The 127342-nt window shown below is 39.7% G+C and overlaps 1 protein-coding gene across 1 annotated transcript; it reads right to left on the minus strand.

Moving 5' to 3' along the window:
* Positions 1-35578: 35578 nt before the first annotated feature.
* vdra (vitamin D receptor a) lies at positions 35579-112628 on the minus strand. The gene is made up of 10 exons (XM_084918417.1): positions 112520-112628; positions 111431-111572; positions 60979-61126; positions 59609-59739; positions 52815-52999; positions 50982-51081; positions 50212-50389; positions 47977-48128; positions 47348-47464; positions 35579-45362 (listed from the first exon to the last, which is right to left on the minus strand). The coding sequence occupies exons 3-10, from the start codon at positions 61122-61124 to the stop codon at positions 45109-45111; spliced, it is 1263 nt and encodes a 420-aa protein (XP_084774543.1). The 5' UTR covers positions 61125-61126; positions 111431-111572; positions 112520-112628; the 3' UTR covers positions 35579-45108.
* Between the last annotated feature and the right edge of the window lie 14714 nt (positions 112629-127342).

A 127342-nucleotide genomic window follows, 5' to 3' on the forward strand; every position in this document is an offset into this window, starting at 1 on the left:
CCATCACAGGCATGTAGACACACATTCCCCACGCAGTCATGACTCCCACATAAATCTCACCACCACTCCCACACACACACACACACACACACACACACACACACACACACACACACACACACACACACACACACACACACACACACACACACACACACACACACACACATTCCCTCAGCTATAATCATATCTGGTGATAAGAGCAGCTTCCCCCAGCGGTTACTGGTTCTCCAGGCACTGACCACAGTGTCTTACAATGGTCCTGTATTCCAAGCCTGCGCTGATTACACACACAAGGAGCTGCATTACACACTGCTAATTCAATTTCCTCCCCTCTGGGTCAACCTTTGTGTGAGTTTATGTGTGTATGTGAGTCCATAAGGAGGAACTGATTAAGAAACCTGATGAAGAGACCAAGATCCAAACTGTGTGTGCGTGTTCTTCATCCACTTATTGCAATTTTGCATTTCAAACAATACACTTAAAGCTGTTCTGTACTGGAAAAAAAAATATCCCAGTTCACTGGGATCCTAAAGCACTCACAGATTGCTGCTCACTGTTTCCATGTGCTGTAATACGATGGCCCAGTCGCAACAGCAAATATTTAATGGAGTCAGGTAAGTCTTGTTCTAAAAGCAACAAGTGATACTGTGTTATATAGAAGTACTTAACTAAAGTACATGCTTTTTTTTTGGAACCAGTTGGATCCATTGCTGCCATAATGTGGACATTTTTACTTTTTTTTCCAGTAGTGCAATAACACAGAAAAAGAAATCAGATGTAGAATAGCACGTCACAAGAAAAAGCTATAGAAATCATTCACTTCATACCTCCAAAATTAGAGATACATCCAAGTGAAAAAGAAAGTTTTCACAATCCTTAGAAAAATTAAGCACATCCTAATTTACACAGGAAGTACACACAAAGTGTAAGCAGCACCTCTGTAAAAGCAGAGGTTTCATCAGTTTGCTGCTCTGGAGCATTTAGGGGTATGTTACAGGTGTCCAGGGAGTGGACGTAACTGCAAATATCCCCCAAGGTCAGACTGTGCCATGCTCAGGCAAAACACAAAAAACCGCCTAAAGATACATTAAAGACCTCAGTTAGCATGTCAAATGAGGCCAGAGTGGAGATGTTTGGCTTTAATGCACAGTCCCAAATTTAGTGAAAAGCAAACACAGAACATCAGCAAAAACACTTCATACCAACTGTCACGTACAGTGATGAAGTGGTGATGATCCAGGCTTGTTTTGCAGCCGCAGGACTAGGGCAAGGGCACCTGACCATGAACTTGTCCAGGTCAAGTATTCTGGAGTGAAACGTGAGGTCTGACAGCTAAAGCTTGGCCTAAACTGGGTCATTCATCACCTATGGTGAGATTTGAGGTAAAGCTATGTGGGATCACCAGTGGTAATAGGATTCAGCACTTTGGAGATGAACTTCATAGAAACGTATCCAGTAATCTTTGTAAGGTTTTAGCTCATGCTCACCCTGGCTGCTGTATTACACTTAATATTCTAGACCTAAATAAACCTTTACTTTCTGACTTTGGCTCTCCATGTTTTACTCCACTGCTCTTCTTCCTCTCCTACCTTTATCCAAAACTAAAATCTGTACCTCAACCTCCTCTCCTCGTCCTCTTTCTCACATTAAAACAGGGGTTTATCAGTAGGTGACATCACAGTGGCTATGTCTGTCTTTTTTATACAGTCAGTGTCACCAATTTTGGTTAAGAACTGGATCTTCATTATCAAAGTAATGCAAGCTGTACAATACAGTAACACTGCAAGTTAGTAATTCTTTCAGATGATGCTCAGCGAGGGGAAGCATTGTCAGCTGCAGATTCTGTATTTAGCAGATTGTTTAAGATAAAACTGCATTTAAACCACACCACAGTACATTACAGGTTGGATTGCAGAGCTGTGTGCAAGATTCTGACATCTAGATTTGCTGCTTGTTTATTGCAAGCTCTGTGACAAACTAAACGAAAAGTATAAAATAGCCACAAACTAAGGAGTGGGCAACCATATTTATGTATTTACATCCACACTTCTAATTTATACCTTTACAGTCCAGCTGTAAGAGCACTAAACACTAATTAAAGCTCTGCGGAGGTCTCTATTACAGCCTCCACAGAAAATGCTACAATGAGTCAAAATCACTAAAATGAGGGTGGAGATGCAGAATGCAGAGCTATATCAGCCGTTGGTCTGACTTTTTCATGAAAACCTCAAATGCTCTTTGGCCTTTTGTGTTCCCCTCCCAGGTTTTTATTTTTTATTATTTTATATTTTAAACCTGGGATAGGGGCCCAAAATAGGTTGCAGGCTTCCCAGCAGAACACAAGCTAGCAACATGTAATCCTGGGTCCCACAGTAAGACGGGGGATATGAGATTTTAATAAAAAATCCTTGCTTTAATTTGAAGCGAGTGGTCAGATCTGTTGGGCTCCTCCAATGATTCTGTGTAATGCAGCCTGATGAGGCGGCTGGATTGCTGCAGGTTGTTTATGAGACTCGCTCAAAACATCTGAGTCCCATTTTGGCCAAATAAAACAATGCTGTGCTTCACTGTCAAATGCATGGCAAACATAAGGGTGTGAGTGTGAGTGTGTGTGCATGTGCAAGTGCGTGACTAGGACTGTGTGTGTGTGTGTCCAAAAGCAGAGAATATGGTTGTCATTAAAATGACTGAATATGAGGGCGAGGTCCCTTTGGAGGGGTGGGTAGCTGCACATCTGGAGCATAGACACACACATATGCACAAACCTGGGATTTTAGCTGATGTTACTTTCCAGCGCCTCACGCCGATGTTGCCTCATCTACCTTTGACTACATCTCTCCTGGGAATCAAACCAGCGTCCTCTCTAACTTCTTTCTGAAACCTCAGACAAACAACTCTTTGTTTTAACCACAGACTTAACAATTACAAAAGCACACACGCTCAGACCGTTACACACCTTTTCTGTCATTGTCTGACTAAACTCCTGTTCACACTCTGCCTTTCGCTCACACGCGCGTGGAAAGATGTCTTCAGATGTGGGTGTGATGCTAGTACACAGTGATTAGTGACCAAGCACACTGTGTTGTATGTTTTCAGCTCCCCTCCTCTGTTTTGGTTACCAGCCTGGTCTGCTAAGCCTCACTAAGCAGTTCTGGTGTCCAGAGAAGAAACATAAGACCTGAACATATCATATACAGTGAACTTGCTTGTGACTCGGAGCATTGTCCTCACTCCATATTGTCAGTCTTCATACAGTAAATTTCCAGTCTAAATAAGCTGCTGTTCAGCATACAAAAGAACAAAGACATTACAGAAACAAAAATCATATGCAGTAAGCTCTTTGAGCTCATGCTTAGTAGGTATTAAGCAAGATATTCATGAGCAGCCCATATTGACTGGCAGTTGATCGTATGGTGCTGCAACTCCTGGAGAAAACTGTACTCTCTCAAACGCTGCTAAAAATATTCTGGGAAAGAGAAATCAGATCTGGTGAAAACTGGGACGAGAGAGACAAAATGAGCTGAGGTCAGGGCCTAATTTCGACATAAATGTATTAAATGAGAGCATATGGAAGCCTCAAGTTCAACATGTTGTCTGCTATTCATTCATACCTTGGAATTTGTTCTGTTCAGGAAATACAGGTTTGCATATAAAATGAATTAAAAAAAAAACAATTACAATAAAGCACTGATCTTTTTTTGTGAGCAGGGCACAGTAAGTGTGTAGTGTGAATGACAGTAATTAACTCAAATAATTACCACTATTGTTGCATGTACAGTGTGCAAAAGTCTTGAGAAACCCCCCATTCCTTTATACTTTGCAAGGAAAATAAGAAATAAGGGCAGGAGTTTATTAAAATATGGGCAAGCTTGAGTCAGTCAGAATTTGATGTGACCACTTTTACGTTTTCTTCTCTGGCACTGTGTTTGGAATCACATCTCACAGTAATTTGTATTAAGAACTGCAGTAGTTTTTGTTTGTGTACAGGTTATGATCAGCTGACCCGTGCTGCTGATGCTGCTCTAAGGTTTGCTGCTCCTTGTGGATTTACACAACTGAATTAAATAAAATGTAAGCAGATGCTTCACAACCAACTTTTTTGATTTCCGTCCTCTGCACTGACAGTATACCGTCAATGCTGTCTTTATACTACACAACATATAGTTGGTATGAAGGTGGATGTCAGTGAATGAATCTTTGCATCATCAGCTTAAACTGAAATTCATCTCTGCTACACTTGATGTAGCCCAACTAACCATGAACACCATAACCTCTCTCCACCAGTCCACACTCTCAAACACAAAGCCTTACTGTAAACTCACCACAGCACGACAAGCTAACATGTTTATCCTGCACTCAACTCCCAACAACATTCATGCAATTTTTTATAAGCACTAAACGAGCAGAACTTCACATACAGATCAGATAACTGATTTAAAAATGAGGACATGCAGTCCTTACCTTTAAATCTAGTCCTGTCTTTCTCACAGATGTCTCCATTTCTGAATGAAGTTAGCTCCCTGGGAGCTACAGCAGCTGGACCTTTAACTAGCAGACATGCTGTGCAACAATCTGCACAGAAACAACTTCTGGACATCGGAACCAAAAAAGCCGCGCTAGATCATGCCAGCCCACTTTAACCAGTAAGTGCCGTTATAAGTTGAATGTAAGGAGTAGAAAGTACAGATATTTGTGATATTTCTGTGTTGAAAATTCAACTCAAGTAATGAAGTATTTATAATTTGTTACTGTAGACATTCACTGTTGTACCACTCTCCTGACCTTCTCCTTGGACACTCAGGGTGATTTGCATTTCACATTTTGGATTCATCATTGGATTAATCACCCAGTTCTTGTGTAACTTGGTATACCTCACTCTTTTCTCCTTGTTTACCTTCTTAAGAATGATTTCTTAACAGTTATCCCTCCACTGAGGCCATTTCTGATGAGCCTTAAACAAAGAGTAGATGGAGCAACTAGTCCCAGATGCATCTCTCAGGCCTTAGGTATTAGGTATTTTTTGGCCTTCCACTTCTGCTTTTTAATTTCTTAAAGTTTTTAGCTATTAGTTCTCACCAAGGAATCGCAAAGAACAAGGTATCACCTTATTGATGCAAAAATAGTCTCTTATAGTGCTGAATATATCATTATGTTAATTGCATAAGCTCTTTGTGTTTGTTTCAGTGCTGTGTTGGCCTTTTTTTGCGTTTTGCCTTTAAAAGACAGATAAAAATGATAACTTAGAGACTAATTTTATGACTATTAGATGGATGCACATGAAACAGACAAAGCTTGCTGAAAGGCAGAGACCAATTTATTAGTTTAGAAATTGGTGGAGACCAGTTTCAAAACTAAAAGTAGGTGAACACGGTGTGTTAGCATGCCACTATCATCTTAAAACCTTGCCGTATGGCCCTAAAATTGATTTTTTTAAAAATCTGTTTAATCACCTGCAAGGACAATAAAGCATCCCGTTGCTGCTCAGTATTCCCGCTACTGCTGTTATTTGGAGCATCTGTGACTCTGGCTGTTATTAAGTGAAAGGATAAGAGCTTCCTCTCAGAGCAACAGCAATGAAACCCAGATGTAAACAACGTGGCTCAGTCCCATATACCTAGAAATGAAGATTTTTACAACATCTTTACAGGTATTTACATCAGTTCAATCAAAATATATGCATAAGCAGAACCGTGATGGAAAAGTAATCCGTGTTTGCTTGGACAGGACAGCTATGAAGTTCAAACTGAAGAAAAAGACAAATGAGCTGCTGTGGTTATGGTAAAGATTAGGCAGCTAAAACAATACTGTTAAGGTTGGGATGCTTAATGCTGTGATGACACAGTGATGTAATGATATGGATGACTAAGCTGCATATAAGTTTAAAAAAGGGAAAGGAAAGGAATGGAAAGGATGGGGTCCAGACCCCTGATCCCAGCAGCTGCTGTTGTTTTGTAGGTCAGCATTACATCAGTAGGTTTATGGAAAAGGCTGAGCATCACTTCTCTACTTGACCTACTTAAAGAATGTTAGTGTTAGATGACATACAATACTCCCCCGGCTTCCCAGCACTCACTCACTCACTTCCTATCCAATGCAAAGCGACACACGCTGTTTTGTCATCTTGTTTTATTAGCATTTGCTGAAAGACCACATAATTTAGGAAGCAGGACCTTAAAATGGTTTTGACTAACTGAAGTTCTGGAAGGAAAACTTTGGCTAGAGGGATTGTTTTGAATTTTCAAATCCTTTCTGATTAGTTTTACGTTCGTGATTATTTTACTAATATTTTTTGCCAGCTGGGGCTTCGGTACATTATCTGCACAGTTCATTGAGGTTGTTATTAGCAAAGAATGAAGTACAGTTTCTAGAACCTCATACATTCATTCATAAAAGTAACATTTCAGAAGTTTACTGTTTATTTTCGACAAAGCGCTAGAAGAAAAATGCAGCCCACGTTTTTCACCTCTTATTCAAAGAGTGGCAGGGCTGTTGGAACCCCGGGTGTCAGAGCTCGTCGCGATCACGGTCAATTTAACATGCCAGCTGTCTTTTTGCAAAGAATTACGGTTTTAACATCTTATAAAAAACAGTGACAAACCCAAAAGAGTCTGAATAGTTTGAACTCAAATGCATTTTGCTAGAATTTATAGGTCTGGTTGAATTTATAGCATCCATATGTTGGGGGATTTTACAGTGAATGGATGTGGTGAGGACTCTGGGTGTGTGTGTGTGTGTCATGCAGAGGTTAAGTGGTATGGTTCTGGCCTCTCACGCAGCAGCTTTCCAACATGGGTCATGTCTTTTTCTTCACCTTAAACCACATTGGGCATACACACACACAGATCCTCAGTTCTGAACATATAGCACATATGAGATCATGAAGAATGTAGAGCTGGCCTGAGAGTAAATGTTGGACTGACAGTATGAGTTATGAATCAAAGGATGTAATGGTAATGGCCGGTATTTGTATAGCGCTTTTCTAGTCCCTAAGGACCCCAAAGCGCTTTACACATTCAGTCATCCACACACACATTCACACACTGGTGATGGCAAGCTACATTGTAGCCACAGCTGCCCTGGGGCGCACTGACAGAGGCGAGGCTACCGGACACTGGCGCCACCGCGCCCTCTGACCACCACCAGTAGGCAACGGGTGAAGTGTCTTGCCCAAGGACACAACGACCGAGACTGTCCGAGCCGGGGCTCGAGCCGGCAACCTTCCGAATACAAGACGAACTGCCAACTGTTGAGCCACAATCGCCCCGTCCAAATTTGTGTCCAAATTACGCATGTGTGCTGTCACTGTGGCAACATAGCCGCCATGCACTTGTTCATACACTTCTAATTAGCCATATCCAGCATTTAATTTCCTGATGACATCATGATGAAAGATTTGTCTCTCAGGAAACTTTGTTGGTATTCACAAATCCAGATTGAAATGTGCCACATAAAACAGCCAGCACAAGGACAGAGTGTATTCAGCCCAAACTGGAGGAGATTCAGAGCTCTCCATGAACATCTGCTAAGAAGAGACTAATAAATGCCTATATGCCACGTGAACAAGAAACAGGGTAACTATGTGCGAATGCTGTTTGTTGATTACAGTTCAGCGTTTAACACAATAGTGCCCTGCAGACTGTTCACAAAGCTCAGGGATCTGGGACTTAACAGCTGTCTATGTGCATGGGTGTTGCACTTCCTCACTGGCAGAACTCAGGTGGTGAGGGTGGGTAGATGCGTCTCTAACAGCATCACCATCAACACAGGAGCACCTCAGGGATGTGTCCTCTCGCCACTGCTCTACTCCCTCTACACTTCAGACTGTGTGGCCACCCATGGCTCCAACACCATTGTGAAGTTTGCTGACGACACAGTGGTGTTGGGTGCCATCTCCAACAACGATGAGGCGGCCTACATGGATGAAGTGAAGAATCTAGCATCATGGTGCCAGGACAACCACCTCCAGCTGAACGTCAGCAAGACCAAGGAGCTGGTGGTGGACTTCAGAAGGGGTCAGCACAGAGACTACAAGCCCATTATCATCAATGGAGCTCCAGTGGAGAGGGTGCAGTCCTTCAAATATCTTGGTGTCCACATCTCCTCAGACCTGACATGGGCTGCCCACATTCAGGTCCAGACCAAAAAGGCTAGGCAGCGCCTGTATCACCTACGACAACTGAGGAAGTTCAGGGTCTCTCCAAAGATCCTCAGGATTTTCTATACAGGCGCTGTGGAGAGCATCCTCACACAGAACATGACATCGTGGTTTGGGAACAGCTGTGTGAAGGACCAAAAAGCTCTCCAGAGAGTGATCCGTACAGCAGAACGCTGCTGCAGGATTGCTCTCCCCCCGCTTCACGACACCTACACCAGGAGATGCCGGACTAGAGCAGCGCAGATACTGAAGGACCCGTCCCATCCTGGCAACAAACTGTTCCAACTTCTGCAATCTGGTAGAAGGTTCCGCATCATCCGGGCAAGGACAGAGAGACTCAAGAGGAGCTTCTATCCCCAAGCCATCCGGGCCCTAAACACACACACCCGCCCTCTCACATCATCTATAATTGACTGAGACAGGGCTCTCTTCCAGACACTCTAAACCAAGGCACAATGTACATTCCAAATTCCTTTCATTTTAAATATGTTTATATTGTCTATTCTGTAAAATAGTCAGATGTCTATTCATATTAATGTACAGAATTCACCTGCTTGCTGCTACTACTGCACATTCACCCAATGTATATACTATTTATATATATATATATAAAATGTTCTTCCTCTACCCCCCCCCCCCCCCCCCCCCATTTTTGCACGTGTCGAGGAGCGTGTCAGGCTACATTTCACTGTGTGTTATACTTGTATAACTATGCATGTGACAAATAAAGAACCTTGAACCTATGCTTTTATATGTTGGGGCACTAAAAATCTAAGGAACCCAGAATAAGCTATTGATGAAGTGCTTTAGTGGAGTGCTATAGTGGAGTGCCCACTCAGGGTCAGGGACGAGTTCCTGCCCCAAGTGGAAGAATTTAAGTATCTCGGGGTCTTGTTCATGAGTGATGGGAGAAGGAAGCGGGAGATCGACAGACGGATTGGTGCTGCAGTGATGCGGATGCTGTTGTGTTGTGGTGAAGAGAGAGCTGAGTGTAAAAGCGAAGCTCTCAATTTACCGGTCAATCTACGTCCCTACCGTCACCTATGGTCATGAGCTGTGGGTAGTGACAGAACAAACAAGATACAAGCGGATACAAGTGGAAGGGTGGCTGGCCTCTCCCTTAGAGATAGGGTGAGAAGTTCGGCCATCTGGGAGGGGCTCAGAGTAGAGCTGCTCATCCTCCACATCAAAAGGAGATAGTTGAGGGTGAGGTGATCTAGGCATGTTCCACCGGGAGGAGGCCCCGGGGCAGACCTAGGACACGCTGGAGAGATTATATCTCTCGGCTGCCCTGGGAACGCCTTGGTGTTCCCCCGGACAAGCTGGAGGAGGTGGCTGGGGAGAGGGAGGTCTGGGCTTCTCTTCTTGGGCTGCTGCCCCTGCGATCCGGCCCTGGATAAGCGGAAGAACATGGATGGATGGATGGATTGATGGATGGAGTGCTTTACCAAAAAAGTAAGCTTTTTAGACAATGAAAAGTCAGCAGTGACAACAAGTGAAAAGAATAAAACGAGAGGTATTAGGCAACTACTTCTCAAAAAAAAAAAAAACACTTTGAAAGCACATCATATATCAGTGAATAAAGAAATCATGCTGGATATCTATACTGATATGGACTAGGCAATGTGTTGTGAACTAAAGGATGCTACATGGTTTAATGAAAATGAAAGGGCTGAAGTGAAAAAATGATGCAGCAGGCTAGTCCATTTCACTGCAGCAACTAAAAATGGTACTCATTAGCTTGCACACCCCCCACGTGTTTGTGTGCATGCCTGACAACATCAGGGTATGCTCCTAATCATAATGTTCGGGGCGATCTTCTCCCAGATGAGCTCCTGGACAGTTTGAGGTGCAACCTGATGATGTCAGATGGACTGAAACATGATGTCCCAGAGGTGTTCTGCTGGATGTAGGTCAGGTGAGCGTGGAGGTCAGTCAATGGTATCAATCCTTTATCTTTCAGGAACTGCGAGCATACTCTTGCCAAATGAGGCCGGGTACTGATGTGCCATCGTGGAGGAGATGAACTACCTGCGTGACCTCTGTACAGCTGAGGCATCAGCTCCTGCAACCAGTAGTCACACTGAACACAGCAAAATGCAAAGCTGGTGAAAAAACAGTGAGAAAAGATAAGGAGGGATAAAATGTCAGTGTCTTCCAACTGTAACATCATTTCTGTTTTGATGACAGGGTCTTTGTTGCCCCTTCAGTGCACCTGTTGTTAATTTTATTAAGGTGTTAATGTATGCTAAAGCATTTTGATACAGTGTTTTATGATAGAATTCGGATAATTCAGACTTATGAGTAGTTTTTGGGATGTGCCTAGCTAAGTAGAGTAAACTGAAAGTAAAGTATAGCTACCATTAGCTTTGTAAAAGCTAACTAGATACGGGGTGCTTGTAAAGTTCTTTGGCAACATCAGATCTAACGTTTTTAGGAAATTCATAGAATTTTGTTAGCAGTTAAGCTCTCAGTTGCATGTGATAGGCTAACTTTTTAAAACAGGGCAGTCCATCTCTTTGCTATTCTTTGCAGTCTTCCAAATGTGTTCCAGCTAGAATGAAGAAATTGTGATCAGCTGATTAAACAACAGAATGAACCTCATCGTTAAGAGTCCACAGTCTGCGTCAACAGCCATATTTCAGTGTATTTAACAGCTTGTTGTTATGGCCTAAAGTGAATATAAATAAACCCTAGTTTTATCCAAACATCAGTGTGTACATGATGCTGCCAGAGATGTATACAAGCTTCACAGAGGCTGTGTAGATAGTTCATTCTGTCCACCTCATTAAAACTGTTTATAACAGACACTGAGAGATGAAGCATACTCAAAATTACTGAATCAACATTAAAATCGATACCTTCAAAATCCTCATTAACAATGGCTGTGGAAACCTTTCTAAAATAACAGGAAGCTCTTTTTTTGCAAAATCACAAGTATAAATAAAATGGCACATGGTCACCATAATGTCAACAATTACCAATTTAGGACAACTAACAGCTGTGTTACCCTGAGTATTCATAAACCACAGTTGCAAGCAGCTGCACACGGACAGGCTGATGTGTGTTTGTGTATTTTTAGACGCAGCGCAAGATCATGTGTGCAATGGACATCTGGGTATGACGTGAACATTTGATTAAGCCCATTAAAGTGACACATGGCTATAATTTATGTTTACACTGGCAACACCTGTGTGGGTGATTTTAACTGAGACCCAAAATTATGAAGTGATATTTTGAGGCTCACAGCCTTTTTTTTAAAATAGTTTTTGCCACCACGGAACAGTTTAGGATGGTAGTTAATATTTTTTCCCAGATGGATTTTAAATAGATTTTGATGTTGATTGTGGTTTCAGAGTGTGTAACACTCAAAAGCTGAGGAAGGATTTATTTATTTCCAGATGAGTGGCCCATGAACATCTGTTCATTAGCATTATAACCTCCGTAAGGTTCAAATACTTAAAGTGAAAGATGCAAAACTGCATGACATAACCTGTCATAACCTTATAAAAGTGCATTTACAGATTATATCATGTAATCTGTACATCTATTATTTGAATATTATCCATCAGATATTTGTTCACATGCTCAGCACCTGTCCACACTGTGACTGGATTTAAATTTGCTGGATAAATTGCCAAGAGAGTGCACAAAAGGATTTGCAGACCTGCATTCATTGCTATTTTTTCCAACTTGCTGCTGTACCTAAATGTCAAAAGAGTGGCAACATATGTGACTGTCTGCAGATTTGCTGTCCAAGACCCTCTATTGGACGGCTATGCTTCTGCCAAAAAGGAAGTAGGTAGAGGTAGGATAAGGAGTAAGAAAGCCCACCTTTGAAAGATGAGCAGTGTTGGGTGTAATGCATTTCAAACTAAAGTGCAAACTGCATTCACCTCAGAAACAGCTGCATTGTACAGCTAACATAACTTAAGCTCTTTGCTAGCATCTGCGCAGACAGCATGCTAACACAAAGCTAGCCAAGAACTCAAAATGATAATGAAGTTGAGTGAATGCAGACCGAGATCGTTTTGAAGCCTCTTTGCGCTGGTTTTCATCTTCATCTTCGTGTTGTCGATTTTGTGTTGTAACTTAAAAGCTTAAAGAAAGATCACATGTGTGTCCTCATTAGGATATGTATTTCTGTTGGTGTGTAAAACGGTAGCCTACGGTTTATGTGTAATGCATTACTTTTTTTTGAGTAATGAACACGTGAAGATCACACTGAAGATTAGTCATAGATGAATGGGTCACATTTGCTCTTTTCTTATTTGCATACATTTTTATTTTTACTCAGTAGCAAAAAACCACGTCTTTCAAAGTTTGAACGATCTTTGGTTTTTGGTAAGAATCCTGTCAGGCGTTGTGTGGAGGTGAGGAAGAAGGAACCCAAACACAGGACTCGCAGGTAGGTGAAGACTGGTGAAGGTTTATTATAAGGAGTGGATGAACAGAACAGAGGTAGGAAATGGCTGGCTGGCTGGCTGGACGACTGACTGAATGGCTGGCTGGCTGAACGCAGGCGGAAACGACAACATAACATCAATGACACGACAAGGGCTGAAGGGAAGAGAGGGCTTAAATGCATGACTAACAATGACAACGATTGGAGACAGGTGAGTGAACAGCTGAACCTAATGAACTAATGATAAATGGGAAGAGGACTGAACATAATGCACACAGACCAAGGCTAACACAATAAAACAGGAAGTGGAACAGGCAGTGGAACAGGCAGTAGATAAACAGTGAACGTGAACTGAAAATACTGGGTCAACGACCCAGAAACCCTGACAAATCCACCCTCTAACAAAAATAACTGCAAGATCTTCTTGGTTGCTACAGTGAAAGTTCTTACTCATCACACTGCCACAAAAGTATCCGGTCGTTAAGTGATGACGTGACGAATCCTACTTCCGGGCCTAAAGTAGTCTGCGTTTAATATGGCTTTTGTGTTGTTAACATGTTTAATGTTATGTATTTTCTTCTATTTAATCTCAAAAAGCTCATAAAACAGTCAGTGATCACTGTTGACCTCCCTCAGCTTTTATTACCACTAATCATTTATTTAAGCTCAGTTTTTAAAACCTTAGGATGTAACTACAGCCCAGCCCATGCAGCAGCATATGAATAACTAACCTCGTATTGTGGATGGATTATCTCAGTTGTTCTCCTGGCTGAAGTTTGGTCCTTTTACAGCATCCTGCCATGCGATTACATTTGTTCCTGACTACCGAGAACACTCACGTTAACTTTTATCGAGTGGAAAAAGAGTTAGCTTGTTTATATTATGCTAACATAGCTGTGTCGCTAGCGGTCACGTAGCACATCATTATATACCAGCTAGCTAAACTTCAGTAACCCTACAAACATCACTGCTATTTAGTTTTCTGTCTTCATTTATGTTGGAAGTGATAACAGAGCTGTACGTTTTAATTTGTTTCCAAAACCCGCAGTCAGGACATGCTATATTGTATTTAGATGTCATAAATTCCTTTTTTATGGATGCCTGGATGTTAAACTCAATTGTTACACCTGGTAGAGCAGAACACTGATCATTTTATTAAAGATGAAAGACTTTAGACAGTTTTTCAACTCTCAGTAATGCCATAGTGATCGTTTGATATATGGACCTGCAGCGGAGTTTAGGCCCAGACATGGCTAGTGACGTCAGACTTAACAACCGGATTGGCATTATGCAACAGCTGATGTTGTATTTTGTTGTTTCCTTGCTTATCAGTGTAATTGCAAGGGAGGCATCAGAGAGAACAGAGTCGCTCGTTCAGCCATATAACACTTGTGAGACACACTGTAGCGGTTCCTATGCTCAGATGCATTTACATTTATACTTGGCATGGGGTTTCCTTTGTCTAGATAAGTTATTCAAACACAAAAAGTTTGTGATAAAATGTGTAAATGAGATCTGAGTGACCATTGAGGGGACAATTGCAGTTGATAGACTTATAATAATATATAGTAATAAAACCATATATGTACTTTCACATTTCAGAACACTGCAGAAATAATTCTAATACATTAGAGTTACAGTCAATCCCACTCCCACTGCCCACAATCCTGTCTCTTTTCTAAACACTTCTCTCGAGCTTGATGGAAAAGTCAAGACAAACGAAATGTGACTGTGAAGTCAAAGAAGACAAAAAGAAAACAAAAATCTGCTCAGAAAATTTGACTGCTCATGCACTAGGCTACATAATTATGCCGCGGCAGGTGTTCTTGATGTGGCTCGAGAGCGGTGAACCTAAAAGCACCGCTCAGATACTTCACCCTGTGCACACTGCGGTGTTTTATGCAGGTCATAAAGACGGTAACCTGGTAACCAACATCGGAATTACCGGTCACAAACCAACTCTCATGCTCATTGCTCATCCTGCCATTTAATATGATTTTATGAAAGCAATTGTTACATGTATGAAAAATAAATAGGCAAGTGTTAGGTTTAGAAATCTTCCACCATATGCTTACAAGTCATCCAAGTTTCAGTAAAACCTAGACACTGTACGCTATTCAAACACTACAATGCTGTGTTATGTTGAATGCACACACTCTGATCTGTTCAGACTAAAGGAGGAAGGAGGAAGCCCCAACGAGTATTTAAAGCATTCAGAGAATTTGACGGACTCCCACACTCAAAAAAATCTGTTGTTGGATGAACACAATTTAATCATGGCACCTTTTTCCACGTGATTTAACCAAGTACAATAACCCATTTTTGACCATGTCAAACCAACACATTTGACATTTGGTGGTTTAATGTAATCAGATTATGTTGGATCAAAGTAGTATACTTGCATTGACTTGAAGTGATTTATTTAAGTATGTAGAGTGAAATTTGTTTCAATTCATTCTACACAAGTTAAAAACTTTAGGAAAATGCAATGAAATCTTGTTGTTTGAACAACTACTTTGTTAATCAAGGCATTTACTGCTAGTCTTGCTTAATGAACCAATATGGGGGTTGATGATTTTGGTTGAGACAAACAACCATTTGCACTTACATTCATGGGTAATTTAGAATCACCAATTAACCCAACTCTAATTACACACTGCAAACCAGCCAGATTGTGGCTTTGAACCCAGGCCCTTCTTGCTGTGAGGTAACAGCACTAACCATCACACCACCAAGCTGTCAATCCAGGCTTAACAAAAGTAGGAAAGCTATGATTACAAGGCTTGATGCAGAATTTTCTGTACGTTTTTGTCCTTGACAGGTTAAACCACAATAAATAGCGATAGCATACACGTGGTGTGGGTGTAGCTGTCTGCCTCTTAAAACTCCAGTGATTTTCCTGCAGTTTGACATCTAATGTGATCTTGCGAATTTCGTGAGTCCAGGCAACTAACCACTCTTACTAGATTGTATCATGTCATCTCAACAAGAACAAATTAAGTTTCTGAATTTCATGCAGATGCTATATGATTTAATTACGTTCACCATAGAAACATGAAATTATTTAGTTCAAATTACAAGTTTGAATCTTGTACATGCAACAACCACCCAATTTCATTTTTTTGAGTGCATCGTGGATGCCACTCAGACACTTCTGGGTCATTACACTGTTAATCCTGCATGTTTCCAACCCTCATGCTGCAAGTTTGTAACCCAAGCTTTCTGTTACACATTTGTTGTATCAAGTACTCAAACCAGGAGAACTTTGATGTTATCGTCAGGGGTTATTTTCTCAAATGTGGCAAAGCTCCTGCAGAACCGTTAAACTGTAGATGCTTAACTGTTTTCACAGACGACTGTTAGCGTGACATGTGAAAATTGGTTGACTGTACCTTTAATGGTGACTATCTACTATATCCCTTGCAACCACAGTGGCTATGGTCAGACGGACGTGCTTCTAAAAGTATAATGTGGCCAGAATGATAGAAATAGGGTTACTTTCTAGAATATTTCTCAGCCAGAAGACAAATAGAGCAGAATAAAAATATTTTTCTTGTGTCACTGTAACTTCAGTGCGGAAACAAATCTCCTTCATCAGACTGTTCACTTCTGACACAACTGAAATGAACCCTGTCCAAACCACAGCCGTCTTTCTGAGATGTAATATCCCTGTTATATATTTAGCTACTATTTGCACACTGCCAACTCTCCACTTGACATTCATGATGGAGCCAGATGCGGCTGATAGATTTGTGATATCCGAAAGCAGAACCCCGAGGATGTGGAGATGGATGGACGGAGGAAGGAGGTGAAGGGGGAACACAATGGGTTTGGGAGAAGGGGAAGACGGAGGCTCTCTCGAGACTGTGAGGGAGGGGGGGGAATTTGTGTGTGTGTGTGTGTTGGTGGGGAGGGGGATTTTCCTTCACCTCTCCATCTCCCATCCTCTCATTCTCATTGCAGCCTTGCTCTTTCTGTCCCTCCTCCTTGATTTAACATGAAGCTTTCCTTATCTCTAAGACACACACAAACACACACACATACATACATACACATACACATCTGCACACACACACACACACAGATGAGGTTTTGTCTGGAGGAGGCAGCAATGTGAGTAAGAGCAACAGCTGCAGGGATTAGAGACAAGGGAGGGAAAAGGAAGAGGGAGTGTGAGTGTGTGTGTAGAGTCTGGACAAGAGAAAATGTTGCAAAGTGAGGTGTGTGTGAATTTTTAAGTGTGTGTGTGCAAGGGAAAATACAAAAAAGTGGTTGTGGGTGAGAAAGACAACAGAAAAGAGAACGAACAAATGTGTGTTAATTCAAATATGTGTGTGTGTGTGTGTGTGTGTGTGTGTGTGTGTGTGTGTGTGTTAGCAGCTCCACCACAGACCCTGTACATCTCACAGATCTATAGCAAGCACCTATATAATGGTTTGTTTCAGCTGGGGGAGGGTTTGTGGTTTAGTGAGCAGTGAGTGGGAGATGTGTGTGTATGTGTGAAAGCATGTACTTTGTTGCTGGAAACACCTGTAAAGCTCACTTCTCTCTGCAGAAGTTTGTGTTTGTCAGGAGAACGTCAGAAAAAAAAGAAAGAAAAACCTGGGTGTGATGAGAATACAGAACAGCTGGTATTTTGCCAAAAATCACAAATAAACATCTGGAGCGTGGATTTCTGCCATTAGACGATTATATGTTTTTAATCATAACTGCGAGGGGAGTGGGGATAACGGCTACAAATGTTACTCAGCGGATGTTTGCATGTTTAATGAGTCTGATACAGAGTGCGATGATTTCTTGAATTTAGTGAAACTGGAAACTGGAGCTTTTGTTTGGTTATGTTCACCTAAAGTCACCAAAAGGTCCACTGAGTAAGTAGTTCATATGATTAGATAGGATTCCTTACTGAGAGGTGAAACTGGTTCTTGTAGTCTTGAAGTTATCGAAGAAAAATGTGATTCCATGACAACTGGACAAACACAAGTCTGACGAATAAATGAAATCGCTCAAAATCTGTTAAAAGTGTCTAATTTTCCACAACCTAAGATGTTTGTTTTATTTGGCCTTGTTTTATTCAACTCTAAAGCTATTTTGTTTAATACCACAAAGACAAGCATCACTTTGAAACTCCCCTAATGAGTGAGCTAATTATTAGCTCTAGGTGAAATTTTTACATGTTTGCAATCTGCTTATGTCTTGCTTTTCATTATTTTAAGCTTTCTGTTGGATTACTTCTTCTTCAGCTCAGTGTGGTGGTGTCTTTCTTTCTGGAGAGAACGTATTCTCTCTGTTCCTGTGTGGGTTTCCCTTCAGGCTCTCAGGTTTCCTCCCACAGTCCAGAAATATGCATGTCAGACTAATAGATGATTCTAAAACGAGCATAGGTAAATGTGAAAAAACAACCACAAAGACCATTTGCACAAGCTATGATAAGGTCCTATCTGTGTAGAAGTTAAGTGGCTTCTCTCGGTGCATGGAAAACATGACGTCGTGTCGCCACCAAAGATAATGTTAGCACAAAATATTGACTCTTGTTTTGAGCTTCTAGTGCTGACAATCTGATTAGCAGCACCTCGGAGCATGGAGCCTGCTACAGCGGTCAGCTGGTGTTTGCTACAAGTATGGCATGTTCACTGATCTGGATAGGGCCAGTGCCATAGGGTGACTTCAAGCTGGTGTTCTGCAAAACTGAGCCTTCATACCATCTCCAAATTGAAGACCAACTTTTAACATAACTGGGGATGTCAGAGACAGGCCATGAAGTGGGAGTCCCAAGAAGATGAGATCCACAAGACGACCGTTTCATCACTCTGTCAGCACCTAGGAACCATAGACTGCAGTCAATGTTTGCAGAATGATAAGGCCAACGGCTCTCGACCCAGACAATCCACAACAGACTAGACGCAGCCAATGACCGGTTGGTCCCAAAGGGTTGCCAGGAGGCCTGCCATAGCTGCCTCTCACTGTCAGGCTGGAACCTGAACATGTAGAGAAACATTGTGTTCAGTGATGCGTCCAGATTCAGTCTATGGTAGTTGGATCGTAGGGTCAAAGTGTGGAGAAAACACGCATGCCATGCTGATTGCTGCACCAATAGGGTAGCAGCTCTCGGTGGAGACAGTTTTAATGGTACGGGGCAGCAGTGGAAAAGGCTTGTCATCACTGGAAGCATTACTGGAAGAGATTCTGCAACCATTGGCAATTTCATATCTCCACAGCCTGGGAACAAACTCGGTCTTCAAACATGAAAACGCTCACCCCCACAGAGTTGGGATTATCAGAGACTACCTCCAGACTTTGGGATGGCCTGCCTGCAGTTTTGACCTCAACCCCATTGAACACCTGTAGGATCAGCTTGGGTGTGCTGTTTGTGCCAGAGCGACAACCACACTCATTGTGATGAATTCTGATCCACATATTACAACAGAGGCCCCTGATTGTCAAATAAATAAACTGTTAAACCTTCAAACTTCAATCATTCAATCCAACAAACGTTGAACAAGAATCAACAGCAGAATAAGCTGTTAAGCATTAGCAAAGAAGATCTGGGAAGTTTTTCATGGGCACAACTCACATACTCAACTCTGCTGCTCAACCCACAAATGCATTTTCCTTACAAATGTGAAAAATCTGATAGATCACATAGAAATATGATAAGTGCCTCTCACCTCACTCACACTAGAGTAAAAATAGGACAGCAGCCTCCTTGTGGTTGCTTGGTGATTGCACTGAATGTTTTTTTCATATTTGGGGACAGATGACACACAGCTGGTCGCCCAGAGGTTGAGCATGCAACACTTGACCATTGTTGATCCAGGCTATTGCACAGGTTGCCTGCCTCCAAGCAATCATGGTCCCACTTGGATTCACTGCAGTCACTCTTAGACAAAGTGGTTAAGGTTTGCAAATAAATGCTGCGCAATTTATGCATGCAGACAACAATCAATCAATCTGAGTCAGTCTGCGTCAATGAGTGTAACTCTGCAATCTCGTTGCTGTAAGGAACTCAACTCACCTGGTTGCCAGCTGGTTGTATTCTTGTTATACTGCTATATAAAAGCAGAGTTCCATTGAACCTATGCCATTTCACAGTTAAATGGTCATATTGTAGCAACACGTTGCAGACGGCAACAGATTTGCAATTTTCACCAGTTTATCAGAGTTACTAGCTGAATTATCACAAAAAAATTGCATGTATTTGTCATCTGGGACCTAATTTAATCACAAACTGATTAGACTGAGTCCATTTTATTGTTGTTTTATTCCTGTCTTGATGCACCAAAGTAGTTTTGAAGATGGCAACTGACTAATGGTTGCAGCCCCGTCTCCATATTTAAAGCAACCATTTCAAAGGCAACAAAATGGCAAGTTCATTGCACAAGGTTGCAATATTTTTGGTTGTACTGCAGTCTATTTTTTTCTCTAGTTTGACTGCAGCATTGCTGACTAAAGAGAAACACTTGGGATTTTAGCAAGAGTCTAACTGTATCCCACCTGTACTGAAAATACTAATGAAACTACAATCATGAATTTAGCTCTTCTAACTTTAAATATGGTGACAGCTAGAAGGGCACTTATACCCCTTTACCACATCTTACCAGTTACCCCAACTTTTGCCTTGTACCACTGTATTAGGTCAGTTTTCAAACCTGCCCATTCCTAAAATGTGGGCCCAGTCCCAAAAGACACCACACCAGAACTTTCACAGCAGTATCATAATTGGAGTTAGTGGAAAAGATATATCAGAGAAAATGTCCTCGTCCAAGGACATTATGCATTATTTCAAATATTTAAACACAGCGTATAAAGTACTGTGTTTAGGCCTGCTAGGGTTTGTGATGATAACATACCCCCTGTGTCATCCCTGTGCAGTACCATAAAAGTATCTGTCCTGAGGTAGATTTCAAATAAAACACAGAGCTTACTTCCTGTTCTTGTGATAACACACTCAAAGTGCAGACAGACAAGACCCCGTGCAACACAAACAAGAACAAGACCTCCATCACCGCAAACAAGCAGACCAGTGGGGAGAAGGTGCTTTGACACACTGATGGAAGCGGAAAACCATGAGTGAAAGTCTAGTTTATTTAGATGAAAATATGCACAATTTTTCCTGCGACCATCATTACGTGTTGCTCTGGGACTGTTTAGCTTGGGGGAACAGCTCAGTGAGGGAGTCATCAAAACAGGAAGTGCTTTATGTAGCTGAAACATTCCATTTTTAACTCTCACACAGGCTAGCTAAAACAAATAACACAGACCCAACAGACCCAGGAGATGACAGGCTGGGGTTAGTGTATTTAAAGTACATATATGTGTGGCATCTACAGTGTGTGTGTATGTGTGTGCTGTCCAGCAAGTACGTTTTAGTATGTGTGAAGCTGTTGTGCACATTCTTGCATGGGCTTGCAGGTGTGCATGTGAGTTCATGTGTGTTTGTGTGTGCATACCAGCCTCCCTCCTGGCCCTGCAGAGGCCCTCGGGTCTTCTGAAGTCATTTCCTCTTTGATGGGGGACCTTGACTCGTTGCCTGCACACACATAGAATAACAGTGCCCTAGACAAAGGTGGAGTCTAGGACTTCAGTCTTCTAAAATGATCCATACGATGCAGTTAGATCAACAATAAAATTAATGTAGAGTAGAAACAACTATAATAACTGTCCTAAACGAAAACCGCCACATCTGTCCAGTAGTTCCAGTAGTCTAGCAGCAGTAGCACACTTGTTAAAAAATAACGCAAGTTCTTAAAAAGGTTAGTTAAAGAATTGACTCTACTCTGCTTTAAAACCTCTTTTAAAACCTCATGAACTCTTTCATGGCATGCATTTTTAATTTCTCTTTGCTATTTGGGCTGATTGGGACCGATTTTTTTTCCTGATTTTTTTTTTCCTGATTTTTTTTTTCTGAGACAAATGAGAGACACATATGAGGACATTTGTTTCAAATTTCGATAGAACATGGAACATATCCACATATTTGGACGCCAGGTCCTAGGAGGTTAAGAATGCTAATAATAGTTAAAGTAGTACTGTTAAATTTAGGTAAGTTAACTTTGGGTTCTAGCTTGATTGCCAGGAAAAACCCAGCAAGTCATGACAAGGTGACAGAGTTTACCTTTTTATAGCTCCCAGCAACAATGCTCACCGAAATGGTATTAACCAGCTGAAAAAGCACTTTGTGCAACACACACACACACACACACAAACACACACACTGTCCAGTTAAAATGGTTAGCTCAGTTAGCCTAGCATAAACATTGTAAAAAGTAGAAAAAGCTAACCTGGCTACACTCAAAATTTAGTACGCTATATGTTCTTTACTTCATTCTTACAGTTTTATTTATTTATTTAAAACAGTATTATATTCACTCCGTCACTACAGAGTGAGTTTTTTATTTTAACCTTTGGAGAAAGCCAAGCTAGCTGTTAGCCACTGTTTGCAGTGTTAATATTATAATTAGCTTGCCTTCTCCTTCACACAGCTACATGTTTAACAATGTGACTCTTCCTTCACTGTGAAAATAAAGGGATACACATTAATTACATAACTGTAATACATACAATGGTCATGTTCTACATTTCAGTTGTATGTTCCCCAAATATCTGATGCACAAGCTGATTTTTCTTCTTCTCTTCTCTGGCCTAAAAAGAAATGATCGTGCTATAAATATAATAAAGTTACAAATAAATGGTAAATGGCCTGTATTTGTATAGCGCTTTACTAGTCCCCAAGGACCCCAAAGCGCTTTACACATTCAGTCATCCACCCATTCACACACACATTCACACACTGGTGATGGCAAGCTACATTGTAGCCACAGCCACCCTGGGGCGCACTGACAGAGGCAAGGCTGCCGGACACTGGCGCCACCGGGCCCTCTGACTATTCAAGCTTCCCATGGATTGCTCTAACTCTCAATTCAATCCCGCTTATGTGATTCACTATTCTCCTGGTTTCTGGGTCCAATAACTACTGGAGTCTTCACACAACAACTATGTATATCAAACAAAATCTCAGCTGCATTCTGGATATGATTTTTTCCTGCACACATATGTGGATGTACTGTGTAACCCCTACTATTAGGAGGTTTTATGTGCACCAGTCACTCTGTGTGCAGTATAAAATAGTCTGTGTGTTTGTTTATATTTATGGATGTGCAGATGCTTCTTATTAGTCGCAGTGACAGCAGACTACTGAGACCCAGCCACTCCCAAGTGACCAGCTGAGTGATGGTGATGACTGAGCTGTGGTCAGCGCTGACGTAGACATAAAGCCGCGTGCTTCTGTGGCTTAAACTTTCTTTTTCTTTTTCTTATTTTTTTTAACCTATGGGCATAGTCAGATTAGTTACTTTTGCATCCTTCTCTGGTGTTTTCACATATGAACTACAGTTTGAATGTCTTCGTTAGTTGACCATATCTCCACTTTGCGTCATACTGCCATTTGCTGATGCAACAAAGACTGATAACCACATCCCCTTTCTGTTTCCACTTAAATTTCTGGTCACAATTTTTACCGACTACACTTAATTATTATCACTAACCCGTCATCCATAACCATATCACTAACACTAACTAATGTACTCCAAAATAATATACAGTCATGTGAAAGAAGAGCTTTCACAGCACTTTATGCAGTCCTAGGAAAAATTAAACACATCCGTACTGCTTCCACACAAATTCTGAGGATGCTGATTAATTGATGATCAGCAAAAGCAAAAGTAGACATTATTGCACTTTTCTGATCTGGAGCCCTTTGGTTTGTGTGTTAACTCAGTGCTAAAATCTCCCTAGTGGATGCCCCAGCAAATTTGTTCGTTCTCAGATAGCATGTTAGACAAGTATGACTAGTCTCAAAAGGGTTTGAAAGGGCTGCCAGGAGAACATGAGAGTTCAGAAACAATGTCATTTTACAAATGGGAGAAAATTGGAGATGTTTGGCTATAATGCACTGCACAAACACCTCATACTGAGTCCAGCACGATGGTGGAGGGGTGATGATTTTGGCTTGTTTTCTAGCCACAAGCTCTTGGTACCTTGCAGTCACTTTAGTCGACCATGTAGTTCTAGAGTCAGATGTAAGGCCATCTGCCAACAGCTAAAGGTGGGGCCAAACTGGACCATGATCATGCAACAAGACAAAAATCAGGATTACAGCAGCAAAACTACAACAGCATGGCTGAAAAAGGAAATAATCCAGGTGCTGCATGGGCCCAGTCACAGTCCAGACCTCAATCTGATTGAAATACTGAGGTGGCCCCTGAAGAGGGCTGCACATAAATGAATCCCACATAGCTGAATGACCCGAAGCAACCTTGTAAATAATAGTGGGCCAAAAAGTCACTGATAAAGTTACTTCAAGTTATTACTGCTAAAGGTGATTCTAAGCTACTTAATCATGTGGTGTACTTAGTTTGACTGCACAGAATCCTTATAAAGCCTTTGACTGTATCCAGCAGTTAAACCAACACCCTTGATGATATTTAGACTCAACAACTGCAAAAAAAAAAAAAAAAGAACCAACAGTAATAGAAATGTGGGGGAAAAAAACTCCCAACTTTATCATCTGAGTAAGAATATGAGTCAGATATCATCATTGCTGGAGCATTGCTTTGTCATCATGCACATGTTTGAGCCCCATCCTTAGTAGTGAAACCCTATTCAGTTTTAGGTTGGAAGACACAGACATTATATGGATAGCAGTTGTTGAATGAACACCAGTAAGAGCAACCCAGAGATTGTAAAGGTTTCCTGCAGAGTAGCTATAGCCAAAAACAAACAAAAAAACCATGGGTGAACAAAACAATTTGCTCGCCCACTATCCCCCTTGGTGCAATCCGAGCGGGTCGCCCACCCTGCAGAAAAACGATTTCCATGAATGTAGCAGCAGTAGTAGCAGAAGTAGTAGTAGATCACCATAGCAGACAGCATGTTGAACACAGGTCAAACCAAGAAGTCAGAGCGGAGGAGGGTTTTTTTTCCTATCCCAGAATTCCTTACAACCCACACGCACATCCTACAATGACAGCCATCGAGTTCAGCTGCGAGAAAATAAAAAGCATGAAGGAAAGAGTTTTTGAAAGTGATGACAGAGATTAATGCCCTCTTTGGGGTAGCTTTACATAGGAGAGGTGGCGGGACAGCAAAGGAGTCAGAATGATTTGCTCCACCGGCGTTTATATAATTGTGATGTTTTGGTGCTAATTGCTCCAGGAAATTACAGTCAGATTAAAAATGGAGAGCAGTGGATAGCAGTGGTGCTTTTCTATTGTGTCTAAAACGAGACCCAGTTTGTCATTTTCAACATTCGCTGCAGAATGGGAAAAAAGATATTTAAAAAAGAAAAAAACAAAGAAAGAAATAAAGAAAAAAAGAATTATGATCTTTGCCATCTTCTTGTGAGGGGAGGTGGGGGACCCTCGGGAGGCCCTCAATAATCTTTAATTCCATTTCCCCAAAAAAGACGTTCCTATTTTTACCCGCGCCTCGATGATCCCCAGAGGGAAAGCACCCGCTCTGGGCTGTTTGGTTTTCCCGCAGATATGTCGTCCCTCAAGAAAACCCAAAATAAACATGCGGAAAACCACGAGGATAAATTTGGCTGCTTGTGCGGAAAAGCTTGGAGTCTCCGTGATTGCGCTCTCACATGCTTCTTTAAGGAAAGAACAAGGAGACAGATAGCTGAGAGGCAGAGGCGGAGATGAGAGGAACAAACAGAAAAATGGAGAAAAGCTGGGAACACATGGAAATGGGTGACATATAAAGGGCGGGGGCTGATGGGGGAATGTGGGGGACAAAAGTTTGTCTCGGAAGACTTTACTGTGGACTGAGCACTGGAAAAGTATACACCTTTCAAACTAATCCCACGGATGAGATGCGTCCTGAACAGGATGACCCTGAGGTTTATTATTATTGAAATATATGACCAAGCAGAACACATAAAAATAAAATCAATCTTTCACTAAAATTAACAAGAAAGAACAGAAAAAGAAAGGTTACCTCATGTCACTGGAAGATTTCCATCCCCCATTTCTGGAAAACAAGAAGAAAGAAATGTAAGTCATCAGATTCAACTAAAAATAGGCGTTCCTGTTGTGTACTTTGGAATTCCTGTTTATATGACCTCTGATCCGCACCATATCTGCTTTTGATAGGAAATAAGCCTCGTGCTCTACCAAAGAGACACGAATACCACCCTGTCGGGATGGTCGACAGGAAAGAGTCTCTGGAGGGGCGAGTTTTGATGGTGTGAGAGTTTAAAGATGAAAAAATGCTCAGCTGGAGGAAAATAATGAGGTCTGCATTTGGTAAGTAAAAAAAGATGTTTACTGTATGCACTGAATCCATCCATCTGTCTGCTCCACCCAAGGCTTGAACTTTTCTTTCTGAACAAACAGAGCCTCTCGTAGCACATGTTTCAAACAGCGAAGAGGAGAGTTAAATACCTTTAAACGGATCTTTACGCCAGCTTTGAACGGGGTCTGGGTAGTGTTGATGGGGAACATTTTTTTTGTGCAGAGGATTTTTTTTTTAAACAGGAAAAATTAGTCTTGACATTTTCAGTACAAAAAAAATGCATCCAGTCTAGTTTGACATCGAGGTTGGAAAGATCAAATTTGCAAAGATGGGAGGATCTGATAATCACTCACACTGTTTACTCTTCTTATCGGTATAAAAGCTGCTCTGCTCTCCTGTTTCCAGACCAACACGTCAACACCGTCTGACTTTTCAGTCAACTTTGACTCCAACAACTCCAAATTCAAACAACTGAAGCAAGTCCAAGTTCACGTCACGGAACATAGGAAAACATTCACCACAAAATTTAAAGAAGCAAGAAGAAGAAGAGGAAGAAGAACATTTGTCTGGTCTTATCAGCTGAGGCCCTGAGACCCATAATTCAATCAAAATGTGAAGCAAAACAGCCATAAAGAGATAGAAAACAATCATAATGACAAATGAATTGACCTAAATAAATAAATAAATCATCAAAAGTAAGTACTAAACTACAAAATTGTGAACTTCATAGACGCACCCTAAACATGCTACATGCAGGGCATTGGTTCACAAAGTACCCTTGTGATAACTCAGAGTGATAAGGTTCTATAAAAGGTCAATTTGAGAGTTTAGATTTAAGATTTAGGTTCGATTTTGTAAAATTTCACGTTGTTGTCATTGCTTTAAAAAAATGATGCAAACTCTCTTCCTTAGAAAAACTAAGTAGAGTTCACTAACTTTTGTTTTCTTAGTTTGTAGGGGTCGTGTTCATTATGAGTGGAGAGCACTTGGAGTAACTTGATTTTTCTGAGTGAGCAATATTAAATGAATGAGTTCAGCTGTCCAGGTTTCTGGACTCCACATTAACGTCTGTGTTTTGATCACTGCCAGGTGGGATTTTTGGAGTTTAATTTAGGTTGGGAATTTTAACCTCAGTGGCTCTTTTTGGAGAGACATTCAAGGAGCCATTCCAAGACCTGCAGGACCGGCACTTCCAGGTCAGCTGCCCCCAGCCCCGGACAGCAATACATTTGAAAAATTGATCAAGTTATCAAGGTATACAAAGATATTGTAATTTTCTTTCTTTCTTTTTTAATTAGGTAAGGGTATGTTAGGTTAACTGGGTCCATTAACTTGGAACTTACTGTTATTTGTGATGTGAGGAGAATGGAAACACACTCAGCCAACATCACTGCTTAAAATCTGGGAATTCAGAAAAAAGAGATGGTTTATGACTGAGCTGACCTGTTGTTCCCCATATCCCATAATAACGTCTCCACCTGCTGCTGGGTGTCACTTTGTTTTTCTTTTTTTTTTATAGTTTTGCTTTACTTCTAAGTAGTTTTGCCTTCTTGTGTTACCATGGTTATTTTGACTTTTTACCCCTTCCAGAGTCTGGTCAGGATTTTGTTTCCATAAGTGTCAGATTTATTTAAACCAAGTGGTGAGTCGCTTTGGTTTCATTGTTATTCGGAGGAGGAGGAGGAGGAGTAGAGGGAGAGAAGGACGAGGAAGAGAAGAAGAGGAGTGTCTGGGGTTTGGTCCTAGTCCCTTGTGGTAATATTTAATAACAAACATTAAAAATACCACAGAAATCCTTCACCACATTCCCACGCTCCGACTGGCCAGAACATACACGCACATAAGCGTGCAACCACACACGCACACATGTACCCCGCATACATACCAACGGTGACTTTTCTGCCTCTGGATGTACTTATTAACATACCCGTGCAATATAAAATGAATTCATATTCATATACGTGCACGCACGCATCTGCAGACACACAAACTACAGCGCGCACATGATTATCACAACCTGCAGTTGACATTAAACTGCATGTGTGAGTGTTAAACACAGCTATACAAAAAGCCAACACACAAACTAAGCGTGCAACACACTGGTTAATGTCAGAGTCGGTAAACACACAGAGGACAGGGACAGAGGACTGTCCCAGAAGTGGGAAATAACAACAGCGATACAACAAAATGTTTTAAAAATGATATCTCCAACCCACCCACACACACTGTTAAATATCCCACACATTATAAAGTGTGCGCAGAAGAGGTTTCACCCCCGTTTTCCTGTGCTTCACGTGGTTTTAAACGATCACAACCTCATCACTGATTATCACCCATTAAAGTACTATTAGATCTGTTATTATTAGTGCTGCTCTGACTCTAGTGTGTGTGTATGTGTGTGTGTGTTCATCATGTCGCCAGTGGCTTTCTGACCTCGTCTCGAGGTTTTGGTGATCCCAGCCAGAGATTCCTTTCCATCCCTCCCTCCCCTCTGTGTTTCACATGTGCGTCAGCAGCGTTACCGCAGCCTCTTTCTGTAACCCCGCGATCCTTCTCGTTTTAAACACCCCACCCTCTTGTTTTCACCCGACACATCTCTTTCTCTCCCTCCTTCCTCTTTCTTATATTTAGTTAAATTATTTTTTCATTCCCCCTCTCCAAAAAAAAAAAAAAAAAGAAAGAAAGAAAAGGGGGGGAAAAAGCCAGCCCTCAAAACTTTGTTTCACATTTGCAACACTTGGCTGAAACTCTTCCTCAGACCAACATGCAGTGGATGACAGATCCAGTCTGCAGCTTTATCATGAAATCGAAACATGCAGCCACGGTGAGCGTGAGGAAGAACACCCCCCACACACGTGCTAACACCTGCTGCTCTCTGGCAGCAGCAGTGGGAAATAACACTGGGGTGGAGGCAAGCAGACCGCCTGGGGCGGTCTGCTTGCCTCCACCCCGGGGGAAAGGGTAACATCTCCTGGGTCTAGGTGCCGTTTCCCCCTCCAGGGGCGAGGGTACCTGGACCTGGGGTATAGAGTTTGTTTGGGGAGTGTGATTGTGTGTACAGTGTCCATGTATGTCTATCCCTACATTGGGTGAGTGCTGAGTATTTGTATATGTGTGCATGAGGGTGGGAATGCATGTTTGTGTCTGTGTGTGCCTGTTTGTCTGTGTTTATATGTCAGGTCGGGTCTTACACTCCACCTCTCTGGGAACTCCCAGGCCCTCCAAAGGCCTATCTCCCCCCACCACACTCACACACACAACTGATGCCTTCAGGGGTCGGTGCGTTGGTGGTTCTTGGTGTCCGGGGCTGGGCGCTCAGATATGTACCAGCTCACTCCCGGTGACTACTTGGCGGGGCCTGGTGCCTGTTGCTCGGTCAGGCCTCTTCCGGGGCAAAGGGGGCCCTCGGGCCTCCGGTCTCTGGGCCTGCAGCTCGGTTCACTCTGGCACAGCTGGCTGCCGGCAGAGCCGGCGGGCACGCCACTGCAGCCCCCTCTGGCTTCTGCTCCGTGGCTACTGGGTGACCCCTCATCTGGGGCTCTCCTCAGCTCTTCCCAGGAGGGTGGCACGGATGCCCCTCTCGCACTCTGGGGCCTCTGGATGTCTGGAGCCTGGATCTCCTCCATGCCTGCTTCATGCCCTGGGGGACGGGGCTACATGGCTCTCTACATCCTCTAGCAGACCATTACATGGGGAAACCTTTTGAATACAAGCGCGCTGATCCACACAGGTGTGCACACGGGTGTTCACTGTTCATAGACATAAACTACACCTTTATTGGCTGCTATTTCCAAGCACATTGTGCACTGTCGGTCCTGCTTGCTACACTACAACATTCAATATTTAGTATTTACTGCTGTTTACACTTAGCTAAATTAACGTGATGGTGTTGTGTTTAGTATGTTGCTTTGTTTTTTTTGCTTGTTTTCTCTCCTTTTTCTCTCAACAGGTGATCCAGGAGATTTTTTTTGTCTTCTCTCTCTTTTTAAGTGCCCTCTCTCACTGTCCCTCTCCCCTTCTGTTTTTCTTTTCCTTCATCTTTCTTTCTCCCTTTCCTATCCCTCAGTCATGTCTGTCCCGTCTGTAACAACTGAAAATAAAATAAATAATAACAATAAAGGTTGATCAAATGGACCAATACGACAAGGCCGTGATGATCCATTTGGCAAAGTAAATCCATTGGGTATCCTTGTTGGTCTTCAGACAACAATTCTGACGGCTAAAGAACCAAATGGGACAGGCAAAAAAAAAAAAAAAGAAGACCCCCCACACAAAAACTGCCGGTGCTTTCAACTCAAAGTGGGATTTTTCCCTGTTCACTGTATACTATGCGAAGTCAAGTGATCAAAATGGGAAATAGGTGCAGCGATTTATTGAATTGTGCAAACATACAGGGAAATACAGTTCAGTATAGATGTTAAAAACAGAATTTACACAAATCAAATGAGGTTGAACGTCAGTATTTGGTATGACCCCCTTTATTCTTCCTGTAATACAGGGATGGGGGAACTCCAGGCCTCAAGGGCCGGTGTCCTGCAGGTTTTAGATCTCACCCTGGGTCAACACACCTGAATCAAATGATTAGTTCATTACCAGGCCTCTGGAGAACTTCAAGGCATGTTGAGGAGGTCATATAGCCATTTGAATCAGCTGTGTTGGACCACCATCAAAGTTCAAAGGCCAATCCATGACTGATAGTGTTCTGTTGTGTGTTTCTCTATCCTGGTAAGCTTTTACTGCAATATCAGCATGTGGGCTGCTGCCCCAAAGCATGACAAGACCAGTGTAATAACTTTATTGATAAGCTGTCACGGAGCTCAGCCTTGCTCGAGATGGAGGAAATTTGAAGACATCTAATGAGAAATGTCAGTGAAAGATTCACCAGGATAGGAGAGCCTGCTGAGGCTGTTTGGCCGAACAGAAAAGTACCGCAGTGCAATGGCAGGAGATGTCTTTGAAGCTGTTTAGTAGATGGCCAGGGGTAGCATATATAAAGGAATTACACCAAGGATTGAGCCCTGAGGAACCCCAGAAAGGAGGAGCACAGATCATTGTAAATATGAATCCTGAAGTATCTGTCACATAGGTATGATGAAAATCATTTGAGAAGTGCCAGCTGATATAAAGGAACCTGCATAATCTGTTGAGAGGAATGACACAATCAGTGGTGTAGATTCATCTAGAGAAACACATGATATGTTTTTGCATCAGGCAGCTATTAACAAAGAGTCTATTTAAAATGGACTCTTTGGTAAGCTGTCTCTTTAGTGTAGACGGAACACTATTTCATCACTTAAAATCAGCGTGAAGTGGCTTAACAAATGAAAAGCGTTCCTTGGAAAATGATCAGGTACAAGGACGGAACTGAACGTGAATGAAAAAGAAGCCAATGTCCGAATGAAAACATTCAGAAAGCCTCAAGAACTAGCACTCAAGACCACTTTAAAAATGACAAGCAAGTCCAAGCAAGTCCTTGGAAGGAAGACATAAAGAAATCTTATGTTTGCAAGAATAAAGGTTTTCGCTGCTCAGTTGCTTCTGCTGCCCTCAAGTAGCTACAAATCAAATCAGATGACAGGAGCAAATCCAGCTTTGCTATAGTTTTCACAGAACCTTAAAGACGCACAAAGTCTTTCATTTTAACTTGTCTTCCTCTCAAGCCACAACTTCGCTCAGATAAAGGGATAGTACAGGGAAAATAAAGGACTTGCTAACTATAAACGAATTAAACTCTTCTTATTTTGCTCACTTACTGAAATGAACCAGCTGGTTAAAACTGTAAAAGCAGCACGAGGAACGAAATCTTTAGAGCTCACACACCTGGGCGGTCGTGGTGTGTTAAATTTAATATTTAAAAGTGCAAGGTCATGCAAATTAGGGGCCTGAGAAACTGTGAGAAACATGAGGCGTAAATATAAAAGTCATAATAAGGCTCGACCTCTTGTGCATTTGTCTGCTGCGACAGCTGTGAATGTCGGACATTTGGCCGGAGAAACAAGAATCTTATTCAGTAAAACACTCCTCCTCCTCTGGGAAAAGCTGCACAGCACGGCACAATGGGGATGTGAAAATGAGACATGTAAGAAATACTGGAGGTGACTCCCTTCTGGGGCTGGACAGATGAATGGAGCCAATATTTTCTTTTTTTTTCTTTTTGCTTTGTGGGTTTTTTTTTTTTTAAAGTTGTTTACATATATATATATATATATATATATATATATATATGCTCCATGATTTGCAGCCAGTGATTTCTAATATATCTCCTTTCTTATTGTCAACACGAAAACACACTGAATTTTCATTTTGTGTGTATGGACAGTCTGACTTAGTGCTTTTACTGCTTTTGAACTCTACTTCAAATGATTAAAACCATCTGTGGAGGACTCCCTGTGTGCTCAGTGACAAGCTGCTTTATTATGATGAATGTAATTTATTTTAAGTTGGTTCTACACACACCAACTCAGAGCCACAAATAACAATCCGTATAATCTGCTTTGCAAAAGACCCCCCAACAAAAAAAAAAAAGACTCTCCAGTTTGAAACAAGTTCTACTTTTCTTTTTTTGAGTACTGATTCATTGCAGTATTACAACATTCTCTGACATTCCAGTAAAGAGCATCTGGACACGTCACCATGTGCAGGATGTGACTAACGAAGCTCAGCAGGGATACCAATAACACAGTGTGTGTGTGTTCGTGCCATGGCATGTCTCTCTGTGTATCATGACTCTTTCCCAACACGGCTATGTGCAGCAATTATGCAGGAATGTGACTGTAGAAACACTTGAGACGCCTGGCTTCTCAGACTCATCCATAAACTGCAGCTCTCTTCACATGAGCCATGAAAGCCGGCGAGATAATAGTCAATCAACACACTACAGAGTGAGCTATTAGCATCTGGTTAGCGGTCCAGCGGAGAACTTAATATGGGAGAAGCCGTTATTATGAAAACCGCAATGAGCGCAAACATGGTGGAAGCATTCGTGGTGGCTTCGCTGTGAGTTTATTTCAAGGCTGAGAACACAATCATTCAGCCACTGGGAGCTGTGTCATTAACATAAACAAAGACAAATACCAGATTAAGCAGACAGCTGTCATAAAAAAAGCCTTTCCTAATTTTTGTCATGAGAGTGATTCAGTTTAAAGAGCTTAGCTTTTAGGATCTCAACTGCTCAGCCAGCAGTTGTTCTCATTAGAGGTGGGTGGATCGAGCCAAAAATAATATCAGTGCCAATATTGGTACTGGTATTGGATCGATACTAGCGTGATAGGATCAGTGTTGTGTTTCTAGCCTCTATACTCAGTTTTCAGTGGGAGAAACATTTAGTCACTCATCCAAGTGACTTCTTCAGTCTCAGCCGACTCCAGGTTTCCCCAACGTTATAAAGAGTAGGGCTGTGAGGTCAGTTTTTGGATCATTAATATGCCAATTGACATGACTATTGATCATCAACTACTGATCATCGACCAAAGCCCAATGATCGGTGGCCTTGAGTACCATTCACAGAGAGTTGGGGAATGGCTGCAAAGATGGTGAAAGATCTCCTCAATTCAGACCAGTGTTCCTCCCTGTCCAGCATGTGTACATCCTCATCAGTGAAGGAGTGTCCACTGGTTTGGTGTGATTGCAGAGTCCTGGCCTGACCAGTTGGCTCTTCTCCATCGTCCATGTACTTCGCCAGAGGTTGTTTGGTTTTCCCGATGTAGAAATCATGTCAATCCTCCTGGCACTTAACAGCATACACTATATTACTCTGCCAAAAACTGGTCCACTCAATCCTTGGGGTGGACCAGTTTTTGGCGCAGCGTGTTTTGGGGTTTAAAAGCCAGAGGAATGCGGTGTTTAGAAAAAATGTGTCTCAGCTGTTCAGATACTCCTGAAAGGCACTATGAAAAATGTCTGAACCTTTTTTGTGTTGACTGTCACGTCTATTTTATCTATAGTCTATAGCACATAAACAACAGAAGTTGACCCAAAGTGCTTTAGAGATAGCGGCACATTTACATTCCAGTTTCAAGATAAATAAAAAGCTCAAAAGGTGTGTTTTGATGTATTCATTTTTCTGGAAAACCTAAGTGATAAAGATTTAATTTTCAATAAAATGTGTTCAGATTTTGCAAATTCATGATGATTAATCTAATAAATCATGACACACTGCTCTCCCCTACATAAGCTGCCTTTATAGGTTAAAAGTATCGGTACTGGTATCGGTAATATTGGCCCAGCATTTACTTGGAATCAGACTGCTATCAAAATGTGCGGTATCGCACAGCACTGCTCGTCGTTCCCGGAGGGTCACATGGAATGAGACTGTCCTAATGAGGTCTGGATGACTGTCATCACAGGCAGGCCAAAGCATCCTGCCATCCTTTGCCTCCTGCTCACGCTTACCTTGGTCGTGCAGAGGCTGGCAATAAACTACAGCATTTGTTTCATCGTGGTTGGGTGCAGTTTGTCACAAGAGGGGCGAAAACGTTTGTGATCAAAGAGAAACTTAAAATGAGCCTCCCGGCTCTCGCTGAGTGGGAAGCCCTATCTATCTTGTTCCTTACATCGACTGCCCTTCTTCCTTTCATCGTGCCACAGCTGCTGTCTTATCATTAGATAAGGCAATCCGTCAGGGAGAGAAGTGAACGTAACACAGATCAGTCACGAGGAATGGCGCTGTGCAGATGAAAGTCTAACACGGAAAAAATGAAAGTGGTCATTTTTGGGGACAGCAGCAATTTGGTCACCACTCTGAGGTGACAAAGACATGTAACGGTACTTGATTAAAAAAAATAAATCATGCGCATCTTTAATGCACGTTAAGAAAATGGAAGGCAGCTTCTCACTGCGGCTGTCACTAATCAGGATGTAGGTGAAGATGTGAAAGTGTCCAAAAGCTGAAAGGAAAATGGAAGAAAAAGTAGCTGAAATACATTAAATTTAATGATCCTTTGACTTTATCGGAGACGTGAAATCGGAATATTGTTCTATATTCGGTATGATTATTTCCACATACGGAATGACCCACTTCGATGAGTCTATCAGCCACTCAGGACTACAGCAGCATATTTGCGCCCTCTACCGGCCAAAGAAGTGTACAGCCATGTGGTAATAAACGAGGCAGTCCCACTGTTCTTTGTTTAGTAGCTGAATTTTCTGGCTTTATTAAGCAAATTAAAAACAATTATTTTAATTAATTCACTTATTTCCCCCAACATCAAGTGGAGGATAAAATGACAGAATATCAACAAACTTCACTCATGGAAAAAAAATATTGCTCATTAAATAGTTCCATATTTCTCAATGAGCAGTGGACACAGAAGACCTTTGCAAGCTCGTTTGTCGATTTGTTTCACTTTGAGTATAAGTGACTGTAATTAAGTGTCTGGGGGCCTCTGGTGATTATAGTAAAATCAGTTAACTTAAAAGAAACTTGCATATGTGCCTTAAAGTATCACCCCATACATGTTCTCTGATGACATGCAGGGACTAATTTGTGCCTTTAAAAAAACAAAAAACAAATAGCATTTTAACTTTGCAGGTTTTTTTTCACAATGATGGAAAAATCTAATTGAGGTAAAAGGAATTTGAATTATGCTGTTCCAAATTTTTTAAAAATGTGAAAACTGATGTATTTCTAGGAAAAAAAATAGTTTTCATTTATCAGCATTAAGTTAGAAATAAGCGATGTTTTCTTCTACAGCACGACACAAAGAAGCAAGGACACGGGGCTGTTTTGCGTCACTATGTACAGCTGTTTTATTTGTGTGATTTCCCCAAAACATCATCAGTATTTTACTAAATACAATGCATTTAATCAAAGTACAATGGATCAACTTCAAAGAGAAGAGCAAATAGAAAAGAGCAAAAAACAAAATAAAAGGTGGTGATTCATACCACACAGAGACATTAGTTCATGTATGTATAACACTATCTGTCTTTACGTAAGGCTATTGATGGTGCCATCAACAGCAGCGCCCTGGCAACTGTGTATTCTGAAAAAGACAAATTTCTGCTCAAAGCACTGAGATCTGCTGAGTTTTACTGCATGGTGGTGTGCATGTGTGAAAGCAAAAGTACTTATTTTGGGACTCTGGTGAGATCAATTATTACTTAAACTTTTATTTTTATTCTACACGAAATACACAGACCTACATAATAGATCGTTATCTACTGGAAACCCTTTAAAAAGAGTTTTAATCGAGCCAAATTAGATTAAAAAAAATTAAATCAGATTCCAAAATGTTTTTTTTCTTGCTTGTTTTTCTGTTTGCTTTAACTCTAAAGTGTCATCTGAAAGGGGAATAAATAAAGTATCACAACTAGCTGAAACACTGACATAGCACACCCTGTTGAGGATGCGCACCTTCCACATGCACATCGTAAAACCGATTGTGGAAATAAAGGGAGGGTTGGGGAGGGCTACTCGATAAAACTCAACTGTCCTCTACAGAACATCGTGTATTCTGGTTAAAACCCCTGATATTGTCCCAAAATAAGGCTGTGGGTTCTAGGCACACCAAGGTACAACTGAGCTGAGAAATATGTGCATTTATGTTTCTTTTCTCTCTTTTTTTTTTAAAGACATGAAACTTTCTATACGGATGAATGAAAAACCTACTCACTTCTAAGCACCTGGCTAGCCCAGGTCTTACTATGGAGATTACAGGTTTTAAAAAAATAAAACTTGATGACTAATTTTTTTAAAAATGTTTTTAAACATATGTTTTGCAGAGCATTTGGAGACAAAAACACAAGTGCATCATTGGCAAAAAACTGCTGGTGAGGGAAAAGAAGTGGGCACAAGTGTGCGTGTGTTTGAGTGTGTGTCATGTGTTCACTGTCTTCTTACAGTCAGTTACAAATGGGTGCATGTTGACCTTTGAGTGCAGCGTTTTCAGTGTGTGTGTGTCTGTGTGTGTGTCTGTGTAAGCGCATATTGAAAGAGGTAGCAAAGAAATGCAACAGATGACAATCTGTTTAGAGTGAAATCCATCTGTTAGACAACAGAAAAGCTGGCTTTCTATCTGTCCGCTCTCCTTAGGTTCAAACACAGGCAACATATGAATCCGAATCACAGCCTGTTGTTCATAATACAGCTCGTTTAAGTGTAAACTAAGACTAATCCTCCTAATAATAGTTTTAAGGACACTATATGACATCAATCAGGAGGCAAATTGAATGAAGCATCTGCCAAAGGGTTTCCATCAGCAACAGATGAGGGTGCTAAATGAACCTTAGAAAACCAAAAGCACATGCTGTGAGCTGAAACATGACCCATTAATTTCTAGAATGCCACAGTGAAGTCTCGCTAAGTCATTCATATCATATATTTCTAAAGGCCTTCTTTAATTTGAAAGCTAAGTGAGAGCAGCACATAGGTGAAGCATTCAGTTAGAAGAAGGCAGAAGTGCTGGGCTGGTGCAGGTGCGTGATACTTTGATGCAAAAGAACCCAAAACTGTTACTGTATCTAAAATAGGATCCCAATGTTGTAAACCCTTATCAGACAACTGAAGGGCACTAGAGAAAAAGAAAACACACGCACACACAAACACACGCAGACAGTAACGGGAAAACAAAGCTGTCCGAGGGTCACTGTGGTGGGTGTTATTTTTTTACATTTTGAATGTTAGGGGGAAAACAAAGTTGTCAAAGTCGAACTACATTTCTCATTATCTGAGCTGAAGCTGACAACATTTACATAAGTTTGACTGAGAGGTTTCTGACTGTGTGGGATGAATTCATCAACAACAGTGGGTCAATAGAGACAAACATCTGTTAGCGTATTATTTTGATTAACTGAAGAGCAGACTCAAGTGGGACCAGCTTCCTCTTGTTTCGCAGAGCTCAGATTCTTTTGGTTTGTTTGTAAAGTTTGCACTTAGGTTCTCTGGCTTTATGCTACTTTCATACAACAACCCATGAGACTCGATTCCTGACTGCTCATAATGAACCATCTCTATTTTGACATGCAATCAATTAGCCTCATGAAACTCAAGCTTGTCAAGTATATTTTGATTTAAAATCACTCATTTGTCTTTGATTAACTGCTCTCAACTTTACCTTTTATGCCTTCTGTGACTTTGTTGTTTAAATGAATTGTTGGGGCAGCGTGATGCTTGCTTTCTTGCAATGGTATAAATGAGATTCATACCACTGTGTGCCTAATATAAAGCTACATCCTGGAGACAGTTACCTTAAAGTGGACCTGTGATGCTTATTTCCAGCCCCATATTTTTATTGTTGGACTGTACTGAGTAGTTGGCATGATTCAAGGATAAAAAAGAACATCCCTTACTTTAGCTTATCCTTGTCCTTGGTGGAGCGCCACAGTTCATCCTGTTCGAAACATTCCTTTCCTCTAAGGGAACCCTCCCCCTAAGGTAACTTTCTTCTGATTGGTTGCCCCTCATACACACACATAGTGTGTACAGCAACTAGGTGAAGCTTACACCAAGACCAAAGGCATCATACAGATCCAGGAGTATAAAAACAGAGTTGAGGTTTTGGCTCACAGTGATTACTTGTACATAAGCCATTCATTATTTGAAGCTTCGGCCATATTTAATATGAGTAGCTTCCATCATAAGTATATATATATAAATGATACCAAGCCCCACCCCCCCAAACAAATAGGGAAAACATAACAGGTCCACTTTAACAGCAACGTTTGTATGGGTGGAGGTAAAATATGGAGCTTATATAACTTTACATCTTGTTACAGAAACAAAGTCACCGTTTAATATTTGCACCGAGCCAAAGTGGTATCAATCAAACGTCTAACTTGCTTCATGAAAGCAAGAAAATGAACTTCCATAAATGTTAAACTCGTCACTATTATTTTGTTGAGTTTATGACACATCTCTCTTCAGAATTTTTATAAACTGTTTTTAGGTCCCGCACACCTCGCAGTAGAGCCTGACTGATACAGGATATTCAAGGTCGATTCTAAAATCGAGTGGTATGAAAATCCAATAATCCAAAATATCGTCTGATTATTTTTTTGTCCTATGCACGATACATACAACTTTCCTGAACATTTGTTATGTGCAGTTATTTATTTACTTGTTCACCTTCTATCCAGCTCACCTCAGATCCGCTTGTTGTTTGTGCCAAGTGCCCTCTGGTGGAAAAACTATGTAATATCACCGTTCGCAACATGGCTGAAGGGTGTTTCTTCTGTCTCTTCTTTCCATTTCAATTTTCAATTAAAAATCAGATAACAAAAAATAGCAAATATAGTCCAATAATATCGCCTTGCCAATAAATCAGTCAGGCTCTACCTCTCAGTCATTTCAAAGTTCTGTTATACGATGCTTCAGTCTACAAAACTTCACCTATCGAGTCAGCTGTTCTGCTTGGTAAAGGGGACTTTGTAAAGTTACTGTTTCATCAAAATTATGTCTGTTCCACCAATAAATTGCTCATTTAGATATTTACCTAAACAAATGGGGTTTTTTTTCTCTCCTGGGTAAAACAATATTAATAATTATAATACTTTAAAAAACATAAATCTGCTCTTTGAGACACATAAAAAGAATCCAAAAGAATTCTGGCACTTTCTGCTGCTCTGAATGTAGCCTCACTTTCATGCATCATTTTTAACATGCATCTACACACTTAGGTGAGAAAGTGGAGCTAAAGAGGCCTCGGATTTGAGTGAGTTTAAAATTTTATATAGAAATTTGAAGTAAAAAAAAAATAGATATCATCCAGCATTTTTTAAAAAAAAAGAGATAAAAAGGAATATACTGTACATATACACCAAAAAACTTCTAAATTTGTGTTAACGTAAAAATGGATGTTTTATATTAAGCACAATCATGCTGCGACAAAAATATATATATTTATAAATTTATGTGCAGAAGGGAGAGGTAGTATGTTTGGCTAAACGCACTGCTAAAGCTTAGCGGTGCGTCGTCTGTTTACAGAGACAGAGAGACGACAAAGTCCGAAGAAAAAAGAGAGCAAAGCAGAGATGACAGCAAGTGAGTAAAGAGAAAAAAAACAAGAGAGTGTGAAAGTTAACATTGAGAAACATTGGGATCCACTGGCCTACTCACAACAGGATTCTACCTAACAACCTTTTTACAACAATTGGCAACTAGTTTCCTGTATATCTTAGGAACACTGCAAAGGTTGCTGAGGAGAGCGTTGTAGTGTGTGTGTTTGTATTGGTGTGTGCTGAGTACATCTGTGGTATGAGTTTATGTTTGGTTCCCTTGAAGGCTATTGTGAAACGTTGTCCTGTACATTACTGAGGTATCTGTTAAATGTTTCCAGCTGAGTGAGGTTGCTGTAAGTAAGGCTACTGAGGTGGAGCTGCTGACCTGGGTTGAAGGGAGGAGGGGTAATGGTGCGAGAGACTTGTGCATTGTTTGGATTCTTTTGAACGCTAACGGCCTCTAGCATCAGCTACAACTATTAGGTTAAAATGTATAAGCCAGATGTTTCATGTTTAACCCTAAATATATACATTAATAATGGCAAGTAGGGCTTCTCCAGAGAGGAGTCAGCATCCAGCAGCAGCATAGCAAAGTTAAATAGGGAATCCTTACAACTGAGCAGACTCTCGCACCATCACCCTCTCCTTCATTTCTTTTGAAACAGATGATGTAGATGTAAATGTAAAAAGTCTGTCAACAACTGTTCTTTAGCAAATGACGATTACTTTAAAACAAAACAAAACAAATCTGAATTTAAACAGCTGCGATGCGAGATGCAGAGCAGTGACAAAGGTAACATCCCGCTTTGGATTTTATGACGTATCAGTCAGTCAGTGCACACTTTACAGTGTGTCACTAAGTGTGCACATCTGTGGCAATTCTCTTTTTAAAAAATCTTTTATCTCCTTTAATCTTCTATACAGATTCTACACAGTCTTCTAGAAGTCCACTCCAAAGGTTTCCTGGGTCGAGGCGGACAGAGGAGCCATTCTCGGTTGTCATCTCCACATTTGAGAGACCTGTACAATTCCACAGCAGTTGTGGCCCCTAAAACTTACACTCCCATCAGCCCTTGGTGCACCACAGTTTTCCAAAGTAGAGCTTGACTCGCTGCTGAGTTAAAGCTATGAAGAGTAATCCTGCTGTAACTGGTTATTGCAGAACAAGAGGTGGTTAGATGGTTGATGAAAAAAGAGGCACGCCCATGCTGTAGCTGCAACAGTTTGCGTTGGCTAAGTCCTGTGAAAGTCAGTTGAGGCAGTGTTAGTTTATCACATGAGGGTTTGAAGAAGGAGATGTTTTTGTTTTTCTATACAGAGTTGGGGACTGCCTCTCTGTTCACAAAGAAATGATCCAGCTCCAGGTGGAAAACAGCGACACTGACTTCTTTCCTTCCATTAACAAAAATCAGTGTCAGTGTTCCTTCCCTTCCCCGTATGTGACGATGAAGCCACTATGTGAGTTAAAAAAAAGCTATTCCATCTTCACTCACTTGATATCAGGGGGAAAAAAAGGGAAGAAGAAGCTTGTTCTTGGAAAACGGCTCCAGGAGTCCGCTTTGCTCATCTTTGCTTCACTAAAACGACACTGCAGCGCAGCAAGCCAAGCGCCAGCAAGACGGCAAACTCTGACACACAATACAAGTGACAGTCTTGAAAGGAACAAAATTAAATCAGTAAATAAAATCAGATGTTCACCAAAATGAAAAGATTATGAATATACTGTATAATTGTCAGAAGCTTATTGATTGACTTTAGAAGGAGAGAGAAAAAGACATACATCCATAAGCCTGAAATGGACAGAGAAGACATTTACTAGTGAGAAGTTACTGAGCTGTTGGGCACGTTTCAAAGGCCGCCAGTGTGTTAGGATGCTTACACCCACTGTGTGTATACTGTGTAGATGGAATGCTCAAAAACAAATGCCACTGGGAATGTTTAATCATATGAAGTGTTTGTAATTATAAAACATATTTTTTCGAAGTCTCATTGATGTTTGTCCACTATTAGGGCTGCCACGATTAGTCGACTAGTCACGATTACGTCGACTATCAAAATCGTCGACGACTGACTTAATAGTCGACGCGTCGTTTGAAGCTTTGTAAGATCACAAAAGACGCAGGAATAAGTAGTAGGATTTAAGAGTGTAATAACGGACTGAAACAGAAGATGGCAGCACTGCATGTACAAGGACGCCAGCTGCCGTTAAACCCCGAAGAAGAAGCTGTGTCCCAGAATTCATAGCGCGGCCCAGCTCAGTTTCCAACAATGGCGGCAGCTAGTTAGTTTTAATATTACTCTTATTATTCTTTCTGGGTCACAAAATAAACGTTTAACATATTTTCAGGTGCGAATGTAGCTGTGTAAACCCCAAATATCTGCTCAGTTTATCAAGACACCACAGATTTTCAAAAGCGCTCTGACGTTTTCGGAGACGTCTGTTACCCACTAGCTCGATAGCTAGCCGGGGGCAAAGCTCACCCCGGACTCCCGGCAAATCGTTTTCAAACCCACCGCCGTCTTTCGCTACTCAGGTTAAACATATATAAGTCACTTAGATAACTTAAATGTTATTGTTTGGCTTTTTTTTTAGTATTTTATTTGTTCCTGAGTAAATCGGTTTGGCTGAGATTAAAGTTATAGTTTTTACACAGCTGAATAAACGTCAAGCAGACAGCTGATTATCAGAAGTGTGAGATGCTGGAGAATATACTCCGGTGTCCTGTTATATTTTAGATAGCAAGGAGTTTATTAAACTTCACTGAAACAATCTGCAAATTTCATTAAAATTTAATAAACTACCATCTTGTCTTTATTTTTAGTTAGCACAGACCTTACACACCTAAAGCTGTAAGCTAATGATAGTTATATAAGAGCAGATGCTGCTGGTGCAATAAGCTGTACGTTTTACGTCCAATGGATGATGATCTGATTAGTCGACTAATCGCAAAAATAATCGGTGACTAGTCGACTATCAAAATAATCGTTTGTGGCAGCCCTATCCACTATTTGGGACTATATTGGCCAATTCAGTAGGAATTTATTTAGCTGTGGTGGTGTTTTACTCATATAAAACAGGTACATTTCTTTCCACTTAATGTCAAAAAGAAAAAAAGCCAGCAGTCTTCTCCGGTTCTCCCTGAAACAGCTCAGCAACCTGTCCAGAACTGCCACTTCTGTCCGTTCTAGCAGAATAAAACATAAGAGTTCGACTCCTAATTGCAGATAGCAGAGCATCTCGCCATTAACAAGTGAATTCTCTTCCTATATTATCCTACGTTAAGTTCTAAATATGTACAGAATTAGCAAGTGGTATTTACAAAGTTTGTCCACAAGGGGGTGGTCCAGGTCTGCATGAGGGTGAGCAAACACTGTGTCAACAGAAATGTGATGTATGATATGTAGTGATGTTGAAAATTAACATTCTAAACCTCGCTTATGTGGCTGGTGTTGAAATGATACAAATGTGATAAAAAGATATGAGGCTTGAGTTTATCTTTTGTACAAAAAAAGAAAATCTTTCTCGTGCGTTGTATCGCTACTCTGCTACTAAGAGCATCTTCAGGATTTCATTCATAACATTAAACTACTGTATATTGCTACTGTTCTGACTTTGGGGGAAAAAAACAATCAGACAAACTAAAGCTAAGGCAGATACTTTCACACCAATGAGTCTGCATTTGAAATGTATTAATTATGACCTCTAATGTAATTTCTTTGATCAGATAAGCTTAGAAAACAAAGTCTCGCATTAACTATTATTTCAAAAAGTTCCTCTTTTAGCTTCCTCCTGCTGTTATTTAGTATGATTAGAAATCACAGTGATGCCTAGAGCTTCAAAAACAATCTCGGTCTCATGATTGTACGCTTACGCCGCACACATCGTAAACACCAAGTACACAATATCATCAGACAAACTTTTCCCTGAGGCAACAGCTGGTAGCTGGTTTCTCTCCAACTACGCAGCTCTGTCTTAGCAGCAATCTAACCAGCTGAACAAATACTTTTGGATAGTCACTATCCATGCAACATGAAGTTGTGTTTGCGTATGTCACTCTACAAACTTCACAGGTCCAAAATGCTTCCCTGCACTAGACCCTCAGTCAGAGCCTGTACACACCCCCCCCCCCAGTGGTCCATCAATATTCTCCCTCTCTGTACACATATCTCGCAAATAAAAGGACTCCTCACACGCTTCTCAGTGTGTGTGTGTAATTGCCGTTTGAAATATGACATATACACACACACATGCACGCACACACACACACACACACAACAGAGGAGAGGCCTTCAAATCCTCTACATAGTACAATAGTCAGAACTATTTGCTTCCATGGAAGCAACCATGTTTTCCTATGTATGTCAGCTTATACGTATCATTTATATTTATATAGATTTATACATACATTCTTTTTTACTGAATTCCTTTTTGTCCTGTGAAAAAGGAATCATCATCTGTAGCACCTCCCTCCATTATCCAACCTCGTTTCCTCCTTCCTTCCCACCATTCCCATCCTGACGCTTTCCTACTTAAATGTCCTTCTTCAGTCTATTACACTATCTGAGACTACATGCACAGATTCACAGGGAAACACGCCTGCTCCACTCTCACTTTGTATTTCTATGAGATTACTGTAAGCTTGCCGATGGCTTCTGATATTTAATATATTTGGATGTCTTTGCTTTTGAAAACTGTAAACCAACAAGAGTTAATAGCTATCTAAACCGAGTTTATCACCCAGCATGGGTAATGAAAGTAAATCTGTGCATTTGCTCCTGTGTATTTTGGCAATGGCGTGAACATGGAGCAATGTTACAAAGAGGATGAGACATTTGTGTCCATCCAACTGTCTCCACTGCAGGAAAAGTGGCAGAAATCTAGTTTTTGAGGAAAGGCCATCATGATAAAGGGGTGATTTTTGGAGTTTGGGGATGGAGAGAGGACCAGGATGTCAAAGAGTCTGGATATCTGTGTGATGTAATGAAATCTGATTCTGTACAGTGTTTGCAAATCCAGAAGCAAAAATAAAATCTGATTATCCAAGTGCAACAGAAAGCAAGAACCTGTTTAGTGTGTTTCATTTTTGTAAATCCAGAGGTCCAGTTGTCTGAGTCTTGTAGCTTGAGGTTAGGAGGATGAAGAGATGATGAAGAGGTGAAGATTACTGTCTACCTGTCAGAATATCCATCTTTCTCCCACATGCCCAGGTTTTTATGAGGGCAGTGGCGTTCTTGGGGAAAAGGCAGCAGGGGTTGGTTACTCATCCTCTGTGTTACGAGCGTGTGAATGCATCCACGCAGGCCTCCTCCACCGCTATGACACCTCGCTGCCAAACACTTCCAGCACCAGCGGGGTCAGCTGCATGCTGTGCTCGGGCTGGAAGGAGAGCGAGCGGTACTGCTTGGAGTGCTCCTCGTTCAGGCTGCGCAGGTCAGCCAGCTTCTGGATCATCTTGGCGTAGAGCAGACGTCCACCTGGGTGGTTGACTCGGATGTAGGCCTGCAGCACTTCGGACAGGTCGTCCTGGAGCTGCTCGATGCGGGCATGGTCTTGGACACCGGGACGATCTGACATGGGAGAACAAAGAGGGTGGAGGGAGTGGAGAGTATAGCCCATCGTGAACAAGGTCACACAACAAACGAGGTGGGGACGTGGACGGAAAGGCAGAATCAGACAGAAGCACAGAGAAAATTAAAGAGGGAGCAGCAGGGTGAGATTGGAAACGGGAGGTGTGGGTGGATGGAACGAGAAAGAAAACATACTTCAGAACATTTAATTGTTTTGTTTTTGAAAATACTGAATTTAAATGTTAAGTAGTAATGCTACCAGCCTACAGACATGTAGGCTGGTATCATGCTCCCTGTTAATAAAAAGTTTGATTTGATCATAAAATTAATGTAATTATCATATCAATTACTTAACACTGTTGCCGAAAAGCGCTATATAAATGCAATCCATTATTATTATTATTATTACTTCTGTCTCATTTTTTCTGTGTTAAATATGCTCCTCATGCTTGACTCAGACTTTAGGATCTTTATATACACGTGTACAAGACGTGATTAATGACGTGGGAGAATGTCTCTTTTCAGGAATGTTTGCTGTTATCTTCACTCTGCAATATCCTCCCTGCACTCAGCAGAGACAGCTGACGCACAGACACTCTTACTGTCTCTTCAAGAAAAATGCATCAGCTGTCTAGTGTGCATTTCAAATTGAACCATAAACAGTTTTTTCATAGATTGTACAACAATGTTGCTGCTCTAATAGAAAACATTTACCTGCTTTGTATAAAATGTTGTGCAAAAGTTTGGAGCCATCCCTCACATTTTCTTGTAAGTTTGATAGTTAACCCAATCATAATGACCTATCAAGCATTCAAGCATAAAAAAGGCCTACATAATTCTAGCACCAACAAAGTGATTCATCAGAAGATATTATCCATCAACCCAGTATCACGGCAAAACATGTAACAGACACGCCGGTACATCGAGTCCATTTCACACTTTGCCTCTTTAAAACATGAAATGGACACACATGCAGAAGCTGCATCACCAGCAGGGGGACTCAATATATTTAAAGCAAAGAAGTAAGTAAAGAACAAAAAATGTATAAAGTGCACTTCAAGGTCCTTAATCATCAGAAACGATTATATAGGAAATTAAAAAAAAAAAAAAATAGGAAAGAAAGCTTGCCTTGAGACTTCACAGTATTGCACAGTATTGTATATGAGCAGGTTTATAAAAAGAACACTGTCTGCTATCAGTTAGTGTCTGAGACGTGTAAGGGCCATGGTGATGGGATGTTCTGGGTCTTGATCACGTCTGCCACTGTTAGGCTTTCTTATTACTGGATAAATATATTTGAACCTTTTTCTTTTCTGTGCTTAGAAATCTGCACCACAGAGTGTGTACTGTAACTAAAGATGTGTAGATAACAAGTTTTTATTGGATTACTTTCAACATAATAGCAACAGAGAACAAGGACAGAACTAATGATTTTTTTTCCCTCCCTCGAAGAATTTAATTTCTAACTGCGGCTACTTTCTAAGTGCTGTTGCTTTGATACAAATAGTGTGTCCCTGAGGCTCTCGGGTCTCAAGGAAAACAAAACAAACTGTTTTTGAAATGGTGTACATTCTCTTCAAATGACCCTGCTGCTTGACAGATTCTTTCTGTGATTCAGGGATTTGATACTCCTAATGTTCATTCACTGGTTCAAACTTGGTATTTACAGCATGCAAACTTCTGCTTCCCACGCTGTGTTGTAACCTCATGCTTTAATGTACTGAACAGCACATTTGGTCTTCCAGGAAAAGCTTTTTCTTGTGTTACTGGCAGCACACGACTATAGGAGGAATCTAGGTCGGAAAGAGAATGCGACACACACCCTGCGCCATGCTGTTCACACTTTGATGATACGGTGTTGTTAGTAGTGAAACGAACCACTAACCATCTCTAATCTCTATTCTCAATCTTTAAAGCATGGCTCAGCTGGAAATACTCCAAGACAATGAAGGCACGGACGAACACACAAACAGCAGCGGCAGTACCTGGGGAGAGCAGGCAGATGGCCATCAGCAGCACGTGCTCCTCCTCGTGCAGGTTGAGTTTCTTCAGACCGACTTGGAATTTCACCAGCGGCTCCAACAGCTCCAGAGTGTGACCCGCTGTGAAGGATGACACACACTCACTGTTAGTACATTGTGCTTATGAATGAAAACACACCTGGTCTCCATGTGTATTTCTATTTTGCGGACAGAGAACATCGCTACCTGCCCTTCATGTACGAGTGAATAAGCACAGAGTGTGCGCTTGTGGCTGAAAATACCTGAAATCGAAACCTCACAGTAATGTGCAAGTGTGCGTAAAAAGCCGAGTGTGGGGGATCCTTGTAAGCCTGTTATATAAACTGGGAGAAAAATAATTCCAGCTGTGTCACCAGCTTCAACAATTAACACTCTATACCTGGGAGTGTGTAAAGCTATTATTCACCAATGCCTCCAGAGCAGTGACTCAAGAAGAGGAGTCCATGTTTTGAGAGTATATATAACAGATAAGCATGGTCTCTTACACGCTCTGTACATGCTTCTTTATACAAAGTAAATACATGAACATGAAATGCAGTCACCGATGCTTTAGTTCTACTGTGCAGCTGCTACATGAATGAGAGGAAACCAACCCTTTGTCACATCGGTGATGCAATACTTAAAGTCAGGTCCTCCACAGCTCCAGGACATGTCTTCCAGACTGAATGACTGGTTTGAACGCAGCATGATGATCTCAATGGCACTTGACTTTAAAAGAGCGATCTGGTCCTCTGCTGTCAGGTCTCTGTACAACACACACAGTTACAGATAAAAGCATGAGTCACACTACACTGTTTCAGTCAGGCACAAGCACTGTCAAATCAGTGAATCTGGACCTGGGACAGAAGAAGAAGGTGTTTTCTTTGGTTTACTTTACTTTTTGAAGCTCTGAGAGAAATAGTGCCTTCATAATGCATTAACCATATCAAGTTATACGTGTATAACTTCATGAATAACCCATACAAGACCAAATAAAATAATAATAGATTATCATAAATTGTGAATTAATCATGGGTAAATATATTTAAAATACAGTTTTAACTGTAAAGTGTTTTGTTTAAAAACAAAAAGCCAAAGAAACAAATAGTGCATGTAGTAAGTTTGGAAATGAGTCAGATTGTGTCAGAGTGTACTGTTATATAGCGGTACACGTGCACGGTAACAAACACTGGCTGCAAACAAACTTTACATTTTAATTGATGCAAATTAAGCGTGACAATAAAAAACCCAAAACTTTCTCGTTCCCAGAATACACATGACCCTGTTCCATCTGACGAGTTCCACTTAACCACCTATATACACAAATAACTGTACGTCTGTGAGGTAGAGAGATAGTAGAACAAGAAATAAAACAATGTATTTAACAGGTACTTTAGCAACAGAGATCTTTGCAAACAGAACTAAAAGTATGTGCATCTGCATTCAATGATGCAAGCAGATGCAAATGTAAGAGAACCACAGACCTTTTATCTACACTGTTCATGCCATCACTGCTGAATAAAATCAGATTTTTTTCTTTGTTTTTACATACCAAGGATCTAAACACTATTTAAATGTTTCTATAATTATGCCTACAGAAAGAAAAGACAAAAAGAAAGTTGACAAAGAAATGCCAAATTTCTTCATTTGGGCCTCACAGCATAGAGCTTACTCATGAGGAAACGCAAATAAAGCTAGGCATCCATGAGCCATTATTGTTTCCCAAGATGCAGACATGTATGCGTTATGCACACCCATGTGAGAGATACAGTATTCCATGTTTATTCTTCTGTTTCATCGTCTCTGTATGTGCATACATTTACAAATTTATCTCTGCTCTGCATGTATTTATAAAGCTACAGCCTGTTCTGGAGTATTCTTGGAAGAGCGTGTTTGTTTGGGGGTTGATAATAGCATCTCGCCTTACTCGGTAATGCCCAGCAAACAACTGGGCCCTTCATGTGGGTGGGGCATCGTCTATGTGCTACCCATTAGATGCACCAGAATTTACAATGCATCGGGAAAGTATTGACAGTGCTTCACCTGTTCTACATTTTATCATGTTACAGTCTTATTTCAAAATTAATTAAATTCATGTGCCACCTCAAAACTTTGGTGAAAAGAGCCCATAGTGAAAAAGTGAAGAAAGTTTGCTTGAAATTCTTGCAAATTTAATTTTAAAAATAAAAATATAACATGGATATACTGTAACGAGTCCATAAAAAAACATATCAGAAACTTAGTTAATGGCATTGAGAATAAGATTGCTAGAATATTAGCGGCTTTATGGTGTGAGACGTCTAGCAATCAGAGCCCTTCTGAGCCCAGCAATTTTTCTGCTTATCTCTAATTGGATCAGATTAAGCAGTCTGCTTTGTCTCTAAGACATTTCAATTACATTCACAACAAAGTATTCAAATTATATGTTCAGTCAGATTACTGAATAATCTGCCAGTCACTTTATTGCTCTCATGTCTATGGAAATGTGTGGAAAATTGAAATCTATGTGGGAAAAAAGAAACTGAAAATGTTCTTTAGAATCTTCCAGAGCCAAATAAGCAGATTCAGTTAATCCGTACATATTGGAAGTTAGAATGGCCAAATTTTTAGCATTTATGTTTATGTTTTGTTAGTGAATCAAATGATTAATCTACCAAAATAGCTGATCAGCTATTTCATCAGTGCATTGGGAACCACGTAAACCCAAATAAAGCTCACATTATATAGTGTTTAGCAACTGTTGGTAAATTATGGCAAATTAGATGTATCCATCTTTTTAAAAATATTAGTTACAAAAATAACAAAATGCTTTAATGTACTTTCTTGGCAAATCTCATTAGAGGCTTTACCTGAAGCCTGGGATCATCTTGGCAAAGCCTATAACCTTCTGAATGCTGTAGGACACCAGGTCAGCCAGGTGGGGCAGCATGGAAAGTTTTGTGTCCTCTTCACTGGAGTCTGGACTACTTGCGCCATCTTGGTACATCATTAACAGGTTGCTGAAGTTCATTTTGGTGTCCACTGACTCTGCTCAAGGAGGGGATTAGGAGACAAGTTGATAAAAGAGGAAGGGGGGGAAAGGGAACAGGGCGGGGAAGGAAGGGAGGGATTACAAGAAAACATTTAGAACAGACAGAAATAGCAAAGAGCAAGTTACCGGTTACACAGGGGAGATGGCAAGTGAGTTCACCTTGAACCGATGAGTTTAAATAATAAATGCGCCAAAGACTTTTAAGTAATTTAATGAAAGGTATTAAGTGTATTCTGTTTGGCCGTAACAAATTCTAAAAAAGATTGACACACAGCAGCTCAAGATCAGTACAATCACTACAGCTTCACTGTGGAGCATCAGTGATTCAGTATATGACTAACAGTGGGCACAAGCACCCCTCATATTTCTTGTAACTGCAAATATGAGTATTCCTTTATTGGGTCTGTTTGTTTTCCACAGTGGGTATGATCCAGGAGCTCACTGACAATGCAGCTGGTGTGATACAATCGCAAAATGGAGCTTAGTTATTATTATTTTTAATCAAGAGATCTCTTCACAGCTGGGTCCTTGTGTCCTAACCCTGATTGATAAAACACACAAGAGAAGAGGGACCCTTTATTGTCTCACCAGGTGAGTGGTTGAATGAGTCAGATGAGGCATCAGAGAGTGAGTGAAGAGAGGCAGCTCTGCTGGCACTGCGTGTAACCGGGCCTTCGCGTACCGGGGGCTGCAAACACACACGTAAGCACAAGCATTATGTTTTCATGGGCTCCAAAAGTCCAAGTAATCACAACACACCACAGGTCTGTGTCACAGGAGCAGGGATTGCTGGAACTGTTCTTTTTCTATTTGAGGTTTTACTCAGAATAGCAGTCGCAATAATAAAGTAATAAAGCTTCACATAACAGAATTAGAAATGTCAGGTTTGCTGCACAGTGTGCACGAACACCGTGTTCTGAAAATGTCCTGTATGTACTGGGGTTACCAAAAAAACAAAGAACAAGCAAAAACAGCCCCTGCCTCACCAACAGCTGATGTAATCGCATCACTGAAGAACACTTTGATGAATTTCAATAAAGCCCGCGTTTCAACAACAGTGAACTATTAAACAGCTAACCTGGTCGGCACACATGGCACAACACTGTTGCTCTATTAGCTCTATTTTTGTATATAAAACAGTGACATTACCAAAAAGTACCAAAATCATGTTCTCAAATTCTCATTACTCATTCAAAAATGTTTGCTTCATTGTTACTTATAATTATTTTCTGTGAAAAATATGCATAAGTGGAAACTGTGATTAAAGTATGTCAGCTCACATATACATGTCCAGCTCAAGTCAGTGTAATTGTGTAAGAGTTAACGCTCAGTAATAATGAATGGGGATCTTGCTGTGGTGTTAACACATTGTGCAAAAGCACTGCAGCACCCTCACAGCAATTCCTGATGTTTTACTGCAGACAAATTTAATCTAATCATATTCATTAGGCACAAAGTAAAAGACAGATCTGATTCCATGCTTTCATCCTGTGTGTACCAGGTCATGACACATGACACCTGGTATATCCATAGTCATTTGGAAAACAAAATGAATTTGCTCCACTAATCATAAAGTGAGCTGTCACTGTCCTAGTAGGGCCTGCTGTGGTTTTACCCTGTATGGTCGTGGGTAAGGTGCTAGCCTTTTTGTACAGCTGACTCTACTCAGCAATTAAGACCAGAGAATAGAGAGCGCTAGTGCAGGGGTGTCAAACATAAGGCCTCCGGACCAGAGTCAGCCCAGCAAAGACTCCAGTCAGACCCACTGGAAGGCTGGAAAACGTGAAAGAGGGGCATACATTTTTGGACTTTTAACTGTACTTTTATAAGTTTTACAGTTTCTCCTCCCCCATGGTCGTTCATGCTAAATCAACAGAACTAAGTAGTACATAAACAATTACATGACAGAAATGTTTCTGTCATTAACCATCTATAGAAATATAGAAAGTTTATGTTTTATAAATACAGGAGACTCTGGGCAGTGAGCTACTTTTTTCTGTAATTTTGCACATTTTTCATGTCAAAACCTGAGACATGCAGTTAAAATTGCACATCTCAGTGATTTCATGTGTAGTTAAACATCTTTGCACTGAAAGAGAGGAGATTTTCCCTTATCCCATCTTAAGGTCAAACTGGGCTTTATGTGGCCCATGACGCCAGAGTGCCAGAGAGGCTTTTGTTATGTTTTCTTTCTTTTGAAGGCGATAGCAGCTCGTCCATCTCTTTAAGTTTAATTATTCATTTTTTTAAAACTTTAACAATTTTCCTTCCATGTCTCTTTTTTTCAAACCGGACACTTTTTACTTTCCCACACCCCTTGGACTTTTTCAGGAGAACTTAACAAGTGGGGGCTTGTCTCAGATTTTAACCCAGGACCTCTGGCAGGTGTGAAGAAAGAAAGTAACTTTTCACAGGACTAACCCTAAAGCGTGTGAAGTCAGAATAGGAGGCATCGTAGGTCTTGTGGTGAGCTTCCACCAGGCAGGAGATGATCCGAGCCTGTTCCTCATTCAGCCGGGGCCTCATGGCCTCTCGGGCTGCCTCCTCCTCTTTTCTCTTCATTATCATGTCCCTTTTCCGTTGAACCTCTTCATCTGTCAGTATGACTACAATGGAAGATAGAATAAAAGACACATTAAAACATTTACAAAGAAATTATGAAAAGGAAGCAAAATCAAGTTAGGAGTTAAAGGAAAGCAATTCCTGTGTGGTACCTTAGATAATAGTTAAGGCATCATTACCAACTTTCATAGATGAAATCTGAGAAAGTCAGCAATAAAAGTAGCTAAGGGCGATGTAATGTAAGCCCCAAATATTTCCATCCCAGGTTACATTACCATTGCATCGCTTCAAGTTGGCAAGCAGAAAAGCCTGTCATGTCTCCTGTCTTTTCATTCAGATGATGCGGTTAATGTTAAATATTTAAGTGCCTTTTTCCTTATTCATGCTGCCGGACAGAAGCTGCAGGCAGTGCGGCGCAGTGGTGCAGAACAGAATAGACTTACTGCTTATAATGACTCTTGACTCGATGAGACGGTTGCTTGGGAATTCCTGGGTTTGCACGCACACGTTTTAGAGCCTTACATTGCTTTCTAATCATAGACTATCAAAACATATTATTTACTACAGATTGCCGCTGACCTGCATTTGTCTGCTTTGGATTTTAAACATGATATACAATGACAGATGGCCGTGAATCCTCTGACAAAATCTGATCCCTTTGACTAGGCAAACCATGATAGATGGCGCTGATAAAATTGTATTAGAAAATAAGATCACTGTCAACATTTCCTGAAGTGGCTAATCTCTGGTTTTACATTACAATAAAATGGTCCTGCCACAAGGGATTCATAAATCCCATATTTGATACATGGGTTTTGTGAGTTTATGTAACATCTTGTCAGAAGTTTTTTTCACCCCTAAAAAAACCATAAATAAATCGCAAAATAACACATTGCAGTAAATTACACAAAAATGCTAGCAATGGTAGCAAAAATGATACAAATTAAACTGATCATTAATTTCTTTTTTTTAAATTAAACAAAAGGTTCAATAAACACTCCAGTTTCAGTTTCTCTTTTAAATGAGCATCTGGATATTTGTCGAATTGAAGGGGCACCTGATTGTAATTTAAATTATTGAAGATAACGTTTTCAGAAATGCTAAAAAATACTGGTAAATATTTTTACAGTTAGTATTTATGTTATCTGAAGTTGGAGCCCATGGGTCACTGTAGTCACTGCTGAAGCATTCCACTGACCTATGAATGCCTTGGCCCATATTATACCTTTGACTCTGCGCCATAGTAAACGATTACCCATGAAGAGCTCAACTGGGCAGACAGACAGTGTGATTGCCAGACAGACTGCGACTGCCAAGAAGAGACAGACTGTCATGGCTGAAGCCCAAAAAGATGAGGCTGCAATCTGACAGCTACAGAAAAACTGTTTTGTTTACATTTTATACACAATTAATTTAGTCTAATCACATTATGCTGTTTTTTTTAAATTGTTTAGCATTTATAGCATGTGCAATTTTTAAAAGACAGGGAACTTTTGTAATTCAGCTGTAGCCTTTCTAATTTTAAATACATCTTTGGATCAAAGGTACAAGGATAGCAAATATTTATGTACTTTACAGCTTAAGAGACCAATTATATGTCGTGGCTGACTGTAAATTAAATAGAACTCAGAAAACACACACTTCATCTTGAATACTGGTTATTTCCCTGGAAGTTGTACACAACTAATTTTAAATTGAACTTTCTGTAATTGCACCCTGGACTGCAACCACAGAAGCAGCGTTACATAATCAAATGATTGGGTGATGCAGAGACCAACGACAACAACAAATACTACTACTTGAGGCTTAAAAGGGCAATTCAATAAACTTGACTGCTTAGCTAACTAGGTTTTACTAGGCTTTCATCTCTTTTAACTGACTGTAATTAATTAGGCTTTGGCTACACTCCGGTGTCCATCCAGTCACAAGCCAGGACTGTCTTGAACCACTCCTTGTGGTGAAGACATCCAAATAACTCAATCGTGAATGGGCACAATTTGGTCAAAGTTTGGCACCAGCCGTCAAAGAAGCTATTCTAAAGCCCAGAACATGATTGAACCGGTTTCCAGCCAAGTTTGAGCACTGGATGGAATCATTAAGGCTTTCCACAAAAAACAACCGACCATCAAAGGAACATCTTGACCACCCCACAGCACTTGGCAGGCAGCAGCAGTTTACCAAAAGAAAGTTTGCTGTTTGTAAAGCCAGTGATTGGATGTGGTGAAGTGCCCAGAGTGGCAGAGGAGAGCAAAGAGAGAAAGGCCAAAAGAAAGAAAGGCAAACTGTGATGGGGGCAATTAATTAAAATCCAACAAGTTTTGGTCAACACCGGTCCTGTTCCCTGGCAATGAGCGAGCAGCAGAGTGCCCCTGTGGTGGAGGCCCAGAGGTTCCCAGCAGGCTTATTCATAAACCAGCCAACCGACCACTTAAACACAATTGAGACTTCTAATACTCCAATTTGGTGAGATATATGTCAAGGTGGTTCTGGTGACCAATACTGTTGCAGCACTTATGCCCTGGGTGTGATGGATGAAGGGAAATTCAGGTCAGATAGATATATCAGAGCATGGGAACATGCTGACTGTGATGCCAAATACATGGTGGCAGGAAGCCGTGCGGTATAAACACTGTTGTGTCTACGCAGCAAATTAAAAAAAAAAAAATGTAACTGATGTGGGCACTAACCTAACTGCTCATGCACCTGGGCCTCTTATCAACGAAAACATCAGGATTTGTTTTACTTTTGCAATAAAGCTGTTGGTTAAGTTACAGCACAACCAAATATACCAAAGAGTTTCAACAGAAAACAAATTATTTATTTGCATATCCAACTTGTGAGCATAAAGACAAAACTGAAAACTCAGTCATATTTAGAGAGGAAATAGCCCATTAGATTCATTCTATAATTCTATGCCGATGAAGCTGGGAGATCAAGCTTTTAGTTTTGGATCCACACCATTTCCCTCTGTTTGGTCCACAAAGTGAGCATCTGGCAATTCTGGTTACATCGAACAAGAGTAAAGGTTGTCAAAAGGACAGAATACAAAAACATTAGAGAAAGGGTGAAGAATTTAAATTAGGGAACTGATGGGCTTGGCAACAGCAGGCGAGAATCCAGCCACCTAAACGGTAAAATGTTTCAGAAATTCTCCTTAACTTCTAATCCTGTTACAAATAAGCACCCACCCAAGGATAAGCACACAAAAATACACAAACACTGCAAGTATTATGACACACACACACACACACACACACACACAGGCGTGGGGGAGGGGGTGTCCTGGCATCCACCTAACCTCTGTCAAATAAGGACAGCATAGGGGTGTTTACTATGAACTCAGCTGGCACAGATACCAGAGGGCAAACACACACACGGAGTTCTAATCTGAATGGCGGTGAAGCTTAGACAAAGCCGTCAGTATAAAGAGGATAGAATACAGAGACAGAAACACATACACACCAAAACTGATGTTAACTGAACTGTGTGAATGAAAAGACTCGTTCAAATTCATTTATTACATATTATCCTCAAACACAAAAGAAAAAAAACAAAAAAAATCCTGAAACCTAATCCTTATGTTATTTTATTTCCATGGAAATAAAAGCTGACAAAGACATATTATTTTTTTATGAAAATACTTTTGAGTCAGAAGTTTTAACGCAACCGCAGCGAGGCCGCCTGATGAAATAAATCACAAACAGCTGGGATTGGCGCATAAGAACCGCATGGAGATATATGCACAGAACGAGTTATCAGAGTTATCTTCTTTGTCATACAAGCAAAATTACCCTAAAAACAATGCTTTGAAAACTACTACGAGCACTTGTTTGTTCTCCTTTATCAACTCGACATATCACTTTAAATAAATAAAAAATAAATAAATGTTTGAGTAGATAGAATGCTGTATCTGGCTCTGTGTTGGGATCAGTTTGAATTTTCAGTAATCTGCGGGTATGTTATCACAACAAAGACACATCAGTAAGGATAACTGTACTCTTTTATAACTGGAGGTACACACAGCAGTCCATATACACTTTGATCTTATCTTCTACAGGGTGGGCCATTTATATGGATAAACCGTAATAACATGGGAATGGTTGGTGATATTAAAGTCCTGTTTGTGGCACATTAGTATATGTGAGGGGGCAAACTCCTCAAGATGGGTGGTGACCATGGTGGCCATTTAGAAGTCGGCCATCTTGGATACAACTTTTGTTTTTTCAATAGGAAGAGGACCATGTGACACATCAAACTTATTGGTAATGTCACAAGAAAAACAATGGTGTGCTTGGTTCCAACGTAACTTTATTCTCTGATGTCAATGGCTGTGAACAAAGAGAAACTTGTAAATAACTCATGAAAGAAGCCAACTGTATGTATGTTGCTGAAGCTCCAAGGTGCATACACTACATAATTTTTATTCAATTCAATTTTATTTGTATAGCGCCAAATCACGACAACAGTTGCCTCAAGGTGCTTTATATTGCAAGGTAGACCCTACAATAATACATACAGAGAAAACCCAACAATCATATGACCCCCTATGAGCAAGCACTTTAGCGACAGCAGGAAGGAAAAACTCCCTTTTAACAGGAAGAAACCTCCTGCAAAACCAGGCTCAGGGAGGGGTGGTCAGCTGCAGTGACCAGTTGGGGTGAGAGAAGGAAGACAGGATTTTATATTGTACAATACTGCATGCATTTTTGCATGCAGTATTGTACATGTTATCTATTGATAATATATTAATATTTTTAACAGTTACTCTATTCACAGAATGCTAATAATCTGACTCGATTCAGTCGTGTGAACTGGGCTTTAGTGTCAAGCTTGCTAGCATACAGTCCTGCTACATTTCTTTTCAGTGTCAATTACACAATTGCAGTTGGTATTAATACGTCTCTTCTATAACAGATTTATCATTACCAAAGATCTGAGGCTTTAACATAGCATACAACGGATATTTTTTGGGAAAAATTGCTTCGCAGGCACAATAGAGACAAGCAGAGCAGCTGTAATTCACAGTAGTGAATACAGTGGGCTTCGTTTTCCCCACAAACCTGTGTATAAGCTCTGACAAAGAGACCATTTTATCCACATAAGAGTCCCTGTCGCTCTCTAACTTCTCGCTCTCTCTTTGCTCTTCTTTCATCAGACACAAACAGACACTGCAGTGTAGTATGTCTATTTATGGTGAACACGGTGGCAATCACCAGTCTGAATTGTGCCCTGCATCATCTCTCTTACACACACACACACACACACACGCACACAGTCTTTTTGTGAATGAAATGGAAGCTCAACAATTCTGTCTCTTTGAAGAAAGCGAGCCATTGTTGAAAAGTACTTTAACCCCTCCTGGCTTCCTTCCTTCTTTCCTTCATTCCCCCCTTCCTTCCTTCCTTCCCACTTGCTCTCTTATTTACCTCTTGTCATCTACAACTTGTTACAATTATGCTCATGCAGTGATGCTGGCGGTACTTTCTATTACTATATAGTTAGTTTTAATGTGACTGAAATGCACACTGGCTTGTAACATTAAAGTCCCTATTTTTCATTTAAATAAGTTGGATGCAGGACCGTTGATGTAAGCACTGTATAATATGATCGTTTGTAAACATGCAAAATAACTATGGTAGCCACTGCGCATCAAATGCTATTTTGTGTTAACAAAAGGTGAGGTGATGGCTCATTTTCCCTTGACAGCACCTTCTTCTTGTGTTACACCCAGGCCTGCTGCTGCATGCATAACCAATACAGTTAAATGCAGAACACTATCAAACTGAAAATATAAGAGAATATTACTTCAGTAACTGATTACAATGCTTTAATACTACCAACTAAACTTCACTAACTACAGAAGCCCTAATCTGGAAGGCTATAAGGAGAATTAACAACATTATTAAGTTCAGCAACAATCTGACCCACGACTGAGTTTGCCATATGGTGCAAACCTTATGATATCTACTTCCTATAAATCTGATCAATTTACACCAAAACCATTTATGCTATTGGCTGATTTTCCATCCCAGCTACAGAAATAAAATAATTATTACAGATCAATTGTCTTTTGTGCAGCGGTGGCCTTGGTTTCTAATTTAAGCAGTGACACAGAAGCAGCATCAGACCAGCTGCTCAGTATCTCAGATACGAACATGAATATTACATCAAAGGTAAGTCAAGCAGGAGGAAAGCTGTTAATGCTCGCTTTAATATCAGCCTCAGTATCACTCTGCAAAGGCATATATCAAAGTCCAGCACAAACATCAAATAACAGCATGACTTTTAATCATAATCTTGATCTTGAAGCTATCGTAATTTTTCCATCTATAGTGCATATAATTTATAATAATATAATTTATAAAAATAATATTATTTCAGTGTATCTTACTAAAAGTGAAGAACATGTTTCCTATTGGTCTTATTGGTTGTGGTGTCCATCTCTGGAGCATATATTCAACCCCACAGTTGAATATATAAACCAGCAGGTTTCACTCTTTCACTCTGATACCCAGCCCAGTAACTTACAACTAATCGTTAAAAAAAAGGATCACTTACATACAAGATACTTTAGTCATGTATTTACATGTCAAGCAATGGCACCAACAACATAAGTACTGTTAGACTATTAGAGGTCATAAATATCAACTTACACTCTTTCATCATGCCGATGTCAATGCAGCGTTTAAGACGACAGGCCTGGCAGTGACGCCGGTTGTCCTTAGTGATGGTGCAGCTCCCGTTAAATGGACAGGTGAAGGAAGCTTTACGTTTCATGCTGCGCCTATGAAGAGCCACAAAGAATCAGTTACTCATTTGGGATCATTTATTATTTATAACATAAGCAATATACTACTAAAAACAGGCATTTCTGGTGATAACCCAGCTACAGATGAACTGTACATACTACTGAAATGTAGACATCCAAAATTTTAAAGTTAAAAAGAGAAGGCCTAAGCCAAAAGATTAAATCCATTTTATACTGTACAGATATACTCTGTGGTGCCAAAAACATGATTTGCTGGGACATGAATAAAAAAAAATCCTTTTAGTTTCACAACATTTCTGAAACTGGGACATTTGGTCTCTTAAGTCGTGTGGGTTACACTGTGAAACTTCTGTGATGAGATTAAGATCTGAGTTTGAAGACAAAGATAAGAAACACAATACAGATGAATTGAGTTGTTTCCGAGCAGTTTTTGTGGTTTGGTGTGGCACCTTGTGGGGAAGCCACTGCTTGTGTAACAATGGATGTTGGTTAGCAACAGTGTTTAAGTGGGTGGTGCGCACCCGTAACATCCACATAAATACCAACAGGCAACGTTTTCCATTGTAACAAGACAGTCATTTACTTCAGCTGTCAGTGATTTTCACACTGTGGCTGAATAGTATACATACATTAAAATATCACTGTTTGAGTAATGGGTAAGAAAAAGGAGAAGACAGATGAGGAAGAAAATGAAAAATAACAGGACTGTGGTGAACACTGAATAATTTATAATCTTCTGAAAGCACTGCAATCGTTGTCATGCAGCCAGGCAGAAACAGACAAACTGTACCTCAGCATCAACAACAATGCACTCTTCATTAACATGCAGGCAGTAATATCTACAGTTATGATGTAAACTCAGATTGGCATATTTCAATAAACAGAATGATCATTTTCTTTTCCCATAAGCTATTGAATATACAACTTCATTTATTTTAAACTAGCAAGACCCGGAAGTATACAACAGAAGGTCCCTTTGCTGTTTGAAAGTAAAAACATAACAGCTTTTATTTCTTATCTCAAACTTCTTATTTCTAAGTTTCACTATTTTTGACTTGATTAATGGTCCTTTTGGCAGAAATGTGCAAACAACATTATCAAGGGGGCAAACAAACCCCCAAACCAGAGACTGAAATACCCAGCAGGATGTATTCACATTGCCTGGATCCAGAAACACCCTACACTCAGCAGAAACATACACCAAAACGCAAAACAGACAACATGCAAAAACATCAGCTGAAGTATGAAACTCACCTGAAGAACCCTTTGCAGCCCTCACAGGTCATGGCATTGAAGTGGAAGCCAGTGGCCTTGTCCCCACAGACGCCACAGATCCTGGGGGCATTGCGATCGAACTCCTCCGGCCCGACCACTGACGTCGTCACCGTCATGGGCTCCATCACTAACGAGAAAAGGGAAAAGACAGTAGAGGTTACCACTGTGGCTCCATGCTGTCTTGGTCACAAAAACTCAAAAAGACATTAAAGTCAGCATAAATACTCTAAGCACAGATCCATAAAAAAGCTAACCTCAAACAAGCTTAAAAATCTCTTTGCCTGTGTCTTCTGTGGGAGTCTTTGACTGTGTCCTCGACAGAGAGGTGAAGTGTGTATTTTTCTCTCTTATACAAACAGGTGTTGGGTTGTTAGCATATTTAGCAAAAGGCATTGACAGCCACACTCTGCATTGTGCAGCTATTGGCTGAATGAGTCTGCAGGGACAGCCACAGCCACAGCCACACACACACACACACACACACACACACACACACACACACACACACACACACACACACACACACGCGTCTCAAGAATTTTCAAATTACTGTGTTAATGGCAAAAAGAATTAATGACAGAAAAGACTGATGTATTTAATACTGCCAAGAAGAAACATTCTCTGCCATCGAAATTTTTCCAGCACATACACCATCTGGCTTTCCTCTGAGAGATATGCAGGAGTAGTGTAACAAAAAGTTACTGGCAACTGTGACCAAAATAATACCAGCAACAGTCTTTTTTTTCTCCAAATGCAACTTTGTCTAAAGTCAGACTAAGACCAAGACTTTCTGGACGACAGTGCCTCTATTTATAGATTTTGTGGGGTTGATGATTTTAAAATGATAGACACCAAATCTCCCCCCTTATGAACCAGCATGTAAACTAGCACAATTGCCCACAATCATCACAAAAACACCATTTAATGGACAAATGTTTGGAGGAATGGTGCTCGTATAGGTTTCCAGAGATTTGAAGAATCAATGACAAGAATCACTAAAGCTGTTTTTGTGGCACACTAACTTAATAAATCACTTGATGTTTTTCATTTAATTTAATTCCCCATTCATCTGTGCATTGATTAAAGCATTGTATTTTCATCAAATCAACTCATTTGGCTTAATGGTTAATATTTCTTTTTCTCTTTGTGTTAAAAAGATGTCATTTTTATTTATTCACTGTTTTCGCAGTGCACATATGACAAACACCCCGCTACTTATGCAAGTCTTAAAAAGCATTAAAACAGAACATAAACTTTTTACCGCCTTTCATGTTCATTCTATGACATGTTTATTGCGCCTTTAGACTCAAATTTAATTTCTCTTTAAACTTTTTATGAATCCGTCTTCACTGTCTTTGTCCCTTTGTGTTGCCTATGTAATAATCGTATAGATAGTGGTGTTGACTTCCAAGAGTAAAATTTGAAACATGTTGAAATTAATTTGATTTTTAAGAATAAAGTTCTTGAAAAAAGTGAAACAAAACTGTAGAAAATACAAGGAAAAAAACAAAGATGGAGATTTCAATGTGACATATAAATGAGGAGTGTGTTGGAGCCTGCCGATAAACAGCACTACAGAGGGGGAGGTCAAGTTAGGGGAAGACAACAAAATGAGGACAAAGAGAGGAGGGGGATGCATGCACTGAAGTAAGGAGCAGCAGGAGTCACGTGGCTGCAGAATATAGCCAGGGGGGAGCTGACGTTCATAGAAGTAGAAGCTGTAAACACCAGTTCCCAGGAAAACATAAACCCACAGACACGTGAGCTGGGAGCTTCTGGCTGTGAAGGCACTTACCCACTTACACTGCAGTGGGAGTGCAGGTCACACTCCGGCAAACATACAAACATACTTAATACTGAAGGAATATTACTTTAACACGCGTTCACCATCTAAACCTGGCTCGTATGTATCTGTGTTTACGTATCAGTGATTTCCTCTAACAGTGCGTGTGTGTGTTGGGGTGGTTGGATAGGACAGATCTGCACACACACATACACACAAACACACACACAAGACCTCCACCATTAGTCATCCTGTCACAAAAACAGCTTTGTTTACTGATGTAGCAGCAGGTGAATAATGAAATAATTAGAGAAGGTAAAGCAGGGAGACAGTGTGTCAAACCTCTCAACAGATCTGCAAAAACACCATAACAACCCGCACTTTCATTAATAGTGCTGATTAACAACAATGCGATTCAGCCACAGGTATGTAATTAACAACTCAAACGGTACTTCTCCTTTAACCACTTTTTTCCCTTTTGTATTTTCTCTCGTTTGTCATTTGTAACACTGCTTAGTAACTGTCATTTTATTTATTCACAGCGAGCATGATTAACTGATAGAGATGACAGCCCTTTTTTCTTCTTTTTTTCTCTTGTCCCTCTCCTTTTTTCTTTCTTTTTTTTTTACCTGGCAGGTTATTCAGTCTCTCCTCTTCTCGAATCCTGTTACTGAAACCACCTTAATCTCATCATCATTATCTTTCCTTTAAAACAGCAGTTAGATCTGCAAATCACTTTTTCCACAAATCTGGAATCATACTTGAAATGTGTGATAACTAAGATCAGCATAATTGATGGAATAGTGCTACCGCAGCCTGCCAGAAGTCTTTGTGCTTTGTTTGGATTCATTTTAGCAATTTTCAGGGTTTTGCACGCTTACTAGGTATAAGCTGGTATAACATTTACACATTTACACCCCTAAAACAAACTGAACTGGATTAAGGGACAAAACAGTTCAGCTGTGAATAATGGATTCGAACTATGAATACAATTTTGCCATGTTGTCTTAACCCCCCCCCCACACACACACACAAAAGACATTTTACAATAGCACTGAATATAATATAGCATTTTTGTAAAGAAATATATGAATGTGAATATCTGACTCAGTCACCTCATATTATTTTTATACCTCAGTTACTTTATATTTCTTACTATTTATATTCAAACTATCAAGACGTAGAATGAATAATGTCTTCCATGTATAAGTGAATCTATGCTGTTTTTGAAACGAAAGCCCACCCCTGCTCACCACACTATTAGAGCCGTGTGACTCCCATCTCACTGTAAATACTCAGTAACAGAATTCAATGGTAAATCAACAGTGTACCAAACAATCATTTTACTAAATTCATTAAAATTTCATGTCCCGGGTGTGTACATACGTAGACTGAGGCATGAAAATAAACCAAAAAAGGTCTGATCTTATTTATGCATCACATCATCTTGAATTTAATGACTTAAATAAAACAGAAAGACGCAAACAGGAAACCAGTTCTAGAATCTCACTGTTCTTTTAAGGACTTCTCAAGTATATAAATACATAGGAATATAAGCCAATTTACATTATTTGTGGCTTCTTTTTTCCCCTTCTTTTTTGTAATTAACACTCCACCATCAGCTGTAAACACACATCCACAATGCCTCTGAGGGCCATACAAATGACATCTAATGTCAACAGATGAAATATGTAGTGAGGGGGGATAAACAGGCTAGATTACAGTAGCTGTTTATGCTGATGCTGATGCAATTTTCCTCTGTGAAGCAGTGGGCAGTGCAGCTGAGAACCATCTAGTCTTGTTAAAAATTCAGCAATCCCCTCATCGTATGTAAAAACTAGTTCCACGAAGCAGGCTTTAAAAGCCCATAGCAGTGCATCGTACAGAACAAACACTCACCAAAAGGACATTTAAAATTCTTTACCGAATCACTACTTTGTGTTTGCTCATAATATAAAATACACTGAAGCTTTTTCAAAAGCGGCAGTGCCACACAGCTTTTAAAAACAACATCTATTAAAGACGCAGGCAGTACAGGTCAGCGCTGCAGTACACCTGCAGTGATTACATGAGGGTGTTTGCTTCCAGTTGTAAAACCACATTTTAGTAATTTTTGATTACTTTATTAATTATGCACCTCAATGCACTTATGCTGATTTATAGCTGTTTCTAAAAATTGTTTTTACAGCCTATGATGTTAACACATATGAGAAGAAAATAAATCTTTTACCTGTGAAATGGATGAAAGAAACAAAACAACTAAAAGAGCTATGAGTGATGATAAAATTGAAGACCAATATATACAACCTCTTGCGTAGGAAAACACTCTACTGGAATAAAGCCCGCCCACAACAGTTCACCACACACTGAAAAAAAAGGACTGGCCAGCTCTTGGATTTATGCAAGCATCTTGCGTGTATTGCCTCATGGTTTAAAGTTAAGTGTAACTATATAGTGTAGAAACTACATAACATGCAGAGCGGGTAGATTAAATTGTTCATATCATGTTCGAGTGAAGTAAGTCAATAATATAGCAATGTTAAATCTTGCGACACTGCACGGGATTTCAGTCTTGCACGCTTTGGATCGTGGTTTGAGGATGGCATCCATCTCAGTCAAGTCGAACAGCTGCCTCTACTTTTTTTGGTAAACCGAAAGAAGTAAATTGGGTGGTTGTTACATTAAAAAAGTCTACCTTGTAATTTGAACACAAAATTTTCATGTTTCTATCTTGAACGTAATTAAATCATGTAGGATCTGTACAAAATTCAACAACTTAATTTGTTCTTGTTGAGATGACCTGATACAATCTAGTAAGAGTGGTTAGTTGCTGGACTCATGAACATTAACAAGATCACATGAGATTTCAAACTGCAGGAAAATCACTAGAACGTCTTGATGCATTCTCAGTCATCCAGGAAAGTAAATCTCCAAAAGTTGATTCTGTTCATCTGGACGTAGCATTTTGTGGGATGAGTGACGAAATGTCTCTCCCACAAAACGCTACATCCAGATGAACAGAATCAACTTTTGGAGAAAATCACTAGAGTTACAAGAGGCAGACAACTACACACACACACAACGTGTATGCTATTGCTTTTTATTGTGGTTTAACCTGTCAAGGACAAAAACGTACAGAAAATTCTGCATCAAGCCTTGAAATCATAGCTTTCCTACTTATGTCCACCCTGGACTGGTGACATGGTGGTTAGCACTGTTGCTTCACAGTAAGAAGGTCCTGGGTTCAAATCCACAATATGGCTAGTTTGCACTGATTTCTCTCTGGGTATTCTGGTGTCCTCCCACAGTTAAAAGTCATGCAGTTACAAGAGTTAGCTTAGGTTGATTGGTGATTCTAAATTCACCATAAATGTTAAAGCAAACGGTTGTTTGTCTCTATTTGATTCACTGGTGAGCTGTCCAGTGTGTACCATGCCTCGTAACCTAGCCCCCCTGCAACCAGGATAAAGATAGCAGGATGTTAGTTGTTGTAGACCCATTCAACTTTTATGTTAACCAGACTCTAGACTTTGTTGAACATTATGTAATATGAAGTCAACATGTAGTATTTAAGTGATCAAGTAGTACTGTGGTAATGGTTATTGAATAGTGTTGAAATAAAATGACAAAATTGTGAAGGATTAAAATATTCCAAGAGCTCAACTTACTTCATCTAAACATGTTTCAATCACGTTTTATGAACACAAAATGCACAGGTTTATTGACTATGAATAAGTTGAGTTGATTTAACTCAGTTGTTTAAGTTTCTGCCAAAGAAAAACGTTTGTGTGCAACCAATGTCCATTATTGAATCAAGTAAATCCAACATGGCCTTTTTTTCAGTGCAGGGTGGGTACGGTTTTTCTTTTACTCCAGCTTCCCTTCTATCATAAATCACATTTTCTACTTAAACAGACCTTTATATCCTACATGCTGCTAAAACAGCAAGACCACATGGTTGTGGAGGAAGAAACAGAAATGTGCCACATCCTGAATAATAATGAGAATCAGTGTGTATTGTATATACTGTTTAATACACTTCAGAGGAGCATGGATTGCCAGCTTGTATTGTGTGTGTGGCTCTCAGTTCAATGTAACATGGACGTGCGTTGACTTTGATGGATTTCCCAATACAGTCTGTTCTGGGGTCTCTTGAGAGTTTACCACAGGCATATCAGATGCAAAATTTATGTGTAAGTTTTTCCCTGAACAAATGGGCAGATGTGATTAAAATCTTTGGTCGTAATAGGGAAATAGGGTTGCTGGGATGGCCAACGTATCTCCCACGCTTCCTTCCAGCATTATTAGACAATAAATTCAGGGAGTGGTCCAGGCATGGAATCACTGCAATCTGTAAGATAGTTAAGCATGGGGAGCTGATAAATTTTGAGGACATGTGTCAGATTTACGAGATCGGCAGGGAAGATTTTTATCGTTACCTACAGGTTCGGAGCTTCTTCCGGAAGGAAATTAGAATGCTTGACGCAGATGCTAGTGGGGTGATCCAAATATTTATGGATGCTTATGGTGAGAACATTATAAGAGGTACTATAGGCAAAATGTACAGAAGTTTTATAGCTATGAAAAAGACCTCAACAAGATATGTCAGTCATCGATGGGAAAAAGAAGCAGGTATAACTATCTCAGAGGAAGATTGGTTGTGGATGTGGAACAATGTGTTATCTACCACAAATTCTTTAACATGGCGAGATTTTGGATGGAAGAATTTAATTAGATTCTTCATCACACCAAAGCAGAAATCCAAAATAAGTGGTTCAGGCGCTTCATGCTGGAGGGAGTGCGGGGAGGTCGCTGCAGGTTGCTTCCATGTCTTCTGGTCATGCCCTAAACTGAAGACCTTTTGGGAGGAGATTAAACAAATGGTGATGGATGTGCTGGAAGTAACACTGGACTTCTCCTTTAGTACCATGTACCTTAGGAATATCTCTGAGGATATAAATAAAAGAGACTCATACTCATACTCATACTTACTGAAAACAATTATGGTTGCATGCAAAAAGGCAATTACTAAATGTTGGTTACAGACAAGCCCCCCCACACGGAAGCTGGTCATAGACATTATTAACACAATTCATCATATGGAACTGATTACCCTCTCACTGCTGCTACAGAAGGAGAAAGGAGAGAGACTTTGGGAACGATGGGATCGTTATACGTCACGAGACTAGAAACTGATACCTCTGTGATGCAGAGGGACAGCTGCGAATTTGTTTGAATGGAACATGCACCTGTGTAATATGTAATATATGTAAGTAAAACAAGGCGTTGTGTATTTTGGAATATGTGAACATATGTGAATGTGTTGGTTTCCCTTGTCCTCTTTAGTTCTTTATGTAAAATAAGATGAAAATCAATAAAGAGAAAGTATTAAAAAAAAAAGATTTTTCCCAGACATGCCATCTAAGCTCCAAAGGGGAGTTCTTCTAGTAACAGTGACTGAAATACATGCACAGATTAACAAAGACTTAGGTGGAACAGTAAGGTGGACTGGCTTTCACTGCTGCTGCTGACCTTTGATCTGGTGTAAACATCAAGAAAAAAGGACAATAAAGGGATCAATAAAGTATTACAGTATTACACTCTTTGAGTGACTAGTTGAAAAATAACTTTTACCACACAAACACTAGCTCCTGAGAAGATGCATAAAATTAGAGATGTGCAATCCAACACCAGTGTAACTCCTACCAGACTCAATGTGGACACAGCATGTAATGAACCATAGTAACAATAAAGTCTAAACCAGTGTTAATTTCAATTGAAAGCAAGCAACTTTCAATGGTTAAAAACATGACAAACCTTTACACTTTATATTTTACTTAACTGAGCCTTAGATTTGCTCTACTATAATCTTATAATATTCAGTCGACTAAAACTAGAGTAAAATATTGTCAAAATATTCTGTCAAAATTAACCAGAATCTATTTGACAATATATCCGAAACACAACTATGCACTGCACACTGTAATCCCATTTTAAAATTACAAAGCAGTATATCAACATACGGGTTCAACTGTCCTGTATTTGTTGCATGTACGCTGAGGTTCCTCTCCCTCTCTGCTGTCTAAGGTGGGGCATTCTTAATAACAACATTGGGCTAAATAGTTCAACAAAATACTTTCCATCAGCATTTTCTTCTGGTTAACAAAATCTTGCGAGGCTTAAGAGGGGCCTAACATTTTCCCTCCGAATAGTTTCACTTCAAAGCTAAGCAGAAAAAAGTTTTCTCTTGTTCTTTATATGATATAGTGTGAACTCCTCTATACGCGGCACTACAGGGAACATGGCCTACTTTTACTACCAGCTGCCTCACAGTGGGCCTCACTAGAAGCTAACTGCCATAAACTCTAGTCCACTACATCACAACAGAGCAGCAGCTGAGCCGGAGCTTTAACTCGTACACATACTCAAAAATCCCACAACTCGAAAAATAAATGACTACTTCTAATGTTTCCTCACTCTGGTGATACACAGAGACTTCTGGCTGTGTCACCTCAGGGCTTGACTGGTTTTGTTTACTGAGCTGGAAAGTGAGAAACTACAAGTTAAATTTTGTTTGACAAGGTGGGTTTTCTCTTTAAAAATTTCAGTCCAAAGACATTTGATTCCCATTTGGCTCCATGAATCCTGGACATCAAAACATACAGAGGGAGGTGGGTGATTTTATGATCTTATATCAGACAATCTTGACATATGATCTATGTCTTAGACACATTATGAAATTGCAGTGCTGTCAAAACATTCTCCTTCAAAAGGAACAAGAAGAAAGACTGTTTGTGACAGAAGCAGGCTGACCTTCAATGCAAACACTAGGTAAATAGTGGATAGAAAGACAACTATAGGTAGAGGTATGATGATGCTATCTGGTAAGCAGAATCAGACTTTCAGTGATCTCAGAAATCAAGCACAGTGGAGGATGAAGTGCCAAAGGACTCATCACACAGGCTTAGAGAACGATTGGCAACTGCCTGGCAACCACCGGTCTCTATGGAAAAATGAGTGTCTATTGCCAACCGGTCTCTGGGTCTATGTGACTGGGGCCTAAAGGGCCAATATTATGGGGGAAATAAACAAACTCAAAGCAGCACGTACGTTTAATAAATGTAGACACTTTAGAATGTAGAAACTAGTCATTAAATTCTTGAGTAATGCCCAAACATTGTTTGATAACAGAAAACTGAAAGTTTCTGACAAATTGAGAAAACTAATTCTGTTCAAGGCTACTCTAGATGGCTTCAAACTGACAAGAACAAATGGTCGGATCACGCTAAAACACAATACCTCTGACTTTTGAAGAATGGAGGCTGTAAGGATTTAAAATAAACATGTGAACTGAATTCAATTTTTTTGTTCAACAAGCAAAATATTCCACTGACAACTAAAACAACAAGAAAATAATTTAACATGTAGAAATAACATGCACAGACACATAACAATAACATGAGTAAATTATCATCCAAGGCATGGATGTCAGCATTAATAAACTACAATGGGCTTGATTAAAGTATGGTAAAAAATCGGCGTCACAAGATGTCAAACATTATGATTTTACGCAAACAGATGCCTGAACGTTGAACGCAATGTAAGCAAAGGAAGTTCTCGTCCTTCAGTGTGTCCAGGTCAGTTTGAAGATACTAACTAGGGCTGCATGATTATGGCCAAAATGACTATCATGCTTATTATGATCAGTATTGAAACCACAATTATTGGTCATGTTTATTCATGGATTTTAGTGGCAAAATGTTATTGTTGCACCCAACTGTGACACTGCTGTCACAATTATTGGACTACAGTTTACTAATGTACAAATCTTTGCATCAAAATAAAATTTCTCTCCCTTATTAAACTAAATTTTGCACATATCTTAGGAGAAAACTATAAATATTTTTTTTAAATTGCACCAAAATCTTAAACAAAACTAAATCAACACTGTACTCACTTTCACTTTTTAAATGTATTACATTCCAGCTAATTAAAACATCTTTGCAGACACATCATTAATTGTACCTGCTTGCAAATGAAACTCGTAGCAAAGTACTCCCCAGTTGTGAGATCCCTCTCCACTTCCCCTGCATGCTCTTGCGCATAGTACAGGTACTGCTACTTTGAAAAAAATAATTGCTTTTGTCCAGCATGCTGACCATTTTCCAGAAGCCTGGAGACAAAATATTTGTCCAAATGGAATATGGCTGTGTTGGTGATTTCTCTCCATCTTTGTGAGCTGGACTGCTATGCAGACACTTCTTTCTTAGAGACGACTTTAGTTGATTTTTGAATGCGTTAATAACCATTGCATCGCTTTTCTTGGCCTTCAGGCATAAATTATCCAGCAGTTTGTGGTGTGTTTTCAGTCAGTTGAATAAGTTGTGTTGCTTTACAGTTGAGACACAACTCTTCAAAACTCTTTGGAGGATTTTTTGGTTAGCACCATTTGCACTAATTCCAAGTATTTCCAACAATAAATGATGGTTCTTTTCCAGAGACAAGCTCTTCACTTTCTACTGTTGTAGACATTTGGATTTTTTGCATATCTGTCTTTTAATGGAGAGTTACTCATCAAGACTATGTCCAAGAAACTTTGTGCAGGAACAGCTGTAATTGGCACATACAACCCTGTGGTCAGGTACTCAGACAAAATGTAATTGTGGCAAGTTAAAATTGAGATCAGGGCTAAAATTCAATTAATTGTGCAGCCCTAGTACTAATGGAGGCCATCAGAAAATGTAATTGATGCAACAACACAGTCTTGATCTTCCTGCTGTAAGAGCAAACTCAGACTTAAAAGTCCTCTACTAATGCAGGCTTATTAACATTATTTGAACTGCTAAGAAAGTAGTAATGTTTTAGCTTTGTCAAGGTCTTTAACCATTATGTGCTTTAAGTAAATATAGATTTCAAGCCAGCAACAAATCATCTATAAATGATACTCCTCAATAAAACACAAAATGCAGATGCACTATAAATTCCTGTTGTTCATTAGCCCTACTCAAATTATTACATACAACTCAGTGAACACATTGCAAAACCAGAGCATGTTCTTACCTCCTTTATATGTGCCTACATGCCAGCATGGTACATGCTGAGCGTGTGCACAAGTTAGTAGGTCAGTTTGTTTTATTTATTTTTATTACAGGTACCACAAAGATGGAGGCTGAAAGAAGATGTGCTGGGAAAATACAGGTGAGCACTTAGCTTACTCAGGTGGAGGCCCACGAACAATAGAGTACACACGTCTTTGTGGCAAACACACTCACATTCTAACATTGGAACAACCCAGAACAACCCAGCCGCACAAATGAATAGATTAGTCACGTAGAAAATATGCTGGTATACACTAAGCATAGGCAGGATGTGGAAACATGAAAAATGACCAACCAATCAAAATATAATTCCTCAGAAAGTGGCTTTGAACATCGCGTGTTTCTTGGTGCCACACTGTTTTGGTCTGAGTAATTTAGAAACTGCTGATCTGCTGCAATTTTCCAACCATCACTAGTGTTTACAGAGAATGAACTAGAAAAAAGTGAATATCCAGCAGCAGTTCTACATGTAAAAAATGCCTTATTGATGTCAGAGGTCAGTGGAGAATGGGGAGACTGATCCGAGCTGATAGAAAAGCAACAGTTACTCAAATAATCACTCAGTACAACCAAGCTATGCACCAGAACATCTCACGTTGAAGCAACTGGGCTACAGGAGCCACTGCTGTCATAACAGCAAACTGAGGTTACAATTCACACACGTTCATCAAAACTGGACAAAAGAAATTGAAAAATGTTGCCTGGTCTAATGAGTCTCGGTTTCTGCTGCTGGTCATGATGAGTCATAAACAACAATGACAGCATGGATCCATTCTGCCTTGTATTAACATTTCATATTGTTGTTGCTGGTGCAGAGGGTATTTCCCTTATTCTGAATGCATTTAAGGCACAAGACTTAAGACAAAAACATTTTATTCTTTCACTATCGCATTTAAATAAAATGTGTTGAGACGCTGGTCAAGACAGGAGTAAACGATTCCTGTTTTATTCACCCAATTCAAAGTGATTACGTGTGCTGAAATTAAAATGTGGTATCTGGTTAAATTCAAATTCCATCTACTTAAGACAATATTCAAATCTGTTTTGACCCAGGTCTGGCCTCCTTCTGTGTTCCCTCTCCTGCCACCAATCCACAACAGCAGCTTTGAACTTTAGACCTTGTTTTCTAGGCGGAGGATGAAAACGAACAGGCTGGGCTGTTGGGCTGTTGGCAGACTGACAGGGAGACGAAGAGGGAGGAGTGAGAGAAAGAGAGGGTGAGACAGAGAGGAGCTTGTAAAGAAAGGAATGAAGTCATGAAAAAAAATGAAAGCAGGGAATTAAGTAATGAAAGGAGAAAGTGAAAAAGGGAGAGACAAATGGAAACTGAAGGAGTAAAAGAGGCAAGAAAAAGTAGTATTTAAGAACACAGCGAAGGCCCACTGCTGAAAATATAACAGAAAATAATGAGGCAGTCGAGTGTGGATAAAGAGAAGGAAACAATGAAGATGATTTCTTTCCATTACTCACTGCATGAGTTTTCTTGCGGTAGCACCCTCAGGGCCAAATTTTGCAAATGTTTTCCACACAACTTATAGTTCTTCAGATATGTTAGTCAGGAAATTGTCCTCATAGTTTACAGCTGTCTTTTTTGGAGCCACAGGGTGTCATGTGGTGTGTCCAGCACTGGATGTGGAAGCTTGATTTTGCTGGCTTAGTGAGAAATGTAGCTGTGATGTACACACTGGCAAGGAGACCATTTATTATGCACAAATCGTATCCACTTTTGTTTAGAGGGCATATGGGGTTACTTACACTTATGTCTGGGTAAAATGCAAAATGCCCAAAAGAGATCTGGGATAAAACAGAGGCTCTTTGCGCAACTCCTTCAACTCTTTCAACTGACAAGACACTTGCACACATGATGAGCTAAGGCTTTGTTATTAGTGATCAATATATTCTTATCATCTGCTGACCTGGAACATGTGAATAATGGCAAACAGCAGCTGATTGAGCTGTCATGCAGAGTCAAAGTCAGAGTACAGCTACAGTGTGGAAAACAGAGCCACAGCTAACGACACAAGCAACAAATCTGTTTCAACTGTAAAATAGTTCTGCTGTTTTCAATAATGTCAGCATAGAAGGCGGTCCCTACTTCTGGATTATTTCCAAAACTGATTAAGTAGTGGGTCTTGTCAAAATACTACATCAAAAGAAATAACATGCGATTCTATTCAGAATTTTAGGACTGACTAAAGCATCTCTTATACTTTTAAACACAGCTGATTGCTAGCTTACAAAGCTAAAACAACATATACATAAAACTGTACAAACAACACTTTACAAAAGGGTCTTTGTCAAGCAGCTGAGTGGATATCAACATAGACATTAGGGCTGGGCCATATCATATCGTTCACGGTAATACCGGTATAATGTTGGGCAATGACTATCGCGATAGAATATGGGTAAAACGCGCATGCGCAGTGCCTTTGTTTTCATACGCACATAGCGAAAAAGGCGACGGGGAATGACAAGGGCGAAAGCGGATCGTTGAATGAAACGGATGAACCAGAATTGGTTTGTAAAAATGCTGCAACTTCAGTGGTGTGGAACTGGTTTAGCTTTCGTCTGTCAGATACACAACAAAGCACTATTTTTGGTAGCGCATGCTAGCGGGCCGTCGTTATTACCGTGTTTTTTGGAAAATACGGCACACTTAAAATCAATCCTTTGATTTTTCTGAAAATCGACAGTGCCCCTTATAATCCCGTGTGCCTTATGTTTGAATTCTGGTTGTGTTTACTGACCTCGAAACGATTTTATGAACACGGCGCCCGAAAATCTGTCAAATGTTTCAGTACGACTTTGCTAAGCTACGAAGTCGCACCGCTTGATGGATTGTCGGAGCATTACGGCTATCGTAGGCAGGAGCCTCGCGGAGTGATACGTACTGTGCGTCAACATAATATTACCGTATTGTGTTTGTATAACCTCTTTTTAAGTTTTGTGGATATTAAACATGGTTATGCTGAAGATATGTCGGCCAATTTCCACTGGAAATGCCTTTTGGTTAAACTGTCAGCAAGGAATTTACATTCGCACTGTTACATTTTTATATAACTTTAATGCAGATAAAAAAACAGCTGCTTGTTTAAGTGAAAATACATTGATTTTTTTTTAACTAATAAAGTTGTGGAGTTGGAAAGTATTTTGTCTAGTGTCAATTATATCGTCACTTATATCGTTATCGCAAATTCTCAAATCTATATGGTGATAAATATTTTTGGTCATATCACCCTGCTCTAATAGACATTATGCTATTTAAATTACCCATTGTTTCTGTTACAGACAAAACGGCTGTACCATATTAATAATGCCCCTGCCTTCCCTTAAAGCTGGGCCAAGTAAAGCAAATAGCACATTAATAAAGGCTGCAATTCAGGCCAGATCCCTGCTGACGTAAACTGTGATCTAGTGGAGAGATCTGATGGCGGATTGGTAGCAAGTACTGGACATACACCAGTGTTTGCTACATAGATATGTTTGCACAGTAGAAAATGATGTGTGGGAAATAACAAAAAAACCGACAAGCATTAAAAAATTAGACAGTAAATTAAAATGTTCTTCTACATTGGATGTGTACTATTTTTGTGTTTTAAAAGCACATGGAGTATGATTAAATAAGAACAAAACCTGTTTTCTACCACAGCATCTTCTAAGGATAAACACAGCAAAGTGCAAAGGAAATGCTTCACATTACATTTTGACTTAAGCATTATGACACATCCGCGTAATGCATTACATCCATAACAAAAGACCACAGAACAATGGAAAGTAGCTTATGCCTTCTTTCACAATGTCATTATCAGATTTGGCACACATTTGCTCAACTTCTTATTCCCAATCACCTCTAGATATGGGTTCCATTACGTAAAGCCAAATCTACTGCCGCTCATCTGAAATTGCTGTGGATTTTATAGACATCTGTACTGCTTTCCAGTGTTTGCCTAAAGTGAATGGTAACTTCTAATGAGGCATTTCATTGCTTTGCAATGTCTATTCATGTTATCAGTGTCAACAGTTAGTGGAAAATGACTTAGCACTTACATTTTTATTACTGTTACCAGAAAGATAAAACACAGTGATTTAGGAGGGCTTCTAAACATTAGACCTGCAGACAATTTTACATTTTTCATAAACTCCCCTCAAAGCATGTTAGGTTCGACAGGACCCAGTCCTAGTTTATATCAGTTTCATCTGGAAAGGACTTTACTGATTACCTTCGAATCACTATGTAGTGACTCTATATCTCAGAAGTGCGAACATCTTACACCGCCCAGATGACTCAGACTACATAATAAATTACAGTTAAAAGGTTACAGGCTTAAAATAAAGGATCGTGCTTTATCTGTTTTATCCCCAATTCTGTGGAACAAACATTACTTATTTAACACCAGCATGATCAGTTCCTCATTTCAAAAAGCTTTCAAAGACCCACCAATACAGAGTGGCCTTTGTATAACTTGCATTACTTGTTCTTTTCACTTATTTTATATGTATCAAAAGTTGATTATTATTTGTATTATTTTTAGTAGGACTAGTAGTAGTAGCAATAGTAGTTTACCTATTTGCATAACAAGTCAAAGATCCCCAGTTCAAACCCAGGACAAGACACAGAAAATCAGAAAGGGCACCTGCTGTAAAATCATGCCAAATCAAACATGTAGAACTGCCCACTATAGTGGTTCCAAGCAAGTAAGGGAACAGCAGAAATTAGCTGCTTCTTTTGTTATTAGTTATATTGTTAAAGGATGCTCCAGTGATAAGGCAGCCAATGAAGAGCTTTGACTGGAGGACTTTGTCTGTGTTGGTCTAATTAATATAGTTTCTGTATACAAAGTTACACTATACAGTGCATTTTTGAAAGCTGAATGTTGAAAGTGTATTCAGTAAAATTTATACATATAAGGGTGTACAAAAAAGACAGGTTTCCATACTATTATTATTCTATCAATTTACTGAACATTGACTCAACTAAACCCCTGAAAAATACCACATAGCACAATCTGCCTAAAGAACAAAAAACGAAACCTCAATCAATGGACCTTTTGAACTGCCAGTATAATAAATAATATAATTATTAAAGTCCTATTTGCCTATGTATCTCTGTTTTTGTTTTTTTGTTTTTGAATTTTGGATAAGTTTTGCCTGGACTCATTAAGGCTAATTGTTTGTTTCATGGGTGCCGATTTCCCTGCAATATAAAGGAAGAATAATAGCCAAACATGCCTCATAAACTTGTTCTGTGTGAGTCAGACATTACTCATGTAGCATGGGTTCATGGCTGTTTTATGAAGAACAAAACAACAATAAATTCAGAAAGAAATACTTTCTATTTAGCATCTCATATCTGTGGGGAGAAAGACAGATAAAAGTGTAACTTTGATGCAAATCCCAAGGATACCGCGGTGTTGCTTGACTTAAATCAGAAAGACAAAAACATTTGATAGAAAGCAAACAATATGACACTTAACGTAACCTAAGGGCACTGTCAATAAGAAAGGCTTGTTCTTTTCCCTTCAAACAGATAAACACAAGAGCTTACCGTCAAAAAAAAAAAAAAAAACACCCCAGGGACAAAAATATTAATTCAACTCTTCCTATGCTTTCCTTCCTCTACAAGAACCTTGCAGCTACTTCAATAACATTTATTGATACTCCCTTACTCCCACGGCAAGCCTCTTTTCTTTGCATCCTGACTATTTCCTCCCAGTACTCCTATCACATCAGTAACTTCCCTTTATTTCTCTTCCTCTCTTATTAACAAGAGGTTAACATACTGGAATCAGAACAGAGTAATGTAGCCTGTGGCCACGTCAACGATGTCACAAAGTTAAGGACGAGCAAGGTAAAGCCTGAAGGTTAATGCTTAACCTGATAATAAGGCTCAGCAGGGAGAGTGGGAAACCTCATAAATATAGCCAAAGCCATGACCGCAAGGGAATTAGGTAGGAGAAAATAGCAACGTAATGACAACAGAAATATACAAGTAAAAGCAAGAGATGGGATGATAAAATGGGAATGCAATGAAAAGGAAATAAGCATGAATACTTAACTGTAAGGGAGATTCCTACTAACAGATAAAAGGAAGCCGGAAAAAGGGAACAAATGATGAAAAAAAAGAAAAAAGTGAATGAGACAAATAACAGGTGCAAATGTGGGGAAAGAGTGAAAGGAGGAAAAAAAGCTAATGAAAACCAAAATAAACATGAGGATTCCCTGAACTCAGCAGGAACCTTACAAGAAACAACCGCTGCACAAACAATCCCAACACTTTGACTTGAGCAATAATTTCAGTGACATCATTAGATCAAAGGAGTGTGTAAATGCTCCTAAAAGTTCAATGAAGCTGCTGGAAACTGTTTTATAATCCACAATTTGGTTAATTTTTCAAGAAAGTGAAATTAGAAAAATGTGTTAGCCATCACAACAAAGGCTTCATTCAAATGCATGGATGCAGATGGGGACCTTTGATGTAGCTTTTACTACAGCAATTGTTGAACTCTTGAGATAAATAAGCTAGCAACTGCTTGTGTTTTGGCGGCACCACAACCTTTTTATATAATGCCTGTTTATAGTACGATGGAGAGTAAATAAGCAGGAACATCTTTAATCTATATATTGATGATAAACATACCACTTTTGTCATGTTGGAGTGTGATGTAGTGAGTATGTAAATGCAAAGACTGAGAAGCAGAATACAAACAAAAAGTGAGCCATTTATTCAGGCTTGAAAGCCCATTGGTAACAAACAAAAGTGAAAAAACATGAGGATAAGTAGCTCAACTGACGTGAGAAAAACAAAAAAGCAGGGAGTACGAAAGCTTAAAAAAAATCACAAAAAACAGTTCAGGGGGCTGGCCTTGAAGGACACCCTCTGGTGGCTTGGCTGGAGGCTGGTGTTGAAAGAGCTGATGGAACGCGAGAGCCCCACTTCCACCTGCAAAAGAGAGAGAAGTGGGAACAAAGGCTGGAGGCTCCTCATCCACTTAATGTGACTGCCAAAGAAGTAGCAGCATCGGAGCTGAAATGGTGGGAAGCACAGAGTCCGTGAGCCCCAGAGCCAAGTCCAGCAAGGCAGATGCCAGATAAAGTGAGCTGACAGAGGTCACTGGCTACTGATTCCAATTCCACCTGAAGCACCCGAAGCTGGTTAGTTGGAGGAGCAATGTGGAGTTGGCTTGCTGCAATAGAGGGAAGGGAGCTGGCTGGCATGAAGCTAAACTAACCAACCCTCATCAACAGTGATTCAGGTGGTGGGGTAGGGAAGGCAGTCTTTTGCAGCAATAACTGAGAGTAGCTGGGGTGCTGCAGTGATGGCAGAAAGCCATCACTGCAGCAAAGGGTTGGCCACCTTCTGCGAGGTCATGGACGCAAAAAAGTCTTTAAAAAATTTCGTGAGTATAATTAACATAATCTGGATTAGTGGAAACTGCTCAGTTAATCTGGATCCTAACTGACTTCTTCTCTGTGAACAAATCAGATGACCATCCACAAAGCCCAATAATCCAGAATGAAAGCTCCTGAAAGTTACTGAGCATTTGAGTTCATCATCTACTCACAGTGTGGTGTAGTGGGGACTAGGGATGGGTACCGGTATCTGACATAAACAATAGTAACCAGACCGAAAAGCAGCGCACATTTCGGTGCTTTATTTCGGTGCTTTATTTCGGTGCTTTATTTCGGTGCTTTATTTCGGTGCTTTATTTCGGTGCTTTTTTTTTTCCTGAGATGTCATACACTTTGGATTCTAGCCATTTTACTTTTCCAAGGATAGTAGGCGGGCCCAGGTACGTACGTTCTTTTAGAGCAGAGCTACAGATTAAAAATGCCCAAGGCGAAGCGGTCAAAAGTCTGGCTGTACTTCACAGCAAAAGATGCAAACTCAGCAGCCTGCAACAAGTGCTTTAAGGTGATACTGTGCAAAGGAGGTAACACCTCAAATCTGATGAAACACCTGGCGACGCGTATAGTTTTTTTAAAAGCCGAGAAATGCACTGTATTTGATAGCTTGCTGCGAGACCTCACACCGAGCACATCTACTGCGGGTGTGGTGCCTGTTATCGGACCTGGAGTTAGCAACATCCCCCAAGAACCCGAAGAGGAGAGTCCTGGCCCCTAGCCCTGCCAGTGTAGCAGAAATGATGACGGATGATGATGGCAGCAGCAGCCGTTCTTCTCTGCGTGAGTAGCTTAATGTTGTTCGTGTGTAATTTACGTTGAGTACTCTAACCACGTTATTAAATTAATGCATGTAAGGTGAACTAGCAAACACGTAGTAGTTACATGAGGTTGTCTTCTTGTTTGATGGCAGATACTCCCTTCACCCTGGCCAAAAAGGCTAAAATGACCAAAGAAAAAGTGGAAAACAGTTAAACATGAGAGGTTTTTGACAAAGTCTGTGTTTTTTCCATTGTTTAAGCACTGCTTCCAGCCAAGAGTGATACCATATATGCCCTATAGCTGCAGAAAAGGCTAACATTGTTATCTTTTTACAAAAAAACAGCTGAACATGAGGTTTTTGGACCAATTTTGTGTTCTCCATTCTTTAAGCACCGGTTCGAGCACCGGCACCATTTCAAAAGTACCAGTTTGGCACCGGTATCGGATAAAACTTAAACGATACCCATCCCTAGTGGGGACTCAATTGCAAAGATGAAGAGAGGTGCCATTTATTTAGGCCAGAAAGTCTATTGATAACAAAGAAAACTGAAAATACCAAGAGGACAACTACAGCATTAGGACTCTCAAGGAATGAGTTGGAAACAAACAACAAACTGAGGGTTTAAATCAGGGAGAAGTGGAAACAAAATAGTAACACAGCTGAAAGTAATCAGAGATTAAACAAGGGAAGTAAAAGTAAATGAGGCACAAGAGACAAATGAATACTAAAAAAAAATAGGAGCACTAAGTGCACCTAACACAGACAGACACTTAACAAAAACATGAGGGGGGCAGGATAAACTGAAGCTCAAGGAATAAAAGATAAACTATAACCATGAACCGAACACAGACAGCTCAAACGAAGCTTAATCTTCATTTCTGATCTGTAATCACTCATCTGCCTGCTTTTCTGGGTGTTCATATGCTTTTCTTTTCTTTACATGACTACAGCTTACCCACACTGTCAATCTCAATACTGTAATCATTACTCCAATCATTTTCTCGCCCGCTTTATTTGAATAGATTAGAAGAATAGAGTAGAAGAATAGAATAGAATAGCCCTTTATTGTAATTTTACGGGTACAACAAAATTGTGGGTGCTCCACACCAACTGTGCTGGAATAAAATATAAATAGCAGACAGCAGGAATAAATAACAAACAGGAGAATATACCGTATTTTCACGACCATAAGACGCACCGTACTAAAAGGCGCAGTCTCAGTTATGTGTGCCATTACTGTATTTAACACACACATAAGGCGCACCTGATTATAGGGCGCATACAAGTGTGCGTATTTAAAAATGAAGCGGGAGCAAAACTGAGTTTGGTACTCACAATTTTATTACCGGTAATTGTCATCAATCAAACCCATCGAAGTCCTCATCCTCTGTGTCTGAATTGAACAGCTGCACTAAATCTCCATCAAACATTCCAGGTTCACTTTCTTCACCGTCAGAGTCACTTTCCGTGCCGTGCGCCTCCTCGGAAATGATGCCGGCTTTTGCGAAAGCTCGAACAACAGTGCCAGCAGACATGTTAGCCCAAGCATCTACAATCCATTCGCAAATTGTGGCGTAACTCGCCCGGCGCTGCCTTCCACTCTTAGTGAAACTGTGGTCTCCATCGGTCATCCATCGCTCCCACGCCGCTCGCAGCCTTACTTTGAACGGCCGGTTCACACCGATGTCCAGCGGTTGGAGTTCCTTTGTCAGGCCTCCCGGAATGACAGCAAGCTCACAGTTCATTTGTTTCACTTGTTTTTTCACATCAGCTGTGAGCTGGGCACGCATAGAGTCACAGATCAACAGCGATGGTGATGCGTGGAAAAAACCACCTGGTCTCCTTACATACACCTCCCTCAGCCACTCTTTCATCATTTCCTCATCCATCCAGCCCTTTTCATTTGCCTTAATGATGATTCCTGCTGGAAACTTCTCTTTAGGCAAAGTCTTTCTCTTAAAAATCACCATAGGCGGCAGTTTCTGTCCATTAGCATGGCAGCCAAGCACAACAGTAAAAGAAGACTTTTCGTGCCCCGTTGTGCGTATCGCTACCGTGCTGGTCCCCTTCTTCTCCACAGTGTGACTCACCGGGATGTCGAAAGTGAGCGGCACCTCGTCCATGTTAGTGATGTGGCTGGGCTGGATGTGTTTGTCGGCGATGTGTTTGCTGCAGTAGGAGCGGAAGATGGCCAGCTTTTCATTATAATCCGCTGGAAGTTGCTGCGCTACCGTAGTCCTGGTCCGGATGGAAAAATGGCACCGTTTCATGAAACGAAAGCACCAAGACGGACCTCCTCGGAAATGTTCAATTTTCATTTCTTCTGCTAGCGAAACTGCTTTTAGTCGAATGGTGACCGTCGAAATGCTTCTCCCACTCGTTCTTTGTCCGATGATCCACTGCTCGAGTCTTTCCTCCAACTCGGGCCACCTCGCCTTATGTCCGCGGAAACTCAGCTGCGTCTTCTTTACCTGTCAGAGCTTGTTTTCCAGCTTCCTCCACTTATGAACCATCGATTCATTAATCTTAAATTCTCTCGCGGCTGCTCGATTTCCATGTTCCTCCGCGTAGCTGATGGCCTTCAGTTTAAACTGTGCTTCATAAGCGTGTCTCTTTGCCATTTTCAGGGTTGTTAAAACAACGATGATCCGCATAATGCACATACCTGTCCTTTTATACAGGTATGTGCGATTGTCCCGGTATATACAATCAACGCCCACACTTCACCCTTTAGCGTTCTCATGGTGTTCTCTACTACGTCCTCCTTACAACACACAGGGCGCACTGCACTATAGGGCGCGCCGCACTTTCTAAAGAAAATCTAAGGCTTTTATGTGCGCCTTATAGTTGCGAAAATACGGTATACAAAAATATGAGAAAGGAACACAATAGAGATCAGCCTCCACTTCACATGTTTAAATCTGTGCTCTCTGTCATTCTCCCTTTCAGACTCTTTTGTGCAACTCACCTCCTCCTCCTCATCTCCACCTCAGACATCTCAGCCAGAGCTCTATTTAAGCCTCAGTCTTCATCTTCGCCACCACTAGCGTCTAGACTCCAGGGGGTCCTGTCCTAAATCCTATCACTGCTGGGATTGTGTTCTGCCATGATGGGTCATTGGAGTCTAACTGCCAAATAAATGAATTTCTCTATCTCGATAAATTATATTCAATTCTTCCTAGTGAGCTCTTCTTATTGAACTAAAACCAGAGAGTATAACATAAAGAAGCCAACAAGTAAGGACCTATAAATACCAAACCTCGGGAACGAAACCCTGGATCCATGACAACTTCTGATTAATAATGTGGTCCAAGTTAATATATTAAATGATGTTAAAAATCCAGATAAATCCCCATAACTATAGTTACAGGAGATTCATTTTAATAGGATAAATAAAATCAGCATTATACGAGGGAATATCAGGGATTTCTTATTAGTAGACAACTTGAATTAAAGCAGTAATAATAGATTGTTTGGGCCTTTGGGCCGCAGGACAACCTGTAAACATAACATTCACATATTATCACCTCATAAAGTTGATAAAGCACATGCATTATTAGTTGCCTACAGCTTTCCTACACATCCAGAAGGAAAGGAATTACATTATCATAATTCTTTCAGGCCACCTGGTAATTATAAAGTGTAGTAATCAGTTGTTTTTAAGTCCTGAACCACGAAAAACTCAATACTATGTTCGGAAGCTAATTACTAACTTTGTTTGCATGCTATTTGTGTCTTGCCAGTTTGTGACAGTTGAGTTTTTGCTGAAAACAGTTATGTATCTGGAAACTGACTGAGTGCAGTGCACTGAGAATAAATCAAAATTTTAAAAAACGTCATCTATGCTTTACGAAATAAAAACAGTATTCTGATCCATCATTTCTATAAAAAAATAGTTATTGCAGCTTTATCTGTAGCATGTAAATATGACAGATGACATTCAACCACAGGCAAGTATCCTAAAATCACCTGGAGTCGTGTAAGCCGAATAACAAGGTACTTGAGTTGGTGACTACTCTACTCGGGTAAAATTCCCCTCATAAACTAAGGGTGCAAGTCACATGATAATGGAAAGCCATGGGGCAGCAAACATTAGATGTGAAGAATTTCCTAAGCCCCAAACAGCCTGAGGAGACCACGGTTAGTCTTTTTAAATGAAGACAAACTGAAGTTCAGATGTGCATTTTTGGATCAACATGTTTGCAAGGTAAAAATTCTACCAAATTGCTCTGACACATCTGTGTTAACTTAAGGAAATAAAATAGGAGTTGACTCATCAAGACTCCCTCATTAATTCTCTATTCATTAACTGCACTATATAGTTTTTGTGGCCTTACAACCATTACACTTCACAGAGCAGCATAATAGAAGTGTTTCCCACATATTGTTACTATTTGGACAGATTACTTAAGAAAGACTGCGGCTTAAATTCATGTCAGATGTAGTGATGCACAATATAATGGCAAGCCCTGCATGCATCAGCAACTTATGATTCCTGGTATATAACTGTACAGAAATAAAGAGAAAATGTCAGTTGTGTTGAAAAGAATGCATAGAAAGAAAGCAATATCACCGCCATTATGAAGGGTCAAATCTTGTTTGTATGCCAAAGTTGGGAACTCCAAAAAACAGTCCCAAAGAAAGTTTGAAAAAAATAAACAAAATAGTTTTTGAAATTTAAAAAAAATAACAAATACAATAACGTAAGGTTCCTTTGGCCACTGCCAAACTCTCAGCGTCAAAATTAAAACGCAACAGGCCAAAACTAACATATGAGCTTATTGACGTGCAGGTTGCTCAATGTTGACAAAGACTAAATGAACTTTGTCTCACTGAACTGACAGAACCGTTTTTAGGATTCAAAACAAACTCATAAGGACGGCGTCCTCTGCAGCCATATTAAAGGGTTGCTGAGAAATTTGTGGCTGGTGTTTGTTTACCGCACCGTTTCTGCAAAGATGAAGGCATAACGCATGCACTAAACACGGAGCGAGACTTTGTAAGGGTTACTTACTGTTAATTTCCTCTCGAAACAAAAGTGTATTTAATTACAGTGTTTCTTGTAAAGAACTGCTACATTTAACAAAAACATGTTCTTTTTTTTTACTTAAAAAAAAAAAAGCTAACCGTTTAGGAGGGTGGATGATAGACTATGACATCAATGGCCATTGACAGTCCCTACTCACCTCCCATTATAATTTATTAACTGGAAATTTCCCGAACAGGAAGCTTCTGCATACATTCAGTGAGTCCCTACACACACAGGTCTAGAAAAAAAGGTGACAACTGCCTGGCAACCACTGCTTGCAAAAGAAAAATTAAAATTCCCCAGCCAGTGAGTTGTTGCTGGAAGTAGTCACGTCAATTGTGGAGTCCCAATTTCCATTGCACTTGTTCGACATCATGGTAGTTAGTCAGCAAATTAAAATACAAAGAAGTCAGCATCTTCCATGCAAACTATAGGCAACCGTGCCAATCTGCCTCCAATCAGCCCCCTCTTTGTGACTAACGTTAACCAGCTGTTGCTGGTTGAAATCAGTTGTTGATTGATTGATTGATTGATTTATTAAAATAGTTGCTGGAGGCAGCAACCTCCAGCAATTACTTGCCAACTGGTTTGGGAGTATATATTTTTAATAATGGTGACCAGGACGGTTGGGAGTTTGAACTGCTCTCTAGGCGTCTGAAATGCAAAATATTCCCTCAAGTTCTGCCTCTTTTCCTGTTGTTCATTTGGGGTAGCCCTGCTGCTCCATCCTCCTTTCCATTTTCCCATGCTGTTAAAAATCACTATATTTACAATATCAACATTGCTGATCTCGTCCAGTGAGCTTGATGCCCACGTCGTCTCCATCAGCTCTCCACCAGTCATGAGACGATGGGGAGGGGTTCCTGTCTCCAATGTCTACTTTTATATGTAACTGGTCTATGGTGTCCCTTTTCATCAGTCTAACCTCCAAAATTAGTTTTCAAAAGGCTATATTTGTCACTAACAAACTAACAAACAGAAATGCAGGCAGAATAAGGTTATTGTTTACAGAAATTAGATTATATTTTTATCATTACTTGACAACAGGAAAGGTTATTTAAATTTAAAAAAAAAAGTTTTGTGTTGGATTTCACGGGGAAATATTATTCTATTTAGTCTTGAAAGCTTAGCAAACTGATTGTGTTGGGTGGGGGTACACTGTATGTGTAGGAACCGCTACCAGCCAAAAGTACAAGATAAGCCAGCCCGGTATGCAACTCTAGCTTGCAGCTCCTTTTATTCTCTTTAAAGGCAGAAAGGTGAATTCCTTTGTGTATTACCTTGTTGCGTTAACAAAAACAGGCAGTGGAATGAGAAGAAAGAGGCCCACAGAAACAGTCAAAATCCCAACATTCATTATGATAAACACAGGTATTATCTGGACAACTAACAGTTAAAAATGTAGTGTCTCAGCTATGTGTTAATTATGTGCTGTAAATCAAAAACACATTCACTTATACACACTCAAACTAGACCAAAAACACGCCTCCTACATGCCTTCTTGTCATCCTCAGACTTGACACCCCAGGCACGTGAGGTGTGTCCTGTGTACAGCTGCCTAATCCTTTGTTGAGTAGGTAATAGTTATAATGGCAGCATTAAGCCAAGTATCAGTTTATCTTCCACCACAGCATTGTTTGAGGACTCCTCCCAACTTGTCTAGACTGCCAAGTATGCAGATGTAAATCAATACCCCCATCACTACCACAAACACCACCAAACGAACTCAAAAGTTCACATTTAAACTTCTCATGAATGAGAAGTGCAGTTAACAGGGTGCTCTCAGCGAGCATTACAACACAAGAACAAGTGCTCAGGACAAATAAATAAATAAAAATAAACAAACAAACAGATAACACAGGAAGGACAGAAAGATGTAAGAGCACAACCCCATAAAAAACTGGTGACTGTAACAGAAGACAGGGTTCAGGGTCAGGAAAGGGGTTAGGAAAATAAAAACTGAAGTGAAGGATCTTGAGTCTGTCCTTGAAAACAGACTCTTTCACATTCCCTGATGTGGTTGGCAAGCTGTTAAAAGAAGAGTCCCTCCGAAGGAGCCTTGTGTGGCACTCAGCTAAGCAGATGTGCCTCTCACTAAAGGAGAAGAGCCTGACTTTTCCAAGATCATAGTAGTGAAAAGGCAGTTTCTCCTTTTCTAAACCTCATTTCAGAATGCCTCTGTGAATTTTTTATTTATTTTTTGGTATCAACAATCTATGGTTGACATAGCAAAATGTTATATGGTTTCTAATAAACAAAGCAACTTTTTCTTTTGTGAAGCAAGAGGCAAGTGTCACTTTCACATGTGACACAACAACCTTGAAGTGTAAACACATAGGCTTAAATTTTTAATGCATCTAATTCAAGCAAGGTATTACAGATAAGCGCATGGATACCTGATCATTTACTCGCTCTCTCTGTCTCTCACACACACACACACACACACACACACACACACACACACACACACACACACCTGTGGGGACTAAGGATCAAGCAACCTCTGGGAGTCCATTAGTCCAAAGTAGGTTGACGGAAAAAGAAACAGAAGGTGCATGTTTCACTTTCTGAACAACAACAAAATTTTACGTGGCTTTTTTACATATATACATTTACATATATTTTACAAAAGCCATTTGCTTACTTGTGGATTTTTCATTCATTATTTACTAAACAATGAAATTCAGTTTCAGTCAGTTAAAGCACATTTTTCCATGTGCCTATATCTTCTCTATTTTGAGATAGAGTCACTTTGTATATACTATATGGCCATATCTTGTCCTAACACATTTTCCTCTATTGGAAGGATCTATTTCTGTAAATAAATATATTTTTTAAATTAAATTTACTGTGTTTGATGTGCCAACAGGCAGTTAAAAGGTGCAAAAAATGAAGCCCTGCTATATAGAAATATGGCTGTAAAACAAATAAAGCACAAAGAAGAAAATTAGGGTAGCAAAAAATAAAAACAATGTTTCTTATAGGAAAAAAACAATGTATAGAGTTTACAGCTATAAGGAGCTATTGACCACTCTGCGCTTTTCATTGAACTCTTTATAAACCTGCCTATCACAGGTTAACAGGTAGGATTATAATTATTCAACAAAATAAAGCCTGCTTGTGACAGGTGCAATAACAGTGGTTTACTTCTGTCAAAAATCTGGCAGGTTTTCTAAAGAGTAAATGCCACTCTCTACAATGGCTTATGCTGTGAAAGCTTCAATCATGGAGAGAAAGAAGCGCTTACAGTGGAGCGATCAAACCAGAGATTAGTCACTATAATGAAAGGAGAGGCTCTCGCAGGCGGCTTAACGGGGTGCAAATGGTTTCTTAAAAGAGTTCCTTCAAATCCAAATGCAGACACAAGTATCTACTCAAACCCTGTTATCCAATTCAATTCCAGTTCATGTGTCATTTGAATTAGCTCAATAAAAGCTGTTGGTGATCTAATAATACTTCATTCCTTTCTACTTAGTTCGAAAGGTTTTAATGCCATCTTCCATATCAGTCTATCCAGCGTCTGTCCAAGAAGGGCCAAATAAATATTCATTGCTTTATTTTTCTTCCTGTCAGTAGTTTGCTTTACACAAGTTGTGATCAAGAACTGTCTCTCTAACAACCGTGCCTGATTTTAATGTAGCTTTTATCCCCTTTAAAGTCATCTTGTGCACTTGGCTCACAACTCCTGCAAAATTATTTTTATTAATGTCTGGCTCTCTTCAACAGTGTGTCTTTTGTCCCGTCTCCCTTCCCTAATACCCAACTGGTCACGGCAGACCACTACCCTTCCCTAAGCTCAGTGGCAGTGGGAAGGAAAAACTCCTGATGAGCAGGAGCAACCCTCAGACACAACCACGTGCTTGCTCAAAGCTAAACAACAGATCGACCCTAAATTTCATCAATCTTTTAAGCTAACAAGTATCAATACTAGGTAGAGATTTGCGAATTACTGGTTTTTTAAGAACTCCCCGCATTAAGTATTGTAAGAACTATGAGCGTTTCACATGTTTTGGTTCATGCAAAGTGAAAGGAACATTGGGATAAGTTCATAAAAAATATTTCAAGTAAAAACCACAGTCTGCCCCATCATAAAATTACACCAAATGTGAAAACAAAAAAGATACTCTTTTTCCACCCACTACCTGGCATCCATTTAAGAGCGAAAATAACAGGGTTTAGTGGAAAACAACAGCGTCTGACAGAGAAAATGACTCATCTCTCACTCTATCCCTCCATCTCTCACTCTCCATGTTCCTCTTTTTTCTCATTACCAGCTTGAGCACATCCTGTACATAAAAACAAAGCTCAACTTGAATGAGAACATAGACCCTAATACTCTACCCAGCATACCTCTGTTCCCAGAAGCAATTGAGGAGTCGGAGGGAAAAAAAAGGTTAAATAACACAGTGTCTTAATTATATATTATACAGCACACATACACGCATTTAAACAAAACAAAAAAGAAATAAAAACATTTTTTATATAACCATATTTCCACATATAATATATGAAGTGGTGGCATGAAGTCTGCATTGCTTGCCAAAGTTTTTCATGTACTTGTGGCAGTTTGCCTCCACCATCAGCTGATTTATTCTGACATTAGTAACAGCTAGTGGGAGGATCTACTGGGAGAGTTTGACAAGATAAGATTCATTTTAATCCTTCATATAAGCCTCGTGTGAAGGTCAGGCTCCTGCTAAAGTACAATTATTGCTGAGAAAGTGCAAAAAAAATAAAAATAAAAATAAAAAATAAGAAAGTGGCTCAGGTAACTGGCAAGCCTAGCAGATGTTGGAGCTTGATTAAAGCTTAAGCTCTTCCATTATTCCAAGGGTAGAGGGAAATGAGACCCCTCAGACTCCAGCCTGTTGGTATCATCTGACAAGACTGGAAATATCTCCAGGACCTAAAATTTTGCATAGTGCTATATATTTGGATTTTTGAACTCTAAAATTGCACAAATTGATGCAGATCTAAAGACTATCAGCTTGAATGTCTATACATATTAATAAATTGAAATTTGTCCCTGACGTTACTGTCACATTCAGAAAGATTCTTTTAAGAATTCAATAAGATCCAGGTTTTGTTTTCAACATGTGTCTTGAGCCACACCTCATTTTGTTATATTTCACTAGGAAAATTGGAAATAAGTTCAGTCATGTATTGAAAGATGCAATAAATCACCTTCACTGTGTGATGACACACACTGTTATACCTCACTCCTGACCTCCTATGCACATATCAAACATTTGAACCAAATGTTTGATTTGAACCACTAAATTCTTAAATTAAAATTAAATTCTTTTACATTTTAAGATTCATCACTTCATAACACTTGTTGCCACAGTACTTGTATAACTTGGCATATCTCCCCCTTCTATAAGAATGGCTTGTCGACAGCCAACCTTCCACTGAGATAATTTCTTATGAGGCTTCAGCAACCAGTGAATAGATTAACTTGAGATGTAGTCCAGAGCCAGTTTCTCAGGTCCTATGTTAGTTTCAGCATATGATGTTTGCTTTTACTTTTGGTTTTTAGGCCTAGCACTTCTTCATTTTTAAGGACAAAATCCACATCATGTAGAGATATGCCAAATATTTAGCTAATCATTCTTCATGAATCTCCTTGTTGTTTTAAAAATACGACTTTATATCTGCCAAACTGATATCTTTGGTTGAATATATAAAATATGCCGAAAAAATGGGAACAAACTGCGTGGTTTTGACAAATTGTCTAAAGTTGGTTCTTTGCTAAACTCTCTGCTTCAACCCTTAAGTTTGGTGCCTTTCTGAGGCCTGAATGATTCATATTTAAGGGGGGGAAAAAACCCTGAAAGTCTTTAGGTTTCTAAAAGAAAAATTTGAAAGACCTTCAGAAAACCTTGAAAACTACTGCTCAGGAAACACTTTAGAAATATTACAAGAAAATCTGGTTCCTTGGAAAAAAATGTAAGTATCCGTAGCATGGCTTTTGTACAGTACTGTACTTTTTTTTTATTTTAGTTTTTTATTTAAACTTTATTTAACCAGGAAGATCCCATTGAGATTAAAAACCTCTTTTTCAAGGGAGACCTGGCCAAGATAGGCAGCAGCGTCTCACAGTTACAGAAATTACTCAATTAAACACAGGCAGCAGCAACACACATGCAAAAATAAATGGAAAAAATAAAATTCAATAAAATGCAATAAAATTCAAATAAAAATAAAAAATCTGTTAAAATTACAATCAATCTAATTGAAAAAGTTACATGTTATGGACTTGGCCTCAAGGATTCGTATAAAAGCACTTAATGAAAATGTTCCCAGCCAAGGGTGCTAAATGGACAAAAGCTCTTTTACCAAACTCAGTTCGAACAAATGGAACAGAAAGCAACAAGTAACCATACGGACGAAGAGAATACCGGCCAGCATGTTTCATTGCAAGCAGGGAACATATATAAGAAGGCAGCAACCTAAGTATTGCCTTATATATAAAACTGTATAAATGAGAGTTCCTCCGACTTGCCAAAGCAGGCCATCCTACCTGAGAGCATAACTCAAAGTGGTGAGTCTGAAATTTACAGTTAGTGATGAACCTCAGAGAAGCATGATACACAGTATCAACCATTCAAAGACATTGAGCAGAAGCATTCATATATAGAATATCTCCATAATCCAGCACAGACAAAAATGTTGCAGCAACAAGCCGCTTTTTTGTATTAAAAGAGAAACACAACTTATTTTGAAAATAAAATCTCAGTTTTAACTTCAGATTTTTCACAAGATTCTCTGCATGTGGTTTGAAGGTGAGCGAGTCATCCTTGTATTCAGCAAAAAAACACTTAAATGTTACAGCATTTGCTTTTTGTTAATTATATCTTGTGGACAGAATAAAAACAGTGGGGGAAAAAAGTAGGATTTTAGTAATATGATAGGCTGGCACATCAAATGTAGCACATTTTGCAAATATTTTGTACTCCGTCATCTACAGACTCCAGCTCTCACAGAGGCCGGCTCAACACACACACTGCAGCACTTTGACATTACAAAACCTCAACCAGCTCTGGTGGGGCAAGGAATATAACTTGGTCTTTTCAAAATACCCAAGTCTGTCCAGTTTTCGGTAACTGAGGCTTTCCCCTGTTTTCCAGTCCCTGAGACATAAACATTAACATCAGCAGCAGCACTGCTGCATAAATGCTTTCAGATTAACCCACTGAATTGAAAACAAGAAAAAAATCTCTTGGAAAAAAAAAAAGGTTCACCCTCATCAATCTTACTTCAAATGTCAGCTCAAATGGCAAAGGGCAGGAATCAGCAGTTGGGCACACTACATCAAGAAAGTCCAAATCTATTGTCATTTTACTGGATAAAGAAAACAACAGTTTTGACGACAACAAATAAGAAACTATAGAACCACATCTGATGTAATATAATGTAACGCTATTAGATTCACAGAGACTAAAGACAATGAATAATCTGTGTGTGCATAGGTGTGTCTGTGTGTGCACACTGGTGTTTTGGGGGGGGTTTTAAACAGCATGTGAAGGACACTTGTAAGATGCTCGTTTATCGTGAAACCCCACTTAAAATAAAGGAGATCCAGATTGCAAACAGCAGGACGTCTTTCAACAAGCACGTGTGTGCATGTATTTGCAAGCGCATGCTCTAAGGCACGACTTCAGTTTTGGCTTTTTCTGGCAAATAACTAAATAACTTAGTCTGTGTAAACACCCTGGTTGCTGGCCCTGTCATGCACAATTTCATGGTTTGAAAAATGAAGTAAGACTTACATGAAGATTTATTTAAAAAGGCTTTGGGCATGAAAGGAGATAAAAGAGAATGTGAGAGGGGCAAGATAAGTAGCACCAAAACAAATTTGTGCTTGATTAAAAAAATATATTCTGCCCTCCATCTGTTTTAGTGGAAGCCTTCTGACACTCAGGTAGAGGTGCCTTTTGCTCATATTGCTTACACATTTAATCAAATGTCACAGGGCACTTCCATAAAGAGCCAGATACTCATGTGACATTTGCCACCTGGACAGGCGGGCAGCGGGGGGAGAGTGAAAAACAACGTTTTCACTTCACTCACAGGCTCCAACGTTGACTTTAAAAGCCACCGAAAGAGCCCAGGAGACTCTCACTGACACTTTGTGATGCTGCATCACAAGGGGAATTTTGGTTTTAAAAACTAATTGTGCCAAGCTTTTCCTGAGCAAGTTAAAATAATTTAATTAGAATGCCGTGTTTCTCTCCTGCAAGTTGTGTAATGTATGTATGGTTGGAGGGTAAGATGGCGCCGCCATTGCGTGCAATAGGTCGGCAGCCTTATGAAATTTCCCCTTGTGGGACTAATAAAGGTATATCAAATCAAATCAAATCAAATCAAGTTTCACTTTGTGCTGCTGCAGCCTTTAGATTACACTGACAGCATTCAGTTAAAAAACCGAAACTGATCTACTAAGGCTGTGGTTAGTGCCATAATGCGGATAGATTTTCTGTTTGGCAAGTAAATCAGAGAAAGCTTTCTGCCACACTGGTGGGTAAATGTTTATACTGAACCTGATATGTGATAAAAGGCTCAGAGAATCACATACAGATACGCCGCTTCTGTTTTTGTGTGTGTGTTTGTGTCATGATTTGAAACAAAAGCACACAGCTTTTTGTAACCTTTATCTGTAATGCCACGCCCTCTTGGCTTTGATTAACCAGAACTGTAACACTAGCAACAAGTGTTGAGTAGAGCAGAGTCATTACCGAACACTACACCGTGAGGTGCAGGTGGCCAAAACTCATTCACCATGCAAATTTATTTTAACATTGAGTGGCACATTCAACAGAACTTGGAGATTAAAACTTTTTGAGTTGTATTCTAAAATTGTCCTCTGGCAGTGTGATTGGTTGTTTGTGTCAGACGACACCTGTCCATCACATGGCTATCTTTAAGTTTTTCTTTTACCTAATTGCTTTTAAAGAGGATAAAAGGTTTAAAAAACAATGCTCATTGTCCATGTAAACAAACAGTCAGACAATCCTTTTAATGCTGTATGACCGCATTTGTTGTTATTCTGTTTTGTTTTGGGGGTTTTTTAACTTTTAAACTGTTTTTATGACTGTTAAAAGATGTTTATCGATTGTGCCCTAGTATTTAGCTTGAATTTCTTTTGATCTTTAAATAGCATTTCCTTCTACTGAGAAAAGCCACTCCTTTTCTTTTTCTTTTTTTGATGGCATCTTTCTCTAGCAGTGATTTCATTGAAGTTGTGCCATCTGCCACTGCTTTTATGGATTACTTTCTTGACATTAGTTCAGTAAGTGAGAGCTCACAGAGAAGAGATCGGGGGGGGGGGGTTGTGGCGTAACAGACAAAGACGCACCCTTAAACTTACACAAGGAGCCTCATCAACAAAAGATTTTACCATTTGAACATAAACAACTACGGGCGGCTGTCAAAATAGGATACGTAAATCTAAATCTGTGAAGGAACTCTGAAAGTGCAGGTCTGTCAAACAGGACGACTATTTTCTAAACAGGAGGTCGACATCACCACATGTGAGAGTAGAATCTGATTTTGAGTGGCAGCTTTGAGTCTGCGGTAACCAGTACAACTGTAAACAAGTGGGATATGGGAGGGAACAGGCTGGGCTAAATGGTGAGCGTGCAGACGTTTAGTCCTGCTTTCTTGACGCCTGCAAATGTGCTTGAATTAATGGATTTTTATCTGTTTGTGCATGCAGATGCATGTATAAGTTCATATACCAAAAACAGCAGCCACAAGGTCTACAAGAAATCATTACATACACAAAGAATTGCAGAATACAAAAACCACAACCACACAACAACATGGGGAGAACATGGAGAAACTGTGGGGAGAAGAGAAGCTGGAGGGAAACGATTAACTCTGTTTAGACTTGTGTGTGTTGTTTGTTGCTTGGTTTTTCTTCTCTGGGTTACTGACCGCATATCCAAGAAAAAACAAAACCGCTTTCTCCCGGTTTCAATGTCTCTCTGAACACACACACACACACGCAGTAATGCATATGCAGACATACAAAAGTATGTACACTGGAATTCAGCTTTATGTTGTTTTTGCAAACACAACACAAGCCCAATGCACAGTGTCCTGCTAAAATACTCAGCTGATTGAGAAGTGAAGCCCAAATACGAATAGCTGTTGAATATTTACAAATTTTACTGAAACAGTGCCAACAGCATTGGAGCCTTTTGGATCTTTGCACATAACAGACAACTGTCTGCTATATGCAAAATGAGGCAGATTACTTTTAATAGCAATCTAATAATAATGATTAGATTTATTTATTGCATTCATGGGAAATAAGCTAGAAAAAGGAGCACTGATTAGGAAGTTCTTGGCAGAGTAATTCTTGTCCATCAGCACACAATGCATAACCGATTAGGTTTATCAGTGTCGCTGCCCACTCATTAGGGCAGATCTGATCTACAACCCTGGTGGTCTTAAACAGTCTTGGAAGCAAGAAAAATGTTTGTTTTGTTTTTTTGTTGATCAACAGGGCATATTCTGTTTCATGTTATCGAACAATGGCAGTCCTTTAACATAGCTGGCAGACAGCAGGAAAAAAAGGGACAGAAGAAAAAGCATCTCTCGTTGATGATCATCAGGAAAAACTAATCTGTACACCAAGGTCTGTGGGATCTTGTAGCAACAAAACTAAATCAGGTCATCAGCAGTCTGGGGTTGCTTGCTAGGTGTTTAGCAAAGGTTACCATGGCAATAAAGGAAGGAAAAAAACACCTTTTTTTAAACTGAAAGACCAGAGATAAACCTGGAGATACTTCGTTAAGCTCCAAATCCTACAGGTCTTCTTAACATCAAAGAAACATTTTTTCATCTATATACATTATGAAGAGATTTTCTCTTGCTAGACTACATCACTGTTCCCCAGTGATATTTATCATATTATGGCCTATATTAGTGTGAACAATTTCTCTTGGTATTTTTTACAATTAATCAAAAACCAAAATCAAAAGTATTCCATAGTTAACAGAACCTAACACTCAAGCAGCCAAACAGAAAAATCCAAAATTGTATAACTATACACACATCATCACCATTACACTTTTTCAGCCAAAAAACCAACATACAGTGATATGCATAACACTAAACACACCTGTCAGTGATATATCACGATGTCACTTCCTTGTAGAGGTTGGTGATAAAATAATAAATTGCGCAAAAATGTTCCTCAATAGCAATATGAAACATGCTCAGTGCTCAAGTTCATCTAATCTATAAATGGCAGGCAACAAAAAAGGCCAATGACAATGAGAATAGCACCGTGCTGAACGAATCAAGTAGAGTCACGTCATGTCAGGTTAACAGCATAGGAGTGGGCGGCAACAGCATACGTGCTATTGTTTGGGCTGCTGCACACTAGTACATTAGGAGCGAGAGTTCAGGAGGATAGAGATAGTTTGGCCATTTAAAGTCCGAAAAAGAGAACTTAAAGCATTTGCCTAGTCAGAATTAACAGTTTAGTTTACTATATGTACTCATGTTTTCTATTTTAAAAACAGTTGTACAACGTTGCAGTACATATATCATGTTCAACCTTTGACAGAAAATAAATATTTTACATAAATATTTTCATATGAATACACTTATGAACCACTTGTTTAAACACAACAAAAAGTGACTGACACACGGCGACTTAACTGTACACACACCAATCAGATTTAAGAGCTATAAAACAGCAACATGCACGTTAATTGGGTGTAGTGATTAAACAAAATAAGCACAATTTTGAAAACGACCTAAATTAAGTAATCCCAGGACAGGACAATCATCTTTATGCATTCAACTAAGAGTAACAATTAACTCCTTTACATCAGTAAGCATCAAAATGAAGAGCTAAACATCTGATTCATAGGCCAATATGTAGAAATAATATCAGCTAAGTTACAAGGTATTTGTGGAATGACAACGTTATGTAACTGCTGCTGAATCCAGTCAAAGCTGCCATCAGGGAGTCTGGATGGAAAAGAAATATGAGCCCGAGTTCAATTTGGGTTCTTCAGATGTTTTCCTTTTTAAAATTGAGTTGACTTCACTTCTGACCATGGGCCAGGATCACCATATACATACATATACTTTATTACATATGTACGCTGCATCTGAAACACACAAAAAAGTAATTTAAAAAAGAGACCTTCTCATTTAAAAACAAAAACAAAACGTGACCACACTCTCTTTTAATAAAGTAGAGCATCACTTAGATGCTATGCAGATAATGCTATTTTCATCCATAACCCATAATAACTAGAACTGAGGAGCCAGACCTTCAAACAAGTACAGCACTTAATATAAATCTACAGCGGAGATGGACACCGATGACTAACGTTTATGGCCTTCCTGCTTGCTTCAACAGCCTCTCTACTTAAGTAAAACATACGACATTCTCATTTTCCAACCTCCTAATATATAAACGTACCTGCATGCCGGGGTTTGGCATTGACTCTAATGTGAAAACCATATGATACCCAAGGCTTAACATAACAGCTGCTGCAAACCACCACCACAGGGGAAAACTTAACTAATTTACCTACACACATTCAAACATTAATCATGACATTACCAACTACACAATGACTCACAACTGTGTGCTTTTAAACCTGTCAAATTGCAGTTTGTATCCACACATCATTTCACCCATTTAATGAGAGCTGTCATCTGAGAAGAGGTTGTAAGGACAGCGGTACAAATTGATTTTTCCCTAAACCACATTTTTGATTTGTACAAATACAGATGAGTGGTATAAGTGAAACAGATTTCATACACCTTAATTAAGATTTTTTCTTTTGTGCTGCATGTCTACTGTATTCCTTGTATGTTATGGCCCACGAGTTATAATAACATGTCTGGAATTTCATATACTTCTGTTTTGCACCCTTCAATCATAACACTATAATTTGCCCACTAAATAAATAAAGTATTTGTTACCTTGAATCTGTTTTCTGAAACTTCTCTGGCCTAACTACTGCCTGGTGGCATACTCACTATCACAAAACTTGCCTCCATTGTCTGCCTCACTGTGGTGCAAATAATTTCCTTTCCAATTTCCTTTCTAAGGTGAATTAAAATACCTCACCTCCCTGCTGCCCCTGGCTCCCAGCCAGCCCAGAGGCCTCTGAGGCTGGAGGATGGGGGCGAAAGCCTCTACCTAACCCTGACTCTGTATCATTCATTTTCTCTCTCAGGATCTTTGTGAAATTTATGATCCATTAGGAAAAAGCAATAAAAATGAGTTAACACTGTCCAAACCTCTGTAACAGCATTTTATGTTTGCTGCTTAAGTACACTTTTTTCAACTAAAAAGAACATTTGTGAAATAAGTAATGATATAAATTTACTCTGTATGATACATCCCATCAGAAGTGTGCTTACCCGTCCTGGTGATGCTCTACCAGAACTCTACTCTGTGTCTGCTTTAGGACTTGGTTTCATTCTGGTTTCCAGCAAGTGGGACTTAGGACAGGCGACCTAACATTCCACTGTTTGGCCACAATAGTTAAAAAACACACTGGTTGTTTTTGCTCCATGCTGAATAACACTGGAATCTCATAAAACTCAGAACTGTGCATAATTAAAGGGCTACTATAATTAAAGGTTGCTACTCTGTTCACCTAATATGGATGGAGAAAACTACAGCAAAATGCTAAAATAACACAATGTGTCACTGTTAAATACTACTGAACATACATTTTTTCCTTCTTCATTGTGACACCAACACGTCTTTACAATGCCCAGCCTCTATCATGCATGCCAATCAACCCACTGCTGCATCTGTTTGAAGAGAGACCGGGCCAGGGATAACAATTCATGGCTTTCCTTTTGCTCTGTTTTTCACTGCTTCAATGTTGAGGTCTAGGCTCTGAGGAGGCCAGTCCATGACTGATAGTGTTTGGTTGTATGTTTTTCTATTCAGGCATGCTTTTCCTCCTGCATTGGCAGTGTGATTGGGATCACTGTCATGCTGAACACCACTGTTGTCAACCAAATTCCAGTTATTATTGCATGACATAAACAATAGTAACCAGACCGAAAAGCAGCGCACATTTCGGTGCTTTATTTCGGTGCTTTTTTTTTTCCTGAGATGTCATACACTTTGGATTCTAGCCATTTTACCTTTCCAAGGATAGTAGGCGGGCCCAAGTACATACGCTCTTTTAGAGCAGAGCTACAGATTAAAAATGCCCAAAGCGAAGCGGTCAAATTCTGGCTGTACTTCACAGCAAAAGATGCAAACTCAGCAGCCTGCAACAAGTGCTTTAAGGTGATACTGTGCAAAGGAGGTAACACCTCAAATCTGATGAAACACCTGGCGATGTATAGCATTGTGTTAAAAGCCAAGAAATGCGCCGTATTTGATAGCTTGCTGCAAGACCTCACATCGAGCACATCTACTACGGGTGTGGTGCCTGTTATCGAACCCGAAGTTAGCAACATCCCCCAAAAACCCGAAGAGTAGAGTCCTGGCCCGTAGCCCTGCCAGTGTAGCAGAAATGATGACGGATGATGATGGCAGCAGTAGCTGTTCTTCTCTGGGTGAGTAGCTTAATGTTGTTCGTGTGTAAGCTAGCCACGTTATTAAATTAATACATGTAAGGTGAACTAGCAAACACCGTCGTAGTTACATGTGGCTGTCTTCTTGTTTGCTGGCAGGTACTCCCTTCACCCTGGCCAAAAAGGCTAAAATGACCAAAGAAAAAGTGGAAAACAGTTAAACATGAGAGGTTTTTGGACAAAGTTTGTGTTTTTTCCATTGTTTAAGCACTGCTTCCAGCCAAGAGTGATACCATAAATCCCCTATAGCTGCAGAAAAGGCTAACATTGTTATCTTTTTACAAAAAAACAGCTGAACATGAGAGGTTTTTGGACCAATTTTGTGTTCTCCATTCTTTAAGCACCAGTTCGAGCACCGTTTAAGCACCGGCACCGTTTCAAAAGTACCGGTTTGGTACTGGTATCGGATAAAACCTAAACGATACCCATCCCTAGTCACAAACACACACAAGCACAGGAAACATCATGAACAGGCAGACACCAAAATATAGTCATCCATCAGCCCAAGTCTTGCTAAATGCTCAGAATGTGCAAAAGATAAAAATAAAATAAATAAATAAATAAATGTATGGGACACAAACCATATGTACTAACTAATTTTGAAAAGGCAGGAAAAGGGTGGTAGTTTTGACACTAGTAGCTGACAAGCTTTAGTTATCTGTCAGCATGCGTAGTAAAGAGACAAATAAGTAAACAGAATCAGCAGACTGCTCGATTTAGGGTTTTCTACTTCATAAAAAATATTACTGTTAGCATAGTGCAAATATGAACATAATCGTAGCCTTCCCTCAGATTTCTATTTCCTAGAATAGAAATTTTCTCTCTTTGGCTTTAAATGTAAACCCTTACCACTCCTGATCTTGCCAAACATCATAACAGTGCCATCATTTCAGACATGTGTGGGATAATTCAGTAATAGCAGGGTATGAGGTACAAAGCAGAAAATAAAACAATAGTGAAAGAAACTGATATATAAGATATGTGCATTATTAAATTCTTTGTGGTGCTTTTTGCATTTTGTTTTTTTACATTTTTAAAATGCGCAGTTATGCCGATGCTCAATCACAGCTGCAAGAAACAAGTAATGACACTTTATTTCCTTCTAATTTGACTTGAGTCACAAAACTGCCACCAACAACACACACCAGTAAGCCTGTCTACAAAGACAGCATTTTAGGCAGTTTTATAATTACTGGCGCTATTGGCTTTGCTTCATGAGAACAGCCTTGGTGGCCTGAGCCATCTTTTACTTCTTCACACACCTCCTGCTGTTTGCTGCCGACTAACCCCGTCTACACTTCTATGGCTGTGTTTTCTATCCAAATTTGTTACCCAGCTCAAAGAGCATAATGGGTAAACAAAAACAACAAAATATTCCAGTAACTCCATAAAAATTATAATACCACAAAACTAGGGACAAAAAAGGGATTTTAAGATTCATTTATATGTTTGAAACAGTAAGACCTTTGTCAACTGAAAATGTACTGTTTCACATAATATTGCAAATATTCAGAGAATACTTGGTTAAAATAGAGCACACTTAATAAAAGCAGCATCTAAGTGGCTACACACACACACACACACACATCTCAGTTTCTTTTATAGAGTTCAAGTTGCATCATTTTCTAAAATAAAGCATTTGGTGATGGCAGAATACAGTATACATATGTTAGAGAAAGAGGCTGCCAAGAGTGTCTGCGCAGCAGTCTACTGTACTCTCTGGAGAGCATACTACAAGCCTCTATCAGTGTAGCACTAAAACAAATGTGACCCAAGCAGACTCCAGCTACTGGCAGAAGCAAACAGAGCTTTAAACGGTACAAAATGCAGCGCAATGAGCGATGGAAAATAGCAACAGGACAGAGAGAAACCGGGGCAGAGAAAAACAAAAATTGTAAAACGCTGGCAGAAGAAAAAGAAAAGAAGAAACAACAAAAAAACAATGACAGAAGAAAAGGCAGAGACTGCATGATGTAGTGTGACAGAGCACATTTATTAAAGACATATTAAGACTTTACTGCTAACAGGAAACTGACTTTGCAACCAAACCGAAACGTGCGCACACACACACACAAAGAAAAAAAAAAAAAACAGGGAAAGCTGCTTTGAATTAAACCCATCCTGTATGCATTTGCTAGTGGAGAAGTATGCAAATAAAAATCTCTTACCACCTGTGGAACTAATTAACATAACACCACCATAGGAAAAACTCCTTTTCGAGATCCATTCTTAATCTGTTTGTTTCTCCCATTTAATTCAAAATAAATATTATATTATATTATATTATATTATAAGCATTAATGCAAGCCACAATTTATATTGTCTGATTATTCAAGACAAAGTTCTAACTATAAAGTTTATTCTTTGAAGGAAAAAAAATGCTTTCCTGACACCTTAAAAAAATATCAATTTTATTAATGATTTTGACAACACTTTAGAAGGACAGAGTTTCAGAGCTGGAGCTCAGTGGAGAGTTAACCCTCTCAAGGCACGCGTTGCCGATCTGCAACAGTTAAAAACTAACAACCTGATTACCCCACATACATATTTTATGAGTGTTTTTTACTCAGAAGTACCACTGCAGGACTTGGTTGTGCATCAGCAACAAAAAGTTTAATTCAAGCCTGAGAGGGTTAAGAGGCTCCAGCCATCACCATAACAATGTGAGCTCTTTGAGCAATAATGTGGACGAGCTTAGTGATGTGATTGAGACCCAGAGGGCTTACAGAGTGTACTCTAATGTGTTTCATGGAGGAGTTGCTACACTAACACTTCCTAAACGACAGTGTGACCATACCTGGCTTCAGGATTTTTCGGGTGGACAGAAACATTAATCTGAGCAGTAAGAAGAAAGATGTGGGAAGAAACGCTATTTGTCTAAATCAATACAACATTTGGATTCCTCTATCATCTGATGCAGAGGTCATCCTACTAACTGTGGTGAATAATTATGGACATTAAATGGATACATCTGTAACAACATTCTCAATTCAGCTGCCATAAAAACAGATCCAAGAAAACTTATTTTACTGTTTTATATTTAGGTTGAAATGTATTGATCTCATAGCTTTTACTTCTTTAGCTTTTTAAAAAAAAAGAACTTATTGTAAACATTGACATCAATCATCACCGAATTTCACAAGCTGCTATTTCAAACTATTTTAGAAACTCTTGAACAATTTGGAATGGCAAAGAAACAAACAGAAAATACGAGTAAAAATAAAATCCAACTATAAAGAGTCGTAACGGACTATTGCAGGCCATAATATAATACTCTGAATAAGAGAAAATAATCGTGAGAGAGTGTGTGTTTCCCTGTGACTGTGTGTAAAAACACAGAATAAAAGTGCTCTGCCTCTGAGCCAAGATATGCTTTGTCTTTGCTTTTTCTGCTGGCATCTGCCTGTTGTTTTAAATTTACACTGGATCCAAAGTGATTATGGTAAATGGTAAATGGCCTGTATTTGTATAGCACTTATGTACACGTGTCAAAAAATCTGCACGAAAGCAGAAGTAATGAGAAGAAGGACATAATTACACCAGTAGTAATGACCACCATAGAACCTGTGTGCACATATACAGTGGATTGCTTGGTCATCCACTGCCCTTCTGGATGACTAATTATCGGACAAACAGGGTGAGATGGGCGGAGTCTTCTGTAAGGGGCCCGTTAAGCAACAGCCAATCGTCTTCAGTGGGCTTGTCTCTCTGTCTCTGTGCTAAGGTAGCATAAGGAAAGTGGAAATAAGAATGGGGGAAAAAAAGGGCTCAGAAGAAGTGTTAGCAGCTCAGTGAAAGCCCCTTACAGTGGGCCTCCGTAGACAGACACAGTAGGAGAGAACCATAAGACAGACAGAAGCCTGAATCTCATTTCAGAGTTTCATCCTCCAACATTTCTCTGCAACAGTCAGAAATTCTACGATCCTTTTAAAATGAAATATTGACATGATGAAAATGATATGATGTTACCCATTTGAGGGACAGCTGAAGCCAAAATAACATTACACTAATCGATGACCAGTCCTTACACCAATTTACTGCCAACTACACATAGCTGCTTTCATTTTAATTCAAATTACAAAAAAATTGCAAAAACTTTTTTTGTCCAACTCAAAACACTCTGCACTGAAGGCTTGGTGTTCAGAGCTGTCCGTCACTCTCCCTGTGTCTTCTGTTAAATAACAGTCCAGTTAGCCACATTCTCATGCACTCTCTGAAACACATGTGCTCCTGGGTTTAATGAGTGACTACAGTAATGAGCCAGTCGTGCTTTTAGTGCGGCTGTAAAACACATCCAAGTGAAGTCTCACATCAGTCTAATTAAAAAGCCCAAAGTTTAAATCAATGGAAAGTGTGTCTAATCTTCCACAGAGGTGGCAGCGATGGTAACAAAAAGCTTTTCTGCTGCTTTAAGAAATATCTTTTGCATTTTAAGTTTGGCTGCCTGACTTTAATTAAAATGAATCAAAGACACTTAATGATTTGTGCATTTCAGGATAAACAGTCACAATTTGATTCCTTCTTTTAAAGAGTGTGTATCTTGTCCTCCAGCATGAGCTGTAGAAATAAACTGTGACTGGCTTATTTTTGCCAGCCTGTGGACAAGGTTTTCATTGCATAGACTGAATCTATGGCTGATGGACTGCTTTTCTGCCAGCTTCAATACCATCTGTACATATATCACTCTCATCAACATTCAAAGCACAAAATGTGACGCAGAACCTCTAAAAGTCTGTTCCATGCTCGGGGGTGGGCAGGAAAACAGAAATGTGTGGATTAATTCTGTAATATCCTACAGCAGTACAATGTCTGACATAAAACACTCAAGTAATTCAGTTCCATCACTCCTTACTCACCTGTTGTCTAAGCTTATAAAGCATTTGTCTCTTTCTATATTTACAGGTATAAAGAATTATATGTTGCAATAAGTATATGCTTCTTGTATCGGGTGTTTGCTACTTATTATTTTAGACCTTGGCACGTTTTTAATCACCTGAACACCAATCTACCTCTGCAAAGACAGAATAGTGATTTTAGTTTCCTGTTGTCCTCTGGGCACATTAAACTGTGCAGGCCATGCTAAAACAAATGCAAGCCCGTGTTTTATTTTAAATCAGTCTAACAGGTAAGTGGATGATGCTGTACGTTAAATTGACTGATCTTAGATCTTTACCCGAAGACGTAATTTCACCACCGCAGCAAATTTTCCAACTATTCAACAAAGGTACGGCCACTTTCAATTTAATTTAAATTGATCTGGTTGAAGGAAAATGTCCAAGACCAAGAATTGGTAATAAATGTTTTGTTTAAAGCCAGAGTGCACAAACACTAACACGATCATATATTACACAGAGATTGTGTTAGACTTGCCATTGTCTATCATTTTGATGCACAACGTGATAAAAATTTCTGGCACAATATTATTTTGTCTGTCATTTTATTTCCAAGGCTTTTTAATGATTATAGCACAGATTTAATAGCATTACAATTTCTTTTAAATGACAATAGCAAAAATATAAAAAGTACATGCATTCATGAACTCACTACTACCACACTTCACACCTCATATAAGGAAGCGTGATAGCATGGTTAACATTTCTTCCAAGGAAGCGAACAGATGTCACCAAGTGAATATGGACTCTCAGATGGTGCAAGTACCAGAGCTTGTTATCAGTTTTCATTATTATTTTTTTATAAAAAAGAATCAAAAATTAATCAAAACTGACATTCAGAACCTACTCTGCCCCATATCTTTTTAAAAAACTGACTGGTTGTTGTTTTTTTTTCTATTAATACTTGGCCAAACATGGAAGCATCATTGAGTCGACTTTGCAACCTGAGCAGCTCGTACAAAAAAAATTAAAAAATCTTATGCCTGCCGTGATGGACACATTTTGACAAAGTTGGCACCGAACAAAAAACAAAGTCAAAAACAAAACAGCTTCAGCAAACAAAGTCAACACCACCAATCTGTTTCAATACTTGAAGCACAATCATATTGCATAATATCTTATGGGCAGGGATAGCTCAGTAGGTAGCGTGGTCACCCCATGATCGGAAGGTCGAGGTGTTCGAATCCACTGAACGGCTACTCTGAGGTACCCCTGAGCAAGGTACCGTCCCTACACACTGCTCCCCAGGAGCTAGATTGGTGGCTGCCCACTGCTTCACTGAGTGAATGGGTTAAATGCAGAGAGGAATTTCCCCACGGGGATCAATAAAGTATGCATTATTATTATTATAAAAACCCTACCTTGATAGATAGATAATACAAAGTAGCAACACATTTAGAGTACAAATGTGCAAATGCGAGAGTGACTGAATAGTGGCATTGTAAAGCGCTTTGGGTGCCTTGAAAAGCGCTATATAAATCCAATCCATTATTATTATTATTATTATTATTATTATTATTAAATGTTGTCAGTGAACAATCATTCAGTCAATTCAAGGCAAAATGTAATTGGGATTTTAATTTACTGCCCGACCCTAGCAAGCTCTAACTTCAACTCATTCTGTCCTGTTATCATTATTATTATTATTATCATTAGTAGTAGTAGTATTTCATTTAACAGTAGCTCCACCACCAGAATTTTAATCTGTCGCTATGGCAGCGTGCAGTCTGATTTTTCTGTTAAATGAATAACAAATATTCGGTTACTGTGACCTCCGACGAAAAACCCTCACCCAATATTCAACCACCCCTGCAATCTTGAAAACTACATCAAATTAAAATGGCTCCTGACAAAACATTTTATAATCCCTGAGAAACGAATTTCCAGCAAGAGCACAGAGGAACTGCTTGTCTCTTGATTGGAGATCTATTATCCAAAAAGCTTTTTATTTCCAGTGGTGCAAGCATTTTTGCCTTGTGGGAATTGAACCTCTAACCCCATTAGTGTTATGCAAAGTTGCACTTGACCACAACATAGTGCACAAACCCTGCGATCTACGCCACTGTTTACCAACATTCAGTGTGGGACCCAGAGAAGTTGCAGCTCTGTGAGCGCTACTTGCATGGTAGCCTGTGACCTTAGGCTGTGAGGTCAGCTGCTATTGACGTTTATCTCGCCAAATCCCTTAGGGCTTCAAACAAGGCCTAATCAGACTAACCACAACACCAGAACGTCTCCTGCATTTATGTTGTAGCTACACAATTACCTCTCATAAGGAATCTATTAGCCCCTGTTGAGCATGTTCGCATTAAAAAGGGAGGTGGAGAGGAGATGTGGCTATGGGAATAAAGGAAAATCTATTACATGTGAACACCACGAAGCAGAAAAATATTTGTTTTCCTCAACTGAATTTCCGGTTTATCATTCATAGCAGAAATCCAACTGCTGGCAGGCTTAAAATTTTGCAACTACAAAACACCTGGTGTCTTTTAGTCCTTTCCCTTGGGGAAAAACCTTTGCCACACAGGGAGTGATGTGTTTGTTTTTTAAAAAACAAACAACAAAAAAACAGAGGAGATAGTGGTTGGTGTGATCACCAGAGCAGCAGAAGAAAAAAGAGAAAAGACATTGTATTGAGTTTTTTAACTGAACAGAAAAAGGTCAGAGAGAAAACACTGAAAGCATTAACAACAATATATGGACAAATTAAAACACAAGAATGAGAACACTGCTACTGTCAGTATACTTTAAATTTGTGTCCATATACCTTTGACGGTATTATAAATACTACCTAATAATAGCCTGATTCATTCATGTGTGGTAAAGGCCAGCAAGTGCTTATCTCTCTAAGCCCAAAGACAACACACCATCCTGATCTGATGATGGTGGTTGAGCTAACGGTACTGCTATTGGCTAAAATGAAGGACATGATATTTCGATCTGCTCTGCATTGTCCCCTTTTTTCTGATGATGTTGCACTGTTGCTCTCCTGTATGGTAGCAAGCTCTTCAGCATGAATTTTGCTGCACATGCAAGTGTGTAAACAAGGAAAACTATTTTTTGCGACCATGACTGACTCAAGCTGTAACGCTCTGAGAAGCAAAAAGATTAAAAAGAAGAACCTCGTCTCTGTATCTCTACTAGGATTGTGCCGATGGATGATGACGATATCCATCAGCACCAGGGATCGGCAACTGTCAAACCAGTGGTGATAGTTTGCTATAGTTTTATGCTTTTCCACTTACAAAATACTTGAATCACAGTAATGTTTTTCACACCAGTTGATATTGATATATATCATCATATAAATCAAATCACTATTTCTGTCAAGCTTAAAGATTCCTTTTTACTCCTAAGATATGAGGTTAATTTAATTTATTTTTGCCAGAATTTGAACATGATAAGTATACTGCAAGACATTTACAACTGTAGGTGTATATATAATAAACTAAACTCTTAATTCCGACCAGTCAAATGTTACAGAAGCATACAAACAAAATGGGAAACTAACTCCTTTGGTCAATTCCAAACAAATAACAAGAACATGATATAAATGCAAAATAAATCTCAAGAAACTACTCTGTATTATTTCCCTTATGGTCCAGGGTAAGCAAGCAATCAGCAAATTTAATGGATACTTTAAAAAATGTACAGGAAGTGCATCACTGTCTCAGTGACATAGACAGTGAGGCTCATATATGGATGTACAACTTAACCACAAATCCAATCTGGCAGCAAAGTAGAAGAAGACACAGCTATTCAACTGTCTCTCTATGCCTCAGCTGTGAAAATGCCCTCCGAAAGAAGTGACTTTGGCCAGGGAGTTGGCAAAGAGTGTCAATTACTTTAATCAGCCACTTAAATTCAACATGTGCTTACTGGCACCATGTCTTTTCAGTATAGTAGTCTGCTGCATTTGCGAAATCACTGTCTCTTTGTGTTATCATTTATTGTTTTGCTTTATTATTTTATCACCAAGCCCTACTTGCAACACAAATGCAACATGTCTGCTGGTTGTGCAGAGCCTATTGTCCAACCCTAATCGCTAATTTTAAAAGCTAGAGTGTCCAGGTTAAATGTAAGATTAATTAGTACAATTAAATCAAGGATATAGTCATTTTATTCAACAAGTTTTATCACTATTTGGATCAAGCAGCTTTAGAAAAATAACACTACTGCTTCTGCAGGTGTTTTAATCAATAAGGAGATGAACAGAAGTATTCAGTTGAACTCACACCAGCAAATGGCCAATTCTCCAAATCAGACCCAAAAGTTTTTGTGTGCAGCATGCTGAATAAATAAAAAAACAAAAACAAAAAAAAAAAACAATCAACAAGTGTTGTTGAAAAATGCTGACAACCAGGGTATGGGTGTCATGATCCGGAGTTTGTGACTCCGTGTTTATGTTTTAGTAGTTGTTATTATTTTGGGTTTTGTTTTCATGTTCCTATGTGTTCCCCAGTCTGTGTGAAGTTTTTGCGTTGTGTCATTGGGTGTATGCGTTTCCTGTTTTATTTTGAAGGTCTGCGTCTTATGTGAGCGTTTTCAGTTTGCCTCCCTGGTCGTCACGTTAATCACCCCCAGCTGTGTCCCCCACCTGTGTGTGATCTCCCTGTGTTCTCTGAGTGTTTTTAAGTCTTGTCTTCTGTCTTAGTCGTTGCTGGTTCGTCTGCGTTATTGCCCTCCGTCATTCTGTGTTGTTTCCCCTCGGTCTCCCTGCGTCTCTCCGTATGTATTTCCCCGGACCTCCCTGCATCTTCGTTTCTGGTTTGTTTTGTTAGTTTTACCCAGTTTAGGTTTTCCTGCTTCACCTTCACCCACGCCATTGCTGTTTGTATTTTCTTTTGTTAAATAAATACTCATCTGCACCCGAGCTGCCGCATTTTGGGTCCTATCTCCAATTCCACACGTCTGCCACCGCGGTCGTGACAATGGGGTTACCATCTAATACATACCCTGATATTAAAAACTGATATTTATAGGACTGATTTCAACCAGGGGATTTGGTTTTATTTTGATTATATAATGAGCCTTCCCTCTAAAATTTTACATTTTTAAAGTGACTGATTTTCTATCCCCATCAGAGCAATGACTCTGCTTATCTTATCTTCAATGTTTTTACCCAAGATCACTTGCAACATGTAAGAAAAGTGGTTGTGCCCGCATTGCCACGAGATTTTAGTACACAAATCACAGATGACTTGACCGGAAGTTAGACAAAAAAATGTAACACGCACTAACAAGTACGTGTGCATGTGCACATGTATGTACATGTGCATTTCATATTCCTGGGAATTTCAAGACAGCACTCTCCACCTTGAAGACTCTATGCATCTGTTATCATTTTACAAGTTGCCTGTAACTCTGCGAGTACAAACCTCTCAAGCACAATGTGCCCCACTAAGCACCTCATTACAGAAGAAAGGTTCTGTGTATCCCGCTAAGGTAATAGGTGGGAGGTAGGATCCTTTAAATGATGGAAATAACACTGCAAAGTGGCAGAATTATGGTTTCTGCTTCTATTCAAATTCATCTGAACTTCAAGCTTCTCCCATACTCATAGAAGTGTAATAAAGTGAACACTGATCAAGTGCATGATGAATCTTTGCTAAACCCTGTGATAAGTGTACCATCTCACCCTATGTGAGTCGATAGAGGCATATGGTATAGGTTGCACCCTGCAACCTTAAATTTGATAAGGTGTTAAGAAAACAGATAGATGAATTGTTCCTGGCAATATGAGCGTAAGCAGCCAAGAAATCATGTCATTGCACAGGCTGGCATTGTGTTTTTCCTCAGGACAAAGGAGACCAACAAGCAGGTAAGATCAGAAGAGCTAAGCAAAAAAACTCCAAAAAACAGATGTACAAATAATGAAACAAAACCATAATATGACAAATTACCAGCTCATTTTCTTCATTTTAGCATTAACTTTCTGATGCCCTGGTTGCCTTGGCATGAAAACACGTACAGAGACTTTAGCACTAAAAATAAAGCAAAACAGCTATATAAACAAATAATAATTAAGTCAAGGAAACCACTCTCTGCACGGGTGGAAACATCCCAAGAAATATGTCCTGCTCTTCCAGCGAGTAAAACATTTACCTCTTCTTATTTAAAGCAAGCCTAACAGTTTGTTGTTAAATTGAAACACATAAGAAACACAAATGAAATGATGGGCACTAAGGACTGAGGATGAACGACGCACAGGTTTCAGGATAGTTAAAGTTTACTTTGTGAAAAACAAACACTGAAATTAATCACCGGATGGTGTAGCCTTGACCTTTTAGTGGCTCTTATCTGCTAATGCATATTTAAGACATAAAATAGAATGGGACAGCAGGCTCAGACAACATGTCACCTTACTGAAGTCTATGTATGTCTACTCTGCTCCCCTTGGCTCCATGCTAATCTGTCCCTTTGTCTTTTCCCTGCAGTCTCCTCAGCACCAGAGGCTGACAACCTCTGAGAAGGAAAGTATGCAACCCCGTAAATTATTGATGTGTCTAAAGCCACATCAATAATCCGCCTGCTGTTTTGCACACCAGGCTAACACATGTTCATTTTAATGCAGTGTAATAAAGGATAGGGATTTGCGCATTGGCCCTGCTGCTGGGCTGCAGGGGAGGCGAACATACACATGTGGAATGTGGAGTAACAATAACACAACACACAAAACGACACCGGGATGAGGCGAGTGGAGAAGCGGCAGAGCTTCACAAATATCCCGAATACGGCACAGCGAGCAAACAAAGCAAAAAACTTATTTTTTTAATATACAGATTTCATTTTGTTTGCTCGTGTTTAACTGATAAGAATCGCCACGCATGCTAAGCGAAGCTGTGATGCACCACAAAACCAAGCCAGCGAGCTCCGTCTTACCTGATGTTGCATATCAACCTTCACTTTTGTACAGTAGCAGAGAGGTGCCCAGATGTTGCAGCCAGGTCACTAACTAGTGGAGCTAAAGGTGAACAATTTTCCCCCGCGTTGAAAAACTTTGCCCTCTTTATAAAACAAAAAACTGTAAACAGAGAAAGAAAGAAAAAAAAGACAAGTGAATTAAGCAGGACTGTCTAACGGTCAGTCGGAGAGGTGGGAGTTGGGTAACGTTACCGCTGACGTGCCGTTATTTCGTGCATGGAAACACTGTAGCGCCAAACGTCATTCTATAAATCTGGCGATTTTAACGACCTGACGTGCTCGAGGTAAACACGTCCAGAGGAAGGGGCTTTGGACTTTTTTCTACAGTCATTTCACGGGCTCGTGTGTGAGGAGCAGTAGTTACACACGATGCAACACTTCATTCAAACTAAACTTTGCAACACGTCCACGCCGCTTTGCCATTAAACGCTGTTTTGTTTGCCCGAATAGGACTTGGAGCGTACAACCAAGTGCTTACGTGTAGCCAGAAAATCTAGCAAACTGAGCATTTGCGATAGGTTACATGGCGTGTAAATGTGTCGGTACATATTCAACTGACACATAATTAAAAAGACTCTTTCCTTTTCCCTCACACACAAGCGGGCTGAACCTGATCGAGGACCGGACTCGGGGTAGTAAAAGAAAAAGAAGAAAAAACAGCGGTACCAGCGGTCACACACCGCCAAAGTGTCCTTTAATTTTCACACGCCACGCTTATTACTGAATTGTTGTGTTACAGTAGCGGGACGGCTGTGAAAATGGCCTCTCTACAATGGCATTACACCTAGCCTCACTGGACGCATTGTTTGTGTCAGCTGCATGTCAAAATAATGCAGACCGCTAGAGAGCAATGACAACAGATAACGTTAACGGCAGCACCACTTTGCTGGCCTGAAAAGCGCGTGTACCACTCTGCTTGAAAAGCAGTTTTAAGCTAAACGAAACGAGAGGGGGGAAATGGCCTAAGTATAATGCTACAAAAGTGTTATAACACGTCAGACAGCGCGAGGCACGCCCAAAGGTACGGGAAAGTCTAAAATAACTTACATTAGTCCATGCGAAAAGCAACGTAGGCAGACGCTCCGTTAGTCCAGTTTTTTTCAGATCTGTATCAACATAGATGGACAGCACTTCTCCGTAGTCCCGCCCCACATGGTTTAGCAGTCGGGCATATCGTACATATATATAATTCCCCTCCCCAGATGTCCAATCACAACTCTCCACTCTGGAATAGTGTCTTTTCCCATTGGTCGAGAAGCTTATCAGTCTCGTGCTGAGTTTCCAGCTGTCTCCGTACCATATAGGGGTGTGTCGTGACGTAGCTGACGGTCCGATAGATAGTAAACAATTGCAGAAATAAACCTTAAGAATATAAACTGAAATAAGGGGTAAAGTCGAAAAAAGTAAGGGCAGCTTTTAAAGTTCAGGGCGTTTAGCTGTATGAATCTATAAAGATGTATACTAAATATACTATACATGTTTTGACCAATTCACGGGTGTGTGTATGTGTGGGTGGGTGGAGGGATCTGTTTTAATACCGTTGCATTTGAAGCTTAAATGTGCCTTTTAAGTCCGCATTTCTCATCATGAATCATATATGGTTCACCTATACATAATATATGAAAGTTCCAGCTTCTTCTTCCCTTTGTGCTCCCTCTGTACTGGAAACTGGTGGTAGCTGATAGTATACCCATGATGACGGGATAACGGCTTAGCTTAGAAAACATTTTGACCGACTCGTCTATTGGTATGTGTTCATAATTTACCGTATATTGGGACACACGCCAAAGCTAATTTGTTTACTGGGTGAAAGAATTCTGTGGGAATGATAGGGCCCTGTGGTGCTATTCTGTGTCACCCCTGGGAGGTTACTGTAGCACATCAATCACCACATCGCCCACTCTGTAATTAGAACTGATTCTCTTCTTTTAGCCATCTCTTGTCGTTTCCCTGGATGGCTCAGGGTATCACTCTGTATGACTTGGTTTATGTTACTTATTTATTTATTTATTTTTTGCTTGATCTCATTGCTTTATGAAAATCCCATGAGCTGGATTTCAATCCTTCCAACCTATGCCAAGCTGGCACTGACAACAAGCCAGTTACATAAATCCATAAGTTTCTGTACATATGGGACTGAAAGAACTGATACCATGTGAGCATATTGATGGCTTGAACTTTTCTGTAGAAGTAGGAATTTTTTAGCATTTGGCATAAGGAAACTTGTTCTGCTGTGTTTTTGCTGCAGACCATGCTAACTTTCTCTGCTCTGTGCCCCTGCAATTGCTGATAGACCTCCTGTCTTAATACACCTACATGCTTTACGTGTTCTTAGATGCACTGTAACATTGAGATAGTTCTCTACAGAAGTAGCCACTGTGGTATCTCGATGCATTTACATGTCTTTGCGTCACAGTGTGATATGCATGCGAGCCTAAGCCACTTCTGCATCCTGTACACTATAGACCCATGCTGCAACTTACTGAAACATTTTCCACAAGTGTCATTTATCAGTATGTTGTCACCATTAACGCTTGATGACACACAGGTTGAGGCTGTGCAGGTCAGTCTAGCTGCCGGAGGTCAAAGGTATTCACGCTTTCCTGTTTAACCTTTCAATTCAAGTAAACACTAACACATTGCTCTTCTCCTTCTTATAGGTGCGACTGAGCATGTCAATACACTATCTCGCCGAGTCTATGTGGCATTATTCTGTCAAAGCCTAATGTCGGCTTGATTACTGCATTGAAAATCTTTACTTTTAAGCTCTGCGCCATGAGGATAGTCAGCAGTGAATGGCACTGTAAAGGTCATTCGAGCTGACGACTGCAGATTCTCATACTTCTATTCACGTCACTCTCCCATTTTTAAGAGCAATTGAATTGCATTGCCTACTTGTAGTTTAGTTGTCAAATTTAGTTGTTAAATTTCATTTTCTGCATATAGGGAACAGGCCACCTTGGTTAAAATGATCTGTATGGCTGGATATCACATAAGGGAGGGAGATCAAAGCTTTTCTATTTGTTTCCAGCTTTTTCATTTAAATATTAACTGGGTTAGACGATCTCCATTTACTAACCAAATATGGATGTCAAAAAAACTAATGTTTACTGAAAAATATAATGGAATCCTTCAAAACTGGATATGTGGTTCCTATCGCCAAATAGCCTTTGTAACTGCAATAAATGCATTATTCAAATTTACAGCAGCATGGCTGCTCCCATTTGGCTGATAACAGTAATGTTTCTTCTCCGCCCCCCCCCCCTGACTTTCTTATCTCAATCAAGCGGTGCATGAATCAGTGCAGTCTGCCAGCTTTAACAGGGCAAATATATATGCATGTACATTCATAAATCAATATACGTGACAATCACGTGTACGGGATATTTCCTCTGTACAGCGTTGCCTGTGTGTGCATGTGCTGGAATCTAGGCCATCCCTTGTTGCTTTGTGTCTGAGAGGCGGATCAGTCTATACGATGGGCAGCAAGGCATATGGGCGTGTTTATGTCAGGGGCATGCGCACAAGGGACTTAGTCTTCCTCTGGGTTTGTGTGTGCATGAGAAGGAGAACAAAAAAGAGAGAGAGAGAGAGAGAAAGTGAGCGAGTATCACATGAGATGCCCGGATTTTCTCGGGGTGTTTTCACTGTGCACACACACACTACAGCAATAGGAGCAGAAGAAACATGAGGACTCCTCATAGCTCTCTCTTCCTCAATAGTTTCCTTCCTAGAACTCGGAATGTCTCCATCTCACTTTAATGCCCCCACCTACTAACCAACGCACACACACATACACACACAGCACTCTCTCCCACTCACAGGGTGAGTCTAGAAAACAGCTGGAAAAGCAAATAGTTGCAGGCAGCCCTGGCCCACTGGCTCTTATATATGACTGGACCTTTACTTGGATGAATGCAGTCCTCACACTGGTTTTTCAGCTGCAGTCAGAAGGCACAAAGACCAATGCAATTGCACAAACCTAAAGGAATGCTGCAGTACTTGGCAAACACACTCTTTGATCAGCTTCACAGTGTGCAGCCAGAAGATTGGTTGCTGTGTCCCCTGAGTGAGCCACAAGATTCTCAGGGATGTTTTGGCACCTACACGGCCGCACACAGGAACACACTGTCCGGCGGAAGGAGCGGTCTCAGTAACAATCAGGCCCTTTCCTCTGTCCCCATTTTAAGTTTTTTTTTATGCTCCTTGGCTCTGCCTCATCCTTCAGCTCTTCGACAATGTCATCACAAGCCTCCAACATCAATAAACTGGACCCAATATTCACAACAAATCTGCTGCATTCTTTCCATTCAGACACGAGGAAATTTGAGAGCTGAGCAAAAGTGGAACATGGGGTCAGTAAGTCAGCAAATTGTTTTTGCCACTCCTGCATAGACCACGCTTTGTTAGCATAGTCCGCTCTGATTAGAATTTACAAACCTGAACTGTAATGTTATTGAAACTAGATTACAGTCATGTAAATGGAAATCCATTTTACAGTTTTATTCAACCAGAAAACAGTTAAAAATAAGGCAACAGCGACTTGAAATGTGCTACATTTCATGGTAATCCATCTTAATGTTGAGACATTTCAGTCGCAATCACAAATGTCATTCTTGGGGTAAGACTAAAGCCCATGAATCACCAGAGTAAGCAGGACTGACTTATTTATTTCCTCTGTTTATAAATATCAGTATAACATATTACTCATGTCCGTATTATAACAAGCCATATTTCTTGTGGACAGTCTTTTTAGCTAAGTTCTTCTGCCCTGTAATGAACGCGGTCCAGCAAGAGTGCCGCGTAGAAATGCGGCAAATGTGTTATCAGTGTAGCTTTGTCAGAAATCAGGGAGAACCTTACAGAAATCAGAGCCGCCGTGCAATCTGTCCATCCATCTGCCATACTCAAGTCTGGCACTGCGTTTCAACATAATTATGAAACTCGAGGAGTATTTCTCTCATACACAGCAGATAGTGCCTATTCAGCACCTTGTCCATTGTGCCCAGACCACACTGTTTAAATTCTTACAAACCACATAAAATAAGTTTTGAATCCTGAGATTAGTGGTACCAAGTAAAAGCTCTGACCGCCAAAATCCCACTGACGCTGCAGTCCACTTTACGGAACATAAACAAGAACCAATCGAGCCGCAGAAAATGTGAAAGTTTCCTTTTGATGACATGTTTTCTACATGCGCCAGTTTTACTTACTCATCTGGTTACATGTCATGTAAATGTTTGGCTTTTTTTAACAAAGAGGAACTGATTTTGTTTATTTGACTCTGTTTTTAAAAAAGTGTTTTTTGTTCTGTTTACAAAATACAAAAAGCATTTACAAATGTGAGATTTTTCTTGTCTGACATGTCTGACACATCAGGTATTTATTTTACCATTTCAAACAATTTGCTTCTTCCTTTTTAGATGCTGTTTTTTTCACCTTCAGGTTCCAACAGGGACATAGAATGTGCTCTATACAAGCAATAATAATATTGATAATAATAATAATGAAAAAATAAACAAAAAAGCACACACAAAAATATTTAAATATCTCTTAAAATTGCATTTGAGCTTTTAATTAGTTGTAGTAAATGATTCCTTTTATCATTTAAATTCATTGTCAATGGAGATTTTTTGTAGAAACCTGCATTATATTTTATATATGTTTCAACACAATTTTACAATAAAATGGAATGAAATATCTAAATCATAATACTTCATAATATAATTTACTTTAAATTCATTATTATCATCAACAATTTTCCCTGTTTGTGGATATGAAAAGGAAAGAACCAGCAGAACACATGCAACTGGTTTCCCCCAAAAATAATGATTATGCTGAAGACATAAATGTCTCGAAACTATTGTGTAAATGTGATGCAAATATCTTTATAGAGTTACTGTAACAGTCATTCTTGCACTTTCTTTTTTCTCAGAATACATCCGTGTCTCACGTTTCCTCAGGAAGTGATGCACTACAAAATATGTCGCCTGTGTAAACTTCACATTTAGACTCACTCAAGCACTCCTTTCTGTGCCCCTGGAGCTCATTTTATTTGTTCACAATCTGAGAAATCCAATATGTTATGTTACTGTATTGCCACTTGGCTGACGAGCGTGGAGGGGTGGGGTTATTTGATGGATTATTTCCAGTCTTTTCAGCTCCTCAGGAAGCGTTTAATGTGAAGTGGCTGGGTGGGAGAGAGAGCGCAAGCACTTCCAGCCAGAGTGGAGCAGTCCACCGCGAACACCTACACAGTCATAAATCACCTCTATCATAACACACCACCTGTGTACAGACAGAGTCTGCAAAAATAGTTTCCATCCGCGCTTAAAAGAGATTTTTATTTTATATTTTGGTAAAATGATGGAATAATTGTAGAATTCTTCAATGTGGAAAAAACACAGGCTAGTAGGAGTTTAGAGCTTAAGTAAAACCATACAACAGCAATATCAGAGAGCACTTAAAGCTGTATTTATAAATAAAAAGAATTTATACACTTGCATCAATGCCTAATACACATAAACGTTGAAGTAGTTGGGATATAGGTTGACTGAATAGAAGCAGGAGGATGAAAACACAGAAGACTTTTCTTTAAAAAACAGATTTCTTGCTTTTTGCTACTAACAGTTATTTTAATTGAACCCTCAGAAAAGAATTATTATTTGGTGTAATTACTAACAAGCTCAAAGTGAAATGTTTTAAATCGTTTAAATGTTTAAAACCAAAACACTTGGAAAGCACCTGGCTGAAAAAATGCAAAAGATCGCTATGAATACAAATATTTTGCAAAAACCCTGAGCTACAACAACGTTACAAAGTAAAGTAAAACCACACAAATGGCTCGGAGTAAAATAGCTTTCCAGAAAAGTAGTGCAGTTTAAGTATAGCTTAAGATAGTGCTTAATTGTAGTATTTGAATGTGTTTAACTACATGTCACCACTGCTTCAGTCAGATTTCAATTATTTGGCAAATTCATCAACATTTATGTTGATTTATGCAAATCAATTAGGAACAAATGATCAGAACTGTCAGATATTTAATGTGATAATTCTGATAAACACCAAATAACGACTTGAAGAAATTTATCAGTAATTTCTTTTATTCATTATTTTCAGTAATGTAAGTATTAATAAAGATGCTGTGTTTGTGTACCCAAATATGTATTTGAAGGTAAATAAAAGAAGTCATAAAACAATAAATACAAAAGGAAACATGTATGTTGAAGTTAAACAACACTAAAACAAAGTAAATATTGCACTAAAAAATAAGTTTGTTCTATATAGATTGTTTTTCTTTAGATTTAAAAAATATAGTCTGCCAAGATTCAATTAAACTTAAAAATGTGTTTTATAATACATCTTCTTGTTCACATATTATATTGATTTAAAAAAATATATGAGCAAATAATAACAGAAAACTAAAAGATATAATCATCTGAAAAAAGAAAAAAAGTACATTGTACTTATAAGGGCAGCATCTTACCACATTATAACATATTAATCATAATCTGGCTGAAACCACAGAGGAAAGAGAAGTGAGTCTCTAGAGTGAGAAACAGGCATCCTTAACCGGCAGTTTATATATATATATATATATATATATATATATATATATATACTTTTTTCAGGGTCGTGGGGGGCGCTGCAAAAATGGAAGAAAAGCAGCTCCCACATTTCACACATAGCTCTTAGACATTCTGTGTAGAAATGAGAAAGATTTCTACAGATTTTAGATTGAGTGAAAGTATACGTTTTCCAGCTGTGGCAGAGGTGGTAGAGAGTTGTGATCATTTACACGGAGGAAAGTGTTGAGGACAGATGAATGACAGTTTGAGATTCTTGAGTGAAAAGAAATAGGAGGGAATGTGATAGTTTGGGATACTTTGGTGCTAAAGTTGAAGATTTATGTGGGAAGCAAGGAACATTATCACCCTGTTTTACGAGGTTATGCCATGCCCTGTGGATACCGCTTGAACAGAGCAACTTCCTCTGATGGCAGGACACCGAGCCGAAGAAAAAGGCTCACAGTGATGCAAAGACTATTTACAGAAGAAGCCTTCAGTTAGTATTCTCTTTATATTGGAGCTATCTATTGAGCTGTCGTAGGAACAGCTTTGCCTGTTGTACAGAAGAACTAACCAAGCCAATTCACCTGCTGGGAGGTGCTTTAAGAAGAGCGGAGTGAAATATCACCACATAATCTCAAACATATGCAGCTAGATTACCAAAAATCAGTAAAGCCTTGTGTTTGAAACATAAACAAATTTTTCTCAGTCAATACATGTTTTATTGCCTCTCTAATTTACTCGATAAATTAAAGTGTCAGTTAAATTTTTGGCTTATCTTAAGACTAGGTAAGATCAATTCACAAAACACAAGACCATTACATGTGGTTAAGTCCACACATTTAAAACAACATCTTAGGTTTCTTTTAGAGTTGTGGTAATGTGGACTTCAACTGATTCTCTATCTAAAGTATGTGCACAAACATAAAGGAGAAGTTTCTGGGTGGGGAGGGAGAAGTCACAAAAAAAGAGACTGCACACAGTGCAGATGGATGAGACAATGGACTGCCGCGTCATCATTCGACAACCCTGATCAATGTCAAGCGGTTGCACAACACCAAATCCCCTCTCTTTTGTCCTCCTTTCTTGCTTCATCTCCTGTCGCCCCGCAGGCTCGCGCTCGGTCCATGCAGGAGAAGTAATTACAGAAAGTTATTCTTTCTGAAGCCAAAATAAGAAAGATCCCAAACCGCTACGATGTGGTGACAATAAGACATGAGAAGAAAACACAGAAAATCTTTAAATGGATCATTTTGTCAACATTCAAAGTTCAAAGAGCCCTCCAAAGTTTGGTGCCTCATCTCTCATCCTACAGCATTATATACTACATTGCTACATTAGGTAAAGACTTTTAGTGTTTTTGTTGTTTTTTTCAATGCAGGGTTTCTCAGCTGTTTTCATTCCTGTCACTCCTCCCTCTCCCACCGGCCCATCATGACCTCCACTGTACTGCTAAATGGAAGGGAGGAAGCCCTGCCAGCCTAACTGAAGCACTCTTCCGTGTCCAAATTGCTCACGTTCCCTTTCTTTAATTGCTGCACATCTTCCAAAAAGTCCACGTGCTGCGTAACAGCGTAACGGAATACCCGCCGTGTCAGAGGCCAAAATGGAGTGCCAGTGTTGGCTAGAAGCCCGCAGATGACATACTTTCTCATGAGCCCGAATAAGCCTGATAACTCCAGCTATCGTCTAAACTTCATATATAAAAAAATGGGGGTTGTCTTTTTAGAACTGAAGCTAGAGAACAGAGCAGCAGGGCGAGACCACTTCTTTTCCAGCTGTATTATTCGCCCTTACTCGTGTTATTTTTCTCATGGCATTTTTGTCCCTTTTTTTGATGTGATTTCACTGAACTATGAAATCATACACTTTGACTACTGGCAATTTCCTACCACTAAAATTCCTGTTTTTATGTAGTATCCCACACATCCCACACTGGTTTCCCCACAGCTGGAAACTGGCAGCAGGTTTCAAAAATGAGATGGTGCCATTTTCCTTACAAGTTCTTCTTCGCCCTACTATTGTTGGACATGTTGTTTGTTTGTTCTTTATGTCATTGGCGCAGAGGCTCTTGCTGGTTTGCTTTTCCCTCCACTGAAGGTTAGGCAGTGTCTATTTGTCTGTGCCCCTCGTTTTTCCTTCTACAGTCCATGGAAATGATCACGGCTCTCTACCACCTCTGCCACAGCTGGAAAACGTACACTTTCACTCATTCTAAGTGCACAAAAGTTAATGAAACAACTGGAAATCCTTGTCATTTCTACACAGAATGTCAAGTGCTGTTTTCTAGCATGAGCTGCAGAATATTCGTGAGCAGATCCAGGTAACACACATCACAATACTCTAAAGCACGTACTTAGCTCCAGGGGTTAAACTGAGCACAGAACATGTGACTCTAGGAACATACACATCCGAAAACAAACATGTGGGAGGAATTGTTACTCTGTTTGGCCATTAGGGTTTAAATTAAATGGCAGTGATCTGATTAAACTAAGTCCAAACTGAAAGCAATAATAATAATAATAATAATATGAAATAAATGCATTGAATTACACTTAAATTTCCACAATTATTTACTTACTGTTTATTTATTATTTAAATTTACCACAATTAGTCTAATGAGAAAAAAAATCCATGTCTTATTTATAATTGAAATAATCACTAAATAAAGACATAACTTCATTTTTGACAGTACTGTTTTAGACCTTTGCATGTGTGCAAACAAATGCCTGATGCATATTACAGCAGTACATATGGTTGGGCGCCTCAGGATATGTTTCCACATGTTTGGCGGCATACACCAGGATGTCTGTGTGTGGCCAGGCATACTCCACCGAAGTACAGGCTGTCTTGTGCTGCTCATGTTTTGCTCTCCTTCTAAGACAACAGGTGTAAATCTGGATAAGCCCGAATGCTTTCTCCATTATCCTGTATAATTTCCACAGAGGGGAAAAAAGAGGGAAAGGAAGATCTGAGGAGGCATGAAAGGCTTGAAAAATCTCTGGCTTTCCCTAGCTGTGCAGCCAAATGAAGAGACGAGACGTGCATGAGCACACGCGCTCATATGCGTATTTACAGTGTGTGTAAGTCCATAAATTTATACTTTGTGCATGAGTGGTGTGTGTTTATCCCATTAAAATAAAAGAACATCAGAAGAAAATCATAAACTGGAAACGCTGAAAAGCGTAAAGCCTCAGAGCCAGGGTTATACATAGAAAATTACACACTGGCGTACCAACACTGCCTTTCTTGAGCTTGGACATGCAAACACTGAAATTCGCCACAAACACGATTCCTACTGAGACAGCCAGTGCACGCAGCATTATTCCTTGACATCCCGGCTTTGTATTTACTCAACCGATGAAGGTCTGCCTGCCACTGCTGCTATCTGACCACCAAACTGTTATGTAATTGCAAGGCGGCTCTATTTTAATTTTTTAAACCTCTACTTTTAAAAGGCTTTGAGGTAAAACCAGGAGAAGCATGATTGTTGAAAGTCTCCAGGCAAAGCAATAAGCTCCCTGACAAGCTCAGATTAAATGTTTAATGTGAGGGGGGAAAGGGAAGTGTGTGTGTGTGTGTGTGTGTGTGTGTGTGTGTGTGTGTGTGTGTGTGTGCGGGCATGAGTGACAGGTAGGACATAATAAAGCAAGCTCAGTCAGTCGGTAAGTGACTGTTTGAGGCAGTGTTTCCATTGTCAGGTTTTGACAAAAGCATTTTAAAGCTGAGAGGAAATAAAGCTCTTGCATGTAAACATTCGAAGGTCGGTGTGGGACGGAGCATCCGCTGTAGCGACCCCTGTTTGGTTCAGACTCATTTGGCTTACATTTTAAATGTTCAGCTTAAGAACTCGACTTGAGAGGGAGAAAAGGAACAGGACTGTTAGGCCCCTAGACACTGCTGCTGTCTCCCTGAGTTGTCATGGGTAAATGTTTGACTAACAGTGTCCCTGCTTGTCATATTTGCTGCATGCTAGTGTGCAGCGGAGGCCTGTGAGAGGGGAGCAGACAGTAAGCAGTGTAAGCAGGAGTAAGCATGCAAGCTAATCATTTATGTTCGCACCAGGGTATGTACTCATACACTCCTGTTTTCGGATGTGTGCACTTTAGACACACTTTTTATTTCGCACTATTTATCACTATTTATTTGCTTATTCATGCTCTTATTTACTGTATTTACCTAACCATAGGGACTGTGTACATGTTTGTAAGTTCTCATTTGCTTTTCAAAGTAGAATATAAAGCCACAACTGTTTGACTGTTTGACTCAATGGTCAAAGAATAGCTGATATTGTCTAAACAAAGTGTTAAACTGCTCACATTTTTTTGTGAAAAAAATGAAACAAGATTTTTCCTTTAGTGAACAGCACTTATAGTGGCACAGTCATAGTAATGATTTACTCTGTATTACACAGGGAAAACAAATTTACACTATCATGTCATCCAAAACAAAAGAAATAAATCTTGTTCCACAGCAATATTTGTTTTTATTTCTTATGCCTTAAAAAAAAGAAGAAGAAGAAAAACATGTATTCTTTTAAAACTTTGCTTTTGGATTTTGTGTAATTAATTTTGTCCTGGACAGAGAAGCAAAGCTTAAAAAGACTAATAATGTCTCTACCTTTAATCTAAGCAATCATTCTATAACACTAAAAACACACACATTTACATATACACTGGAACACACATTATGCCATTAGTGACTTTGTAAACAGAATACAACATCTAAACCATGTCAGCATCGACTACTGCATGCTACTGCAACTGCAATAATTTATAAAAACAGTGCAGGGAATCACTGAACATCCTGTCATTCTTCTACCTTTGACAACAAATTCTCATAAACTTCACACTTAATGCTGTCCTTCTGTAAAGTATTACCTAAAAACAGGACAAATAAACAATTTGTTATCTTAAATGCTGTTGTCTCACTTCCCCATCCTTATTCCTCTTCCTTCCCCATGGGCAGGATGTGCTTATCTGACCAGGATCCACCATGATTGCAAATTGTTGCATGTTTTACAGTCTTCAATTTCATGACTTACGCCTGTAGAATACTTTGACCACAAAATACAAATACTACCAATAATTGCTCTTGGAGTCTTTCGTCACGTTCTGCGATCATTTTGAGATTTGAGCCAAAGCAACTGGGAAAAACTCTAAGCTTAAATGAGTTCCGAATGAATAATGTGGGAGCTACTCAGATAAACATTTTACACGGGACACGAAGGGGCGATGACATGCGGTGGTGTGGCGAGGGGAAGACGACAAATTATACAAAGATGCAGACGGTGCAGAGGATGGTTGCGGGATGCACATCACATTACAAGAGCAGTAGGTGTGAAGTTGATGACAGTCTGCGGCCAGAGTGAAAGCAATATTTTGTGACTTAAGTATACCTCTGCACATAGAAGGCTTCTGCTTTATTTCATTTTGATAGTGTATGTATTTTTATGTGGTGTAGTGCAGCATAATTTTCAGCTTGGTTATTTTTTTTAATGTTTTTTTTTATACTATACTATACACGTATAATTTTATTTGTATAGCACCTTTCAAGACAGAAATCACAAAGTGCTTCACAGAAAAGCTAAAACATAAAAACATAAATCAACCAAAAGCAAGTTTAAAAAGATGAGTTTTTGGCTGTTTTTTAAATGAAACCACTGAGTCCACAGATCTCAGGCTTAAAGGGAGTTCCAGAGTCTGGGGGCCACAGTTACAAACGCTCTATCGCCTTTCGTTTTCAGCCTCATATGTTGGACGACCAGCAAGCCCTGATCACATGACCTCAGGGACCTGCTGGGAATGTACGGATGTATGGTACCAATTTTTTGGGAGCACAAACAAGGAATTCATTTTTGTCCTCATTTAGCTGAAGAAAGTTATCAGTCATCCATCCCCTAATGAAATCAGTAGTTTGGAAACATCTTGGGGCTTAAAGGAGATATACAACTGAATATCATCTGCCTAGCAGTGATAAGAAATATCTTTAAAAGTGTTCAATAAGTGCTGAAGAGGGAGTATATACAGCAAAAACCATAATGGCCCCAAAACAGAGCCCTGTAGCACACCATATTCAAGAGAAGTAGAAGAGGACCTATATTTAGAATTAGCCACTGAAAAAGATCGTTCACACAGATAAGATGCCAACCAGTCCAAAGCAGACCCTGATATACCCAACCAATGTCTCAGCCTATCTAGCAAAATGTGATGGTCAACAGTATCAGAGGCAGAGGTCAGGTCCAACATCAGCAGGACAGAGCATTCTCCTGCATCATAATTCATCAGGATGTCACCAGAGAGTCTAATAAGTGCAGTTTCAGTAGAGTGTGCTCTACGAAAACCAGACTGGAATTTATCCAGAATGCTGTATATATCTATAACAGCAATAAGCTGCTTAGCAACAACCTCTTCTAAAATCTTAGCAATGAATGGTAATTTTGAAATTGGTCTGTAGCTGCTAAGAAGAGAAGCGTCAAGCTTAGGTTTTTTTTTTAACAATGGGTGAATGACAGCATGTAAAGCCATGTCCTCATGAAATCAGTGTCTCAACAGTATTCACTTGTGTTTAGAAAAATGTCTTTAATTTCAAAATGAAAGGAAATTCTTCTCCAGACTTCTGAAAAGCCTGAATAACTAGCTTTTTGATTGCACTTCATCTTCAAGGTCTCTTGCAATACAAGTTAGTTTTATATATCCATGTGTATTTAAGCTGGCAGCCAGAATGATTAAAAAGAGTAAAATGAGATTAAAGACGTTAGTATTTTGTCACTAATTTAATTTTCATTACACGTTACATTGCATTGGAAACCTCAAAAGAAACTTAGTTGGACTAGAGTGGAAAGTAATGGTCTCATAATAGCCAACGTGCAATCCAATTTTTCCCTTTCAGCAAGAAACACTGACTTCTTGTCATTTATGAGCTGAAAAAAGAAACATCTTTCATCTTGTCTGACATTCTAACATTATTCATGGCTTACAAATCAAGAGCGTAAAGTCCAGCGTGTGGCCACAGAAGTCTTTAAAGTTCTAAAATAAGACCATTAACACTATACTTCTGTTTGCAAACCACCTGCAAAAAACCTGGAATGAATTACAGCCCAGGACCATCTAAGCCAATCAGACAAGTAGGATCCCAGGAGGACGCCAGCAGCTTTCTTTGTGAAAGCGTGATTTAAATTACCACAAGTGGAACTAAATAAATATAAATTCTTCTAAACTTTAGGAAAGAGTGTGACTAAATATTCATATCTCAAGATCCACTAAACTACTGTTCCAGTGAACAATCAATCTTTGGGGAAGAAGTTTCTTCAAACACAGATTAGTTGGATATTTTGGGAGACTCTGGTTTATTGAATGTGCTCATCACTCCAATTTCTCTATAATGCATTTGAAGCTATATTAAGATAGCAGCCAGTTTTTATCTTAGCTTAAAAAATATTAATTTGTTATTGGTATGCAGAATTGGCCAGTTTGTCTACGTCCAAAGGTTAAACAAAACTGCTCCTTGCACATCAGAATCTCAATTATCAACAAGGAATATGTTACTTACCTAATCCAAACAGCAAGTTTAAAAACACGTGTCTGGTCATTCTGTATTTAGCATAATGATGATTGGATAGGCTCATTGCCAGCGTGAATCAGGTCACATTGTGCCTTTCCTTTGCCTTTTTGCTTCTTTGATGAAGGGGGCCCCTTCATTAATGAAATTAAGTACTATGCCAGGGGGCACCTCCTGCCATCCTCACAACACCTGTAAATCGCTGAAAAAAGGATGAATAATTCTTCATAGACCTGGCACTCTGTACACAGTGTGCTGTTGCCAAGTTCAGTTTAATCTCCACACCTTAATTATAAAAAATGACTGTGTCTGACTTTGGTTACTGGGGAAACTGCATGCTGGCTACTGGAACATTAAAAAAGATAGTTCCTTTCCTGCTAACTCAAAACGTTTTCAGTGAAAAATGTGTTTGTCTGAAGATAACTTTAAACATGTAAAAGTAATTCCCCTTATTTTTACTGACAGACGTCAGTGTGTCTATTTCATTGTAGAATGTAGAACTACCAAGGGAAGGGAATCAAGCACCAGTTTTTGTAGACAGGATCATATGTGTCTCCTCATTAGGAAGGGGATTTGTGTCGGTGTGTGAGACTGCAGCCTATAGCTTTATATTGTTAAATGGTAATTATGAGGCAATGTGTTTCAGGTCATTATACAGAAAAATGTGATTAGTGCATTACTTTTAAGAATAAGTGATATCAACAATGGAATCAAAATGACTAAATTCTTAGCAATTCCCATG

The sequence above is a fragment of the Perissodus microlepis genome, chromosome 20, assembly GCF_051167445.1.
Source record: "Perissodus microlepis isolate ML-2025 ecotype Zambia chromosome 20, ASM5116744v1, whole genome shotgun sequence".
Lineage (NCBI taxonomy): Eukaryota > Metazoa > Chordata > Actinopteri > Cichliformes > Cichlidae > Perissodus > Perissodus microlepis.

Bases quoted from the DNA above. Each gene is read 5' to 3' on its own strand.
- vdra (XM_084918417.1), bottom strand. From the start codon at position 61,124: ATGGAGCCCATGACGGTGACGACGTCAGTGGTCGGGCCGGAGGAGTTC. The intron at 51,082-52,814 runs GTTAGTCCTGTG...GTGTGTTTGCAG, and splicing joins CTGACTTCACACGCTTTAGG to CCCCCGGTACGCGAAGGCCC. The intron at 48,129-50,211 runs GTAAAGCCTCTA...TGTGTTGTACAG, and splicing joins AAGATGATCCCAGGCTTCAG to AGACCTGACAGCAGAGGACC.